This window comes from Lithobates pipiens, unplaced genomic scaffold, assembly GCF_037356315.1.
Source record: "Lithobates pipiens isolate NorthernLeopardFrog02 unplaced genomic scaffold, aLitPip1_a1.2 Scaffold_16, whole genome shotgun sequence".
In the NCBI taxonomy this organism is placed as follows: domain Eukaryota; kingdom Metazoa; phylum Chordata; class Amphibia; order Anura; family Ranidae; genus Lithobates; species Lithobates pipiens.
This window is the reverse complement of record NW_027507748.1, coordinates 309,868,277-310,012,455: the sequence shown is the minus strand read 5'-3', so window position 1 is coordinate 310,012,455 and position 144,179 is coordinate 309,868,277. Positions and strand designations below refer to the sequence as shown.

The following is a 144,179-nucleotide window of genomic DNA, read 5'->3' as shown; positions in this document are numbered from 1 at the left end:
GGTCAGTTGTCTCTATAATGGGAATTTCCCAAATTCTCATAATGTAAGCAATGGACAGCTGGCAATTATGTGACATTTGTTAGGTGCTTCTGGATAGCAAGGGCAATACCTTGCGATTGCTGTTTGTTGAAGCACAGAGATAATTACTGGCATGGGCAACAGGGCTGGTGCACCCACTAGGCGGATTAGGCAGCCGCCTAGGGCGCACTGCCGTCTAGGGGTGCAGCCGACCCTTGCCTCCCCCTTTCTTCCTCTTCTCCCACCCCCCAAGCTCCCGGCAGAGCCACTGACAGGGGACCCGGAGAGCAAGGAGTTCAGTGCGGCGGGCGGGCGGTAGCCTTCCGCTGTGGTGTGCAGCTTCTCCCCTCTCCCTCCCAGGATTTCACAATACTGGAGGGAGAGGGACGTCTGTGTAACAAGGCAGGCAGCCAATAGCGCTCCTCTTCTGAGTGGGAGGGCGTGACTGCTAAGTTGCTCCGCCTCCCACTAACTCCTTAGCCAATCATATTGTCCAGCCCGCCACATTTGACCAGAAGATGTTGGCCAGAGCAGGGCGGGATGGAGAGGACCTCACCCGACATACCTGAGCATGGTGAAGGTATGAGATAAAAGCTGTCACAATGCTGGCTGCAGACAGGTATCAGTGTTCTCCTTCTCTGGTGCTGTGTGTAGGATATGCAGAGATCACACTGATGGGGATGACTTCCCCTCCTCTTCTCACACTGCTTCTTATCTGTGTTTTTATTTACACTGAACACAGGACAGGAGAATGCTGATTAGACTTCTGCAAGACCTGCAACCACTGCTGTTTCTATAGCTATATGTGTCCATCCATGATTTGTTTGACCTTTTATTTATCTTTGAAGGAATTAGGTTGGTTAGGCTGGGAGCATCTGAGACCTGTTAACCATTTACTGTCCTCCTTTGCTTGAGAAATTACTGTTAGTTTTTTTGTTTTTTTGGCACATTGTTATATCTTGTAAACTCCTGTTTACACATAGTGCAGTGATCAATGTTTTTCCACACTGGTCACTGCTAGCCTAGGAAACGCTTGTACTATGTCCCCAGTCTCTGACCCTCTTCTGTACCCTGTCTGCAGTCTCTGACCCTCTCCTGTACCCTGTCGGCAGTCTCTGACCCTCTCCTGTAATACATTTTGCAGTCTGTGACCCTCTCCTGTAGTATTTCTGCAATAAAGGGGGGCTACAGTTATGTTGGGTGGTGAGGGAAGAGGACTGTGGGTGCAGTGGGTGGTAAAGCAAGGGAGGCTGCAGGCACAGTAGATGATGAGGAAAGGGGTCCCAGATGCAGTGGGTGGGGATGAAAAGCATGCCTAGGCACAAGTGATGGTTAAGGTGGGCCTGTAAAGAAAATTTTAATGTATAATTCAGGGCAAGGGGTTTCATAATCCAGAGCCCACCAAAATCTTCAGCACCAGGCCCATGATGCTTGTAATCCAGGCTGAACGGTCGCACTTGCAATTGGTCCTGGTGTTCAGTGATATAATTAAAACTGACAGATTGTCACACAATACACACTGGGGTCTGTGATCAAAGAGTGTGTTGTGCTATTATTTAATGACACTTCACAAAGCCATGCAATTTTTTTAAATATTTTTTTTTTTGGGGGGGGGGGGGGGGCGCGCAAGTAGCTGGTCTTGCCTAGGGTGCAAAATAGTCTAGCACCGGCCCTGATGGGCAAGTCTTGCCAGGGCTCAAAAGTCAATTGCACTGAATCATCCTCTCCATCAGTATAGTCATTGTAATTTCAGGCTGCCATAGTGCTCCAGGAGTGGACTGCTTAGCCACCAGGATTGGCAAATGACCGACTGTAAATACTTTGATATCCAATGAGGAATGGATAGTGGTATCCTCTGCTATGCTTTATATAGGCCACTTAATATAAAACAAGTGCAATAAAAAAGTAATTTTCAAAATATATATATTTTTCAGTGATTTTTCTGTGTATGACACCGCACACTGAAGCCAGCTTCCCTTTTGTGGAAGAGCATGGGTGCAAGCATGGGGGCAAGGGCATGGCCAGTTTGGCATGGTCTACACGTCAGCCACTCTGTGGGAATTTGAAGCTATGAAGAAGCATGTTTAGGTAAAAGAAATTACATAGAATGCACCAGAACACTATGCATTGACATATCAGCTTGTATTACAGCAGGAACACAATGCTATGCCTTCATAGACTAACATTAAGTCAGCATTGTTAGCATTGGACAGGAAGGTACAAGGAAGGCTAATACTGGTAGGGCTACCAGGTGCAAACAGAAGAAAAGCAAGCCTGCATCTTAATGTACAGCAGAACAGCTGTCTAGTATGTAGGCTCTATCACTTCAAATTACTTATTACAGGAATCCACCCTGCATAATACAAGCACACAATTCAATGCTCCTCTGATGCCCTTGCATTGCAGAGCAACACAAAGCATGGTAATTTGGTGAACTGCGTTGGGTTAGATAGGTGAGTTTCCTGGTCCATTACGGTGCATTGGCAAGCCATTCACAGAGCACATTACTAATTTACATGATGGTAACCCTGCATATATTAGCTTGGAAGATCACAAAATCATTTTCTCATGTAATTATTAGAACTAGTAAAGTAAGATTTTGTAAACAGTAAACCAGCTAAGCGCCACTAATGTCTTTGACAGTTGTAATAAATAATGCACTTTGACTAATAAATAATGTCTTTGGAATAGAAACAATGTTTGACTATTGGCATTCCACACTAGATATTCTGACAACATGTAATTACTAATTTATGATTTTATGGAAACACCAGTTATAGCAAGAAAGCAGAACATGGATACAAATCTAATCTATTCACATTAGTTTCTAACACAAGGTAGTATAAAAGCTTGAAAAAATACAAAAAATGACTTCAACATTTTTGCTACATAGTTTTTGGTTGTACATTGGCCTGTTATTTTTTTCTGAGCCCTGCACTCTTTGCAATATCCATGCTTAAGCCTTGCGCCCTGTGCGATATGCAGTTCTGAGCCCTGCACCCTTTGCGTTACATATTCCTGAGCCCTCAGTCTGGGCTATACACAGCTCTGAACCCTGTACTCTGTGCATTACATAATCTTGAGCCTTGAACGCTGTGCATTAAGTACTCCTGAGCCTTGAACTCTGTGCATTAGGTACTCCTGAACCTTGAACTCTGGGCATTAAGTACTGCCGAGCCCTGAACTTTGTGCATTGAGTATACCTAAACCCTAAACTCTGGGCATTGGGTAGTCCTGAGTCCTGAGCCCTGGGCATTAAGTACTCCTGAGCCCTGAACTCTGGGCATTAAGTACTCCTGAGCCCTGAACTCTGGGCATTAAGTACTCCCAAGCCCTGAACTTTGGGTATTAAGTACTTCTTAGCTCTGAACTCTGGGCATTAAGTACTCCTAAGCCTTGAACTCTAGGCATTAAGTATACCTGAACCCTAACTGCGGGCATTGAGTACTCATGAGACCTGGGCATTATGTACTACTGAGCTCAGAACTCAGGGCATTAAGTACTCCCGAGCTCTGAACTTTGGGCATTAAAGGGGTTGTAAACCTTTGTGTTTTTTCACCTTAAGGCTGGGTTCACACTGCTGCGGGTGGGAGATCCAGATGTGATTCGCACCGCACTGCAGTGCAAATCACATCCGATCTCTGTAGCGATGCGAGTTCAGCCATACAGATAGTATGGCTGAATTCGCATCGCTCCCGCCGCAAACTCGCATGGGACCCTTTTTTTGGTCCGCAGCAGAATCGGATCGCATGGGTGTTCACACCATGCGATCCGATTCCTGTGCGAGTGTGCAGATCGCACTGCGATATGCGGACGGATCTGGGGGTGTCATTAACATTTCATTGACACTCCCAGCAGTCCGCATAGGGCAGTGTGAACTGCCGGCGGGAGGCATGCGATGCGGGAAAACGCTGCGGATACGCGGCGTTCCCGCATCGCTACGGTGTGAACCTAGCCTAATGCATTAAGGTGAAAAAACACCTGGTAGAGCCCCCCCAGCCCCCCCCCCCATTTTACTTACCTGAGCCCTGGAATTTCACATGCTGGAGGCACGCTCTTCCTCTGCCCGGGGTCCTCAGCTTTTAATTGGATAGATTAATAGCAGCGCAGCCATTGGCTCCCACTGCTGTCAATCAAATTCAATGATGCGGGTGTCAGGGGGCGTGGCCCGAGACCGGCATTCGTGTCTATGGATGCAAATGCTGGACTCGGGAGCGCACCCGCAAGGTAATTACCAGGGAGAGCACTTCTCCTAGGGGGTTATCTGATGTGGGGAGGAGCAGCGAGAGCCACGAGGGACCCCAGAAGAGGATGTTCGGGGCCACTCTGTGCAAACTGAGCTGCACAGTGGAGGTATGACATGTATGTTATTTTAAAAAAAATTAAAAACGAACCTTTACAATCACTTTAAGTATTTCTTAGCCCTGAACTCTGGGCATTAGGTACTCCTAAGCCCTGGGCATTAAAGTGGATGTAAGCCATTCATGAAATTTGACCTAACATATATCTGTAGTGTTATCTCTCTCCAAAGCACTAAGGCCCCTGTCTTTCTGCTGTTTCGTTGCTCTGTTACCAGCATGATAACTTTGACAAGTTCTCTGTCAAGCAAGATAAAACCAGCCTGAAATTTTGAGGGAAATTGATAGATTAGCAGAGAGCTTGACTTGTCACAGCACAGCTCTGCAAGTCTCTGCTTATGTGGGGGGGGGGGGGTGAAATCTCTAACAGGATCTGAACTTTCTAAAGAATATATAAAGCTGAAAACAGCAAATATACTTATGTAGGAGGATTTGTTTCATCTCAGTGTATCATCTGTTCACTGGGTATGTGCGAGTATGAGGGTGAGGGTATGTGTGAGTGTTTACATCCACTTTAAAGGGGTTGTAAACCCTCATCTTTTATCACCCTAATGCATCCTATACATTAAGGTGAAAAAACTTCTCACACTGATCGGCCTCCCAGCCCCCACCCCCAATATTTTACTCACCTGAGCCCTTTGATCCCTCGGTGGAGACATGCTCTTCCTCTCTGCCTATATACTTAAAAACTCAAGAATATTCTATTGCTGTTCCCCTGAAAAAAGAGAATACAATTTTACACTTCTCAATTCAAGATATGAATAACACATAGGGTTATTAGCGTCCCCTACGTGTTATTCATTAGGTACTCCTGACCCCTAAACTCAGGACATTAAGAACTCCTGAGCCCTGCACTCTGTGCATTATATACTCCTGAAACCTGCACTATATTCACCAGGTACTGCCTCAACGTACGTTTCAACATTAACATCTTCAGGGCGCTTCCTGAAGACGTTAATGACGAAACGTACGTCAAGGCTGTACCTGGTCACGTTTTTTCCTGACGCCACATCCGGTTTCCTTGGTTGTCGGCCTGACGGCTTGGAACGCACGCCGTAGCGACGGCTCAGAGTGGAAACACTTCAGCCGGCGAAATCTAAATTGGAAGGCGAGCAGCCCCAGTGCCGAGTCGGGCACACGATAATGTAAGGAGCCATTTGGCAAGATTTTTTTACTTTTTTTTTAAATAAAAACAGTATCATGCTATGGATGTTTCTTACTCTTTCCTATATACTGCTTGAGACTGTGAAGAGGGGGAGATTTTGTCCTATGTATCCATGTCAATACTCGTGTGAACAGGCACAAACCTGTACAGGCGTTGTTTGACTTACTTTTTAATTAAAGTGGTCAAACTGATCTGGTAAGCAGATTGCATTTTCAATCACAATTGGGTGTCGTTGTGTTGAGATCTCTGGTGGAGGTGTGTTAGGTACCTGGTGGTGAGCCTGACTTGACGGAAGAAGACCTCTCTTACAGCTCTGGTTCAGGGGCCACTGGAATGGAGACAGTGGTCCCATGAGCGCAGCGGGGTAGGAGTGTCTGACTGGAAGCAGAAGCTGGGTCCTCCTGGATACCAGAACTGCAGGGCAGATGGTGGATAAGCAGGCAGCGATCAGCAGACACAGGAGCAATGGCAGCAGGAACAAGGTGCAGCACACTTGAACGACAGAAGAATAGTCAGGCAGGCCGGGTCACAACGGGTAATGCAGTCAGATATGTTCAGCAGGCAGAAGCGAGGTACAGGCAGGCAGGGGTTCGGCAACAGAGGTACACTCCAAAGCAAGGTCAGTCGAAAGCCGTATCAGAGATACAAACAACAGGCAGATTGCAGGAGTTTCAGATACAGAGCTGCAGACAAACAGCACTGAGCAAGTGCAGCTGCCTTCATTAAATAGGGCCACTGGTGCCAAACAGCGCTAACGTGCACACGTGTGCGAGCGCTGTGCACGCGCACGTGCCCGCCGCGCACGTGCGTGCGCCTGGGATGCGCGCTGGCGCACACACACGTGCAGATGCCTTGCTTGCCCAGCGGGGCGCGTGCGCACGCATGCGCATTCGCCTGTTTCGTGCGGGAAAAACCCTGACATTGCCCCCCCACAAGGGGCAACCTCCGGGTGCCCAAAAAGTGCCTTTTCTCAGGATGAGCGGAGAAAAAGGCACGGATTAGTCTGTCGACATGCAGATTGCCATCGGGTTCCCACAAGTTACTTTCTGGACCGTAACCCTTACACTTAACCAAAAATTGTCTCTGCCCTTGCCTCCTTCTACAATCGAGGATAGCCTCCACCTCGTATTCTTTGCTACCATCGATTAGAACGGGTTCAGGTGGTCTGGAACTTCTACTCGGGAAGGGGTCGGGCACAGAGGGTTTCAGCAGAGAAACATGAAAGACCTGGTGGATCTTCAATGAATCTGGTAAGACCAACTCATACGAAACCTCATTAATCCTTCTCTTTACAGGGAAGGGTCCCAAAAATTTGGGTGCGAGTTTCTTGGAAGGACAGGCTAATTTAAGATTATTCGTAGAAAGCCATACCTGATCTCCGACCTGCAGGTTCAACTCTCCTCTTCTCTTACGATCGAAGGCTTTCTTACTGTCTGCTTGGACCTTGGATACCGCCTCTTGTAAAACCCGGTTGTTATGACTGAGGAAGGTCACTGTGTCCTGGACTGCTGGAACTGGTGATTCTGGAATAAAGTCGGGAAGAAAGGTTAAGTGAAACCCATAATTGGCACTGGGACTGTCCTGTGGCTAAGTGACTGGCATTGTTGTATGCAAACTCCGCAAGGGGCAGCAGAGACACCCAATCGTCCTGGACAAAGGACGTGAAACATCTGGTGTATTGATCCAGGGTCTGATTGGTACGTTCAGTCTGTCCATTGGTCTGGGGGTGATAGGCAAATGACAGAGCCAGCTCGATCTTCAAACTCTCACACAAGGCCCTCCAGAACCAGGATGTAAATTGGATCACCCTGTCAGATACGATGTTAGCAGGTACTCATGCAACCTGACTATCTCCCTTATGAAGATACGGGCCGTCTCTGAAGCCAATGGAGTCCCCTTCAAGGGCAAGAAATGGGCCGTCTTAGACAGTCTATCTACGACTACAAAAATGGCCGTGCAACCTTCGGAACATGGGAGCTCGACAATGAAGTACATCGAGATCATTCTCCAAGGCCGATCAGGTGCAGGGAGAGGCTTCAGTAGTCCCCAGGCCTGATTCCTTGTTGACTTGCTCCGGATGCACACAGGACAGGAGTCAACATACTTTTTGCAGAATTCCTTCAGGCCGGTCCACCAGAAGGTACGCTGTACTAATTCCAAAGTCTTACGGGGCCCGAAGTGTCCTGCTAACGGGTGATCATGGAGGAGGGGTAGGACTCTGATACGAATGCTTTCGGGCACAAAAACTTGGCTCTCCTTCCATAGAATACCTCCCCGATCTGTGCTAGCAAGTCTGGTTGTAAAAGCAGAAAGTTACTCGCAGGTAAGATGGTGTCCGGAGCAGCAGAGTCTTTGGGACAATCGTACATACGCAAAAGCACGTCTGGTTTCACGTTCTTTGATCCAGGGTAGTACGTGATGTGAAAACAAAACCGTGAGAAAAACAGGGCCCAACGGGCCTGTCGGGGCTTCAAACACTTGGCAGTCCTACAGTATTCGAGGTTCTTGTGGTCGGTGTAGATCAGCACTGGATGAACTGCACCTTCCAACAAGTACCTCCATTCCTCCAATGCAGATTTGATGGCAAACAACTCACAGTCGCTGACATCGCAGTTCCTCTCGGCAGGGGAAAGTTTTCGGGAGAAGAACCCTACGGGATGCATCAGATTGTTGCTGCCTTGCCTTTGGGACACAACTGCCCCCACAGCTACTTCGGAAGCGTCAACTTCTAAAATATATGGCAGGGAAGGATCTGGGTGACTGAGGATGGGAGCAGAGGTAAAAAGTCTTTTGAACCTTTCGAAGGCCTCCTGGGCTTCCGACCCCCAGTGGAAGCGTACACTGTTTCGTCAACTGGGTGATGGGAGCGATTATAGCGGAGAATCCCTTGATAAACTTTCTGTAAAAGTTCGCAAAGCCCACAAATCGTTGTATCCCTTTTTTTCCACAGGTGCAGCCCAGTCCAGGACAGCGGAGACTTTTTGAGGATCCATCTTGATGCCAGCCGGGGAGATCTCAAGCCCGAGGAATTGGATGTTCCCTTGCTCAAAGCTACAATTCTCAGCCTTAGCATACAATTCCCGCTGACGGAGCCGGAGTAAAACCCTGCCCACGTTACCCCGATGCTGTTCGAGGAACCCCGAGAAAATCAGAATATTGTCCAAGTAGACGATTACAAAAATGTCCAGGAAGCCTCTAAACACATCATTAATGAGATGCTGAAAAGTGGCAGGGGCATTACAGAGGCCAAAGGGCATGACTAAGTACTCGTAGTGCCCAAAACGAGTCCAGAATGCTGTCTTCCACTCATCCCCAGCCCGAATGCGGACCAGGTTGTAAACCCTCCTCAAGTCCAATTTAGAGAAAATCGTGGCCAACCTTAGTTTCTGGAAGAGGGGGTAGAGGGTAGCGGTTCTTGACCGTGATCTTATTAAGCTCACGATAATACACACAGGGCTGGAGCGACTGGTCTTTTTTGGTCACAAAGAATATTCCAGCGCCTGCTGGGGAGGTAGCCCTTGTACACACGGTCGGAGATTCCGACAACCAAATCCATCGGAGTTATTCCAACAGATTAATTCCGGACGAGGTCCGGAAGTGATGTTGCATACACACTTTCGGACTAAGTTGTCGGAAAATCCGATTGTACATAACGTGATGACGTTATTTCGTTATGACGGGACTACGTTCAGGCTAGTAGCCAATAGCTTTGGCCTAGGAATTTGATCTGAGCATGCGTGGCACTTAGAGTAGACTACACATGATCGGAGTATGTCCGATAGGAGCATTTTGTCGGAAAATATTTCCGGCAAGTTGGAAAAGTTGGTCCGACGGATATTTTCCGACGGAAACAGTCCGATGCAGACCACACACAGTTGGAATATCCAACAAAACGCTCCGATAGGAAACATTCCGACGGAATCTCCGACCGTGTGTACAAGGACGTAGAATGGCGAATGAACCCTTTCTCCAAGTTCTCCGTAACATAGATCTTCAAAGCCTCCTGTTCCTTCTCAGACAAGGGGAAGATGCGCCCAAATGGAATTTCAGCTCCTGGGAGAAGTTCAATGGGGCAATCGTAGGGACGGTGAGGCGGAAGGGTGTCTGCTCCTCGTTTGCTGAAGACATCCAAAAATTCATGGTATAGTTCGGGCACCAGCTGGCATAAGTCCTGATCAGAGTCTAGACAAAGAAGGGTAGGGGTCATAACAGAGTTCTCGTGAAAACAGTGTTCTTGGCAGTAGCTGGACCGGAACTTGATCTCTCGTGACCCAGTTGATGCAGGGGTTAGGGCCTGGAGCCAGGGAATGCCCAGGATCACAGGGAACAGAGGGGAAGGGATCTCATCAAGAGTTAGGAGCTCCTTGTGCTGGGAAAGGGTACTAGCCATCAAAGGTAGCGTCTCTTGCGTTACTTGTCCCGATTTGATGCAGGACCCATCAGCCAAGAACACAGAGGGGCAAGGCTTGCAGGCTGGCAAAGGTGGCATCAACAAAACAACTGCAGGCCCCAGAATCAATGATGGTGCTGGTAGAGACCGTCTTTCCTTGGAACTGCAACGGGAGAGGGAGAGCAAGGTGGGTTGTGCTGGCTGACAGAGGTACAGGATTGGACGACACAGAAGAGAGGCACTTACATGTCTTAACAGGGCAGTTGTTAACATAATGTCCGGACCCCCCGCAGTAGAGACACAAGTTCAACTGGCGACGACGGGCACGTTCCTCTGGAGACAAGGTGGGACACATCAACCCCAGCTGCATCGGCTCAGAAGTGTCAGGAGCAGGGCTGGTAGAGTCCCCTTAAGGAGCAGGCTGAGAGCGGAAGGCAGGAATTAGAACCCTTGCAGTCATCCAATTCGGACGATGGAGCTGAGAGGAGCGTTCAGATCGACGTTCCCAAAGCCGTTGGTCTATTTGGATAGCCAAGGCAATCAGTTCTTCCAGAGAGTCTGGGATACCAACACGGGCCAGTTCGTCTTTAAGTCCCTCAGAGAGGCCCATGCGGAACTGATGTCTTAGAGCAGAGTCATTCCATTGAGTGTCTGCGCTCCAGCGTTTAAAGTCAGTAACATAGTCCTCTGCCGCACGGCGGCCTTGCTGGAGAGCAGACAGAGCAGATTTGGCTGTGGCAGTTCATGAGGATCTTCACAAAGCTGTGCCATAGCCTCAAAGAATGAAGAAATGGAATGGGTAAGAGCACTGTCACCCTCCAGGAGACGATGGGCCCACATCTGGGTTTCCCCCTGCAGCAGCGAGATCACAAACCCCACTTTGGTAGCTTCTAGTGAAAAAGTCCTGGGTTGGAGGGCAAAGTACAGCTGACAGGCGTTTGCGAAAGGCCCGGAACTTGGACCGGTCTCCCGTGAATCTTTCTGGAACAGGTACTCTTGGTTCAGGTGGGAGCATCACCACGGCAGGCTGGGAAACAGGCTGAGTAGGAAGTGGAGGTGGTGCTGAGGTAGAAGAATTGGTACCGGAAAGATGTTGAACTTAGCAGATTGCAGGAGGTTCAGATACAGAGCTGCAGACAAACAGCACTGAGCAGCTGCCGTCATTAAATAGGGCCACTGGCGCCAAACAGCGCACGCCGCGCACATCCCTGTGCTGACTTCCTGGGGTTTTAACTTTTAGGTTCATTAACTTTTCATAACAATTACGATTTTTCATTATGATGAATTTACCATTATGAGGGGTTCTCACCATCCTTGTGCTGTGCTGACTTCCTGAGTTTTTAACTTTTAGGTTCGTTAACTTTTTGTAAAAATTATGAATTTTCGTTATGAATTTGGATCCGAAATTCATAAACGAAATTTCGTATTTCGTACGGAATTCATATGCATAAAAATTCGTATTTCGGATTCGTACGAATGTACGAATTTTCGGAAATTCATACGAATTTTAATTTAATACTAAACTAATCGCACAGGAATTAAAGTATACTGTGTAGGTAGAAAGGAAGTGGCATTTGTGTATCATGTAAACAGCAAGCAAATTTAGGTTTTATTTAACCGTGCCTCTTTAGGACTCTCCCACTCTTAACGCACTTTTGCCCCATCCACCATTTGGTGCAGCACTCTATGTGCACCACTTTACTACTCTCTTCCAAGAACGGGGAATGAATACCGGAACCTATCCTCTGACATAAATTAAAAGCCCTGTATATAATCCTGGCCAAAGTATTTATTTTCACAACAGTTGCTGGTTCCTAAGTAGTTCTTATGTATTGCTAAAGGCAAAACTTTTTATAAAAATTTTGTATAGAGTGGAGAGGAGACTGAACATCTGCCAGATTTTTTTGCTGTTTGCATCTCTGTTAGAAGATTCACCCAAGTTATTTGTCCTTTTTTGCCATTATCATCAAGAGTAAAAGTGAAAGAATATCCAAAATTTTGGGTTGTCACCAGAGCAGGAACAGATGGGAAATCTTCTAATGGGGACACTCGTTCTAAGGTGACAACAAAGGACTCCCTTGCTTTGGAGGGATTTTCTCTTACTTTGTGTTTTGGCTATGGGGCAGGAAGTGAAGGCAAATCTCCCCAATGAGACACAGAAAAAATAAAAGTGGTCCAATAGTCCAATAACTATCTGGGAATATACCTCTATTTATCCCATGCATGTTTAAATTCACTTATTAAACATCATAATTCCAGTAAATGTATTAAAAGGGTGTCCAAACTGCTTTAGGGAGTCTTGAAGTCCTCCACACATACTGTGCAACTGGGGTGGTGGGATGTGTCTTATTTTTATTATTGTGTGACTGTCAAATAACCAGCACTGTGAACAGTGTGTGTATCAATTCAGAAATAAAAAAGTATCTATCAATACCACATGAATGTTATCATGCTCCTCCAACAATGTATCTTCCCCAACTACAAACACAGATATATAAGTGGGTTGAATCAACCTGAGTATACTATGTAACATGTAACTCCTATACATAAACTGTACTACTGTGCTAAATGTGTACCCATCTGCTACTGTCGTACATCAAAAAATGAAATAGTGTTTAAAAAAACAGCAATATCAAATAACAATATATTATAAAAGTGTGTCTATATATATATATATATATATATATATATCCTCTATGTGAAAGTTAAAGAGGAAGTAAACCCTGATGAGTTTACTTCCGCTTTCATTCCCTGCAAAGGTAAAGCATAATGGACTACTATGCATCGCATAGTAGTCCATTATGTGTCACTTACCTGACACAGGAGCCAGCAAAGTCACCGCTGTCCCCTGTAGTCTGGCGCATCCATCTTCTCGTGGGTCTCGCTGCTCCGCCGCTGTCATTCGGCAAAGCCGCGATGACGTCACTCCCACGCATGCGCACGGGAGCCGCCACTCGCGGCATATCGCCGTTGACTGCGGCGCGCTCCCCTTTGCAGGGAATGAAAGAGGAAGTCACGTGGTCCGTATGCGTTACGTCCCAGGGGGCAGGACTTCATCAGGACTTAGCACTGAGGGACAGTGCCTGTTTTGTAAGTGCAATTTTTTAATAAATACTTTTGTACTGTACCAAACGGAGAGCACTATTTGTACCACTATTGCCATTTCATGTACAAACGTGACGGAGTCTATGATCAGGATACCTGAGACCCTATGCTACTAGTTTGTACACCTGTTTCCAGTCATCCTGATATCCGGTGGACCAGCATATATACCATTGTGAAGGGGCTGCTTGTGTGACCTGACTGATTCACTCAGGGGTCCACACATTGAGGTGAGCGGTTAGAATTCACTATCGGTGGAGGCTGTCACTGGTTTGATTATTCAACCTGTCTGTCATCCATAGGACCACCGTTTATGGACACTTGATGGTGCTCTCTTATATTATGGACTTTTACATGTTTTTCTCCAATTGTTTTGTTTGTTTATGCGCTGCACTGTTTTTATTGTAAAAAATATATATATATAGCAAAAACATATATATTACAGTGTCAAAAAATAAAGAGAAAAAAGTTCTCTCTATGAAAGTTAATTTGTGCAGTTCAATTTGTAACCACTATATGTGTCCACAAAGGATCTCAGTATTATATCTTCAAAGTAGGCAACAATACTGAAAAAATCTTCTTGTGATGAATATTCTGTTTCAGGATCATCCACCATCACTTCTGTTTAAAAAAATCACCAGATCTTATACTGGTATCACCAGCAAGCAACGCATTTTCATATGTCTAAAATTATCCTCTATGGAGACCATACATCTACGGTCCTCCCTAGAGATCACGATCTGTAAGATCCTCAAATCTTTAGATCCTCTCATGGAATGATCAGCAAACATTCAGAAAAAATGATCCTCTCTAGAGACTAGACAAATCCGATCCTCCCCAGAAGCAGAAATCAAAGCAGATCTCCAAATTCGCAGATACTGATTAAGGTTGAAAGAGAAAATGATCTTGCATGTTATTGCACTCACAAGCTGTGGTGTCCTCCTGACTTGACCTGGGCAGTGAGCTGATGTGCTGGTTTAATGCTGGTGGCTGGGACCATGTCGGAGCACATCCAGCTCAAATTGTATGCTTAAAGTGGATATAAACCCAGTGAAGTGAACAGCCTCAGATGGTATACAGAGATCAAACCAATCTCCCTACATAAGTTTTATGCCCTGTACACACTGTTGGACTTTCTGACGGAAAATGTGTGATCGGATCTTGTTGTCGGAAAACCCGTGTGGAGGCTCCATCTGACTTTTTCCATCGGAATTTCCGACACACAAAGTTTGAGAGCAGGATCCAAAATTTTCCGACAAAAAAATCAGATCGTTTAAATTCCGATCGTGTGTAGACAATTCCGACAGACAAAGTGCCACGCATGCTCAGAATAAATTACGAGACGAAAGCTATTGGCTACTGCCCTCTTTATAGTCCCGTCGTATGTGTTCTACGTCACCGCGCTCTGAACGATCAAATTTTCCAACAACTTTGTGCGACCGTGTGTATGCAAGACAAGTTTGGGCCAAAATCCATCAGAAAAAATCCGCTGTCTTCCACTTTATATATATATATTTTAGAAAGTGCACATCATGTTAGGAGATTTTCTCTTCCTGTTTAACACTGCAGTGAAGTCTGGGCATACAGCCAAGACAGCTGATTGGAGGAAAGGCACACACCTCCTCTCCACATAAGCAAAGACTCTGTCAGGGACGCTCTGCCCGCTCCAGAAGACATGCACCTATGCACATGCGCGAATCGTGTACTTCGCACACAGATGCATGCACACACGAATTGTCAGGATCAAAGGTGATGGTGGGGGTCAAAAGTCAGCCTCAATTTACTTTTAGATAGGATTAAAGAGAAAAAGTTTAAACTAGTATCAGTGTCAGTGTGTTTTAGATTAAAAAAAAACAGCAATATTTCTGGGCCTTACTATACAAACAACAAATAACACACATACTGTCTATGTGATAGTGCTGCAGTGGTTAGGAGCAAGGGAATTGATTTTGGGGTGCTCTTTGGTGGTAGGTCATGATTATAGCAAGAAATATACAGCTACATTTTTAAAAATGTTTTCCTATTTTTGTGCTAGTTTTCCATCCATTGTGGTCCATTGAAAGAGTTTACCAGACAAAATTATTGTTTGAAAAAGGTGGTATTTACGTTATTCTGTGCATTATTCTGATGCTCTACATATATGTGCAAACCAATTTTTTCTACCTGCAGACAGTCTGCCAGGATCTGCTTTCAGACTAGCTTTTACACTGTTGCGGGTGCTGGACAGCGTGTAAATCACCCTATAACTGCACCTGCAACCACAATGCACTGCTCTTTTGCAGATGTGTGGGGCTGCTATTCACTGTTAATGACATCCAGGAGCCTATGGTACCAGTGGAGACTTCGAGAAAAGGAGAAACACAATCTTTCTGTGCAATATCATTGCACTGGGCAGGTAATTATTACCTTTTTTGTCATTGAAAAAAAAAATTCCTCTAATATCTGTATCGCTACCCCTAAAGTAGGGTGACCAGACATCCCCGGTTTCCGGGGACAGTGCCTGGATTGAGGACACTGTCCTCGGAGCCAGTCTGTCCCTGATTTGTCCCCGGATTGCAGTGGTATGGAGGGGGGGGGGCATCTGTTACACTCATCCTGGGTGAACATTTGGGTGAGGGCACACAATCATTACTGTGCCCCCCCCAAGTGTGCTGTATTGCCCCCCTGCCCAAGGACTCCTGTAGTCTATCCTGTCCCCCATAATCCATCTGGTGGGGGCGGCCCATGTGTGTGTGAGAACAGCGGAGGGGAGGGGCGGCTATTGGAGAAGCTCTTGGCAGGGGATACTGTGAAGGAGCTGGGTGTTGGGAACAGTACCTGGTGCTGGGGAGAGCCCTACTCTGATAGATTATCATGGAGGCCATGGAGAGGTGAGCAAAATTAACCAATCTATGCTGTTCATGTGTGAGTAGTGCAGGAATCAGGTAGCTCAGTGTAGTGGTCAGTATAGAACTCAGGTAGATCAGTGTAGTCAGTATAGGAATCGGGTAGGTCAGTGTAGACAACATTTATTTTCCAACTTGCATGCAGACACAGAAAACCAGTCCATGGGCTTGTTTTTGTTGTTTTATTGAGGAAAAACAACGTGGACAGGGATGAGGTGTTATGGGATGCCCAACTGACTTTGTAGAACAACTTTAGGACAAACTTCCTTCACTATATACACAAAATTTCAGATATTGGACTGTACTACCTCTGGAATAATAATGCCGTGTACACACGATCAGACTTTTCGACAGCAAAGGTCTGACGGAATGAATCCGTCGGACAATTCAATCGTGTGTGGGCTCCATCGGACCTTTGCTATCCAAAAATCTGACAGACTTTAGAAATTCCCAAAACTCCCATCAATATTCAGACCCTGCCTCTTTCCCTCCACCCACTAGCTTCCAGAAGTTTCCACGGACCTCCAGAACCAGGGGGAGGCAATAGAGGGTCTGTAGAGCCTTCCAGCCTGACCTTACAGAGGTTGCAAACCGCTGACCTTTTTTTGGGGGGGGAACTTGCAAGGTAAAGGCATATTGTGCTAGTATGCATTGCATACTAGCACATTATGTTAAACTTACCTTAAAACGAAGCCCTCCCGTGCCAAAAAGTCAGCGTTGCAGGGGCACCCATCTTCACCCATCTTGCTTCCGGGTTCGAAGACTCTGGCTCTGTGACTGTCTGGAGCCGTGAAGATGTCACTCATGCGCATATTCACGGCACAGGGCTCTGAAGGAATGGCATTGGTGGCCATTCCTTCAGAGCATGCACCAGTGATGTCACTGGCTGTGTCTAAATATATTATATATTTACACTACCTATAGGTAAGCCTTATTATAGGCTTACCTATAGGTAAATGCAAAAGATTGAAGTTTACTTCCACTCTCAAGTGGTTCTAAAGGCAGAAGTTTGTTTTTATCTAATGCATTCTATGCATTAAGATATATAATCTTCTGTGTGCAGCCGCCCCACTTAGCCCCTCTAATGCTTACCTGAGCTCCATCTTGATCCAGCGATGTTGTACAAGAGCCTCCGCAGTCCAGGGACCAATTTTTGGGGGAGGAGCAAACAAACTGAAAAATTCTGAAAAAAAAAACATAAATTGCAGCCTCACTGTGCCCATCAAATGCAGCCACTGTGCCATCAAATGCAGCCACTGTGCCTATCAAAAGCAGTCAATGTGCCCATAAAACGCTGCCACTGTGCCCCATCAAATGCTGCCACTGTGCCCATCAAATGCTGCCACTGTGCCCATCAAATGCTGCCACTGTGTCCATCAAATGCTGCCACTGTGCCCATCAAATGCTGCCACTGTGCCCATCAAATAGTGCCACTGTGCCCATCAAATAGTGCCACTGTGCCCCATAAAATGCTGTCTCTTTGCCCATCAAATGCTGCCACTGTGCCCATCAAGTAGTGCCACTGTGCCTCATCAAATGCTGCCACTGTGCCCACCAAGTAGTGCCACTGTTCCCATCAAGAGTTGCCACTGTGACCCCCCTGCCTGCTTTGCATCTGTCCACCACTTACCCTGTCTCAGTGACAGGTCAGGCATGCATTGACGGTGGCGGTGAGTGGTGGGACCTTGCAGTGGGTCAGAGAGCGGCTCCTGTGTCCTCCATGCTTCTACTCCCCTCCTCCTGATAGGCATCCAATCATATCGCCTGTCCTTTTCAGCCAATCAGGCGAAGGGTAACAGACCCACACACCTGATTGGCGGAGAGGCGGTTCAGTGTTAGGAAAGCGAATATTTAATCATTATTCTAACACACCTGGGTGGACTGCGAGCACAATGCTTTGCTCTCGCTGTTCACCTTTTTTTGAAGCCTATTAGGGCTCATGGCTCTAATTAGGTGCTTCGATACACGAAATACACCCCTCCACTGGAATTCAGGCTCCCGGCATCTGAAAACTGTCTGGATGCCTGAATAGGGGTGTCGGTGGTGGCCATGGATAGCTTCATGCAATGCATGAAGCTATCCATTATACACAATGGGGGGTAGCTGGAAAGAGGGGGCAGCGCCGTACACAGAGCAGCTGCTGGGCTTAGGTGCCCCCATAGCAGGCTGCTTGCTGTGGGGGCACTTGGCATGTAGGAGCGGCCAGAAATGCAGATGGGGACCCAAAAAAAGAAGGATCTGAGCTGCTCTGTAGAAAACGACTGCACAGAACAGGTGAGTAAAACATGTTTGTTATTTTAAACCAAAAAAAAAAAAACATGACTTTAATATCACTTAAAGCTGAACCCACAGCAAGTTCAGACTCATACAAACTACTATGATTTTGCGTAAATTTACCTCACTACACTGTACACTAGAGGGTGCTACGTATCACTTTAATTATAGGTAAGCAATGTAACTGCAGCCATAAGAGAAGAATCAATTTTTTACTTTAGTTTTAAGCCATAGGCATCTACAATCTAGATAACATTTCCTACGGATCTCTGTACAGGAAGCATTAATCTATCTTTCTTTGACAACTAGGAACACACACAAGTGTGTGCTTGTAGCTTTTTAATCATGCTGTCACTGATATGATCACATGACAGGGAATCATAGTGAGCATAGCGTGCCTGTTTGGTATGGTAATTTATTAAATAAATTAATTAATTAAAAATATTTAAAAAAAATTAAGTATCCTATTTTTGTACATTTGTCAGCCTACAATAAAAATGTAAAAAAACTCGAGCAGGGTATTTTTTTTTAAATAAATAAACAAGTTACAGTCTCGCATGTCATTTAAAAAAGTGTGAAAATTGTTTAGATTAGTTGCAGAGTTCATTGCTGCATTCTAAATTTGGTCTGGGCATCTAGGCATTAATGACCTGTGGTCATCAAAGTATTAAAGTAAATTATCCCAATAATGCTTTTAAAAAACGTTTAAAACAATGTTGCCCTGCATTCTGCCTAGCAGTCCATTAATTGTGCCTTGCTGAACTTTTTATTTCACTACACACAACCAAACAGGATATACTGAAAAAAATAGATTTTGTTTCACACAAAAAAAAACTTGTCCATACCATTGCACTGCGTTGTGCCATTAATTCTCAATTTTATGGCCCCCACATACGTGCATTTTAGCACACCTTCCAAAAAAAGTACATGCATATCGTGTTTTAGTGCCTTAGGGTGCCCAATGAAATCAGTTGGCTCCCCTAAAATTGTGTACATTATTACACAACGTAATACATAATAACACACTGCAACAAAGTGAAAGTAGCCTTAATAATGCTCCTGGTATCCAAAGACCACAAGACCTATGCCTGGCCTGTAGGTCAGATGAGGGTGCTCAAGAGCAGTATTTTTCTATTATTTGTGGCAGCAAATATGTACTCGTTTTATTTCTTTAATTATTAACATTATCACACAAATTGTAAACAGCAAAGATCTACTGTAAGACTATAAGAACTTTGCTCTAGGCAGTTATAAAAAACCAAGAAAAGGAAAGCACCCAAAATACTGCTCTTCTTAAGAGCTAACATAATGTTTACTCACAATAGCTGGAATTCTTTCCATCCCACACAATTGCTGTAATTCTTCATAAATACTTCTGACAGTAATAATGATGATTTGTTCATAGGTGTGAGGGGTTAGCTCGGCAGCGGGTGTGTGTGACCCCCTGGATGGGTTCACAACACAAAGTCAGGCACAGCAGACAGCGGTGTAGGTTAAAAAAAACAAAAGATGCGGTTTATTTATGCTACATGCAGTGATACATATATCAGCCAAACAAAATAAAACAAGAAAATAAATCCTGGTCAGCTTGACCTCTAACTACACACGTAGACTCCCTGTCTAACAACTGGGTGCAGCCTTGTGCTGTACCAGTCCCTGCCTTTGTTGTAAAGGTTTTGCCACACAGGCGTTAACTCACCGCACAGTACAGGTGACACACTCCCCAGTCTATACAACACAAAACTGGTTCCAAGATGGAGCATCTCCCTATGCATGCTGGGGTTTTTTGTAGAGGTCTTACTGAGCCCACTTACTACAGCTGGGCTTATTAACTCTTCCCCTCTAATTGTAAAAGTCTGCATAAAGCCTGAATCTAGGACACACATATTTCCCATCCTGGATACAACCAGGTGATTTTACCTGCGTGCTGCCACATACCCCCCCCTCTTGTTTCAACCTTGGGGTTGTAACACAAGCAGCCAGACACGCATGTATCCGAGACAAAGCATCCACATTCCCCATTTTAACACCAGGGCGATGCTTAACTGTAAAGTTAAATTCTTGTAGGGCCAGGAACCACCTATTTACCCTTCTATTGGTCTCCTTGTTTTGAGCCATCCACTTTAAAGGAGCGTGATCAGTCACCAGGTCAAAGTGCCTACCTAGCAGATAGTACCGAAGGGAATCTAGAGCCCACTTCACTGCTAAACATTCCTTCTCAATCGTGGCGTAATTTACCTCATGGGACTTTAACTTCCTGCTGAGGTAAATGACTGGGTGCTCTTCCCCGTTCCAGACCTGGGATAACACTGCTCCTAACCCAACGTCTGATGCATCAGTTTGTACCACGAAGTCCTTAGAGAAGTCTGGTGAGTACAACACTGGCTGGCTACATAAGGCTGTTTTTAAGGACTGAAATGCTTCTTCAGCCTCTGGGGACCATTTAACCATGACCGACTCTTTCCCTTTCGTCAGGTTGGTGAGGGGCACAGCCTGAGAAGCAAAATGGGGAATGAATCGTCGATAATAGCCAGCGATTCCCAGAAAGGCTCGTACCTGTTTCTTGCTGTTGGGACGTGGCCAACTCTGTAAGGCCTCGACTTTATTGACTTGGGGTTTTATCACCCCCCTCCCAATAGTGTACCCAAGATATTTGGCCTCCTCCTGTCCAATGGTACACTTCTTTGAATTGGCCGTAAACCCAGCTTCCCGGATAGAGTCTAGGACTGCTTGTACTTTTGGTAAATGTGAGACCCAGTCTGTGCTATGGATAATCACATCATCCAGGTAAGCTGCAGCATATTTATGATGGGGCCTCAGAATCTTATCCATTTTCCGCTGGAATGTTGCCGGTGCATTCTGTAACCCAAACGGCATTCTCTTATATTGGAATGCCCCATCTGGGGTTACAAACGCAGTTTTCTCCTTGGCCGACTCGGCCAGGGGAATTTGCCAATACCCTTTGGTGAGATCAAGAGTTGTCATATATCGGGCTGTTCCCAGCCGGTCAATCAACTCATCTATACGTGGCATGGGGTAGGTGTCAAATTTTGTAACTTTATTTAATTGTCGAAAATCGTTACAAAACCGCCAGCTCCCATCAGGTTTGGGCACTAGTACGATAGGACTGGACCAGTCACTCTGGGACTTCTCTATCACACCCAATTCCAGCATCCTTTGAACCTCCCCACGTATTGGCTCCCGTCGGGCCTCTGGTATTCTATAAGGTTTTAGTTTTACCCTTTCTCCTGGCGGGGTGATAATGTCATGCTCTACGCCAGATGTTTGTCCCGGCAGCTCAGAGAAAATCTCTTTGTTACGAAGTACAAACTCTTTAACCTCCTGTTGTTGGGCTTTCGATAAGGTGTCTGCTATTCCAACCTCAGGAACTAAGCAATCAGGTTGTACTTGTGACAAAGTCTCTGCAACTAGGGATTCCCTATCCCTCCAGGCTTTCAGCAGATTGACGTGATAGATCTGCTCCGGCTTTCGCCTTCCTGGCTGTCTAACCCTGTAGTTCACCTCACTAATTTTTTCAATTACTTCATATGGACCTTGCCATTTGGCCAGAAATTTGCTTTCAACCGTAGGGACTAGCACCAAGACCCTATCCCCCGGGAAAAAGTACGTGTCTTGGCCCCACGGTTGTACACTTTCTGCTGTGCTAACTGCGCTTGGGTTAAATGTTCCTTTACAATTGGCATTACCTGTGCAATTCTATCTTGCATCAGGGCGACATGCTCAATCACACTCCTGTGAGGAGAACTCTCATTTTCCCAAGTTTCCTTGGCGATATCCAGCAGCCCTCTTGGGTGTCTCCCATAGAGCAACTCGAAGGGTGAGAAACCCGTAGAGGATTGGGGTACCTCCCTAATGGCAAACATCAGGTAGGGTATTAGACAGTCCCAATTCTTTCCATCTCTATCCACCACCTTCTTAACATTTGTTTTAGGGTTTTGTTGAATCTTTCAACCAACCCATCTGTTTGGGGGTGATACACAGATGTACGCAATTGCTTCACTTTGTACAACTTGCATAATTCTTTCATAACCCGGGACATAAAGGGTGTACCTTGGTCCGTAAGCAGTTCCTTACAAATACCCACGCGGCTAAAAACAAGAGATAGCTCTTTGGCTATGGTTTTGGCCGAGGTATTTCGAAGAGGAATTGCTTCCGGATATCGGGTGGCATAGTCCAATATAACCAAAATGTACTGATGCCCCCTAGCGGACTTCATTATCGGACCTACCAAATCCATTGCGATCCTTTCAAAGGGGACCTCAATGATAGGAAGAGGTACCAGCGGGTTACGGAAATGTGGCATAGGTGACGACTTCTGACACACAGGGCAGGAGGAACAATAATTTTCTGTTTCCTTCATGACCCCAGGCCAATAGAATCTCTGCAATACCCTCTCTCTGTTTTTTTCGGTCCCCAGATGACCTCCCAGAATGTGCCCATGGGCCAATTCTAACACCAACTTCCTGTAAGGTTTGGGCACTACAAGTTGCTCAATGGTTTCTTCTGCCCTTTGAGCCACTCGATACAGCAGGTCCCTTTCCACAGTGAAGTACGGGTAAGTGCAAGTCTTATCTGGGTTCACTAACTCGCCATCTATTTTCACCACATTTTCCCGTGCCTTTATTAGGGTGGGGTCTTTCAACTGTTCTGTGGCAAAATTTTCCCTGTGAACCTCAAGACCTGAAAACTCCACAGACGGCATGTTTTCATCTGAGGATGTTGGCTCCTCCCCAGTTTCTCGAGTTTCCCCCGCCAATACCGACAAGGGAAATTCAGGAGAGTCCTCACCACTCCCAGAGGAATTCTGGTCATCTTCCTGGTTTATAGGGGCACCAGTGGGGGGCTCAGGACAATCCCAGAGTTCCCAGAATTTTGGAAAATCCCTTCCCACAATAGCATCATGTGGTAAGTGAGACACTAACCCCACCTGATGAGAGAGGTTACCTTTGGGGGTCTCAAAAAACACTGAAGTTACAGGATACTCTCGGGTGTCCCCATGCACACAAATAACAGCCACCCTGTTCTTCCCAGAGACCTCTGTAGTAACTAATTCAGCTTTTATCAATGTTACCAGGCTACCTGAATCTAGCAACACATCAACATGTCTACCATTAATACACATTTTACATAAATGTCTCTCAGGTCCCCGAATGGCAGTGCATGCAACTGTCGCAAACAGCGACTGACGTCTCTCCCTTATAAAGTCACATTGCATAGGCTCATCCACAACTGGGCAATTGGCTGCAATATGTCCCTCTTGCCGGCAGCGGTAGCAAATAATCTTTTTCGCTGCCTCTTGCAGCATGGGCTTCCTGGGCTGCTCCCGCCAGACCTTAGGTAGAACTCCCACCCTCTCACTCTCTCCACCCTCACCTCTTGGAGTCATCTTACCCGCCACTGGGGATGATCTGGTCTTAGGGGGGAAAGTCCGTGAGACCCTGGAAGATGTGGTCAGGTTCTCTGTAGCCAAGTACCTCTCAACCAGATCCACAAGTTTATCTGCATTTTCTGGGTCTCCATGGCTTACCCATTTTTGGATGGCAGTAGGAAGAGCTCTAAGGAAACGATCCATAACAACACGTTCCACAATGTTTGGTGCTGTCAAAGTCTCTGGCTGCAGCCACTTCCTGCTCAGGTGAATGAGATCATACATTTGAGACCTGGGAGGTTTTCCAACCTGAAAAGTCCAGTTATGCACACGCTGAGCCCGGACGGCCAGGGTGACACCCAGCCGTGCCAATATTTCTGCTTTTAGCACCACATAGTCTTTTGCTTGGTCAGGCTCTAGGTCATAATAAGCTTTCTGCGATTCCCCAGTTAACAGAGGGGCCACCAGTCCAGCCCATTGCTCCTTAGGCCACTTTTCCCTTTCAGCAGTCCTTTCAAATGTGGTCAAAAACACCTCCGGATCATCCTCTCCAGTCATTTTTGTCAGTAAACGGCTCACACCAAAGGATGCGGTATTATTGTAACCACCTGCTTCATTGGTCTGTGGACGTTGCTGTATTAATGTCTCTATTTTCTGTTGAAAATTCTGCTCTTGCTTCTGCAACAGGTCTATGAAGCGGGCTTCAGATCGCTGCTGGGCTTGTTGCTGAGCTTCCAAACTCTGCTGGTGAGCCTTCTGCTGATTTTCCAAACTCTGCTGCAAAGTTGCATTTATCTGCTGCTGGGCTGCAAGGCTCTTTTGTAAACCTGCATTTGTTTGCTGCTGATTTGCATTTGCTTGAGCCAGCTGTCTCAGTATCTCCTCCATGCTGGCCTTAACAAAAAAAAAAAGTGCCAAAATTCTCCACCAACTGTGAGGGGTTAGCTCGGCAGCGGGTGTGTGTGACCCCCTGGATGGGTTCACAACACAAAGTCAGGCACAGCAGACAGCGGTGTAGGTTAAAAAAAAACAAAAGATGCGGTTTATTGATGCTACATGCAGTGATACATATAACAGCCAAACAAAATAAAACAAGAAAATAAATCCTGGTCAGCTTGACCTCTAACTACACACGTAGACTCCCTGTCTAACAACTGGGTGCAGCCTTGTGCTGTACCAGTCCCTGCCTTTGTTGTAAAGGTTTTGCCACACAGGCGTTAACTCACCGCACAGTACAGGTGACACACTCCCCAGTCTATACAACACAAAACTGGTTCCAGGATGGAGCATCTCCCTATGCATGCTGGGTTTTTTTGTAGAGGTCTTAATGAGCCCACTTACTACAGCTGGGCTCATTAACTCTTCCCCTCTAATTGTAAAAGTCTGCATAAAGCCTGAATCTAGGACACACATATTTCCCATCCTGGATACAACCAGGTGATTTTACCTGCGTGCTGCCACATAGGGAATAGATCAAAAACTATCTTATTATTTTAGGAAATTTTTCAGGAAAATGTTGATGAATTTCTTCATAGTGGACATGGGCGGGGGGGGGGGGGGAGCCCATTTTCGGGCCTTGTGGCTTCATTTATGGCCATTTCATTTCACTTCCTTTGATCAGCCTGGTGAGCAAATGATTTATTCTTTTTATTCATAAAGTTTGTTGAATTATGTCTGCATTCTATTATCCAGTGTAATGCATTTGACTTGTGCTTTACTCAAGCATTTGTTTAAGCCCTTGTACACACAATTGGGCATTCCGACAACAAAATCCATCGGATTTTGTGCGACGGATTTTGTCCGAAACTTGTGTTGCATACACATGGTCGGACAAAGTTGTCGGAAAATCCGATCGTTCGTAACATGATGGTATTATTTCGTTACGACGGGACTACGTTCAGGCTAGTAGCCAATAGCTTTGGTCTAGGAATTTGATCTGCACATGCGTGGCACATTGTCCGATCGGAATTCTCTACAAACGATCGGACAAAGTTCGATCGGATCATGTTGTCGGAAAATTTTATAGCTCAGCTCTAAAACTTTGTTGGTCGGATATTCCAACGGAAACAGTCTGATGGAGCCCACACATGGTCGGATTATCCGACAACAAGGTCCAATCAGACATTTTCCATCGGAATGTCCAACCGTGTGTACAAGGGCTTATAGATTATTCCTCCTGAAGAAGCAGTGAATGCACCGCGAAACTAGTAGAGGCAAAACCAATCTTGAGATCTACTTCATCAACAGATACTCAGGGTTCCCCCAAGAGGTATTTGTTTTTTGAAAATCATTTCTTCAAAATTGTTGTTTTAATGTACCCTGTATGTCAATTTTTATATGTAATAAACAATTTTTATATTATCTATATTGTTAGTCATCAGTATCGAGATAGTCCATGACATTTTTGAGGTTGTGAATAGATATATGGCCAGCTTCAGCAACTGCCCTATTTCCCCATCCTTACCCCCCTTTCTCTATATATCAAATCGGATGATGGTACTTTGTTATTTGTAGCTAAATTTTATTATATGAGGCTATACTCCTAATATACATAGTGGACATAGAAAAACAGGTCTTATTATCTTAGAAAATTGTTAACAAACACAATTAGTAGATCGGTTTAGCAACATTTGACTAAAAGGGGTCTATTTTTACAAAAAAAAAAAAAAAAAAGCTGTACAAAACATTTGGGCAGCTGCAACTAAAGGTCACCATATTTTTTGCGATATGATTATTTCCTATGTAGTGGTCATAATGCTGTATTTTTCTGATTATATTTCGAGAAAAATATTGTGCTATGGCCACTAGTTGGCACATATGACAATAAGAAATTATCATATTACACAAAATGTTTTTTTTTTTGCGGTGTGTGCAAAATTATTATTACTATTATTATACAGAATTTATATAGTGCCAACAGTTTGCGCAGCGCTTTACAACATGAGGGCAGGCAGTACACTTACAATACAAAAATCAATACAGAAGGGATCAGAGGGCCCTGCTTGTTAGAGCTTACAATCTAGAAGATACAGGAGGAGATACAAAATGGGGGCACATTCGTTTGCTTGGTCTTAACAAACATAAATCCTTACTCTGCAGAAAGTGATTACAAAAACAAAGAATAGAAGTGTGGTGAAGGAAAGTGTTTTTTTTGTTGTTTCAATTTTTTGGGGAATTTCAACTAAACATAACAAGCAATGATTTGCATACGTAGGGACGACATCAAACAGGATATAAACAGCGTGTATACAACTAATAATAAGTAGAAATACAGTCTGAGCGATCCTCTGTTAGCTACTGTGCTACATGAGGGAGAACGTACTGTTAACTCCTGTGTACAGCAGAGGCAGACAGCTGTGCCCGCACCTCCCCACTGCTCTCTACTCCTCTCTGTACTCTCGCTAGCAAAGGAGAAAGCTGAGCTGGCTGACTGACGGCATCCTGCCAACTGATGACATCATCAGTTGCTACAGACTTGCTGGTGTTCTATCGAGAAATGCCTCCCTTCAAAAAAGGACCCCGATGGGTATGGGCATGCGCAGTAACAAAGGTCCCTCCAGCTCCATGTTGATTAGCTGGCGTGATGTCAACACAGCACATAAGCAGATCATCTGAGGCATTAGCCGATGCTTTGCAAACAGCAGGGGAATGTAGTTGTCAGATTGCGCCTCACTGTTGCGGGGCGGGTTTTGTGTGTGTTGCAACGCGCCCTTAGACACAGCCAAAACCTGCCATTCAACACACTAAAACCCATCCTGCAACACAGACAAAACCCGCCCTTCAGCACATGGAAAACCCGCCCGCAACAGTGAGGCACAATCTGACGAGTCCTTCCGCTGTTTACATGAATTAGAATACCGCCCTTCCTGTCAAAAAATGCCTCAGACGATCTGCCTATGCGCTGTGTTTACGTCATGCAAGCTGATCAACATATCAGCTGGAGTGACGTTTGTAAATGCCCAGACCCCTTGGGAGCATTTTTCAATGGGGGGCATTTCTCAATAGAACACTGGTAAGGGTATAGAGAGGAGCAAAAAGTGGGAGGGAGTGCGGGCATAGCTCTCTTCCTCCTCAGTACAAAGGAGTTAACCATGCGTTCTCCCTTTTGTTAACAGGGCCCCAAGAAAAGGAGAGTACCACACTACTCGGTGGCAGGGATGGGAAGGAGTAACTTATCCGCGGTTCTCAGACTTTCAAAAAATTCCCTCAATATCTGGACATCTGCTTATTCACCATCAGAGCGGTCATCCTGGTTTTGCACACAGCAGTTAAGAGATGCTAGCCTCCTGATTGGCACCATTCACATTAATTAGTACCCTGCACACTAGCACAGGTATATGTGAATAGTGTGAATAAGGCCACAGTCACTGGAATCTGTCACCATTTCACAGGTGTGCGCAATCTTAAATCTTGACGTGTTTGGAATCTTTTTACTCAGTGCAACATCATCCTTTATATTTTACCAAAAATTGGGTATTCTATTGTGTTTGTGTGCGCAATTCATTTAAGTATATTTTTTCCTGAAAATTTGTGTGCATACTTGTGATAAATGTCTGCACAAATATTGTGTGACATAAAAAATTGCAACAGCCACCATGTTATTCTCCATGGCCTTTGCTTTCAGAAAATATATAAAGTTTGGGGTTTAGAGTAATTTTCTAGCAAAAAAATGCAGATTTTAACATGTCTGCAAAAAATAAAAAAAATTGCCTGGTAAGCAAGCAGTTAAATATTGTTTAAAATAGGAGTGTGATTTTGTGGGTAAAAGTGGGTGTGGCCAGCAGGATTTTCCCAGCGTTCATTGTGAAAATCCGGTGACCTTAGTATAAAAGTCAAAGGAGGATAAAAGCTTACTCAAAGAACTGTACAATCTTTTCTACACAAGCAGAAAAAAACAGGTTGCTTGCTAGGGCATGGTTGGATGATTGATGTGAACACAACTTTTTCATATTTAAGCTCAGTGAACATTTATTCTTTTAGTAAATCAACCCCATTCAGTTTTCTTTATTTATATTCAGTTTCAATGTATTTATTGCCTTTTTTACGAGTGTAGAAGATCCAAAGCAAGCAATGTAAATCACCCATGCAGGAGATAATAAATGGTCAGGTATTACAGAAGAATCCATAAGAGTTACGAACATAGAAACCACCGATAAACAACTCAATAAACAACTCAAAGAATAATAAATGCTAAAGAAAAAAAAGGCAATTTTGCCTATTCCCAACTCCTGCACACAACCCCAGAGGACGGCATTTGTATAAACAAAAAGCAGGAGAAGCTAGTGTAGCGATGGCCCCGTGGGGGTCGCTGCATGTTCTAGCATTCACACATTTCATCCCTCTGGTAAGACATCCATTTTGGCACACTTTGCCAGACAATGAACAGTCTCTTGCTTGTTTTTGTCGTTTTTATTAGGGGATTAAACTTGGATGGGGAAAAGGGACATGGGATGCCCAGATAATGAATAATTCTCAGTCAAATAAAAGTAGAGTCTAGATCTGACACTCTTCTTCTGCACATGTCCTCCAGCACACTACTTGAGATCACTTGCTTCACTTCATTGTCCAAATCTAGATTCCTGTCACATTAGCACATGACTAGGCCTCACTCTGAAAATAATAAATGTGTTAACTGCCACTTGGTGAACTATTGATCCCAGCACGTTCAATACAAATCCTGCCAGCCCTCCTGGCTGCAGCGACTTCAACACAACCCCACAGTCTCTCCCTCTGGCTCCACATCCAACTCCTGGCATGTTTTCACCGACCCTGGCATGGATCCCTCCTGAGTGACTTGCCTGGCCGTGCCCTCCAACTGTCTTCTTCCTGCTCATGTTCCATGACACCTCTCAATGGCCGTGTGATGAGAGGCTCCCTCCCAACTCCTGGCCTGAGGTATACCCCCACAAAAAGGGGGTTCCATCAGACCACGACAATCTAACATGCTATCACCTCAGTTATTCCAACCGACATCCACAGTGTGCACCATCACCAGTCCAATGCACTCACCAGACCAGATGGCTGCACATCATGTGAACAGCAAATGGGCAGAATGACTATGACCAGATCTCTGCAGTTCACCCCTCAAGAGTGGTCCCTTTAAGGAAATTTTCTTGATGTAGCACCAACCAGAAAAGGTGTCAAATACCAGCACTCAGAGAGATGGCAAGACTGTGTAGAACAATTGCTTTCTGAAAACTGAGCCAAATTGCAGACATATAGTGTAGTATTTATTAAAAGCATTAAAAACAGGCAAGACAAACCAAAAAAAAAAAAAACAGTGTCGTGGACTTACAGCTATGGCCACCATATGCAAACCATGCGGTGGAAAACCCATCAGCACTCTTACTCCACCCACCGTGCATTTTGTACTCTTGTACTCCCTCCACAGCAGGCTGACCATGGGTATATATAGGAGGCCTGTCCCCTGCCAATCCTAGTTGGGGATTGGTCAGGGCTCCCACATGCACCCCATGCCACTCCAGCTCTCTGCCCTGCCCCTTTTTCAGAACCTTCTCCCTGGAAACAGAGGAGGCGCCCAAGAGCTGAGGCACATGTCAGTCACCCACTGCTACAATAAACCACTCCCCTGCCCTCAGATCAAAACAAACAGGCGTAGATCACAGCATAGGCCTGCCTAAATTTACCTGCGCTGGCAGTTTACACAAAAAAACCTACACTAGCACTTACCTACCTAAGGTAGAGGGTGCTGCACTAAAAAGAAAGAAAATAAATAATGTCTAGAGAAAGGGAAAGAAAAGAAAATAACTGACTTGGAAATTCCGCCAGCGGCAATCAGATAAGGCCCAAAACAAATCAGTTGGAGAGAGAGAAATTCGTAGCCGATCCATGGTTCCCAGATCTTGAGAAATTTAGAATGCGAGTCATTCACAATACTGGACATCTGCTCATGGAGCAATAAAGCTTGATTTTTATTCTAATATCATTACAGAGTATCGCCACTTTGATCACACGAGATACCTCTTCCAAGAGCTATTGTATTCGTTTGGTTCCTCTTGCCCTGCCCAGTAATGGCCAGCTCTGGATCCGAGAAACACAGGCACACCTGGAACTGTAAAATGGCCTTTTTAAAATAGGCAAACCTCCAAACAGGAAATTTGACTATAGCGATATAATAGACAGGATGGGTTGTACAGTTTTAAAACAGCAGTGTAAATACAGTATAAAACATAACACAATTACCATTATAATACTGCTTGTTCCCCATGGGTACCTGTGAAATAACTGGTCCAGAACACACTAGGATGGCATAAGAAAACATAAAAAAATCTAGAAAAAACTTTTCTTAGAGTAAAAAACAACAAATAAATCGGTAACAAATGAAATAGCTCTCATTTTTGCAAAAATATTAAAGTACAACAATGTTTACAAACAGTAACATTTCCAAAGTACTTTTCTCCTAGCACAAATAGGGCAAGTATGTAAAACAAGTCTGTTAAAGGGTAATTCCACTTTCATGAGGAAAAAATAGCAAATAAAACGAAATAAATAATATAGTGTATACAATTGTGACTCAAGTCATATTGTAATTGAATGTTATTAAAAATGACCTTTGCTTTTCAATCACATTAGATTCACTTACCACATGGACACAGACAAACAAACAGTGATTTCTTCAGAATAACAAAACATTTTGGTGGAGTTTCTCTAACCACTTCAATACAGGGCACTTATACACCTTCCTGCCCAAACCAATTTTCAGCTTTCAGCGCTGTCGCACTTTGAATGACAATTGCGCGGTCATGCTACACTGTACCCAAACTAAATTTTTATCATTTTGTTCCCACAAATAGAGCTTTCTTTTGGTGGCATTTAATCACCTCTGGGATTTTTATTTTCTGCTAAACAAATAAAAAAAGACTGAAAATTTTGAAAAAAATATGTTTTTTTGGTTTCAGTTACAAATCTTTGTAAATAATTAAGCTTTCTCCTTCACTGATGGGTACTGATGGGTGCCGATAAGGTGGCACTGATGAGGTGGCATTAATGGGCACTGATAAATGGCACTAATATGTGGCACTGATGGGCACTGATAGGTGGCACTGATATGTGTCAGGGATGGGCACTGATAGGCGGCACTGATGGGCACTGATAGGCAACATGGATGGGCACTGATAGGTGGCACGGATGGGCACTGATAGGCAGCACGGGTGGACACTGATAGGTGGCACGGATGGGTATGAATGCGCACTGATAGGGGGCACTGATGTACTGTAATGTATGTCACTGATGGATGCCAATCAGTGCCAAACAATAATGCCTGCCAATCAGTGATGCCCATTGTGGGCACTGATTGGCATCCATTGTGGGCACTGATTGGCAACCCTGATGGTCTAGGGTGGCATACATGGTGGTGACATCCCTGGTGGTCCTAGTGGCGTCCCTGGGGGTCCAGTGTGGGCATCCTAGGGGGGGCTGCGCTGATAATCGATCAGCACAGACCCCCCTGTGAGAGGAGCAGCTGATTGGCTCTCCTCTATTCGCGTCTGACAGACGCGAGTGAGGAAAAGCTGATCACCGGCTCTTCCTGTTTACACTGTGATCAGCCGTGATTGGACACACCCGGGGCCGCGCAGCGGCTCAATATCCTGAAGATATTTAAACCACTTTACCACCGTCATTTTGCTATATGGCGGGCGGCAAGTGGTTAACCTGACGTTTCAAGAGTAAACTCTTGAACCTCTGAAAACTAAATATAAGTTGAAGAGATAAGGCTGCATATATTGCTCTTTTTATCAGCTGCTTTTGTATTAGCGTAGATTGTTTTCTTTGGTAATTATTTACATACATAAAGTACAAAGAAGAGGCTGTCCAGACTCTTTGACTATGCCCTCCTCTTCCACTCACAGAATTCCATGCATTCTTTTCAAAGGATGCAACATGTTCTGTGAGTAGAGGAGGAGTAGATATGCCTGTACCCTTGGACATCCTTACTTTCCATCTTGTTTCTGGTGAACCTTGAACACACTGCTCCTCACAAGAACTTTAAGCCACGTCGTTGCACTTCCTGTTCACCAGATTATTGTCCTCTTCTCTAACCAATTTCTTGCTCCTTATACTCCTGCTGCCATCTGTATCTTTACTATAATATGTTACGGACCTTTGGCTTGTTCCTTGACTACACTTAAACTTGGTCCCAACCTACAACCACTTATTACCAAACTTTGGCTTGTTTACCAAATGCACTTCTGCTTGATCCCTACATGCTACATCTACTACCAGACCCCAGCTTGTTTACCTACCAGTGAGGTGATTCTGAGGACCATGACCTGGCGCTAGCATGCAGCAAAACCCATCTCCACCATCAGGAGCTTTGGTGAAGACAAGCTAGTGCTTAGACCCCACACCTCAGATGAGCCCATGCCCCCTGCCCCCTGCCAGGGAGACTTGCTTGTGTATTTATTTTTCTTGTTTCTGTGTGAGCATTTCCGCTCACCTATAGTAGCAGGTTTGGGTATTGTAGGGTGGTATAGTGGCAGGTTAGGATAGTATAGAGTGGTAAAGCGGCAGGTTTTGGTAGTATTGGGTTGTATAGTGGCAGGTTAGGATAGTATAGTGGTAGTTTAGTGGCAAGTTTGGGTAGTATAGCGTTGATATAGTGGCAGGTTAGGGTAGTAAAGTGTGGTATAGTGGCAGGTTAGGATAGTATAGGGTGGTTTAGTGGCAGGTTTGGGTAGTATAGGGTGGTATAGTGGCAGGTTAGGATAGTATAGGGAGGTATAGTGGTGGTATAGTGGCAGATTTGGGTAGTATAGGGCAACATAGTGGCAGGGTAGTGCTGTATGCAGTGACAATGTGCTCAGTCACTAACAGGATTGCTGGATATGAAGATTCCTGAGGCAGCTGTGTTCTCTCCTCAACCTGAATGAATGAGTCTTTGGGAGTAGTGGAGGAGGCAGCCACACCCCTGGCTCCACCCACCAACTCTGGCTGCCTCGGGAGATATTGAAGATCCCAGAGGAGCAGCCTAACCTGATTGGATGACAGGGGAGTGTTACAGGCAGCTCCCCCACCACTGAGCCTCCTGCTGACCCAATCGACTTGGCAAAGCAGTACATGTTTACAAATCTCCAAGGAGACAGGGAAAATGCAGGGGCTCCCCATGCAGCTGGGGCCCATGGGCCATGCCCAGAGGTGCCCACTCATTAGGATAGCCCTGGTGATAGGGTGGGGCTTGAACTCCAGAAAAAAGTACATCTTACTGACCTAAGGAACCTCAGCTTTCAGAAGGGTTGACCATTCCCCAGTCCATTGGAAGATGTTTGTCATAGCTTTATTGGTGGTTTTACCTTGTCAGATTATAACATTGCTTTAATAGGCTACGCCTCCAACTTAAATTTGGGTCATTTTAATGCCTGTCTGGCACTGATGTTAAAGACAGGCCTCTCAGACTATGTCAGGTTATTTAGTTCATGTGTACACACACTCTTAGTTTGACTAGCACTGGTTAAGTTGTAAGAGATGAGATTGAGATTTATATTTGTCTTAATACAAATGCTAGTGATTTAGGTGTTTAATTACCGTAGCTTTAGTACAGACTCTTATGCATATATATATATATATATATATATATATATATATATATATATATATATATATATATAAACACATACACGCATGATTCTGACACACACATTTGTCACAGCAGTAACTCGCGTGATGCTGTAAAGCAGTAAAAAGACAATTTTCAGAAAGGAAATTTTTCACAATCACCTGCTGTAGTTCCTAATGGGTGTTGCCTGGATGTTCACCAGGAGGTGTCTCCCAGTAGCCAGTAGATCCCAGCAATTAGTCCTTGCCTGAGGCTGGCTACTGGGAGGGCATTTAGCCCCTCCTCTAGCATTCCACAGTGCCTCAATGTTTTGCCTGTGTGCCCCATGTGCTCTGTTTTTTGCAAACTGTAAATTTGTTTCTGTTCCCGTTGCCTATTTGTACCTGCTCACCATTCTGGCGCACACCTTACTCCTCCGCCTGGTCCTGCTTTGCTCTGTTACACAATCTGTATAAAGCTTAGTTGGGTTGGTTTGGTTAGTTGTATTCTCTTCCACTGTTTAGGTTCACTTTTTTTAAATGTTCACTGAGTTTTTGTATATTGGTATATTTAGATGTTGGAGAAAATCCCTAGGATGGCGAGAAGATCAGAAGAAGAAGTGCTGCATGATCGATAGAACCGACCGGGCGGATGAGATGAAATAAAAAATGTACTCGGCTGTCAAGTTTATTGTGCATTGCACTGTGTACAGAGGGGGAACAGGAGTGTGTGTGTGTGGGGGGGGGGAGGGGGGCAGCTGTGCACGGGGTACAGAGAGGAACTGATGTGTGGGAGCGGAGCAGATGTGCAGGGGGGTACAGAGAGGAACAGATGTGTGTGTGTGTGGGGGGGGCAGAGGGACAGATATTCAGGAGGGGGTACAGAGAGGAACTGATGTGTGGGAGCGGAGCAGATGTGCGGGGGGATACAGAGAGGAACAGATGTGTGTGTGTGTGTGGGGGGGGGGGGCAGAGGGACAGATATTCAGGAGGGGGTACAGAGAGGAACTGATGTGTGCCTGTGTGGGGGGGACAGATGTGCATGGGGGTACAGAGAGGAACCATACCTCCCAACATTTTGAGATGGAAATGAGGGACACCTACTTGCAAAAGTATGTAGGCATAGGACACGCCCCCCTCACACCCTTAAAGGAGAATTAATTAAAAAAAAAGGTTAATTAAATCCACAAGGACTTTTTTTTACCACTACTATTCCTTTATACTGGCTTTTAAAACTTACAAATACAGCGATTTAGAAATTGGATGAAAGGTTTAGCACTTGGAAATGCTTTTTGAAAAATAAAAAGTGCATTTTATATACAACTATATAGATCAGACCAAAATTAGTAACAAATGAGGAAAAAGGGACATTGCTCCAAATCAGGGACAGTCCATCGAAATCAGGGACAGTTGGGAGCTATGAGGAACTGATGTGTGTATGTGGAGATCAATAGGCTTCTCAGAATTTTGATGCTGCCACCCTAGGCAAAATCTATTCCTAGATGATCACTCTTATGGTCAGAATGGAAGTGAATGGAAAGAAGGTCTAAGCTTCAGGGTGAAATAATGAAAAAAACATCCCACAGCTCTGGGCCTCCCTCCTGCTCACTGCATGCAGCACAACAGCCACATGGTCTCCTGCAGCTCCAAAACAGCCACACAGCACACAGCCCTGAAAATCTCAGAAATACTCCATCTGCACAGTTCACTCTCTTGTGACTTTGCTTTAACTGTACAGCTTCCTGCGCCAGTCAAATCTGGTAGAAGTGGTTAAAAGCTCTAGGCTGCTGTTGCCACCAGTCCTGATTTCTCCAGGTCTCTGCCAAGATGATTGCCACTTCTCTTATGCTGGGGGCACTTTCTGCTCTCAACTCTGTCCATCACCAAAATGAGGAGAAGGACAATCTGAAGCCAGGAGATGTTCTGTTGCAAGGCTTAAAGGGCCAACAGCTGGGCTAAACATAATACCATCCACCTCCAGCCTTTTCACTTGACTGTAAATCAGCAATATCACTCCTGTCCACTGAGCTCAAGGCACAATTTTTTTGTATAGTTTCGTGAGAACAGAGAAGAGTTATAATATCTACCAGGTTATCCTTATAAAGATTTCCCCTCTAGAGCCTGTCTCCGTGATTACACAGATCGTAATAGTATGCTCCCTATTGGAATCACAGTCAGAAAAAACTGTTAGTACTAATCCTTTTGTACAGAGCTGTTTATTGATGTATTTGCACCCTTTGAAGATATTCTGCTAATTTCTTGTATTTGTAACTGCACAGAAAATATGGACAAATGTTCCTAGTGCCCCATACACATGAGCGGATTTTCCAATCGGAAAAAACTTAGATGGGTTTTTCGACGGGATTCCGCTCAAGCTTGACTTGCATACACACAGTCACACAAAATTTCTCTGAACTTTGGACCACCAAGAACGCAGTGATGTACAACACTACGACGAGCCGAGAAAATTAAGTTCAATGCTTCTGAGCATGCACCAAATTGTTTCCCAGCACGCGTAGGAATTTTGCATTTGTACAGACGATCAGAATTTCCTATCTGAACTTTTTACGACCGAAAAATAGAGAACCTGCTCTAAATCTTTTGCTGGCTGAAATTCCGCCAGCAAAAGTCCGATGGAGCACACACACGTTCGGAATTTCTGACCAAAAGCTCACATCTGACTTTTGTTGGCAGAATTTCTGATCATATGTATGAGGCTTAAGATACATACAGACAGCTGAAAAAAAACCTGGTGAATGTTCTTACTCACTAAAACATTTGGGATGCCATTCAAATGTGCATTTCGCTATTTTCCTTGAGTTTAGTACAAAGGATAGAAAGGCATTGCACCTTTAATCTAACCATGTATCCTTCAAAGGGGACGTATACTGTATTTTCACTACATATATTAAATTATTATTGCAATGTTTGCCTTAAAGTAATTACTAATGTGTTTTTTGCATGCTTGTTCATCTAGTATTTCAGTTATGATAAATATAACAATTTGTTGATTAGCCATTAGAGGGCGCAAATACTTAATTTGCAAACACTTACCTTCCAAACAACAGCAAGTGGAAAAAATGTTCATTGGGTTAAATACCCAATCATGTGAATTGGAAATAGAAAAACATTAATATGAATACACACATGGCAAAGTAAATATGTTTTATTCGTTTAGTACATCAACCCCAATGATCAGGTGAGTACTAGACATATATTGTGAAAAGTAGCTATTACAGTGCCTTGCGAAAGTATTCGGCCCCCTTGAACTTTTCAACCTTTTGCCACATTTCAGGCTTCAAACATAAAGATATAAAATTTTTATTTTTTGTGAAGAATCACCAACAAGTGGGACACAATTGTGAAGTGGAACGAAATCTATTGGATTTTTGAAAATTTTTTAACGAATAAAAAACCAGACCCGGGTGTCCATACAGGCACTAAGGGCAGGGAGATTGGTGCGCTCAAAGAAAGATCCTACCCAAGCCGCCGAATATGCAGAGGGGAAGGGGTGGGGGGCAATAGATTAGCCAAAAAAATTAGATACGTTGAAAGCAATAAGAAATAATAAATAAATAAATATATACTAAATAATTTGTTAGATGATGGGGGGACCGAGATGCCTCAAACACCAGAGCTCCATATAACAATGAATATAGCATTGAAAAAGAAAAAAAAAAAAGATTTTTTTTTTTTACTATATTTGTATACTATACAAACAGACATACAGGCTAATATAATTACAAAGATTCTATACTCCAGAAATAAAGAAAAAAACCACAAACATAATATTGAATAGAAAATTAGAAAATAAACGAGAAGAGAGTCAATCCAATACATTAACATAATTTATCCATAAATAACAAAAAAGTAGAAAAATAAAAATACAAAAATTTGTGTATGAGAAAACTTTTACTCAGACTTCAATAAAGCATGAATTATTAAACTAATTAATACAAAAAAAAAAAAAAAAGGTACAAACAGCATTAAACAGCATATTCATTCAGGCCCGGATGCCTAGTTGCATCTAAAGTATATATCCACTTGGTTTCAAGTTGTAATAGAAGGGAATCGATTCCCCCCCCCCCCCCCCCCCCCGAACATGTAAAGGTACATGCTCGAGGGCCGAAAATCGCACCACATTGGGATCATAGTTATGATGATGACCAATGTGTCTGTTCAATGTGGTGGTGCATAAACGTTTAAAAAGTGACAACATATGATCCCTGATGCGTTTGAAAAATGGACGTTTTGTTTTGCCAATGTAGTAACAACCACAGGAGCAGTTTGCAAAATAAACCCCCCCTACCGTTTTACAAGTTACATTGTGTTTAATAGTGTGATGCGAACCATTTGGCAATAGGATGTCTGAGGAGTTGGAAATGAATCGACATACATCACAGTGACCGCAGGGGTAGGTGCCCCTGCGTTTAGACTTAGTTGGTTGCCAAGGGGCAAAATGGCTGGTAACTAGCCGATCTTTCATAGATGAAGATCTTCGGTAAGTTAATTGAGGGTATGGTTTTATATACTTTTGAATAGTTTGATCAGCCAGAAGTAATGGCCAATACTTGGAAAGAATTTCCTTCATCTGGTTGTGCTGTCGTGAGTATTGGGTGATTATTCGTATCGGTTGATCAGTGGTGGACTTTGGTTTAGGATAAATTAGATCATGTCTATCCAATTTAACCACTTTGTTAAAGGTTTGTTTTAAAAGGGATTTACTGTAGCCGCGTTGATTGAGTCTAAAATAAAGATCTCTAGCGGCTAATTGAAAGTCTTGATCCTGAGTACAATTTCGATGAAGGCGTAGGTATTGGCTATATGGGATACTATCAAGTAATGGCTGAGGGTGTGCACTGGTGGCATGCAAGATAGTGTTTCCAGATGAGGGTTTACGATGTAGTGAAGAACTGATTCTGCCCATATCGTCCACCATAATGCATAAATTAAGGAAATTGATTTTAGACTGACTGCATTCCATCGTAAATTTTAAATTGAAAGTATTAGAGGCTTGTCCCTCAAAAAACTGTTTAAGTTCATCCCTGGTGCCTGTCCAAAAAATAAGGACATCGTCAATGTAGTTAAATTCTGAGGTTGATCATTTGCAAAGGTTTCTCTTTCCCACCCCCCCAGGTACAGGTTGGCATAGGAAGGGGCACATTTAGTGCCCATAGCCACACCCTGTACCTGGAGGTAGTGGGAATTATCAAACATGAAAATGTTATGAGTAAGGATGAACTCCAATAGCTGGAGGACAAATCTACCATAAGCTTCAGAAGATGAGCCTCTTTCACTTAAATGAGACTGAATGACTTGGATCCCCTTGTCGTGTGGGATGGAATTATAGAGGCATTCAACATCTAACGCTACCAGCCAAGTGTTCAAAGGGAGCTGTTTACCATCCAGTATATGTTACAGATCAATAGTGTCTTTAACGTATGATGGAAGAGACAGTACGTGAGGAAAAAGATATTTATCAATTAATGCACTAGCATTTTCAGTTAGTCCCTGACACCCCGACATAATAGGTCGGCTAGGGGGGTTGGTAAGGGACTTATGCAGTTTAGGTAGTGAGTAAAAAGTGGGAGTCTTAGGATCTTTCACCTTAAGGTATTTCCAAGTATTCAAATCAATGATGCCCTGCTGGTAGGCCTTAAAGATAAGTTGGTAATATTTTGTGTTCAAGTTATCCACTAGTAATTTGGAAATGGGGCGGTACCAACGTCTGTTCCTTAGAATGTTGAGGCACATACTCTTGTATGCCCCGTCGTCCATGACGCAGACGTTGCCCCCCTTGTCTGCCGGCTTTATTATCAAATCCAGATTTTTTTGAAGGGTTTGAAGGGCCTGACGATGTTTGTAGGAAAGATTGTAAGACTTCTGTTCATCTAGTTCAAGGTTTTTGATTTCGGAGGTAATTTGTTGCACAAAGGCCCAAATATTGGGATTAGTTTGTAATAAAGGGAAGGATTTGGATTTGGGTTTAAATGGAGCTGGCGGGGGAAAGGAAACTCCCGGAGCAGAGACCAGGGGTGTACCAAACTCGAGTAACTGTTCATCTCCAGTGTCTCCTTCCTCCCACAGTAGCATCAGATCATCCATAGCCTGAAGTTCACTAGATGAAAATTCCATCGGTGGAAAATCCAAAATGGTATTCTTCTGTGGTTTATCATACAATATCTTAAATAGGAGTCTCCTAGCGAATAAATGTAGGTCCTTAACAAATTGAAATTTGTCGATGTTGGCTGAAGGACAAAAGGTAAGGCCTAATTTGAGTATTTCGATCTGTTCCTCAGTTAGGTAGACCGAGGACAGGTTCACCACCTCTAAATCCTGTGCGCTTGCAATTAGGGCAGTGCGGGTGGATGTGATTTGGGTTCCGGAGTTTTGACTAAAAAAATCGGTGCGATGCGAAGGTCAATGGACTGTGAGCTTAAGGGGAACATAGAGGAGAGTGTTGGTTCACTTACTCTCCGAACTAAGGACACGGGGTGAGTGCTTGAAGATTGTGAAGCAGGTGCTGGAGTATCCAGTGCAAAATGTGTAGAGGATTCTACTGATGTGCTAGGATGTGATGTGGCTAAGGATAGAGGAGTGGATACCTGTGAAGTGAGCGATTTAGGACCAACTGTAGGAATTCGTCGTGCCGTACCCGTGATCTGAGGTGATGGGGTGGTGGACATATCCGAACGGTCCCCCTTCCTCTTCTTAGGAATCCTTTCTTGAGACAAGTCTCTATATGAGGTGGAGGTGCTGGAGGAAAAAGAAACAACATTAGGAATATTGATATCCGTGTGTGGTACATTTGAGGTGGATGGCTTCCTGTTAAATGTAGTGGTGTTAGAGGTTTGCCACTTGTAAGCATAATTATTTTCATAGGCCGCCTTATCTCGGAGAAACTTACCTTCTTTGACATTGATGATGGCTCGGGTATATTGTTTGAGATATGTGCGTAAATTATTTTCTCGCTGCGTGAAACGTATTGGATCTTCCACGATGGTATTGTCCTCATACCAAGAGGTGATCTGAAGATCAAGTTGTTCCAACTCTACTTCATATTTTTTAACTATCAGCAAAATCATTTGGAAGGAGCAACATTGGAGGTTGTCCTCCCAGGACTTTTTCAGGGAATCACTGACCTTCCTCATATTGGGGAAGATCTGGATTCTTAAACCCCAAGGAACAACCTGATGTTCAGAATATTTTTCAAAATAGGTTTTATGCCAATAGGTTCTTACTTTCCGTTCTAAAAGACGTTTTAGTCTAATAAAGGAGCGATCTAGTTCAGCATCAGTGATATTGGCATCCTTTTCTGGAGGCCTGAATTTTAGTCATGAGACCATCCCACGCATCCCTGCAAAATGCTGCCATACCCAAAAGGAAAAAAGAAAGAAAAAAAAAAACAAAAACAAAAAAAAATGTTTTTGTTTTAATTTTTAATAGACACTTATATTGTATGAAAATTATATTCTCAAACTGAACCGATCAGATATTTGAAGATAAGCAAGTTTTTGTTTGTTTTCTAAAACAATGTTAATTTAAATAGGGGTTAAGACAAAAACAAAGAGAAATGCCTCGCCTGAGAAAAAGGTGTGTTTTAGACACCAATTAGTAATGGAAACAAAGAGGAAAATCAGGCGGAGAGATCAAATACTAGACAGCACCTCATCCCAATATTGGTAAATTGAAAAGAAAGGAAGGTGGAAGGAATGGGATTATTACGGTGCCTATCAATTTAGCAGACAAAAAGGGGTGAGTATTGTTGTTAATGATTAGATCAACATTAAACTGGCTTTTGGAATTTGATGGAATTTGATGGGGGGGACCTAGCTGCACCATATTATGAGCCCTGTCTTATAGTTATTCTTTTCGTTATGTCTATAGTTAACTCTGTCGAATTCTCTTGGTGTCAAGTACTGGCTCCCCTGAAGAAGCCTTTGTAAAGGCAAAACATTTCGGGAAACTTTCAAACCAGCCAACACAACTCTGACCAAGTAGAATGAATAGATATGAATTTTAATGTACAAATTTGTCAATATGGTCTGTGTATCATTCTGACTACCTTTTTATGAATTGTATAAATAAATAAAATAAAAATTTATTTTTATTATATGGCATCTTTTTCTCTTTCCCTTGGTATTCTACAATGTTGATCTAATCATTAACAACAATACTCACCCCTTTTTGTCTGCTAAATTGATAGGCACCGTAATAATCCCATTCCTTCCACCTTCCTTTCTTTTCAATATGGGGATAAGACTGACTGGGGGAGGGGACCTATCATTGTTCCTACTTAGTTTTCCTCTCCCCTGATAGCACAGGGATATGTGTGTTTACACCCACAAATCCCCATGCCTGGCTTTCATACACGCGATTGCATGCCCTCTGGTGGCTCTTAAAGGGAACCCTGTATATGTACAGAATATCCCACAGCGGTGCCATTGTGCTACAGTAAATGTGAGTGAGATGGTCGGGAACCAGATAAAGTGATAATTATATATAATCATAATATTACAGCTGTGTGCCTGGCCACCGCAGCGGCTTGACACTTGCAATCCTTTTTTCTTTACTCCAGGATTGAGTGTACTACATACTCTAAGTCTGGAAAGGAGTACTGGGGTTTTACGCATGGCCTGGCCACCGCAGCGGCTTGACACTTGTCATCCCTTTTTTTTTTTTGGTCCAGGATTGAGTGTGCTACATACAGTAAGTCTGGAAAGGGGTACTGGGGTTGTACGCACAGCTTGGCCACTGCAGGAGCTTGACGCTTGGGATCCTTTTTTTTGCTCCAGGATTGAGTCTGCTACATGCCCTAAGTCCCCGTACACATGGTCAGATTTTTTCCAAAACTGGTGTTGCATACACGCGGTCGGACAAAGTTGACGGAAAATCCGATCATTCAGAATGTGTTGACGTTCGTTCGTTATGACGGGACTACGTTGCGGCTAGTAGCCAATAGCTCTGGTCTCATAATTTGATCTGAGCATGCGTGGCAGGTTGTCCGATCGGAATTCTCTACAAACGATCGGAAAAAGTCCGATCGGATTTTGTTGTCGGTTGCATGCATGGTCTGGCCACCGCAGCAGCTTGACACTTGTCACCCCCTTTTTTTGGTCCAGGATTTAGTATCTGCAAAGGAGTACTGGGGTTGTATGCAAGGCCTGGCCCCTGCAGCGGCTTGACACTTGTCACCCATTTTTTTTTTGGTCCAGGATTTAGTGTCTGGAAAGGAGTACTGGGGTTGTATGCACGGCCTGGCCCCTGCAGCGGCTTGACACTTGCCACCCTTTTTTTTTTACCGGGATTGAGTATACTACATACCCTAAGTCTGGAAAGGAGTACTGGGTTGTACACATGGCCTGGTCACCTCAGGGGCTTGAAACTTGTAACTAGGGGTGCAACGGATCAAAAAACTCACGGATCGGATCGTTCCTCGGATCAGAGTCACGGATCGGATCATTTTTCGGATCAGCAAATAATAAATTAATTTGCAAAAACCTGTTAAAATTCCACCACCATATAGTCCCCACTGTAATATCCACAATCTCCCACACTGTAATATTGGCTGAGTATGGCTGGGTACGGCTGAGCATGGCTGAGTATGGCTGGGTACGGCTGGGTATGGCTGAGCATGGCTGGGTATAGCAGAGTATGGCTGGGTATCGCAGAGTATGGCTGGGTATCGCAGAGTATGGCTGGGCATCGCAGAGTATGGCTGGGTATTGCAGAGTATTGGCAGGCAGGGTATCGCTGAGTATTGGCAGGCAGGGTATTGCTGAGTATTGCTAGAGTATTGGCAGGGTATTGCATAGTATTGGCAGGCAGGGTATTGCAGAGTATTGGCAGGCAGGGTATTGCTGAGTATTGGCAGGCAGGGTAATGCTAAGTATTGCTGAGTATTGGCAGGGTATTGCAGAGTATTGGCAGGGTATTGCTGAGTATTGGCAGGGTATCGCAGAGTATTGGCAGGCAGGGTATTGCAGAGTATTGTCAGAGTATTGCAGAGTATTGGCAGGCAGGGTATTGCAGAGTATTGGCAGGGTATTGCTGAGTATTGGCAGGGTATCGCAGAGTATTGGCAGGCAGGGTATTGCAGAGTATTGGCAGGGTATTGCAGAGTATTGGCAGGGTATTGCAGAGTATTGGCAGGCAGGGTATTGCAGAGTATTGGCAGGGTATTGCAGAGTATTGCTAGAGTATTGCTAGAGTATTGCTAGAGTAATGGCAGGGTATTGCAGAGTATTGCTAGAGTATTTCTGGGTACTGCAGGGTATGGAGGCATGGCTGCTTCCATCTCTGGATCTCTCCCCTCCACTGTACAGATTAATACAGAGAGGGGAGAGAGGAATGAGCGGAGCGATCACAGTGTAAACAGCCTGGGTGTAGAAAGATGGCTGCCGCTTCGGAGCTAGGCTGAAGCCACGGCCTTTCCTAAGGCCGAGACCGTGGAGCGCTCCGCGGATCATGGCATGTGCTGATCCGAGCGGGGTGACCCGTTCGGATCACGGATCGGTGGCGATCTGTTGCACCGCTACTTGTAACCATTTTTTTTTGGTCCAGGATTGTGTGTGCTACATACCCTAATGCCTTGTACACACGGTCGGACATTCCGACCACAAAATCCGTCGGATTTTGTCCTAAACTGGTGTTGCATACACACCACGGTCGGACAAAGTTGTCGGAAAATCTGATCGTTCGGAACATGTTGACCTTCGTTACGATGGGACTACGTTGCGGCTAGTAGCCAATAGCTTTGGTCTCGTAATTTGATCTGAGCATGTGTGGCACTTTTTCCAATCGGAATTCTCTACAAACGATTGGAAAAAGTCCGATCTGATTTTTTTTGGCGGAAAATCTGAGATCCTGCTCCGATAGAGCCCACACACGATCGGATTTTCCGATAATAAAATCCGATTAGACCTTTTCCATCGGAATTTCCAACTGTGTGTACAAGGCATAAGTCTGGAAAGAAGTACTGGGGCTGTGCGCATGGCCTGGTCACTGCAGCGGCTTGACACCTGTCATCCTTTTTTTTTGTTGGTCCAGGATTGAATGTGCTACATACCCTAGCTTTGGTCTCGTAATTTGATCTGAGCATGCGTGGCACTTTGTCCGATCAGAATTCTCTACAAACGATCGGAAAAAGTCAGATCAGATTTTGTTGTCGGAAAATTTGACGTCCTGCTCTCAAATTTTTTCCATTGGAAATTCTGTCGGAAAAAGTCCGATAGAGCCCACACACGATCGGATTTTCTGACACTATAATGCGATCGGACCTTTTCCTTCGGAATTTGCGACCGTGTGTACAGGACATAAGTGTAGGTGAGCCCAGAGGGAATGTATAATGTTTTTTGAATGGGTTGTTTTACAATGACTTCATTCTACAGGAGCCACAGTTGCAGCTTACTTCTCCTCCTCTGAAGCCATGGATGGAAAGGAGGGGGAAATCCATGGCCACATGGAGTTTCAGCCTTGCTTTCTGGACACACAGGCTTCATGATGAGGGGAACTGGAGAAAAAAGAGAAAGCTGCAGCTGGACTAATGAAAGTATGGGGTGAAGAGAAAGAGAAGAAATTACTTACCCCATCTGGGTTGCAAGCAGCACTTCCTCCAAGCAGCGGCTTCACCCTGTGTCCCCTCCTCCTGGCCTTCATGGCAACTTCCCTTGCATCTTATTCTTCCTTGGCAGCCAATAGGATCACTTCTCCTCTCGACCAATCAGGGGACAGGCCTCAGGACCCGCTTCCTGATTGACCAGGAGGAGAATCAGGAAGACAATAGCGAATTTTAATTTGCTATTGCCACACAACTGGATGGGCTTGGGGCACAGGACTTTCTGAAGCCAATTAGAGCCTCAGGCTCTAATCATATGCTTCCAAAAAAAACAAAAACAAATCCCCATTGGAATCCATGTGTCCAGCACCCTGCATGTAGGTTAGAGGATGGCTGCATGGATTAGGGGGTGCCCCTCATGGATGGGCCACCACTGGCCACAAGGCAAGCTGTGCTGTAAGGAGTGATCCCCTGCATGGTGGGCTGCATGTGGCAGTGCTCCTAACAACTGCAGTCTGTACCCTGGGGTGTGTATGGCACACTACTAATTACTGCGCTCTTTACTCTGGGCTGTGTGTGACATGTCCCTGACAACTGCACTCTGTACCTTGAACTGTGTATGACATGCTCCTGACCACTGCACTCTTTATTCTGGGCTATGTGTAGAGATGTAAAAGTTCCGGAAATTTTAGAACCATTGGAAAAGCTGTTTTTTTTTCAAGTTTTAACCAAAAAAAATTGAAAATGTTTAAAAAAATTTTTTTTTTAATTAACCATAAATTTGATTTACAAATTTAAAGTCATTTTGTTACACTGAAAAGGTGAAATGCAGTGTATATAAAAGTATTATGACCTAGTATTGACCTAGAAAAACCCAACCCAATTATACACACAACTACCATTAGTCACAAAAACGAAGGGCTCCTTCACACCAACATGTCTGTGTACAGGGCCCGCTCTTCTCAGCGAGGGATCGCACTGTCGATCCCCACTGAGCAGGAAGATGACAGGTCTGTCTCTGCACACTGTGCAGGGATGGACCGGTCTCAGCGCCGCTCTCCCCTATGGGGTATCGGATGATGACGGACCGTAGAGTCCGTCATCACCCGACCCAATCCGCAGATGGATGGAAAAATAGGTTTTTCCTTTGTCACATTTTTTCGGATCAGATCGGCTCGGATGTCAGCAGACATGTCACCGCTGACATCCGTCCCTCCATAGAGGTCTATGGAGTGTCCGTTCAGGTCCGCCTAAAAAACTGAAGGGCGAATCATCTATGTGAAAGAGGCCTAATTCATCTAGTCTATCACTAGAGAGTGCTAGATATAATATAAATTAAAGTATTGTGTATTTTTGGGAGGCAGTACTTTGTAACACTTCCTCACTTGAAGATGCTGCTGGTGAAGAAATACTTTAGGGGTTGATTTATTAAAAGTGGAGAGTATAAAATCTGGTGCAGCCGTGCATAGAAAGAAATCAGCTTCCACTTTTTTGTCAAAGCTTAACCTCCCTATCGGTAATCCCGAGTGTGGCTCGGGTTGAATTCTCCTTACCAAAAGCGGTAACCCCGAGCCACACTCTGGATGGCATCTCAGGATCCATGTACAGCTTACTTACCTTGTCCCCAGGATCCTACGATGTTACCCCGCTGTGTGAACGAGCTGTGTCCTCTGCTCGATCTATCACAGTGCCGGTCTCCGTTCCCTGCGAGCGCCACGACGCACAGGGACGGAGCGCAGTGCCAAATTCAAAAAAGTAAAAAGCACATTACACATCCAGTACACTGCAATCTTACAGATTATATTACTGTATAAAATTATTTCACATCCCTTTTGTCCCTAATGCTTTGTCCAGTGCCCTGCATGCAGTGTTATATTATATATTGTTTTTTCTGCCTGGAAACTGGAGATTCTCCATAGCAAACAAAAAGTGTCCCTTTACATCAAAAGTGGTTTTAGACCAGCTAGAAAACAGTGATAATAAATTAGAATCACTCGCAGAATTGAGCGATAGCGATTTGTGGGGAAATTGGTCATAAAACACTGGAAGTAATGACAGCTACAATTCTGCAACTGAGCAAATTTCAGTGTTTTTGAATTGATTACATTATTGAATAAATGTTATTATATTATTATTTGTAATAATTATTTATAGTTATTTATTATATTATAATTTATAATTTATGATTTTATGTTTCAAACTTTATCATACCCGGGACTACTAGACTCTTGTTTTGACAGATTTAAGTGAGTTATTCCTAATATTACAGGCCTACAATATAAAACACCAAATTTCCATGCAAAACAATGTACTGCTTTCAGCATGAAAAATCTGATATTATCATCCGTACTTCAATATGTCTACTTTTTATTTCTGGTATCACATAATTTGTCTTATATTCTGTACATGTAATTTATTTTAACATAAAATAAAAAATTTTGAACGTGAAAAATCTGATATTATCATACCGCCAGGGAGGTTAATTGAACAAACTGAAGTTAGAAGCTGATTGGCTACCATGCACAGCTGCACCAGATTTTGCACTCTCCAGTTTTAATAAATCAACCCCTTTGTGATGATCCAGAAGCAGCAGAACAAGTGTTTCTGGAATGAGAACTGTGGAGGGAACAGCGAATCGCACTTTCATTATGATCCTCACCATTTGATTCAGCAAAGTATTTTTTAATGTCTCTAGGGCACCTCTGGCATGCCAGGATGTGTCATTGTTGCAGCATTTGGAAAATAATATTTTTTCTCACAATATTTGAAGATTGCAGATTTGCTCTCAACAGAAATGGCACTGTGGAAATTTTTCCAAACTCTAGATGTTGGTCTCACCAATTTACTGAGAAAATAGGTAAACATTATGCTTTGATGGGGGAGAACATTAAAATAAATAATTTTAATAATAAATAAATAATGTACATAGACTGGTCTGGAGTGGTGTGCCCCGGGGTTCTGTCTTGGGAACGATTCTATTAAATTTATTCATAAAGACCGGGATAAATAGCTCAATCTCAGTTTTTGTGGATGACACAAAACCGCATGGCAAATGAGGTTTGGTGTGGAGAAATGTAATGTAATGCACTTGGGGGCAAAAAACGCAAATGCAAACTATTTACTAGGGGGAGAAGAACTGATGGGGAAATCAAGGATGGAGAAAGGTCTGGAGGTCCTAGTAGATGACAGATTGAGCAATAACATGCAATGTCAAGCTGCAGCTACCAAAGCAGGCAGAATATTAGCATGCATAAAAAAAGGGATATACTCCAGAGATAAAACAATAATCTTACCACTGTATAAAACATTAGTTAGACCACAACTGGAGTATTCTGTCCAGTTCTGGTCACCAGTCCTCAGAAGGGATGTGCTGGAACTGGAGAGAGCCAAAAGAAGGGCAATAGAACTTAAAAGGAGACTGGAGGACCTCAATTACGAGGAAAGACTGCAAACACTAGATTTATTCTCGCTGAAGAAAAGACGCTTGCAAAAGGACATGATAGAGATGTACAAATACCTCCATGGCGAACCCAGCACACATTGAAATTGGAAGAGAAGCTGTTTAACTTTAAACTGCGAAGGGGGGTTTTCACTGACAGGGCAATAGGGATGCAGAACTCTCTTCCACAATTGGTGGTGGCTGTGGGGAGTATTGATAGTTTTAGGAGACTCTTATGCCGCGTACACACGATTGGAATTTCGGCCAGCAAAAGACAGATGAGAGCTTTTCGTCGGAAAATGCAACCGTGTGTATGCTCCATTGGAATTTAGCTGGCCGAATTCCCAGCAAAAAAATAAAATTTGAGAGCATGTTCTCAATTTTCCAGATGGAAAACTTTCTATCGGAAATAAAGAGGACCTGTCACCACCTATTACTGTCACAAGGGATGTTTACATTCCTTGTGACAGCAATAAAAGTGATCATTTTTTTTTTTTTTTTTTTAAACAATTTAGTCATTTTAAAATAAATAAAAAAAAAAAAAAAAAAAAAAAAAAAAATTTTAAAGCGCCCGCCGTCCCCGCGAGCTCGCAAAGCAAAGAAAACGCATACGGAAGTCGCGCCCACGTATGTAAACGGTGTTCAAATCACACATGTGAGGTATCACCGCGATCGTCAGAGCGAGAGCAATAATTCTAGCACTAGACCTCCTCTGTAACGCTAACCTGGTAACCGTAAAAAAAATTTTAAAGCGTCGCCTATCGAGATTTTTAGGTACCGTACTTTGTCGTCAATCTACAAGTGCGCGCAATTATAAAGTGTGACATGTTTGGTATCTATTTACTCGGCGTAACATTATCTTTCACATTACGCAAAAAAATTGGGCTAATTTTACTGTTTTTTTTTTTTTATCATGAAAGTGTCCCTTTTCCCAAAAAGTTGCGTTTAAAACACCACTGCGCAAATATCGTGTGACATAAAATATTGCAACAATCGCCGTTTTATTCTCTAGAGTCTCTGCTAAAAAAATATATATAATGTTTGGGGGTTCCAAGTAATTTTCTAGCAAAAAATATGGATTTTAACTTGTAAACACCAAATTCCAAAAATAGGCTTAGTCATGAAAGGGATAATATACTCCTGATTTTTGGACTCTGAACCCTGGCCTGTAAATGATATACTCCTGATCACTGTACTATGTACACCAGGCTGTATGACATACCCCTGACCACTGAATTCTGTGTACAGTGCTATACCTGATATTCACCTGACCACTCCACTCTGTAGATGAGCTGCTAATGACATGTTCCTGACCACAGCATTCTGTTTTCTGGGCTGTATATGGCACATTGCTGACCACTCTCTATGTAAGCAGGTAGTGGTTAATGCTGCTCAAACCGGGAAGGTGGGAGTTAATTGTATTTTCTGGGTCTTTCGTGGCGGATTTTCTTGGGTCTGACCCCCCCTGTAGTGGGTTTCTATAAAAAGGACGGAGGCTCAGACCCTAGGGCTGGAGTTCGGTTCAGTTCTGGTCTGCTCTGTTCTGTTCTGTCAGACCTGCTGAATGATGCCATTGCCAGAGCCTGGATTTTCAGTGCCCTGCCAAGGTTGGAGCTCAATACCATCTATGGACTCAACCAGTTTGGATTTTTTCCTATTCAGGTATGCTGGGGCAGCCACAAGCCTGATGAAAGGGACTAGGGATGTTAGGGAAATTATTGCACTTTGTTGTCTGTGAATGTCATCATGTTAATTTATTCAAGTAAAGCATTTCAAACTTTGTCTTTGCCTGGTCTGAAATTACTCAAGGGGTGTAATGCAAGTAACTGGCACATATAGTTACAGTTTGGGTCACTAAACACATTGGGGAATGATGGTACAGGAATTCATATAGTGTGAAGATACAGTGGTTACCAAGGGTAAAGATGGGCTCTCTAGCAGCCTGTCGTAAGCATGTACATATGACCGGTGAGCTAGCGGAAGATGTTGTCGTCACTCCTTCAGCAGCAATCTGTTACCCATAGCAAAAGGAGCAGATCTGCATCACCCGGGCCCCCATTCTGTACACAGGTATGGGGGAGAAAGAGTTTAGTGAAGTGCATGCATAGAGTCCACGCTAGGTGCACAGTGGAGCTCATATGACATATTCCTGACAACTGAATTTTGTAGCAAAAATGACAAATTGGGTCTAATGTGCAGCGCTTATGTGATCATATAAACCATAACAAATGATATAAGTACAAAAAAAACGTGAATAATAAATGATGTGCTCAAAAATACTCCAAGCTGTCCTCTATTATGACATGTGATGTCAATAAATAGAGGAACTTGGACGTGTGATGTTCAAAAAAAAACTCAGTGACAAACTTCAATCATGTGTGATGATAATCATAGTGACAGTCTTTAACTTCAAACATGTATTTTTTTTTTAAAACAAGAAGAAACTTCAAACATGTATGATGTAATAACAGTTGATAGTAGATCCACCACTAAAAACACCGGAAGATGCTTACCAGAGGGATTGAATTGAAATAGGTGTACACCTAGTGAGTCAATCAAGCTTTGTGGTATAATATACCAAGGGGATCAGATGCTCTATCCAGATATGACCTCCAGATGGACCTCCGAACAGGTGTAAGGTATGGATGGACTCAGTAGATATAGGCAGTCAGCCCCACCATTAAAAGAAAGAGGAAGGCATATAGCGTAACTCCGTATGGAAATTTTAATACATGAAAAGCAAAAAAAATACATTCACGTGTTTAGCAGTATAAAAGAAGACAGTGGTCTCGGCATATCCTTCTGACGCGTTTTGACTTAGAAGTCATTTCTTTTATAGACAGCGCGGTATATATGTGTTTATAATTTACAGAACTGCACTCTTTACCCTGGTGCATATATGATATTCTTCTGACCACTGAAGGTAGGCTGTTCACAAAAAAGAATATGTAATGAAAGAGTTGAAATTATAAAAAAAAATTGTGTTGAGGTATAAGTCTGTTATGCCCCGTACACACGAGCGGACTTTTCAACATCCAAAGTCCGAAGGACCGAGTCCGTCAGACTATCCGATCGTGTGTGGGCTGCAACGGACTTTTGATTCGCCAAAGTCTGACGGACTTTAGAAATGAAGCATGCTTCAAATTTTCCCGACGGAACTCCGCCGGACCCGGTCCCCTTCGAAAACTCCGCTCGTGTGTATGCTACTCCGACGGACTAAAACCGACGCTAGGGCAGCTATTGGCTACTGGCTATGAACTTCCTTATTCGAGTCCAGTCGTACGTCATCACGTTCGAATCCGTCGGAGTTTAGTGTGATTGTGTGTGGCCAAGTCCGTTCGGCCGAAAAGTCTGTCAGAACTCCGTCGGAATTCCAGCAGAACTCCGGCGGAACTCCTTTGGAGGTCTGTCAGACTTAATCCCTCTCGTGTGTACGGGGCATTAGACTTTTACTTGTGGCACAGAAGTTAAAGCATATTTTGTAGACATAGGTGTGTGCACAGGGTGTGCCATATGTGCCTGGGCACACCCTAATCACCCAGTGCAGTGCTGATTCCACCTGCTTCCTGGCGCTCCCTGTCTCCTCTGTGCTGTCCTGCCTGCTTCAGTCTGCCCCTCTCCCATCAGCTGCTGTGGGGGGGATGTTTCAGGATGGGGAGCAGGAGTAAGGGCCAATAAATATTTAATTTACCCCTTCCTTTTTCTGAATGAACACAGTGAGTGATCTGTACCGATCACTCCTGTGTTCAGTCCTAACTGAAGCATAGTAAACTATGTTTGTTTGTGAGACATCAGGGGTCTGTTTAGACCCTTGAAATTTCACCAAAGCCCCCCAACGGGCTCCTACAAAATTGTAAAAAAATAAAAAATTGTAAAAATAATTACAAACAAAAAAATTGGAAAAAATAATTACTTCTTACACTGTCCACTGCCCTACTGGCACCAATATCTGCTCTACTCACACCTTCCACTGCCCTGCTGATATACACGCATGTGCATTTGTGCTCTGGGGTGCACACCCTAAGCCCTTGTACACACGGAAAATGTCCGATCGGACCGTGTTGTCGGATAATCCGACCATGTGTGGGCTCCATCGGACTGTTTCTGTTGGAATATCCGACCGACAAAGTTTTAGAGCAAGGCTATAAAATTTTCCCACAACATGATCCGATTGGACTTTGTCCGATCGTTTGTAGAGAATTCCGATCGGACAAAGTGCCACGCATGCTCAGATCAAATTCCTAGACCAAAGCTATTGGCTACTAGCCTGAAAGTAGTCCCATCGTAACGAAATAACGTCATCACGTTCTGAACGACTGGATTTTCCGACAACTTTGTATGCAACAGTTTTGGACAAAATCCGTCGGACAAAATCCAATGGATTTGGTTGTGAGAATGTCCGACCGTGTTTACAAGGGCTAATACTATAGGCTGTGCACACCAATGTTTGCTGGTACAAGAACTGTGTCATATGTCACCATGTACTCAGTCTGTAGGCTCAGGTTTTAAGCCCCATCCATAATGTGAGCCTAGTTCTCCTCTGGATCAGTGTTGCAGCTCTGCCCCAGACCTTTGTACTAAAAAGATTTGTGATGTCACTCCTGACGTAAACGCAACATACAGCAGTCAATGGGTTTTGTACAATTTTTGGGACTATAGTGAGCAATTGATGGAGACTTGTACTTTGACTGAGGAATACACTAAGGAATGTACTTTTAATGATCACAGGATGAAGTAGAAAAGAAAAGCAATGGATTCACATGGGAATGTATTTTTGAATTTGTATATGTTCTTGCACAAATGTGGCGCAACATTAGTATGCGGTTTGAATATTTTATTTATTTACATATACATTAGTAGTGAGTGATATGTTCTATGAATAAAAAATAAAATTAGTGAAACATGGAATTCAACCTTGAGTTTGTAAACAATGTAATTGGGTTTCTAAAAAATGTAATTACAATACCATATACTGTACATGAAATATAAATAACTTTATTGTACTGAAAAGCCCAAAAACCACAAAACAGCCAAAGGGTAAACACTTTTCAAAGACTGTCTAAAATAACAAAATGTAACCGCTCCTTTCTGATGCTATTATTTAGCCAATAAATAGAAAATGACACGACAATAGTTTGTGTAAGGCGCCATGACACGCCAACTAATATGATGGTGAAATATTTAGCAGTTAAATGTCACATAGCATATTTTAACACCCAGGAGTTTTATATACTGCCAATTTTCCAGTTTTTCATGATTTATGTGTCTCTACTAACTTGTTATCCTTTGTCACTTAAACCACTTAAAGCAGAGGTTCACCCATTTAAAAGTCAGCAGCTACAAAATTGTATTTGCTGACTTTTAATAATTACCTGTCCCACGGAGCCCCGCTTCTCTCCCCCTCCTCTCCGTGGCGCCGACATTCTAACTGTGGGTGCCCGGCTGTGGCTTCACAGCCGGGCACGCACTGCACATGTGCGAGCCTCGCACTGTGAATGGCCAGGCAATCTTTTAGGACCTGTGACCTGTCCCAGAAGATTACAGGGAGGGAGGGGCGGCGCCAGGGGAGGAAGTGGGAGCCAGGTGCTTCTAAAAACAAGGTACCCCCCCCCCCCCCCCCAAAAACAATTACATGCCAAATGTGGCATGTCAGGGAGTCACCAACATTTAAAGCGAAAGTTCAATTTTTGAGTGGAACTCCGCTTTAAGGACCTATTTATTCAGTGTTTACAAGTTACAATTATTATTTTTTTCTTTTACAAATTTAAATTCTTTTAATAATTTAAAAATGTCTACAGCTTACCAGTTTTGAGTTACAGAGGAGGTCTTGGGCTATAATTAATGCTCTCGCTCTAACAATCATGGCCATACCTCACATGTGTGGTTTGAACACTGTTTTTATATGCGGGCACGACTTTTTTTTAACTTTTTTATTTTACTTTATTTATTTATTTTACATTGTCTTTAAAAAAAAAAAAAAATTTGGTTCACTTTAATTCCTATTCCAAGGAATGTAAACATCCCTTATAATAGAAAAAAAGCATAAACAAACAGGAGCTCTTTAATGTGATATCTGGGGTCAAAAAGACCTCAGATCTCATATTTACATTAAAATCCAATAAAAAGAATCAATGAATGGCTTTTTTTTCCTTTTTTTTTACAAAAAATAAATAAATTCTCCTTTAAGAGCATTGGGCAGAAGAGACTTTTGACGTCGCTTCCCCCATCCAATGTTATGGAGTGGAGTGGGGACCATCTTTCCCTCACCCGGCATCTAGCCTCACAGGGGAGCGGACGCAATCGTCTCCGCCCTCTCCCGCCACCAATAAATGATCTTGCGATGAATCTGCCGCTGAGACCACATTTATCTGAAAGCCAGACGCTCGCTGTTTAAAAAAATACCATGGTTATGTCAGCTAGCTGCTGCCATAACAACGGTATTTAGTGTAAAATTACTGACGTAAAATGATGGCGGCTGGCCTTTAAGTTAAGCTCCTGCCCTGGAAGCTAAGTCCCACCTCCTGTCATTCAACTGCTGAATCCAGAACCCCAGTAAGCAATAGTGAATCTTGCATTTGACAAGTGAAGAATGGAGTGGGGGGGACTAAGCAAAAGAAGGGGCAGTGTTTGCTCTCAACTTTTATAGAAGCTGAGACCTTGTGTACTGCATGTGTCCATGATCAGAGTAGGACACAGAAACTGAATTGAAGACCAAAGCTGATAATTGCAGACAAAATAAAGTAGTGCAGTTCAGCAGTATTGTTATTTAGGGTACTTATGAAAGGTTAAGTTCACTTAGCTGCATTTACACCTGAGCGTTTTGTTTCCAGGCAGAAAGTCTGGTGTTTTTACCACGATTTTGCCGCGTTTTTGCAGAGGTCAAAAGGTTACCAATGTAAAAAGCAGAAAAACGCCTGTAATCTGCCCAAAAAGAAGCTCATGTACTTTTTTGAGCTTCAGGCATTTTGCTTCAGGCTACAAAACGCTCAGATGTGAACAGGGGACATTTAAATGAATGGGATTTTGGGCGTTGGGCGTTTTTCTCTGGCGTTTTACAAGCTGAAAACGCTCGGGTGAGAATGCAGTCTTAAGCATGCACTTCAATTATTCATTGATGAAACAAAGAGGGCAGACCTTTAAAGGAAACCCACATAGAGGGCAGGCTGGCATTGCTGACCTCTTTGTCTGAAAAAGTTTTCTGGCTATCATGCAACCCTAGATCAGTGTTTCTCAACTCCAGTCCTCAAGGCGCACCAACAGGTCATGTTTTCAGGTTTTCCATTATTTTGCACAGGGGATTTGATCCGTTTCACTGCCTTAGCCATTACCACAGCCGTTTCAGGGAAGTCCTGAAAACATGACCTGTTGGGGCGCCTTGAGGACTGGAGTTGAGAAACACTGCCCTAGATCATGGCTCAGTGACCCGTGACCAGTACAGTATTTGGGTTGCTTGTTCCAGGTCTGGGACCAAGAATGTATTGAAACCAGAGACAGTCAGACAACTATTCATTTTTAGAAGGTCAGCACTGGCAGTCCCCATATTCCTTTCAGTACAGGTTCCCTATAACGCAACGCGTTCAATCCTTGCGTACTAATAAACACAAAGATTTTAATTTTGTGCCACCCACCTGCTATCTTCTAATAATCAATGTATGACTATAACATATAAGAGCACTAGAGTTAAAGCTGGCCACACGTTATAAAATGTTCTTGTACAATTTCCGTACAATCTCCTTTCTTTTTACCTTCAACTATGTAGTGCAAGGGCCTTCCCACGATTGGATACAAATTGAACGTTTTGTTTAGGTTTGACCTCATATTTTACAATTTTTGCCAAATCTAAATGAAAATTGCATAATGCATGGCCAGCTTTATTGAGTGTGTATGTTACAGCAGATAACTTCATGGGCAAGGAGCTTATCTTTCATGTTAATTGGTTTGTCAGTACTTATATTTACACAGTTACGGTAGCTAAATAATTCTTGTATCGGCAATTAAAGGTATAAGCTTGCATACTAGCTGTGCTATTATATAGGTATTAGAAAGAATGCAATATTATTTCCACAGTTCAGCTAGGCTTTGTATACATATAGATAAGAAATATATCATTCAGTTCAGCTTTGTTGTTGATTTTAGTATTTGAGAACTAATATATTATCTTGCAGTAGACTTTTTTTTTTTATTTGTATATTAGGGTCAGAGAAAATTGAGTACTGTCCGTGATACTTTTTTTATTTTCACTAACATACAATTTTTCAGGACAAGCTTTTCGGGGGAAGGTCCCCTTCTTCAAGGTCCAAGCAGTACTGATTCATACATTTTTAAGCAAATAAATTAAAAATGTGTGAATCCATACTGCTTGGACCTTGAAGAAGGGGACATACCCCGGAAGTTTGTCCTGAAAAATGATATGTTAGTGCAAATAAAAAAAGTATCACGGACAGTACTCAATTTTCTCTGTCACAATTGCACTAATACAATACAATACAATCACATCAATCAATTTTATATCAATGAACGCTACACTAAGCGCATGCAAACAGTTTAAGCAAACTCTTTCTGCCCTGCTGGTGATGTTTTCTTTCAGTATACTGTTTGCTCTGGATAAGGGGATAAGCATATCAGTCTGACAGCTCAGAGGCAACTTGGATTTTGATTGGCCAGGTCACTCCTGATATGTACATCTGGTGTCAGAGGCACAGGTTATTTAAAAGTGGACTTTTCCTTTAAGGCATCCCATTATGTTTGGTTGCCTTAGACCGCAGTGTTTTTCTCACGTCATATTAAATGTCATCCACTTCGATTAGTAAATTAACGTAGTGTTATGGTTGTGTACCCACAAAAGTTCATATTAAGTGTTTAGCATGCATATCGACAGAATAGTAACTACAGAAAACACTGTGAATTATTCATAAGCAATAGATCAGTAACCACAATAAATTACATATCACATCCCCTAACCAACACACATCCAATAGGCGTATTTTCACTTAATTAAAGAATATGCAAACCCAAAATCTTTTTTTCTGTAAGTCTGATATCATGCCTCACTGTATACAATTTTCTTAGGCCTCATGCACACTGAGCATATTAGCTCTGGTTCATGAGATGCCAGCAGGGGCGGACTGACCATTGGGCCACTCGGGCACTGCCCGAGAGCCCCAAGCCACTAGGGGGCCCCATCAAGTTTGCCAACCTCAGTAAAACCAGGGACAGTATGTAAAAATCTGCGTTTTTTTTTTTTACATCTGTCTCTGAAATGTCCCTTGGCGACATCCTTTTGGTCTAAAAATCCCAATATTATAGCTGCCCCACCTCTCCAGTACCTTCTCAGCCAATAGAAACATGTCTGTGTATACTGTGTGTATATGTATGTGTATACTGTGTGATTGTATATTGTGTGTGTGTATACTGTTTGGCCCCATAATCTCAGATTGCCTGGGGGCCCCATAATCTCCTATTGCCTGGGGGCCCCATGAGTTGTCAGTCCACCCCTGGATGCCAGTGTTTTGGTGCAGGTGGAGGGCACAGACGCAACCATCTAGCCCCAATGCTAGCAGCATATAAAAGTCTAGAAGATGCTGATAGCTGCTGCAGTTAGAGTGAGTGGTACTAATACTTAAAGTAGTATGTGCATACCCCCCAACATTTTCAGATTGGAATGAGGGACACTTACTAGCAAATGTTTGTAGGCATAGGACACGCCTCCTGCCACACCCCCTTAAAGGAGAATTAACCAAAAAAATAAAGTTAATTAAATCTGCAAGGGGCTTTTTTTTACCACTACTAATCCTTTATATTGGCTTATACAAATGCAGCAATTTATAATTTGGATAAAAGGTTTAGCACTGGGAAACTAAGCTAAAAAGTGCATTTTAATTACAACTATATGGATCAGACCAAAATGAGGGACAAATGAGGGGGAAAGAGGGACTTTGTTCCAAATCTGGGACAGTCCCTCGAAATCAGGGACAGTTGGGAGCTATGGTATGTGCCCAGGGACAAATGCCTGGAACCCAAGAAGTCTGTCTAACAGGTCTGCTTTTGCCTCCTGTAGAACAGATTTTTGTAGGCAGCTCAAAGACCCACAACATGCTGATGATGCACACAGGATAAATCACAAGAGCTCATATTTATTGTAAAAACTATCCACAAACATGACAGCAATGACAGTCCCCACCTTAGTTCCCCCCTCTCAAATGCTTTTCATCCAATCAGTGCTTACTCATAGAACTGGGGGAGTATTCCCCTGGGAGATGTCAGGCTATGCATCAGAATTACAATAAAAATGACAAAGTAAATAAAAAATACAATGTGAAATTAACAAGTTATAAAACGTTCAATACAAATATATATCTATATAAATATATGTATAATAGAACCCTATTTTTTTACACTATCTATAAAACCTTATATTTATTACATCATAAATTAAAAACATAATCAATATTAATAAAGCAATTACTTAAATAATACATTTTCAATATTAAACTTTGTATGTAGGTAAAGACGATGATCATGTAGTGAGACATAAATTTGTATGGAAAAATTTCTATTGGCAAATATGAATAAAGTATGGAAAAGTAAATCGGGGGGTGGTTATGCATACCTCCCAACTTTTTGAGATGGGAATGAAGGACACCTATCAGAAAAAGTAGGCAGGTATAGGGCACACCCCTTGCCACGCCCCCTTAAAGGAGAATTCTACAAAAAAAAACAAGATTGGTTAGACCCACAAGTGCTTTCTATTGGCTTTTGGAATTTACAAATGCAGCAATTTAGAAATCAGATGAAAGGTTTAGCGCTGGAAAACACTTTTTTATAGATAAAAAGTACATTTTATATACATCTATATAGATAAGACCAAAATGAGGGACAAATGAGGAGGAATGAGGGGCACAGGGACATTGTTCCAAATCAGGGACAGTTGGGAGCTGTGGGTTATGGGTTGAAAGGGAAGGATGGAGAAGGAGGAAGGGGGTGGGAAGAAAATAGGGGAAAGGAAGAAAATGGGGAAATTGGAAGGAGGGAGGAGAAAAGGGGTCAAAGATAGTCATAGGGAATGGACTGTGATAGCCATGTTTGTGGACAGTTTCTGCAATAAATGTGGACACTTATGACGTGGAAAGGAAAAAAATGGGGAAATGGGAAGGAGGGGGGAGAAAAAGTGTCAAAGATAGTCATAGGGCATGGACTGTGATAGCCATGTTTGTGGACAGTTTCTACAATAAATGTGGACACTTATGACGTATTCAGTGTGCAGCAGCTCTCTCTTCTACTCTTGCTGACAGTGCTGCTGCTAATTGAGAGGAAGCAGCTTAGCTTTGCCAACCTTCAACAGGACATGCCAGGATCTATATGTCAATTTGCAATAGAATGCCCCCAAAAAAAAACAATTTGCTCGAGACAATTGTAAACAGTGAGGAGTAATGGCAACAATACTGAATAATAGATTTTGTGTTTACATACATTTGAAAGTTTTGTAAGAGTTTGACAAGCATTACAATATAATATAAAATAATTATCTGACATACTAACTCCCACTGTCTTCAGTCTCTCACCTTAGAACAGAGTTGTTTTATACAACTGGATATGTCTAAAAGCCCAGAAAACTATAGGTCTCTGAGGAGTGAATAGCCTTGCCCATTTGTATAAAGCCTATACAGTCACGTTACATAGTAAACATAATAGTCAACATAAATTACAAAATTACAACCACACCCATGTAATGCAAAATCTCATGGTGAAACTGCAAACCCATCTTCAATTGAATCGAATACTTCACTAGAATCCAATACATCATTCGCTTCCAACTGCTGTAGCTTCTCCGATGGTAATTTCTCCTTAGGTGACCTGAGAAACCTGCAAGTATACAGTTCCAAAAACAGATTTGATGAGTAGGGTTGAATACAATTGTATTGCTCAACCATTCCTAAATTAAGTTCACCAGCAAAGTTGATAGATACATTTAACTGTTGCTGCATTTCTTTACTACCCTGTTTCCCCGAAAATAAGACCTAGCGTGATTGTTGGTGATGGCTGCAATATAAGTCCTACCCCCCCAAATAAGCCCTACCCTGTTTCCCCGAAAATAAGCCCTATCCCGAAAATAAGACCCTTTAGCTAGGGCTTATTTGGGGGGTAGGGCTTATATTGCAGCCATCACCGACAATCACGCTAGGTCTTATTTTCGGGGAAACAGGGTATGTTGAATTGAAACCTCAAGATTTGTGTGGGTAGCATTTACTGGTTTCTACAGACAACTTCAAAACTTTTGTTTAACAGTCACAGAGTAGGAAAGTAGGAAAAAAAAATCTTATTCCATTTACTTAGTAATGACTACAACTTTGCATGTATTAGCGGCTTTGGTGTTTTTATATACAGATAGGTAGTGAAGCAGTCTTATTGGACATTATAGTGGCAGTTAGCAAGGCTTAACCATGAGATCAGAAAGCATCTGGCAACAAAGGCAAAGCAAGACCGAAATACCAAGGGACACAGAAGAGCCTTTTAAAATGAAAAATACAGATTTGGAGTTTTTTTGTGTATATATTTTACACTTGTTTTTACTATTTATATAAAATATTTTTTTTAGAAAGCAGTATTTGATACATGGCACATCCTAACACAACACACTAAGCATTAGGACTTGTTCCTACTGATGTGCTGAAAAAATATTGTATGTGTTCATTTTCTAAGGTGCATTCTATTTTATTGGATACCTATTAAACACCTGGACCAAAAAAGTATTAAAGTGGTTGTTAAGCCACTTGTATGAAAAAGCTCCCATCCCCTCTGTATTAGAACTATAATTTCCCCTGTGCCTGGGTTATATAATAAATATGCTTATCTGTACTGATAACACAGCGTCTTCCTGCGCTCAGGTGCCTCCTCTCTCCTCTCCTTTGCTGACAGTTCCAGTGGGGAGGGCTGAACACTACCACTGACGTCAGCCGGGGAGGAGAGGAGAGGCAGAGCCGAGGAGTAACATGATTGCAGGAAGACACTGTGTTATCAATACAGATAAGCATATTTATTATATAACACAGACAAAATTATTTTTTCTAATACAGAGGGCGGGCGATGACAAGAGCAGACAGTCAAAGAGGGGCGGAGGAAGAGGATGGAGGAGAGGACACAGGTAACAGAGAGCAGGGCTGTGGCTGACAGAGGTACGTACGCTGGCAACGGTGTCAGGGCTCAGCAGCCCTGATATATCAGAGTTTGGAGTCAGTGTGCAGGGGGAGGCATAGCCAGGCAGGATCAGCCAGGTATTGCAGGTGATACAGGGTGCCAAATGACACAGCACAAGCACCGTACTGTATAACATGCTTTAAGGGAACAGGATCTTTTTTTTTCTGTTTTTTTGGGGTTAACAAACACTTTAAAGTGATGGTAAACCCTGTATAACCACTTTTACCTTGTTATAGGCTTAGCTGTAGGTAAAAGTGGTTATACAGGGTTTACAACCACTTTAAAGTGTTTGTTAACCCCAAAAAAACAGGAAAAAAAACAGATACCCTGCATTTCTCCTAAACTTGCACAGTTTAGGAGATATTCACTGCATCTGCATAAGCTGACGTCATCGGCACATGGGCACTGAAGGAACGGCTCACTTGTGCCATTTCTTGAGCTGCTGTGCCATTACCGTTGGCTCCCGGTGGCTCCCGCACGCATACATGGGGGTGACGTGCCAGTCATAGTGCCGGAGCCCGCAAACACGGAAATAATTCTGGGGCGACATGTCGCCAGTCACATCGGTGTGCCAGGACTGCTGCAACAGCATCGTTCTAAGGTAAGTATTTCATATTGAGCTAGTATGCGATTATGCCTTTGTCTTGCAGGTTTTTTTTTTTTTCATCAGGGTTTTCAACCACTTTAACTCAACGACCAAGTCTATCAGCCGTTGTGTGTAACACCTAATGTGTTTGCATAAAATGTAGTTCTTAATTACATTACTTAAACCATCAACCACAAATTATACCAAATACAAAATTACTATATTATAAAATGATAATGTCCCATATAGTGCGTAATCCATATAGTGCAGCTTTAAAGTGATTGTAAGGGTTGTTTTTTTGTTTTGTTTCTTTTTAACCACTTCCCACCCGGCCAATGCATATATACGGCCGGGTGGGAGCCGTCCACTTCTGATAGGACGTTCAGGAACGTCCTTCAGAAGTAGCGGGATCGCGCGCACGCGTGCCCGCGCAGCAGCGCGATCCCGATGTGCTCGTGTCACCCGGACATGGCACATCTCAGATCGGCAGGAGGGCTCTGTGATTGGCCCTCCTGATCACATGACGGCCGTGTCCAATCACGGCCGTCATGTGATGTAAACAAACAGCCGGTTGCTAGGCAATCGGCTCTCCTCTCCTCACACGGAAGTCATCGCTGAGGAGAGGAGAGCAGAGCGCTGCAGCCGGCTGATGATCAGTGAGTATGAGCTGTTTTTTACAGCTTTTTACTCACTGATCATCAGTCTAGTGTCAACACGCAACACACAACACAGTGTAAACACAGTGCCCACATATGTCCCCAAAACACACATGTCCCCAAAACATACATGTCCCCAAATAATAAAAACACATGTCCCTAATAATAAAAACATGTCCCCCACATATGTCCCACTAAAATCACATGTCCCAATGATTATCTGCACACATATGTACGTGATCACCTGCACACATATGTACATGATCATTTGCATACATACTGTATTTTCCGGCGTATAAGACGACCTTTTACACGTAAAAAAATTGGCCAAAAAGCAGGGCTCGTCTTATACGCCGGGTCAGCTCCTCGGATGCCGGCTGGGTGTTCGGTAATACTGTATGTAGCTTCGGCTACATACAGTATATACCGCTGAGCCAATCCTGGTGAGCGATGTATTCAAATGAATACAAAGCCTGCTCGGATTGGAGTAACGACCTCTGCCAATCCGAGCAGGCTACTCTGTAGCCTGCTCTGATTGGCTTGGAGAGTCAGAGCGGTGCGGGCTGATGATGTTACAGCCTCTGCCAATCCAAGCAGGCTTTGTATTCATTAATAGAATACATCGCTCGCCGTGATTGGCTCCAGCAAATGCAGGAAGAAGGAAGAAATATGAAGCCTCGGAAGCCTCGAAAGCCGGTGTCTTGTCAAATAGGGTCCTCCATCAGATACTGTCCCCTGCGTACTGCGCATGCGCAGTACACAGGAACACAGATTCCGAAAATTGCCGAGGATGAACGGCGCCTGTGCCGTGAGTCCAGGTTCTATCCCCACCATCCAAGTGGACATAGAGTTAGAATAAAAAAGAGCCGAGCGCAGCGAGGCCGAGCCCGAAGCGTGGCGAGCGAAGCTCGCCCGCGAGGGGCCCTCTAAAATTCCCAGCCCTATGTCCGCTTGGATGGTGGGGCTACCACCTCCACTCACGGCGCAGGCGCCGTTCAGCTTCGGAGATTTTCCGAAGCTTCGTCTGCTCCGTACTGCGCATGCGCAGTACGGAGCGGACACATATTGATGGCCGGACTCTATTAGGCAGAACACCGGGTCGTCTTATACGGTAAGTACAGATTTAAAAGCATTTTTGTCCTGTAAGATTAGGGGGTCGTCTTATATGCCGGGTCGCCTTATACACCGGCAAATACGGTATGTCCGTGATCACACAAACCAATTATTATACACTTAACGGAATTTTTTTTACCAAAAACATGTAGCAGAATACATTTTGGCTTAAATTTATGACAAAATTAGATTTTATTGGATTTCTTTTAAAATAGAAAAAAGAAAATATTGCTTTTTTTCCAAATTTCCGCTTTTTTTGCGCTTATATCGCAAAAAATAAAAAACGGAGTCGTGAATAAATAACACCAAAATAAAGCTCTATTTGTGCGAACAAAATGATAACAATTTCATTTGGGTACAGTGCAGCATGACCGCGCAATTGTCACTGAAAGCGCCAGAGCGATGAAAGCTGAAAATTGGGCTGGGAAGGAAGGGGGCGAAAGTGCCCTGTATTGTAGTGGTTAAATAATAAAATAACAAACATATCATACTTACCTCCACTGTGCAAGCTGCACAGAGTGGCCCTCTACCCACTCTTCTGAGGTCCCTCAGCAGCTCTCGCGGCTCCTCCCCACATCAGATAACCCCCTGGAAGAAGTGCTCTTCAGGGGGGTTACCTTGTGGGCGTGCTCGTGAGTCCAGCATTTGGTGTCCTCGGCCCCGCCCCCCAGAACCAATGGCAGCGCTGTTATCAATCTATCCAATCAAGAGCCGAGAACTCCGGGCAGAGAGACCGTTCCAGGGCTCAGGTAAGTAAAACGGGGGGGGGGGGGGAGCTGGTCACTGCCAAGTGTTTTTTCACCTCAATGCATTGAGGTGAAAAAACACGTAGGTTTACAACCCCTTTAAGGAGAAAGTCCATTAATGAAAACATCCTACAAGTGCTGTTTGCAGCTATTATTTATCTTGTGCAATACTTTCCACAAAAAGTGTTCTGTGCAAATTGTGTGAACCAAATTCTATTGATCATGAAATGCTCTTCAAAAAGTCAGTAGATCAGTCAGTGCTTTCCTCCAAGGGGTTTACTTATCCAAAGTAACAACGCTCTTTTCTCTCACCAAGGTAAGGGATTTAATCAAATCAGAGGAGATAAAGGGCTCCAATAGTGTAAAAACCTTTTTTATTTAGGCGACTGGCATATACAACTTTAAAAATACATAAGCTATCGTGCTCACTGTGCATTCTGCTCTGTATCTTGGTTATGTAGCATTTTTATCATACAACACTGACTTTACTATAGGAAGCCCCCTTTGTAGCTCAGATCGTTCAGGCCTCTCACCGCTTCCAGCTGTCTCCAGTGGACCAGCTTTCTTTCCTGTAACATTCCTGTACATTTGGCCCTGCATCCGCTACATAACCCGGGTACAGGGTGGAGTGCACAGTTAACTGTGAGCATGATGACTTATGGATTTTTAGAGTTGGGATGGGCTGGGGGCCCGGGGAAGACTGCTAAAAAAGTATTCACTGGGTGCACTGTTCTGAAGTCCTGGGTCTTTCTCACTGAGGATCTACCTGTGGAGGCTGGGTGGCAGACAGCTCCAAGGACATTGAGAGTAGAAAGTAGAGACCAGCCTGTGGACTTTGGGTTTGCTTGTGCTAGACAGAAGCTAAGTGCCAAAGGTTGCTACATGAACTGGGGATGCTCTGAGTCCTAGATATACTAGCCATTCCCTGTTACCGCTAGGAAAGGTTGCTGTAATGCAGCATACACACAACCATTTTTTCCATAAGAATAAACTCTGACAGTCTTTCCGACGGAGTTCCGCTGAAACGGACTTGCCTACACACAATCACCCCAAAGTCCGTTCGTTTAGAATACAATGACGTAAAACGGGACTTAAAAAAGGAAGTTCAATAGCCAGTAGCCAATAGCTGCCCTTGCCTCATTTTTGGTCTGTCGGAATAGCATACAGATGAACGGTTTTCCCGATAGGAATTGATTCAGTCGGAAAGATTTAAAACATGTTCTATTTCTAGGTCCGTCAAAACTGTTTTTCTGCCGGAAAGTCAGACCGTGTGTACACGGCATAAGAAGTTTATTGAAAAGTTTGTCTTCCCATCATTACTATTGATTGTTTTTGGGTATCCTATGATCTTAAACCCCTGTCTTGTTAAAGTTAATACATGCAATTAATACTAAAAATACATCCCATGTACTGTGTTATTGGAGTCAGTGTGAATAGACTGGTGCTTGCGGTATTGGGCAGCCTCTGTGGAAGCCTCTAGGGAAGAACCAGTAAATGCCAGCAGCCCTTATGGAGTAGCACTAAGCTAAAAATGTTCTTTTAATGCTGTGTAATATATTTGCAATGTGATAAAGCAACATCTGACTAGAACATGAACAACAAGTTTATTATTACCTAAAAGTTAGTTTCTGTCCAAATTCTTTTTTTAAAAGATTGATTTTGTAATACTGTCTCATAGCTCTTGACATCTTCTCATAGGTCATGTTTGGACGATTCTGCATGAAAACAGATTGAGAAGTTATATTACTGAACAACCACGATAACTATAGTCCCTAAGATACAGCTATTTACTTACAACACTATTAGCTAGCTATATGTCTATCTTTGCATGCATGTAGTCTAAGGACTTTTAGCACTATACTGCTGCCCCTACATATAACTATGGGGGTTATTTATGAAAGGCAAATACACTTTGCACTGCAAGTGCACTTAGAAGTGCAGTCGCTCTAAATCTAAGGTAGATCTGAAATGAGTGGAAGCTCTGCTGATTTTATCATCCAATCAAGTGCAAGCTAAAATGCAGTTTTTTCTTTTCCTTGCATGTCCCCCTCGGATCTACAGCGACTTTAATTCCAAATGCACTTTCAGTGCAAAGTGGATTTGCCTTTAGTAAATAACCCCCAATATGTTGTTCAAAGGCCAATATGTTAGAATTAACAGAACAATGTGCATTTGCTACCAAAGAGAATGATGCTACCAGAATTCTGCCGCTGCCCTTGTTTCTTGAGATCTACACAGATGCTCCTTTATGCCCTGCGTTGTGGCTTCGTTAAATGACTGCTAGTACTGTATATACATGTGGTTGAGCTCAAAAGAGACATAAGGAAACATAGAAATAATAGAGAAAACATTTTTTTTCAAAGGCAGAGACAGAAAAAGGAGGAAAAATAGAAAAGGCACTGAAAAATATGCGTAGTGGCGTGGGATTTTAAATTGAAAAATGGAAGGCAGCAGCAACCAAAGCATATTGTTTTCCTTAATGCATAGCTAAACTCCAAAACAAAAACACAATATGTTGCCTGATTAGCAATGTTTAGATGTGGTGGCTGCATTTGTGTTCTATTTTAAAGATTGTTTTCCTTTCTTATCACCTGCAGCCCCTGTCCACAGCACTGCTCTGTAGCATGAGCCAAGCTATCACTATCACTGTACCCTTGCACTGTATCCTTGCACCTTCTCCTTTTTTCTCAACGTGTTGAGAGAGCCAGAGCGGCTACATGAGGAGAGAGGGCAGAGAGGACACAGATGCTACAGGGTTGTGTACTGCCAGAGGAAAGGCCCACCCATGACCCAGGAAAACAAAGCAGTAATGCTGTTGCTGTCCAACCCGGGAAAGGACAGAGCCTGTTGGGAGGAGCAAGGACTTGTAGGAGATGTAGTTCACCTGGTGCCGCAGAGTGTTTTGGAACTACAAGTCCCATTAAGACAAGGGATCTACAGAAAAGGAAATGGCAAAGAGTTCCTGGGCTGGGTGCAGTCTTTAGAGAAGATGGTGGGTGTCCTGTCTACTAGACAATTGCCATGGCGTGCTGCAGTCACACAGAGGTTCAACTAGTGAGATCACCAGGTCTGTGGGAACACAATCATCGAGTCCAGCATCGCCATGTCCAGTGTAAGCATGGACAGAGAGCGAGAGGAGGAGAGTCATTAACTTTTGTGATAGTGAGATGCCACTGGCCACAACCCTCTGCCCCACTATTTAAGAGAAGAGTATCACCTATTTGGGACAACATTTTGGCACCATGTCAGGTTTTGGGGCTCACGTTTTAGTGCTTCAATGCAGGATTTAGGCCCCAACATACACCAACACACTGGTCAGTAGGGGTTGGACAGAGACTATGAGCCTCTGTTTTTTACATTGCATTTAATTAGGATCCCCCTTAGTATAGGGCAGTGGTGCCCAACCTTTTGAAGAGCAAGGGCCTCTTAAGTGACTTGGTAACCAGTCGCGGGCCGCAATGAGTGGAGTGGGCGGACAACAGGTCCGTGTACACTCCGCATATGCAGAGCGGACATGGACACAGCCCACTCTACTCTATGGGCTCTCCGATCCACCCAGATGGAAGGGGCAGATCCCCTTCTGTTTTTTCCCTTGCCACAGAATTCTATTATATCCTGCAGGTAGCACTTTCTGAAAGCGCACCAAACCCTTAGGTAATAACCGAGGTCTATGGCTCAGTGCAGTTTGAAAGCAGCCTGGTAACCACTGCAGAACAGATATGCCCATGTATACACTGTGATTTATAGTATTAAAACATACCTTTAAAAACATTAAAGCATTTGGTATTACTCCGCCTGTGACAGGAGGTGGCGCTATACAGGAAGCATCGTCTTATGTGGCTCTGCTATGCAACCGCTTGCTTCCCCTACTGCCAGCCTCATTCACAACACTGATGCTCTGAGATGCCGGGTCGGAAACCCATTATCTGGGCTTGCCAACCAGCCATCCCAGAGCAGGAGGTCGTGGGCCACATCAGAGGGCTTCGTGGGCCACGTGTGGCCCCCGGGCCACTGGTGGGGCACCCCTGGTATAGGGCTTAAGGACAAGGATATTGGTCCGCTTGTTATTTTTAGAGTTACGTATTATTTTGCATGTGTACTGGTATACCTGTTATAGTGTTTACTGTCACATTTATATATTTTGGGTAATGATTTCTCATGTGCTACATGAGAAATGTCCTATCCAGCCTTGGTGTGTTAGGGGGTGTAGCATTGCCAGGAAGGTCATTGATGTTCAGACTCAGAATTCAAACATCAACGGCTCCTTCACCCATTATTACACCCAGTAAGTAAGGCTTCATGTACACTGCTGCTGATAAACGGACGTTTAGGAGCAGTTGGGCGTTTTTTTTTCAGCCCTAGTTTATAGGCGTTTCCAGGCAGTTGAATTAGAAGCTTTTTTGGAAAGCAAAAAACTGCATTCAGGATGGATGTTCAGAGGCATTTGAAATGCCTGTAAGAGCTTGTAAACGTGTGTAAATGCCGTAACTCGCATTTAGCTGCATTTCCGATCATTTTTAATGGCAATACAGTTTTGACTATTTTCAAAAAATAAAAAATAAAGCTTCTAAATGCGGCTAAATGCGACATGAAAAATGTGGCAAAACTGAAGTTTTTAAACATTGGTTACTATCTGTCAAGTTAAATAATTCAGGAGAGGTTTTATAACATCCCGTGTACAATAAGTCCAACAGATCAAGTTGTCCAGCAATAGTGGCAGTTACAGAGTTAAGACAAATCATTTTACACTCACAGAAGTGCTTAAAATTGTCAGCTTTTGTTAATTTACCTAAAAACTTTATCCCAAAAGAAAAAAAAAGTTAGCTTTAGTTAAGCTTTAATTTATTTGTCACTTATCTAAATCTAGTAGTCCATCTAATACTACTCTCTTGAAAATGTTGCCATCCAAAGGTGGCTACATTGCTCCTCCAGAGATCAGTAGGAGTAGTGAGTGTAGCCACCCTAGGATAGGAAGTGTGTTCCTGGGCAGAACATTATGTTCAGGAAACAAAGCCTAAAAAAAGAAAGCTAATGCAGCCACCACATATAAGAACTCGTAAGTTGTAATATATTACATTTTTGTTTTTGTTATGTATTGCTAAGCTCAAGCTACAAAGATATCTTTACAAGCAAACACTGATCATATTTTGACCCTCCAACAACCTGAGAGTACATTATTTGTCACAAGGTGACAATGGTGTCAGTATGATGGTCACTACGGGCACAATCAATTATAACTTCAGTGATATTCTCAGTGAGCCAAAACAAGAAAGAATACTGTCTTTTGTGCAAAAGCTTGATGACAAGTTGTTTACCACTCTGTTATAAATTATATACTGTATAGTATAAATGACTTTAAACTGTGGTGCAGAGAAAACTTTTAAAGCTTCTATGTACTTAAAAAAAATAAAATAAATCAGCGAAGCTCAAGAAAAGGTTTCCAGTCTGCTAACTAGAGAGACTGGGTGGAAGCAGGGCCATCTTTACTGCAGGGAAAACGGGGCATCTGCCCAGGGTCCCGCTATTTTTGAGGGGCCCAAAGCAGCTGCCGCTGGAGCCTGCCCTGCCCGCTGGCTTTTTTTCAGCCGGAGTTCCTCCACCTCCAGGTTCCGCCACTGGTTGCTGAGCTGCCCGCTATTGTCACTTGTAAATACAGGAGCGCTGCTTCTGTATTTACAAGTGACAGCGCTCTCCTCCCAGTGGCCGTTCACATCCCTCCCTGCTCTGCAAAACATATCCTCGATCACTATGAGAGAACAGAGAGAAGAGAGGAGGGAGGGGGCGGGGGATGTACACAGGCAGAAGCTTGTCCAAGCCACGGACATTCAGTAAGTTACAGCTGCTCTTCTGCAGCCACACTCTGACTTTATTTGGCTGGCAAGGACTCGGGATGTGCTTGGTACTGAAGGGGGGGGGAAATTGATGCAAGAGGAATGCTGTGTATTGAAGGGGGTAAGCACCAAACTGGAATCTGGGTAGAGGAGAGCCCTGTACTTGCTGGGGGGGGGGGCGAGGCGTGGGACTTGGATGTACACAACACAACCCTAAATCCTGCACTCTATACACAGATCCCCCCTAAATCCTGCACTCCATACACAGATCCCCCCTAAATCCTGCACTCTGTACACAGATCCCCCCTAAATCCTGCACTCAACACACAGCTCACCCCTCAATCCTGCACTCTGTACACAGCTCACCCCTAGATCGTGCACTCTGTCCATAGCGCACCCCTTAACCCTGCACTCTGTACGTAGCTCACCCCTCAGCACTGCTCTACTGCAGGTGGCATAACTAGTCATTTACTGTATTTCTGTTAGACTGTCCTCAGGGATACTGCTCCTATTGGGCTCTGTTCCTAGCTGCACTCAGTTAGCCTTCATAGCTGTGTGTGCTCGGCTCTACTCATTGCTAATAGCAAGTTCTAGGAATTTTCTGTCTATTGGTGGGTCCCCTCACCTCTCCAGTCCATGATGTGCAGGCAGTGAGGAGATGATGTGCTGTAACCTTCAGCAACCAATCAGTGAGCTGTATTGATGTACTTTGACCTCTAGCAACCAATAAGTAAGTGGTAATGATGCACAGTAACCTCTAGCAACCAGTGAGTGAGAGGTAAACATGTAACCTCTAGCAACCAATCAGTGAGCAGTAAACATGTAACCTCTAGCAACCAATCAGTGAAGGGTAAGCATGTAACCTCTAGCAACCAATCAGTGAGTGGTGAGGAGGTGCAGTAGCCTCTAGCGACCAATCAGTTAGCAGAAATGATGTGCTGTAACCTCTAACAACTAATTGATGAGTCGTAATGTTTGCTGTAACCTCTAGCATCCAGTCAATGAGCAGTATTGATATGCTGTAACATCTGGCAACCAATCTCAATTGCTGCCTGACTTGATTTTAAGTCATGGGGGGGGGGATGTTTGCCCAGGGTCCAATTAATATTAAAGACGGCCCTGGGTGGAAGCTCAAATATTTTATTTGATGAATGACGAAAGTCAGAGCTAGATATACAGCATACCATTTTAATGAGTATACAAAACAGAAAGCACCTTGTGGTTTCCCCACAGCGCAGCAAGTTTGTTTGGATCCACCACTCGAAACACTTTTGATTCTCTGTCTTGCCATTTAATGTAGGGTTCATAGCGATTGTCATCGAGGAGCTGGTACAAATAATCCCACAGTAGTCTGCAATCTAAATTCAAAATGTAAATTAATATATTTAATTAAATGTACATTTACCTTTACGGGTAAAAAGCATAAACAATTCAATGAAAATGGTTTCACCTGTATTAACAGACTTACTTGACGAGAACACCTGGTACTAGTAAAATGAGGGTGTAAATTTATCTGTATGCCCAGCAAGCAAAAAATTATTTTAATATATATTTTCTTAAAGGGGAATACATGTATAACAAAAACATGATAGATGCAAATTTTTATGTTATGTAATATTTGCGCAACTGTTTTTACAATTTATAATTTTTGTAAAAATGAGTGCAAACAAACACAATATAATTCTCTTTTTTGGTTAAAAAAAAAAAAGATGAGACTGCGTTGAGTAACTAAATACCATATATGTCAGGCATTGAAGTTGCATGTAAATATTCATAGTCACATAGGTACATAGTTGGTAAAGTTGAACACAGACACCGGTCCATCCAGTTCAACCTGACTGTGTGTGTTTTGTGTGTGTGTGTGTTTACGTCATTATAATTTTCAATAACCATTTAAATTGTGTTTGCTATGAAACACATACATTGAATTTATCTACACTCCCTGCTGACACCACCAACTGTGGAAGGGAGGTCTGCATCCTTACTGCTCCAACAGTAAGGAACCCTTGTGACCCATCTGAACAAAAAAGCGTTGCTGCAAGTGTACATCTATAAAAACCGGTGGCTCTGAAAGACCGTCACGTGCTAGCCTCCAGAGACCCCATCTTGGACTCTTCAACTTTGAATCTAACAAACACAGAGTGTGCCTGGTCAATGGAGTAACAGTTCAGCTTCAGCTTGTCTCCTCCCCAGCCATGCCCCTCTAACGTGTTTCACCCAATCACAGGCTTATTTGTAGAGTAAGCCTGCGATTGGGTGAAATGCATTGGGAGGCTAGAGAGGGGACCAGATGAAGCCAATGTGTTACTCTATAGAGCGGGCGATCTCCTGGTGTGCTCCTTCATATTTGTTAGACTCATAGTATAGAACTCCATGCACAGTTTAACCACTTGCCTACTGGACACTTTTTCCCCCTTCCTACCCAGGCCAATTTTCAGCTTTCAGCGCTGTCAAACTTTGAATGACAATTGCGTGGTCATGCAACACTGTACTCATAAGACATTTTTATCATTTTTTTCACACAAATAGAGCTTTTTTTGGTGGTATTTAATCACTCCTGGGTTTTTTACTTTTTCCTAAAAATACAGAAAATTAAAAAAAATCAACTTTTTTTTTGTTTCTGTCAGTAAATTTTGTAAATAGGTTTTCTCCTTCACTAATGTGCGCTGATGAGGTGGCACTGATGGGCACTGATGAGGCGACACTTAGGTTGCATTCACACTAAAGCGTATTGTGTTCAGGCGGAAAGGCGCGTGTTTTTGCCGCGATTTTGTACTGGTCAAGAGGTCAGAAACATAAAAAGCAGAAAAACTCCTGTAAGCTGCCCAAAAAGAAGCTCATGTACTTTTTTGAGCTTCAAGCATTTTGCTTCAAGCGGCAGAACGCTCAGATGTGAACAGGGGCCATTTAAATGAATGGGATTTTGCTTGTTTGGAGCGTTTTTGAACTTTTGAGATGAACGTTTTATGAGCTAAAACCGCTCAGGTGTGAATGCAGCCTTATGTGCACTGATGGGTACTGATTAGGTGGCACTGATAAGGAGGCACTAATATGCTGCACTGATGGGCACAGATAAGTGGCACTAATATGTGGCACTGATGGGCACTGATAGGCAGCAATGGTGTGCAATGATAGGCAGCATGGATAGGCGGCACTGATGAGTGGCACTGATGGGCACTGGGAGGCAGCACTGACTGGCATCACTAACAGGCACTGATTGGTGTCACTGATGGGCACCGATTAGTGTCATTTATGGGCACTGCTGGGGCTGTACTGTAATCAGGGCACTGATAATCAGTTCCCTGATTACCTGTACAGCTCCCCCCTGTGAGGAGATGCCGCTGACCTGCTCTCTTCACCTCACACTCTGTGAGTGTGAGCCCAGGAGAGCCGATAAATGGCACTTCCTTGTTTACATGTGACCGGCTATGATTGGTCACAACTGATCACATGGGTAAAGAGTCGTGTCATAGGAACACTGCACCAATCGCCACAATGCACGCCCCCGCATGTACGTGAGAGCAGCAGTTTTGGGGTACCGTCATATGACATCGGCCCACAACAAGAGAGCATCCTGCCCACCGTCATTTTACTATAAGGTGGGTGGGAAGTGGTTAAGACTGAGCTGTTTCTCATTCAGCTTCATTGTTTGTCTGTGTTTCTTCTTTGGAGAACATAGGCTAAATAGTTTCCTCCCAATGCTAGAGTCACCATTTAAAGATCTGTGTATTGCGATCATTTCCCTTCTTAAGCTTCAACCCCTATATTGTTTATGAACAAGTTAAACAGAATTTGTCCTAGGACAAAGCCCTGGGGTATCCCACTTCCCACGCTAGACCATTCAGAAAATAAGTAATTGTTCATCACCCTCTAGGCACACTACTGCAAGTTTTTTTTTTCCATACAATATTGTCCATGCCAAAAGACCTTCATTTTGTAAATTAAAGTGGTTTTAAACCTCTGACAAAAATGAATAAGAGATATCCTTCTATAAAGGTGTACTTATATACCATACTGTCTTGTTTATTATACCCCTCCTTTCCATTCATATAAACTGAGGAGAAAAATGTATTTCATATAGTTGCCCCTGATACTTGTGCCCAGCTACCCCTGATCATCTTTTATAGGGCCAATAATTTGTTCTAACCTCAAATTTTTACCATTAATATATTTTTACAACTTTGTGGGATTTTGTTACTCTCCTCTGCAATGCATCTCTCGTAATCAATTTTAGCTGTCCTGATTGTGCTCTTGTATTTCTTCCTGTTTTCTTTGTAGTTTTGAAATGCCGATAGTGAACCTTCAACCCCATATTTTTTAAAGATCATTTTTTTTCTCATTTATACTGTTTGCTTTTTTACATTAGAATTTCAGCTTTATTTTGGCTTCAATATGTATTGCCCATTGCAATGCACTGGCGAATGCCATTGTTTAATGTGTAGTTAAAGCACTTTTCTTCAGTATTCTTTGTTGCCAGAATCCCATTCAGTGTCACTATAATTTCCATTTATATTGTTGTAGTGTATATTGTAGGTTGGTGTGTTATATATTGTAGACTTGGATAATATATATTATTTATTTTAGGCTAGTGACATTTATAATATATATATATATATATTCTAATCTGGCAGAGGTATGCACTCAAAACAATTGATATGCTCACCTCTACTCCCAGCGCTCAAAGGGTGCAGTCAACTTACTCCCACCTGGGGATGGTTCTTAATACTTAGCTGCCATTATAAAATAAAACTTATCATGCATAAAAAACAAAAGAATTGGTTAACCTGAGGATTCAAATATAACCACTAACAGCGCTGATACCACATCTCCATATACAACAAACAATTTGTCTATGTTAAGCATGTAGTACTTTTTAAAAAAACCAGCAAGTCTTTTATCAAAATTGGTGTCCAAACACCAAGTATTAAAGAACCAGCAAGACTTTTGTCAGGAATTAATGTCCATACACCAAGAGATCACACTCTATTCCTCATCAATGAGTGCAGCGACAGAAGACCGGGCCACCGCCTGTAAAAGAGCTACAAGAAGGCGCGGTGGCCCGGCAGAAGAACCGAAGAGGGGGACAAGACCCCCGAAGTCGGGAGAAGAGGCCGGCGGCGGGGAGGAAGAAAGCCGGACTCCTCCGCTAGTAAAAGAGCTACACACAGATAGCGGAGGAGTCCGGCGAGAAGACCCCCGAAGACGGAAGACCCCCCGGAGCTGTGCAATAAAATATTTTTTCCCTGTGTTGTTTTTTTTTGTACTTTATTTCACAGGTGAATGGGTAGGGGTACATTGTACCCCATACTCATTCACATAGGGTGGGGGGCCGGTATCCGGGGGCCCCCTTCTTAAAGGGGGCTCCCGGATTCCGATAAGCCCCCCGCCCGCAGACACCGACAACCAACGGCCAGGGTTGTCGGGAAGAGGCCCTTGTCCTCATCAACATGGGGACAAGGTGCTTTGGGGTGGGGGGGCCGCGCGGCCCCCCCTTCCCCAAGGCACCCCCCCATGTTGAGGGCACGCGGCCTGGTACGGCTCAGGAGGGGGGGCGCGCTCGCTCGCCCCCCTTTCCTGGCCGGCCGGGTAGCGTGCTCGGACAAGGGTCTGGTGTGGACTTTGGGGGAACCCCCACGCCGATTTTTTTCGGCGTTGGGGTTCCCCTTTAAGCCCATTCCAGGCGGCGGAGCCCGCGATGTATCCTTCGCGGGCCCCGCCTACCTGTACACGCGCTCGAAATGGGCGGACTTTCCGAGCGGGAACAGTCCGCTCATTTCGAAAGTACAGCGGACAGGCCCACACACGGGCGGACTGTTCGCTCAAACACAGTTTCAGCGGACAGTTTTTCGGAATTTCCGAAAGACTTTGTCCGTCCAACTGTCCGCTGAAACTGTCCGCTGAAAGCCCACACACGAGCGGACTGTCCGCCCAAACACTGTTCAGCGGACAAGGTTGGGCGAACAGTCCGCCCGTGTGTACGCGGCCTGATTGTTGTCCTATGGACAGACTCTCCCACCTCAGCTATAGTTCTCTGCAGTTCATCCAGAGTGATCATGGGCCTCTTGGCTTCATCTCTGATCAGTCTTCTCCTTGTCTGTACTGAAAGTTTAGAGGAACGGCCAGGTCTTGGTAGATTTGCAGTGGTCTGATACTCCTTCCATTTCAAAATGATCGCTTGCACAGTGCTCCTTGGGATGTTTAAAGCTTGGGAAATCTTTTTGTATCCAAATCCGGCTTTAAACTTCTCCACAACAGTATTACGGACCTGCCTGGTGTGTTCCTTGGTCTTCATGATGCTCTCTGCGCTTTCAACAGAACCCTGAGACTATCACAGAGCAGGTGCATTTATACAGAGACTTGATTACACACAGGTGGATTCTATTTATCACCATCAGTCATTTAGGACAACATTGGATCATTCAGAGATCCTCGCTGAACTTCTGGAGTTTGCTGCACTGAAAGTAAAGGGGCCGAATAATTTTGCACGCACCACTTTTCAGTTTTTTATTTGCTAAAAAAGTTTAAATTATCCAATAGATTTCATTCCACTTCACAATTGTGTCCCACTTGTTGGTGTATTTTCACAAAAAATTTAAATTTTATATCTTTATGTTTGAAGCCTGAAATGTGGCAAAAGGTTGAAAAGTTCAAGGGGGCCGAATACTTTCGCAAGGCACTGTATATATATATATATTATAGTACATACATATTGTAGGTTGGTGTGGTACATATTTTAGATGAATAGATATATTGGAGATTGGTGTAATATACAGTATATATTAGGATTGTTGTAGTATATATTATATATTATAGCTCAGTCTCTGTTGATCTGTCTGATCTCTCCTAGTATTGTAGAATTATATATTAGTCTCTGTATTCCCTCTCCAGGAATTGTAGACGATGTGGTATACAGTACAGTATATATTAGTCTCTGTATTCTCTCTCCAGGTATTGCGGTATGTGGGTCTCAGAGCAGTGCCTGCAGTTCTCTCTGTGTACAGGAGGTGGCGGTGTGGTAGCTGTGAGATCTCCACTCTCCTTCTTTTCCTGCCCAAGGCCAGTAGGCGGCAGTGGCGGCTGGTGAAGTTTTAGGATGGGGGGGAAGACTCCGCCCTTCCTTTTTGACCCCTCCCACTTGGTGAAAATAGGCGTGGTTTCAGTGAAATAGTGGGCGTGGCTCTAAGGTGGTGTGGTTAGTGTCTGAGATGAACGAGGGAGAGGGAGAGAGGGATGGAGGGACAGCAGGCCCAGATCCTACACAACAATAGAAATATGTGCATTCTAGAAAGTTTAACAATCAGCAGATAAAGATATTCCAGACACCTGGTGTTAGCACTTCAATCATCCCGGCACCATGGTTGTTATGGTGTCAGGATGATTGAAGCGCATTATTTTTTATTAGAAGCATTGTAATATAAAATTAAATCATTCAACGCACCATAATGCAGAATCAGTGGAAGCCCTGAGCGTGTCACTAGCCACGTCGCCTGCCACCAGATGCCATCAGGTGTCCCCAGTGGAGTCCGTCCTTACATGCAGTCTGTGTCCCACCAAATGGAGCCTGTGTCACCACCAAATTGCAGTAGCATGTGTCACCATCAATTGCAGCAGCATGTGTCACCACCAAATTGCAGCAGCATATGTCATCACCAAATTGCAGCAGTGTGTGTCATCACCAAATTGCAGCAGAAGGTGTCACCAGCAATTGCAGCAGCATGTGTCACCATCAATTGCAGCAGCATGTGTCACCATCAATTGCAGCAGCATGTGTCACCACCAAATTGCAGCAGCATGTGTCATCACCAAATTGCAGCAGTGTGTGTCATCACCAAATTGCAGCAGCATGTGTCACCATCAATTGCAGCAGCATGTGTCCCACCAAGTTGCAGCAGCATGTGTCACCACCAATGGCAGCAGCATGTGTCACCATCAATTGCAGCAGCATGTGTCCCACCAGGTTGCAGCAGCATGTGTCTCACCATCAATTGCAGCAGAATGTGTCACCATCAATTGCAGCAGCATGTGTCCCACCAAATTGCAGCAGCGTGTGTCCCACCAAATTGCAGCAGCATGTGTCACCACCAATTTCAGCAGCAATCGTCCCACCAAATTGCAGCAGCATGTGTCACCGCCAAATTGCAGCAGCATGCATCCCACCAAGTTGCAGCAGCATGTGTTACCACCAATTGCAGCAGTATGCACCACCACCAAATTGCAGCAGCATGTGTCCCACCAAGTTGCAGCAGCATGTGTTACCACCAATTGCAGCAGTATGCACCACCACCAAATTGCAGCAGCATGTGTCCCACCAAGTTGCAGCAGCATGTGTTCCACCAAGTTGCTGCTACATGTGTCACCACCAAGTTGCAGCAGCATGTGTCCCACCAAATTGCAGCAGCATGTGTCCCACCAATTTGCAGCAGCATGTGTCCCACCAAATTGCAGTAGCATGTGTCCCAACAAGTTTCAGCAGCATGTGTCCCACCAAGTTGCAGCAGCATGTGTCCCACCAAGTTACAGCATTATGTCTCCCACCAAATTGCAGCATCATGTGTCCCACCAAGTTGCAGCAGCCTCACATCAACCCCCCCTCCCCCCTTACTTACCTTGCAGTGTGTTGTCCTCTCCAGCGGTGTCTCCTGTGGAGAGGTCCGTCCTCTCATACTTCCTGTTTCCCCTCTCCTGGGTGCAATTGGAGAGAGAAAACAGGAAGTGACATCAACTGAGATGTCAATCAAACCGCCCGGCCATTGTAATATATACTACGAACCAGCGGAAGCTACTCTGCACTTCAGAAAGCACCGTAGGGCAGGCTAAATGCCCGCAAATGAAGCGCTATTGTTTGCAATCTCATGGTTGTATAGACATGGCACTTCCTATAGGTGCACTGTGTCCGGCGTCGGACTGTGTCCGGTGTCCGAACACAGTGCACCAGTGCACTTAAGGACCTTTAAAAACAAAACCAGCTTTTAAAACAAATTTTTTTGGAGGACTGCCTGGAGGGGGGGGGGGGCGCAGCATCCAGGTGACCCCTATGGACAGGCCGTCCCTGGTAGGCGGTCTGCACCATGTGTGTACGTTTGGTGTCTGGGGATCGAGATTGGGATGAGCTTCCTGAACGATGAGTTGGAGGACGGCCGGAACAGTCCAGTGGAGAGTTATATGTTCAGTGAGCTATCCGAGGGTGACAGTTGACTGTTTGCATGAGCTTGGGTTCACACAGGAGCAGTGTGGAAAACCGCATGTGATTCGCACAGGAGTCACACTGCATTCCTGTTTAAATCACATATGATTCTTCGCAGTGCAATTTGAGCCCATTCATTTAGTATCTCAAATGGCACCACACGGTATCAGTAATTGGTATCAGCGAGTACTTGGGCAAAAGTATTCGTATTCATACTCAGTCTTAAAAAACAGGTATCAGTGCATCCCTAGTTAGAACTTGTGGTTAGAATCTGGTTTGTATTAATGTCTGTATTTTTCCATCATCTCTTGTCTTGGTGCCACAGAGGTATCGGAGCAGCAAAGGCAGAAAAGGAAAATATCCCTAATGCAGCCAAACACAATAAGCCTAAAGCAGCTGTAGAATCATGACAGAGGTTCTAACCCTTTTCTATGCTTTTCAAAACTAAAAAAGAATACATCTCTCTAGGATTGGGATTTAAGCAACAAAGAAGACCAAACAAGTCCCAAGTTATAGTAGCTATATGTTATGTTTTATCGCACCTACAAGTGTATACAGTGTATATTTACCTTTTATTTTTCCATCTACGCAGCCCCCCTTTTTTGGAGATTCTTGCTCCCCTGGAGTTCTGGGCATGCGATGGGAAAGATTGAGAGGAGCATCTTGGAGGATAATGCCTGCAGCACCTGTTTCTTTTGTCTTTGTAGGGCATTTTGGTGTTTCTGCTGTTGAAAAAGCATATTATATTAAATATTATATATTTTATAATAATGTGCCTAAAAAGACAGTAAATTCTTTCTGAAGTACAGAAGAATAATCTAAATCAAATCAATATTTGGTGTGACTACCCTTTGGATTTCAAACCAGCATCAATTTTTACACTTGAATAAAGTCAGGGATTTTGTAGGATTACAGTCAGGTGTATGATTAACCAATTATACCAAGCAGGAGCTAACGATCATCAATTTCATATTTAGGTTAAAATACAGTTATTAATTAAAAAAGAAACAGCTGTGTAAGAGGCTTAAAAATTGGTGAGGAACAGCCAAACCCTGCTAGGTGATGTTGTAGAAGACAATGTCATGTCACAGGTCATACACCATGGGGATGACTGAGCACAGCCACAAGACATAAGGTAGTTATAATGCATTAGCAAGGTTTCTTCCAGGCAAAGATTTCAAAGCAGACTGGGGTTTCAAGATGTGCTGTTCAAGTTCTTTGAAGAAGCACAAAGAAAAGGGGCAACGTTGAGGACCGTAGACGCAATGGTCAGCCAAGAAAACTTAATGCAGCAGGTGAAAGAAATGCCATGCTTAATTCCCTTTGGCATCTGAATATGTCAAGCAGGATTGGATAAAACAGTGGGACTCAGGTATACCCATCTACTGTCTGGAGAAGTCTGGCCAGAAGTGGCCTTCATAGAAGACTTGTGGTCAAAAAGCCATACACCTAACGTGGAAACAAGGCTAAAATGACTCAGCTATCCACAAAAATATAGGAATTGTTTTGGAGATGTTTTGGAACTACATTTCCCATGATACTCCACTACACTGCAGAGTGCCAGGGCATCATGGGAAAAGTAGTTCCAAAACATCTGGGGTGCCAAGGTTCGCCATCACTGGTCTAGACTGTTAAGTGAAAATTTGACAAATATGGATGTAACAGGAGGCAGTTTGTTTGCTGAAAAGCTGGAGAAAGGTACAATATTGAGTGTCTCCATGGAACCCTGATCTCAACATCATCAAGTCTTTATGGGATTACATGAAGAGACAAAAGGATTTGAGGCAGCCTACATCCACAGAAGATCTGTGCTTAGTTCTTCAAGATGTTTTGAACAACTTACCTGCCAAGTTCCTTCAAAAACTGTGCAAGTGCACCTAGAGGAATTGAAGCTATCTTAGCCCTTGTACACATGGTCAGACATTCCAACGGAAAATGTCCGATCGGACCGTGTTGTCGCATAATCCGACTGTGTGTGGGCTCCATCGGACTGTTTCCGTTGGAATATCCGACCAACAAAGTTTTAGAGCAGGGCTATAAAATTTTTCAACAACATGATCCGATCTGACTTTTTCCAATCGTTTGTAGAGAATTCCGATTGGACAAAGTGCCATGCATGCTCAGATCAAATTCCTAAACCAAAGCTATTGGCTACTAGCCTGAACGTAGCCCCGTCGTAGCGAAATAACGTCACCACGTTCTGAACGATCAAATTTTCCGACAATTTTGTCCGACCGTGTGTATGCAACAGTTTCGGACAAAATCTGTCGGAAAAAAATCAGTCGGACAAAATCCAATGGATTTGGTTGTCAGAATGTCCGACCGTGTGTACAAGGGCTTAAATGCAAAGCGTGGTCACTCCAACCATTGATTTGATTTGGATTTCTCCTTTCTTCATATACTTTCCATTTTGTAAAAATAAACGCTTCTAAACACTTCACTTAACACTTCTATTTCTGAAAGCATTCTTAATTTACAGCATTTGTTCACACCTGCCTAAAGCTAGGTTCACATATATGCAAATTGGATGCGGTTTCTCCGCATCCAATTCGTATGACAGACAAGTGTGACCAACTCTCAATGGAGCGGGTTCACACAGGTTCGGGGCAGCCACAGAGCAGATTGCAAAAGGGTCCATGTTTGGGTCTGGTTCAGTTGCGAATTCAGGCAAAAATTTGGACTTGAATCGCACTGGAACTGGTGAACAGACAAGCACCGGACCCCCAGGCTTGAACCCGCAGCCTGGGGTCCAGGGCGTGTTTGTTCCCCAGTTCCAGTGCGATTCAGGTCTGAATTTTTGCCTGAATTCGCACCTGAACCAGACCCAAACATGTACAGGACCCTTTTGAAAGCCACCCTGGACCTGTGTGAACTGGCTATGTTAACATGCTCTTTCCAAAGTGAACAGTCTAGACTTTAGACTTTAGTAAGCCCCACTATGTTGCTATTGAACTGGTCCTACATAGTACGGGAGCCTACAATTTAACCAAACAAAACTGACAACTATTATTGGTTTAACAGTCACACGCTAAAAATACATACTACTTTTGCACAATCGTATATATTTTTAGCATGTGACTGTTAAACCAATAATAGTTGTCAGTTTTGTTTGGTTAAATTGTAGGCTCCCATACTATGTAGAACCAGTTCAATAGCAACATAGTGGGGTTCGTTTACTAAAGAAGTCTAGACTGTTCACTTTGGAAAGAGCATGTTAACATAGCTGAGTAAATAAAGATGTGTTCACTTTGATCATCTGCAAAGGAAATAAAAAAAAAAACTTTACACGCAATTGAACAATCTAAGTAAAATGCAGCTTCACCTTATCTACTAAGCTAAATGAACATTTCTATTGTTAAGGAAAGAGTATGGTAGTTTAAAAAATGAACCCACAGTATCCATGCCTCATTGACTATTTAGTCTGCACTGTAGGTGCCAAATGAAAGCCCTGCGTATGAATTCATTGTACCACCAGTTAACATTTTGCTTTTTTCCTCCCTGAGTCTTATTATTTTCCTTCATTGAATAGCATGCTTCAGGTCAGGTAAATTCTGGTCAGTGGATGTGGAATGAAGTACAGTTCAAATTATACGTATTGTGAAATGTACACTTTACTATAGAACACATCTTGCACCTAACCAGAAAAAAATAAAAATACCATTGCAAATGATCTAACTCACCTATAGTCTGAGTATAGAGATGGTTATATTTTCTTATTGTCTGGCTGAAGTCAGGATAACTTGTGAGCCCTTGTCTGTGAGTCTTAATGCATCGTAGCAGTTCATATAAAACATCACCTAAAATGTAAAAAAAAAAAATCATAATCATTTATATATACATACATACATATAATAGACACTCTTCACTATTTAGGCCCTAATAATAGTTGTCCTCTGAAACTTTTCATATAGCTGAGCCTTGGGTTTCTTCTATATGGTTGTGGAGTACTACGTACATGTGTGTGTATTTTCAGTGTTTTTGACCTGTGTAGGGTAATATTCATACTCTAATGCCGCGTACACACAAACCAACTTTCCAGCGGACCAGAGTCCATCGGACAATTAGATTGTGTGTGGACTCCAGCGGACTTTTTCTTCTCCAAAGTCTGGCGGACCTAGACATAAAACATGTTTTAAATCTTCCTGCCGAAAATCTGCCGGACCCAGTTCTTGCCGGGAAGTCGTCTGTATGCTGGTCCGATGGACCAACTACGATGCAACGGCAACTACAGCACCTGCCTGCAAGAATGTTTCCAGCGTGATCCTATCGCGCTGGTTCTCGGCTACAGGGCACTGTACACCAGGCCCTTAGGTCTGGTATGGATTTTAAGGGTAACCCCCTAAGCCGAAAAAACAGTGTGGGGTCCCCCAAAATCCATGCCAGACCCTTATCCAAGCACGCAGCCCAGGTGGACAGGAAAAGGGGTTGGGGACAAGCGAGCGGCCCCCCCTCCTGAACCATACCAGGCCGCATGCCCTCAACATGGGGGGGTGGGTGCTTTGGGGAAGGGGGGCGCACTGCGGCCTCCCACCCCAAAGCACCTTGTCCCCATGTTGATGAGGACAAGGGCCTCTTCCCGACAACCCTGGCCTATGTGAATGAGTATGGGGTACATCGTACCCCTACCCATTCACCTGGGGGAAAAAGTGTCAATAAAAAAAACACACTACACAGGTTTCTAAAGTAGTTTATTAGACAGCTCCGGGAGGGGGTCTTCTTCCAACTTCGGGGGTCTCCTTCTGACTTCTCCGAGCTTTGCGTTTCTTCTCGCCAGGCTTCTCCACTATCTTCTGCTCTTTTGCCACTCTTTTGCTAGCGGAGGAGCCCGGCTTTCTCCTTTGTCGTTGCCGTCTTCTTTTTCTTCTTCCTTCTTCTGTTCCTCTGATTTTGACACAATGCTTTCTCCCGCTGTAATTCCGTGAACATGGTGTGCGCCGACTTATATGGGCATAAGGGGAGGGGTCACCGGGTGATGTCACAATGGCCACCTGACATCAAGAAGGCATAATTGCTAAACGGACTACCTGTGGAAGGAAAAGTGTAAAGCATCTCCCCAGCATAGCAGAAGCAGAGCCCAAAGAAAGCTGCACAGTGGCTCATACTGTGGCTGCTCGATTAACCCATTGAGGGTTTTTTGTCTGGTGAGCACATATATATACCTTTTTCCTAACACAGAGTGGCGCACCGGAGAGGAATGCATTTAACCCTTCTGCACTAGTCACTTTACTCTACCTTCCTCATTTGATGAAAGTTCCATGCGTTTTTCCAGCAACCAGTTGATGCGACTTTGAAAATTTCTGTTGGACATTATAAGATTTTTTGTCACTATTATTATTATTTTTTCTGGGTACTTTCACAAAACGCTTTTTGATTATCACTTTGAACATATTGCATATGATTTTTCAGATATTGGTTTATGTATGTTTTTTTTTTTTATCGAGCACAGTAGTATTCTTAATTGTGTTTATGTGACTAATTCACCACTTTTCCAATACACATGTGCATTTTTGAGGTGTAAATCAACAGACATACATCCTCTTTTCTTTTTTCACGCATTTTAACATCACGTATATAGTGGTTTTAAGAGGTTTCCACCGCAATTTGTTTTAAATTCTCCAGAGCACCAGCAGAGATAATAGATCATCTCACACTCATATATGATTTTAGTATTCACAGTGCACAAAAAGGTTTTAGCGCCAAAGCTTAATTTATATTTTAGATGTCACCCGGTGACCCTGGCCCTTATGACGTCACAGGGGTAGTACCGCCCCTTATGCCTATATAAGTTGCCGTACACCGTGTCCACGGCATTACAGTGGGAGAGAGCGTTGTGTCAACATCAGAAGAACAGAAGAAGGAAGAATAATAAGAAGAAGATGGCGACTGCAACGACGAAGGAGAAAGCCGGGTTCCTCCACTAGCAAAAGAGCGCCAAAAGAGCAGAAGAGAGCGGAGGAGCCCAGCAAGAAGAGGCGGAAAGCATTGAGAAGTCGGAAGACCCCCAAAGTTAAAAGAAACCCCCTGGAGCTGTCTAATAAACTACTTTGAAAACCTGTGTAGTGTGTTTTTTTATTGACACTTTTTCCCCCAGGTGAATGGGTAGGGGTACGATGTACCCCATATTCATTCACATAGGATGGGGAGCCAGGATCTGGGGCCCCCTTATTAAAGGGGCTCCCGGATTCCGATAAGCCCCCCACCCGCAGACCCAGACAACCAACGGCCAGGGTTGTCGGGAAGAGGCCCTTGTCCTCATCAACATGGGGACAAGGTGCTTTGGGGTGGGAGGGCAGCAGGGCGCCCCCCTTCCCCAAAGCACCCACCCCCCCATGTTGAGGGCATGCGGCCTGGTACGGTTCAGGAGGGGGAAGCGCTCTCTCGTCCCCACCCCCTTTCCTGACCGGCTGGGCTGCGTGCTCAGATAAAGGTCTAGTATGGATTTTGGGGGGACCCCAAAGCCGTTTTTCAGCGTAGGGGGTTACCCTTAAAATCCTTACCAGGTGACGGGGCTCACAAGGTGTCAATCTCGCTGATGAAAGCGGCGAGATTGACTTCCTTCTCTAGTCCCATCGTACCTGGAGTCATGTTCAAAATGAACAGACTTTAGTCCATGTGTGGGTAACTCCGTTCATTTTGAAAGTCCGTTGGACCTCCAACAAAAGTCAGACGGGAAGTCCGTCGGACCTAGTCCTCCGGAAAGTCTGTTCATGTGTGTGCAAGTCCGCTCGTTCGGAAAGTCCGATCGTGTGTACGTGGCATTACACTTGTTTACTTTTGGAACATGTGGGGTATTTGGTCTAGACCGAGAACTGAGAGATCAAACACCACTGATCGCTCAGCTCTCAATCTTCAGGTTGCAGAGATTTGGTGACTGTCTGTCACTGCTCTCTGCTCTGCCCCTCCATCACTCATTGGAGAGCTGAGCTCTGGATGGGGTGGGAACAGCTGGCCCAGAAGCTCGCTGAGAGGCTGAGCCAGCTGCCAGTCCAGGCATCTTGGTCGATTCTGACCATATGGTTGGGATCTTGGATGGATGCCTGGACCAGCTCTGTGATGTCAGCCAACAGTGGGCTTTAGCCCGCTGTTGGCTGAAAACGGGTAGCAGGAATGAAGAATGAACTACACTCCTGTGATCCATAGGGGAAGTACAACCAAAAAAGCTTTGGCTATATTTCTCCTTTAATACACAGAAAATTAGAAACTCTTCACTAATTTGGCCCTGATAACTACTGTCACATATTGCACCAGTGATTCCATAAGAGTATACCATACTATACAATCTGATTATACAATCTTCTTTAGGTCTACCAACAATTATGCAATACAAGGCCCTGTCTAATTTGATACAGACTGAATGGATTATATAGTTTTGGCCTCATATTACACTGAATTGGTAAATTTCAGGGTGATTGTACAATCATATTTTAGTGTGTACACTACAGTATCTTCATGGTGAGTTGGTGGGTGGATGCTTTCCTCTACAGATTCATTTTCTAAGTTAATGCCAAAGTCTAGTGCCTGGTACACACAGGCAGTTCTTTTTTGTTTATTCGACCAAGAGGGCTGAACAAAAAAAAGATGAGGAGCTCACTGTACTAATTATGAGATGTTAGTACAGTGATCTCCCCACTGAGCTACTGTGTTCTGACAGGGGGAACTGCCCTTCGCCAAAATTACCGATCAGCGCTGATTGGATGTTGATCGACTTGGATTTTAAGTGTGCCTGTTCGACAAAAGCTGAACATTATACCAGACTGCTGTACCCACTGGCCAAATGTCGGATGGTTTCTGTTGAACGGGTCGATATTTGGCTAGTGTATACAAGCCTTTACTGCACACCCTGTGTATAGTGCAGTTGGAAGCCCCCAAAAGCATAACTTTATACTTATCAACATTAAATCTCATTTGCTACATAATTGTCCAATTACTGAATTGAGGTCAGCTTGTAAATTGGGAGACATCAAGTAAGGACGTTATTCCACCGCATAGCTTGGTGTCATCTGCAAACACTGAGATTATACTAATAATCCCAGACGCAATATAATTTATAAATATGTTAACAAGTAAGAGTCCTAACACTGAACCGTGGAGTACACCAGTAATAACCTTAGACCATTTAGAGTAAGTATCATTAACCACTACTCTCTGAATTCTGTCTTTTAGCCAATGGGGGTTATTTATGAAAGGCAAATCCACTTTGCACTACAAGTGCACTTGGAAATGCAGTAGCTGTAAAAGAGGGGAAGATCTGAAATGAGGGGAAGCTCTGCTGATTTTATCATCCAATTATGTGCAAGCTAAAATGCTGTTTTTTATTTTCCTTGCATGTCCCCCTCGGATCTACAGCGACTTTACTTCCAAGTGCACTTGTAGTGCAAAGTGGATCTGCCTTTCGTAAATAACCCCCAATGCTCTATCCATCTACAAACTGGATTTTGTACACAGACTTTAACTTACACATTAGTTGTGTGTGGGAAACTTGTCAAATGCTTTTGCAAAATACAAGTTTACTATATCCACAGCCACTCCTTTGTTCACATTTTTGCTTGCTTCCTCATAAAAAGAAAGCAGAGTTGTTTGGCAACTTTGGGCTTTCACAAATTCATGCTGACTATTGCATATAATAATTTTTTCTAGCAAAAACAATATTTTAGTGATATATTCTGCATACTTGAATTTTGAGGCTAATAGGAAAAAGCATTCCTTTGAGCCCCTCTCCTAGGTATCCTTGTAGCTAGACAGATATGAAAGACAACTCAGCTTTTCTTGAGCTCTTCCCTCTCTTTTGTTCCTCGCTACTATGTCCTGAGTTCAAGGCATATTACTCACTGAAGAGTTTAATTTGTTTTGGCCCAAGTGATTGTGCTACATCTGGACATGAAGATGACCATGTCTGCCTGGAATGGCAGTGGCCTGTCATGGGTACCCTGACTCTGTTCCTCAGGGCTAAACACTTGTGTTAATTTACCTTCAAATATTACACATGATTACACATTGCAGTACATTGTGCAGCTCACTTATTTTTGAATGGGAAACTGAAAATGTTTAGTCAGAATGATCTGAGGCTGTAAGAATGGCACAGTTAAACAGTGGCGTCGCTATGGGGGTGTGCGGACCGCATCCAGGTAACACCTGCCAGAGGGGTGACACCATCAAGTAGGAAATTATATCTAAACACAACAGTGTCACCCCCATCGGAAACAGAGCATGGATCGGCATGCTGGCTCCAATCTTCTCATTTACAGGGACCAATTTGGGGTGCGAAAACACAAAGCGAGGTCCATAAAGACATGGATGAGTGAGTTTGGGGTAGAGGAACTTGACTGGCCTGACCTCAAGCCGATAGAACACCTTTGTGATGAATTATAGCAGAGACTGCGAGCCAGGCCTTCTTATCCACATCAGTGCCTGACCTCACAAATGTGCTTCTAGAAGAATGGTCAAATATTCCTATAGACACACTCCTAAACCTTGTGTACAGCCTTCCCAGAAGAGATGAAGCTGTTATAGCTGCAACGGGTGAGCCAACTCAATATTGAACCCTACAGACTAAAGCCCCATACACACTATCAAATTTTCTGCTGATTTTTGTCTTCAGATTTACCAAAGCCATGTAGTGCAAGGGGCTGCCTGATTGCATACACATTGAAATTCCAAAGGTTTGACCTCATATTATATGGTTTTGGTAAATCTGAAGGAAAAAATCAGCATAAAATCTGATAGTGTGTATGGGGCTTAATACTGGGATCCCATTGAAGTTCAAGGGCATGTAAAGGCAGGCGTCACAATACTTTTCACAATATAGTGTATGTCATCTGGGACCTTACCTGAACTTGGTGAGCGGGATTTGAAATCTTCTTTAGTAAGAATGCACAGGGCTCTTCCATTCAGTATAAACTTGGCGTCATCTGTTTTATCGAGAGAGTATTCTTCTTCTGCCCATCTTAGCCAGTGGATGATATCCTCTTTACTCCACAGGGATGGATGAATTCCTGAAAACCAAAGTATGACTTAGTAAACTGTTTGGGCGTGATTGGCTATGCTTTTAAATATTAATAGGCTTTCAAAAAGCTGCCTGATTATATAATGTCACATCAAAGGAAGCAATGAGTATATTATGAGCATTGGAATTTCCATTTCAAGTGATTGGGAATTTTGGGTAGTTGTTTGCAAAGTTAAAGTTCTCCACATTCACAAAGATTTGGGGTAAATTCCCTTGGAAAGTGAACAGAATATTTGTCTTTATTAATGTAACTCCCTTAAGACTTTATGTAATAAAATTCAGAATTATGTGTAGGGCTGAAACAACTATTTGACATAATCAATTATAATCGATTATAAAAATAGTCAACTATTTTCATTATTGATTTTCACTGCCAATTTCATTGCGGTTTGTGACTTTATACAGAAGTCTATGCAAGTCACAATGAAAAAAAGTAGTGCAGGGCCCTTTTTCAAAGTCGCTGCGGCAATTTGAACAGTTCCGGTGTAAACGGGGGCTTATAGTATCTGCTTATCTGCTGTACTTTAAAGGGCTCATTTTTATTTTTTAACCACATCATTACAAGTGATACAAAAAGCAATGGACAAGAGAGTCTGTCATGATAAATTTTATATTACAAGCCTTTCTAAAAATCTGCAAAACAGTTATTCGGGTGTTTTTTTCTTTTAAAATTTTATTTTTCTGTAAATTAAAATTTTGATCTCAGAGTCTGATGATATGGTATGTATATGATGTGTGTGTATATATATATATATATATATATATATACACACACACACACACATATACATACACATATACACACAGTATCTCTTGCTACAATGTAAAGTAGAGAATGTACAGCTTGTATTACAGTGTAAATGTACTGTCCTGTTTTCCAGCACTGCCTTAACCCTCTTAGGCATGGAGTTCACCAGAGCTTCAGAGGTTGCCACTGGAGTCCTCTTCCACTCCTCCATAATGACATCACAGAGCCGGTGGGTTTTAGAGACCTTGCGCTCCTCCACCTTCCATTTGAGGATGCCCCACAGATGCTCAATAGGGTTTAGGTCTGGAGACATGCTTGGCCAGTTCATCACCTTTATGCTCAACTTCTTTAGCAAGGCAGTGGTCATCTTGGAGGTGTGTTTGGGATTGTTATCATGTTGGAATACTGCCCTGTGGCCCAGTCTCCGGAGGGAGGGGATTATGTTCTGTTTAAGTATGTCACAGTACATGTTCGCATTCATGGTTCCTTCAATGAAATGTAGTCCCCCAGTGCCAGCAGCACTTATGCAGCACCAAACCATGACACTCCCACCAACATGCTTGACTGTAGACAATACACACTTGTCTTTGTACTCGTCACCTGGTTGCCGCCACACACACTTGACACCATCTGAACAAAATACTTTTACCTTGGTCTCATCAGACCACAGGACATGGTTCCAGTAATCCATGTCCTTAGTCTTCTTGTCTACTGTTTGTGGGCTTTCTTGTGCATCATCTTTAGAAGAGGTTTCCTACTGGGATGACAGCCATGCAGACCAATTTGATGCAGCGTGCGGCATATGGTCTAAACACTGACAGGCTGACGCCAACACCCCTTCAACATCTGCAGAAATGAAGGCAGCACTCATACGTCTATTTCCTAAAGACAACCTCTGGATATGATGCTGAGCACGTGCACTCAACTTCTTTGGTCGACCAATAACGAGGCCTGTTCTGAGTTGAACCTGTCCTATTAAACTGCTGTATGGTCTTGGCCACCTTGCTGCACCTCAGTTTCAGGGTCTTGGCAATCTTCTTATAGCCTAGGCCAGTGATGGCAAACCTTGGTACCCCAGATGTTTTGGAACTAATTTCCCATGATGCTCCACTACACTGCAGAGTGCCAGAGCATCATGGGAAATGTAGTTCCAAAACATCTGGGGTGCCAAGGTTCGCCATCACTGGCCTAGGCCATCTTTATGTAGAGCAACAATTTTCTTTTTTCAGATCATCAGAGAGTTTTTTGCCATGAGGTTCCATGTTGAACTACCAGTGACCAGTATGAGAGAGTGAGAGCAATAACACCAAATTTAACACACCTGCTTCCCATGCACACCTGAGACAAGTCATATGACACTGGGAGGGAAAATGGCTAATTGGGTCCAATTTTTTGTTTACAAACGTTTTATAGAGGTATATCAGGTAAATACGTGTTGTACAGGCACCGAGAGGTAACCATTACTTTCAAGGAACAAGATAAAATGGTACACAAATACATCTCTCCTGTTACCTTTTAACAGATTGAACCGTAAATAATGTAATAAGAAAACAAAGAAAAACAGAAAAGAAAATATATGTAACGAGAAATGCAAGAGTAATAATGTGCATAGACCAGATTGCATCTGTGAGGTGTGGTAAGAAAATAATAGATGATTATGTATAGGCCAAGAAGTTAACAAGTAGAATCCTCCTCAGTACTGGATATGTTAACAAGGGAGGCCTCAACCCATCTGGTCATTGGTATTAGGGACTAGGAGGTCTCCAAGCCCGGTACATATTTGGTGAGTTGACCAACTTCCCCATTTACGGTCGATGATGTGCATAGTGTCTCTCCATCAATCTGATGGATTCCATACGCCGGAGCACCTGTGACCATGTTACAGAAGGGCGTCACAGTTTAGGGTGATGGCTCATTGGATAGCACGGAAGAGCACATGCGCTAGCTTCTGTTGAGAGGGAGAGACCCCTGGGAGCGCAGCAAAAAGAGTGCACATTTGAAACGTCAGGGTCACTGGTACTCCAGTTAACTGGAGTATCAGGGAGGAGGTTTTTTGCCATTAGGGTTTCAAAACAGTGCAGCTCCAGAATATGTGCAGGGGAGTATGTCCTGACATTCTCTAAAGCATGTGGCAGGGACCAGTGGGTAAATTCTGTGTAACCTGTCAGGGGTATAGTACCAACGGGTATGTAATTTAACTACCATCTCCTTGATGGAGACTGAGCTTGTGCATTTATGCATGTTAGAGACCATATCCTGCCAGTCCTCCGCTGGAAACTCCTGGGCTGTCTCTGTCTCCCAGCCTAACATAGCTGTAGATTTGGTTTAGTATTGTGGTCATTAATGTACTGGTATAAGGTTGAGATAGTCCCCTTCTGCAATTGTAGCCATGGTATTTATATTTATGCATGGGAGGTGTGCCATTGGGCCATTTGGATGAGGCCGGATGCCAGGAAGTATTTCCATGGATCCAGGCATCCCAAACCACCTCCAGATTGGGCTCTATACATCAGCAAACGCCTCATTCAAGGTTTTTTTTTTGCCATATAAATTTGAGCACCTCTGTCTGAATAGTCATTATCATGGAATGGGGGACATAAAGAGGTAATGTTCTAAAGAAGAATAATAGTTTGGGGAGGATTGACATCTTTACTGCTTGGATTCAGCCTAAAAAAAAAGAAATTCGGAAATTGGAAAACGCTTGAGGGTAATTATAAGGGTAATTATGAGTGCACATCAATTTAAGTGAGGGGGCAAGTCTGCTCCCTAAGTATTGTAGCATACCAGAGCTCCAGGAGAATTTAAATTTATCTTTAAGGGTATATAGTAAAGGTTGAGGAAGGTTGATGGGTAGGGCTGTACATTTTGATGTGTTTACTCCTAGGCCAGTGAGGTGGTAAAAGTAGTCTAGGGAAGTTAGAAGGTTGGGAAGGGAGATTAGGGGTCAGATAAGAATAGGAAGATGTTATCTGCATTTAAGCTTATTTTATATTCTTGGTTGTTTTTTATATAACCTTTAATATTAGGGTGAGTGGAGTTCAGTGGGCTAGTGGTTCTATTGCCAGGGCAAACAAAAGGGGGGAAAGGGGGCCCTGTCTGGTTCTGCGACCTAATGCAAACTACTCAGAGTTGTACCCTGGGAGTTTAATGTGGGTTTGGGGATGATGGTAAAGGACTTTAAATCCATTGATAAATTTGCAGATGAACCCAAACTTAGACAGAATGATGTCCAGGTAGGGCCAGAGGATGCTGTTGAAGGCCTTATTAATGTCTAGGCTCAAGAGTAATACCTTATTGGAGTGAATGTCAGTGTCTTGAATAATATTAGCTGCTAAGCGTATATTGTCGGAGAACTGTCTAGACCAGTGGTCATCAACCCCATCCTCAGGGCCCACTAACAGGCCAGGTTTTATGTATTACCTTGGGGAGATGCAGACTAGAATACTGCAATCACTGAGAAGCAAATTATATCACCTGTGATATACTTCAGTTATCTTGCAAACCTAGCCCGTTAGTGGACCCTGAGGACAGGGTTGATAACCACTGGTCTAGACGGTATGAAACCTGTTTGATCAGGGGAGATAATTGTTGCAATAACCAAAGCCAAGCGGTCTGCTAACGGGTGTCCAAAAATCTTTAGGTCATTTTTAATGATTGAGATGGGGCGGAAGATTTGGTGGAGGGTGTGGTCCTTTTCTGGTTTTGGGATTAGGGAGATATTTGCCAGTAGCATTTCCTCAGGGAAGTGTTTGCCTTTCAAAATGTGGTTGTAAAGTTTAGTCATTTTGTTGATCAGGGTTCCGGCAATTTTTTTGTAATATGAGTCAAAGAACTTGTCAGGGCCTGGGGTTTTGGAGGGCGTCAAAAAGGAGAAGATGGAGGTAATTTCCTTCTCCATACAGGGGGTGTTAGGGGTCTGTAGTTTTAACTATGTGAGCTGGGGGAGTGAAAGGGCATCCAGTCAGGTGTGGGATAAGGGGCAGGGTGGGAGCTTGGGGTCTGACAGTAGTTTTTGGTAGTAAGAGGAGAAAATGTTAAGGACATCGTTAGGGTGGGTTGAGAGGTTACCGTCCCTATTGTCAAGTTTATAGGAGTGTGTTGGCTGGGTTTGTTTCAATTTCCTTGCAAACATGGTTGAGGCTGAATTGCTATGGAGGAGGAGGTGAGCTTTAGCCCAACAAAGGGATTTTTCAGTGTGTTCTGAGAGTAGGGTGTCTATGGCGCTCCTCTTTTCATTAATTTGAAGTAGAAAATCTTGAGATGGGGTTTGACCATGTCTGTGGTATAGTCTTTCAAGGTCTAAGATGAGCGTGCGAATTTCATTGAGTTTTTGGCGTTTTCTAATGGTTACGATTTCTATAAAATGGCCCCTCATCACAGCTTTATGGGCTGTAAATGGGCCCAATGTTAACATTCTCACTTAGGGGTGTACTCACTTTTGTTGCTAGCGGTTTAGACATTATCGGCTATGTGTTGAGTTATTTGAGGGGACAGCAAATTTACACAAGCTGTACACTCACTACTTTACATGAAAAGATATAAGATATTTACAAAAATGTAAGGGGTGTACTTTTGTGAGAATATATATATATATATATATCTTCTGTCTGTTATTCTCAGAGTGGATTCGATATTTTGTTTCCTAACCGTTATTATTTCTTATTATTATACGGGATTTATATGGGACCAACAGTTTGCGCAGTACTTTAGTACATTTGGTGGTTATTTATATTAATCACTGCATATATAAACTCAAGAATATATATTTTTTAAACATATTAACTAAATTAGACACCACACTTTTTTTTACGTTTTTATCCGATTCATTGAAATAATAATCGGCCAACTAATTTATTATGAAAATAATTGTTAGTTCCAGCCCCAATCTTGTGCATCATGACATCAACCAATCAGAAATAATTTTTGTCAGTTTAACTAAAATAAACTATAAAGCATTTTATGTAATAAAATAAAATTGATAATAAAATGTAATTTAGTTTTATACTCACTGAGACTTCCAGGCACTTTACATATTACTTCTTCAATGAATGAGCAATGTGACCGGCGATGATCAAGTAGTCGTTGTGGAAACTGTGGCATTACTGTTAACTTTGTAGAAAGCTTTTTCATTGGTCTGACCTGTTGAAATTAGCCATGATTAAATAAATTTGATGAAACGGTACACATAAGATATTTTTAAAGATGAACTTTACCATCCTTGAAACTGTGTTTTAGAAATCTAGAATTTGATCTATATATTTTTCATATGAATGTAATTTGCATTTTCTTTCCATTCCTTTTTAGAGCTTGTGTACATGGATATTCGTTTGCATCTGAACTTCTGTTCTTCCCCAAACAAGTCAAAGTGAATGTGAAAGCAGCTTAAAGCAACAATTAAGCAACTCAAGAACAGCTCAAAGCACCTAAAATCACTTAGGGTAACTAAAAACTAACTTCAATGTATAACCAAAGGCAATTTTTTTATACATACAGCGGCGACAGAAGACCGGGCCACTGCCTGTAAAAGAGCTAGAAGAAGGTGCGGTGGCCCGGCAGAAGAACCGAAGAGGGGGACAAGACCCCCGAAGTTGGAAGAGGCCCGGCGGCGAGGAAGAAAGCCGGGCTCCTCCGCTAGTAAAAGAGCTAGCAGAAGATAGCGGAGGAGTCCGGCGAGAAGACCCCCGAAGACGGAAGTCCCCCGGAGCTGTGCAATAAACTATTTTAACCCTGTGTTGTTTGTTTTTTTGTACTTTTTTTCACAGGTGAATGGGTAGGGGTACATTGTACCCCATACTCATTCACATAGGGTGGGGGGGCGGTTATTAATTTTTATTAAAGGGGGCTCCCGGATACCGATAAGCCCCCCGCCCGCAGACCCCGACAACCAACGGCCAGGGTTGTCGGGAAGAAGCCCTTGTCCTCATCAACATGGGGACAAGGTGCTTTGGGGTGGGGGGGCCGCGCGGCCCCCCTTCCCCAAGGCACCCCCCCCATGTTGAGGGCACATGGCCTGGTACGGCTCAGGAGGGGGGCGCTCGCTCGTCCCCCCCTTTCCTGGCGGGCCGGGTAGCGTGCTCGGACAAGGGTCTGATGTGGACCTGGGGGCACCCCCACGCCGATTTTTTTGGCTTTGGGGTTCCCCTTTAAGTCCATACTAGGTGCATTACAGAGAAGATGTACATTGTCACAGGGAACCGAGAGTTATCTGGAGAACAATTACAGTGTCAGTGTGCATAGTGTACATTAATCTCTAAGAGTAGAGGGCCTCTTTAAGGTTGAGTATTCCCCCCAGGAAACCTCAGACTTGTCTCAGGGCAATGGTGAATAAGGCACAAAGTAAAGGTACCCCATGTGTGTGTGTAAAATGACCCTATAACGAGGTGCCTAGGTAGCCCGGAACCCACACAGGGTAGGCCTCACATGTGACCCAGTATGCCCAACAAGTTAATGAGAAAACACAGAGGACATGACAAACAACCACTGCACCTGCCCCCCTCCTACAAGTTAATGCATGCTGACTAAGAATAGTGTTGGAATGAATCAATGGAAACAGTGTAATGTTTGTTTGTTTTATCTTTTATCTGTTTTTCTTTATAAGAAGCTTTCTTCTGGGACGTCAGCCATGCAGACCAGTTTGATGCGGTGTGCGGCGTATGGTATGAGCACTGACAGGCTGACCCCCCACCCCTTCAACCTCTGCAACAATGCTGACAGCACTTACATCTATTTCCCAAAAACAACCTCTAAATATGAGGCTGAGCACGTGCACGTAACTTCTTTGGTCGACCATGGCAAGGCCTGTTCTGAGTGAAACTTGTCCTGTTAAACTGCTGTATGGTCTTGGCCACAATGCTGCAGCTCAGTTTCAGGGTCTTGCCAATCTTCTTATAGCCTAGGCCATCTTTATGTAGAGCAAAAAAAAATGTCTTTGCCATGAGGTGCCATGTTAAACTTCCAGTGGCCAGTATAAGAGAGTGAGAGTGATCACACCAAATTTAACACACCTGCTCCCCATTCACACCTGAGACCTTGTAACACTAACGAGTCACATGACACCAGGGAGGAAAAATTGCTAATTCGTCCCAATTTGAAAATTTTCACTTAGGGGTGTACTCACTTTCATTGCCAGCGGTTTGGACACTTATGGCTGTGTGTTGAGTTATTTTGAGGGGACAACAAATTTGCACTGTTATACAAACTGTACACTCCCTACTTTACATTGTAGCAAAGTGTCATTTCTTCAGCATTGTCAAATGAAAAGATAGAATAAAATATTTACAAAAATGTGAGGGGTGTACTCACTTTTGTGAGATACCGTATGTGTTTTTCTCAGACCTATACAGGTTGTTTAATTTCATTTTATTTGTCTTCCTTATAAATAGTGTTATGTTGATCTGCCGTCCGTTCTGATGGACCCGTGTCTGCCCATTGCCTGTGGGAGTAGAAGCCCTTCATGTGTATTCCCACACGCAGGTTTTTTGGCACCTTTTTACCAGCTTGGAATCCCACAGAGGCAATACTTGGGCGAATGTTTACATTCCTCCTTGATCCCATTCTGAAGCGACTTCCGGGTCGTGTCACTTCCGGTTTTGCACTTCTTCCCGCACTTCTAGTTTGCATCATTTCCGGTGCTCGGCCAGCTCTGATCCTCCCCTCGTTCACTGGCGCGGCCTTGGCTCCCTTCTGCTGATAGCTATCAGCTGGGAGCAGTCCTGCCACCACCCACACTCCATCTGGGATACACAGAAACCTGGAAGATGGATTTGGAGGAGGTACACGCCACGACTGTGAAGTGAACCTCATCTGGCATGTCAGTGGTCAGATGAGCCCTCTCCTGTCCCTCTGAATCCTACAGAATCCACTTGGATCTGTGATCCGGGCGACGTGGGCAGCCTCAAGGATTCCTCCTCCCTCCTCCCCTGGTAATTACAGCAGACTCCCTTACATATATATACACCACAACACATGAAGGTCTTCATTCAGTGGTCCAATTACATGTGGAAACCCTGGAAGGAGACATACACACATAGAGAACCAGGTGAGAATCCCCATGCTGGGACAAACTTTACAATGACATCACTTGTTTGCTTCTTTGGTCTGACAGACCTCTTTTTTTCATTATTGTTTGGTAGGTCCTTCTATGGTACTTATAATACCATCTATTGGGATTGAAACCAAAGGGTGGTTTGGCTTATACCCACAGTCATTCAACCTATCGTCTTAAAAAAAAAAAATATATATATATATATATATATATATATATATATATATATATATATATATATAGATAGATAGATATAGATAGATATATATAGATATATATAATACACAGGGCTCAAAATTTCAAGTCCTGAGCTACTAGCCAGGCCTCAGGGGTTACTTGCCGCCAGTTGCCCCCCACCAAAACCCCTACCCTGCCCCGCCCCTAAACCCGTCTTCATAAATTATCTCATGAAATGACACATTCATGTTTTATGCAATTAAGTTCTAAAAATATTAACATGTGTGCCATGTGCAGCCTGTGTGCCGTGTGCGGCCTGTGTGCCGTGTGAAGCCTGTGTGCCGTGTGAAGGCTGTGTGCCATGTGAAGCCTGTGTGCCATGTGCAGCCTGTGTCCCATGTGCAGCCTGTGTCCCATGTGCAGCCTGTGTGCCATGTGCAGCCTGTGTCCCATGTGCCATGTCCAACCTGTGTCCCTTGTGCAGCCTGTGTGCCATATGTAGCCCGTGTCCCATGTGCAGCCTGTGTGCCGTAAAAAGAGGAGGGGCTTATGTGATGGCTCACAGCGGGGGGAACGCACGGCTATTGAAACGAAGGCTGTGATGTTCTCTGCTCTGATCATCCAGCCGGCAGGTCTCCTCTCTTCTCCTCTGTAATCGGTGGTGCTTACCCCCCTCTCCGGCTCCCAGGCAGCCCTTCTTACCAGCCCTCAAAATTCACTTGCAAAATGCGAGTGTGCAAGTGTCGTTTTTGAGGGCTGTATATATAATATATATATATATATATATATATATATATATATATATATATTTTTTTTTTAACTCCTCAGACCATATACTGGCTTCCCTGTTAGTGTAAGGTAAGATCCTATAATATTCACAAGTTCCTTTTCTGCTTTCACCTCCTGTATCATTCTCATATATGTATACCCTTTCATTCATCCACTTGTATATACACACACACCCTTTTCCCCCCCATTACTATCCATCTCCCCTTTTTTTTCCCTACTCCCCCCCTCTTCTTTTTTTCCTTTTTTTCCCCTAATTTTCCTCCTCTTCCTCTCCCTCTTTTCCCTTTCTTTTTCCCTTTTCTCCACCTCTTTTTATGGGGGCTACATTGCTATTACAACATTAATATCAATATCACCATTACATAGGAGTCTGCTCTTCTTCCCCCGATGAGGACACGGAGGTTATCCCCACAGGCCCATTAGGCTCCCTCCCCATTGGACTGACTGCATTATCAGCATTATACAGGTGAAATAACAATATACTAATATAACCTTGCACTACAGGCATTAATTGATCTATTTGTCCCTCTGCTCCTTTCTTGATTTCGACACATTGTTGGACATCAAATAAACAAATGGAATTCAACTTTAATTTGTTAGTTCTATATTGTACTGTAATGTCATCTATGTAACTATGAATGCATTGTAAAATGATTTTTTTTTAAAACCTTCTGCTCATATAGTGATTAAACCATTTATAAATATTTATTTATAACATTATTAATATTTTATTCATAGGCTATTACAATATTTTTACAATATATTTGTACAAAATTCGTGCTACCTTAAGGCTCCGACGAAGCGGGGTTTCCCGCAAAACGCGTAGGCCATCTGTCTTGATCCTTTCAGTCAGAATCAGCACGTCCTGGACCAAATAACAGTAACTGTGATTTTAACATGCTATAATTGTAATATATCTCTCAGAAGGTGAAAAAAAGAAAACTAACAATCACAATACAAAAAACACCTTGTGGCGCTACAAAGAAAAAACACTGCTGAATAACAGTGTACTACAATATCCAAAACTGAGCTGCGTGAAAATTATAAACGCATGTGTATAAATACAGTACAATAAACAATCAACAATGTTGATGACCACTGGTTTAAGGTAACTCTGAGATATTAATTGATTACCCTCTGCTGCGAAGTCTTTCACAAGAGTTGGCTGGAGAAACAGTTATCATCTGTATACACTATAAGCGATTTTTGCCCGACACGAGAGTGCTGGGCAATACTGCGGGTGAGTGTTCTAAACAAGGGGGGCACGAACACCAAGGGTGCGGTGGAGGCTTTGCGTTTTATGGACACTTTGGTATAGAACTTTCACTGGAAAAGGAGTTTTTGAACTAATGCTACCATCACAGTTATTGTTCTCTTTTAGACAATGATTGTGTCTGATTGAATATCGAACTTTTAAGAACAAATATTTTTTGGAACTGCACATTGCTATTAGAGCACTATTTGTAGCAGAAAATATTTTGTTTATTTGTTTTATTTATGTTTTGTCACATATTCACTTTATCACTGTTATGCGATTTTTTGATTGCTATTTAATCACAATTTACTTTAATGTTTATTGTACTGTATTTATACACATGCGTTTATAATTTTCACGCAGCTCAGTTTTGGATATTGTAGTACACTGTTATTCAGCAGTGTTTTTTCTTTGTAGCGCCACAAGGTGTTTTTTGTATTGTGATTGTTAGTTTTCTTTTTTTCACCTTCTGAGAGATATATCCAATTATTTAAGTGGCAGCTGGGGAGAGGGGGGTGTTTGAGCGCTGTGATGATATACTAGACGGGAGGCCATTAATAGTGTATCTTGAGTTTTTTATAATTGTAATGTTCTTGTTTGACCGTTGGTATATGGAAGATAAAGATTAATTATATTTTTATTTTGTGGTATATACGTTTATTAAACCCTACAAGGTACATACAATGTCCCACTCCACCTTACCTTTGTTACTGACTTTCACATTTTTTGAGATGGTACCTATGTAGGGTTATAATTGTTCCACATCCACCCTTGTGCAATTCTGTTCCCAGTGAACGGGAACAGTGATCTCTGTCATATCCAAGTGAGCCCAACCCCCCTACAGTTAGAACACACCTAGGAAACACACTTAACCCCTTGATCACCCCTAGTGTTAACCCCTTCCCTGCCAGTGTCATTTTTACATTGATCAGTGCGTTTTCATAGCACTGATCAATGTGATGTAGCACCCTGATATTTAGGCAGGGTTGTTCTTAAATTTATTTGCCAAGTGAGTCACATTGGCCAGCTGTTAGGAGGTATTTGATTTCACCCTAATTCTGGAATTGCTGCACTTCTCTCTTCTTTCGCTAGGTGGCCAGGTATGTGGTGACATTAGATAAGACAAGGGCATTGCAAGGACAGATTAGGAATGAATGGGGTGTCTCAGCCAATGAGCAGAAATGTTGATGGGTCCCTTGGCCTGCTGGGAGAACCTATTTATATGGATGGAGTCAGGTGATCGGAGTTCTCTGCCACCTAGATGGCTGTCTGGGTTGCCCTGGGCTGCTAGGCCAGAGACTTGAGGTCTATCCCAGGAGCACCTGGCTTCCAAGGTATCTGAGGGCCTATCCAGAGGCAAGAGAGCAGCAAAGGATTGGGACTAGGGCCGAAACAACAAACTGATTAATACACAACTACTTGATTATGAAAATAGTTGTCAACTATTTTCATAATCGATTAATCGGCCAGCCAATTAGTTTGCCTGCATAAAGAATGCATTGTTTGTTTACATATCAGGAAATACAGTGCAGCACACATAAAGCTCAGTACACCATCCATACATGTCAGTAAGTGCCTGAGAACTTGTGAATATGTGAGGAGCAATGCCTTATGGAACATGTAGTCCTGGGCAGGAAGTGAGTAATTCTAAAGGCAGAAATTTTTTTTACCGTGCTATAGGGCCACTCTAAACTATAATTTGCAGCTTGCTATTGGGGCACTCTGAAGGCAGGAGGAGGACCCCAGAAAAGGAGAATTAGGGCTGCTCTGTGAAAACATTCTTAAAATTATTTTTTTTGTTTTTGAAGGAATGGCCAGCATTGTATGGCCAGCATAAGTGACAGCAGGCGCAAGTAGCATTTATAACTAATTGATTATGAAAATAATCGTTAGTTGCAGCCCTAATTGGGACTGTAGCGTGCAGTCCAAGCAGAAGTGACGGTTCTGCCAGCCAGAGAAACTGTTGTGGTCGGAGGTAGAGGGGAAGCTGTTGCCACTAAGGGACCATCCACCTTGTTACCAGGGACCACAGTGAGTAGCTGAAGCAAGTACCTGAGCAGTATTATCACCAACTGGGGATGGTGAAGAATTGGGAAACTTCAGCAGATGTCAAGCCAGGTACCCAGCCAGTGGGGGTGACGCTTGCAGACCATTATTGTGTGCCAAGCCAGGGACCAAGCAGGCTGGTGGGATGAAGCTTGAAGAGTGTCTGTGAGTGCCAAGCTAGGGACCCAGCAGGGACGTGAGGTGACGCTTGAGGAAGATACTAAGTGTGAAGATTGGAAGAGCTCAAGAGATCCAGTGGCAGTGAATAAGCGGGTCTAAGTGATAGACTGGGAGCTCAGTTGAGTACAGATCTAAAAAGGAGATTGTGGAGGAAGTGAAAGAGTTCATTACAACTTTTGTTAGAAACTGTTCAAGATTGTTGCCATAGGAGAAAGCGTTTCTACTCATGCAGGCATTGTGTCCGGCTGGGTGCCTTTCCCTGCATGGCTGTCTACCTATAGAAGTCTCTGAGTCTGCTAATTTACATTGCAACTACTAAAGGTTGCCCTGGCCCCAACCCTCTTTCCCTCAGTTCTGTTTAAGAGAAAATAAATCTCTTTGCATTCAAGAAGTGTCTGGCGCCCATTAATCTACCTTACATTACACGCACCATGCCTTGTAACCCACTCTAGACAAAAGGATGTCAGCTGTCCCTAACTCTGGAGGTCACCATTAGGCCTGGGGAGGCCAGGGACTCGACTACAGTAATAATGTCACTGTTCCCCAAAAATTTTCATTTGGGGTCAGATTTGTCCACCGCAATGTCGCAGTCCCGCTAAAAATCACAGATCGCCACCATTACTAGTAAAAACAATAAAAATAAATAAAAGTCTGTAAATCTATCCCATAGTTTGGTTTTCACAAAAGTTATAGCATCTACAATCAGTTTAGCCATATATCTATAGAGTGACAGCTGACTGCCCCATGCTTCCTGATGAAGTTCTGCCCCCTGAAATGAAACATGTAGACACAAACGCAGGGATTTCCTTCCCCTCCCTTTATGATCTGGCCCAACCACCCCATCTTTACAGAGAACTCAAGTTTTTCATCATGGCTCATACAGTTGACTGTGTATGAGTTCGTTGAAGAATCCAGCCACCTATGATTGGATCAGCTGAACAGCACATGGTACACAGCAGTGGGGCATTTGAAACTCAGCCGGACTCAATCATACACAGGAGATTGGAGAGACCAGGTACACACGACTGGAACAGCTGATCAGCGCACAGCATGTGAATCTTGGCTGGATTTCATCCTAATGAAGGAGTGCTGTACTTGCTGGGAATAGTAGAGTGGACATTATTTCCATTCATTCACTTGGAGTGGAGTATGAACAGAGAGCTGTGAATACTTCTGACACCCACATTGAGAGTCAGTGTCCCCTGGTGGCATTACTGACAGGTTGAGGTTACCTGTTTTTTGTTGGGAATCTCCCTGACCCATCTCACTGGCTTACCACTCATCTCTGCCAGCCCTCCCAGCCATTGTTATCAGTACACTCCCACCAGGAAGTCAGCACTGCGCTGCGCTAATCACAGGCAGTGAGACATTTCTCGATCTCTGCAGCCACGCATTGGGACAATGTCTCACTGCCTGTGATTAGCGCAGTGCCGTGCCGACTTCCTGGCGGGCTCTGCACATGGGCTGTGCAAACACGCCGGAGCCCATCCCTACTAGTCAATTGACTGTCATGTGTAAGGCTCTTTCATACATCTCTTGTTACCAGCACGGCAGCTGGACACTGATTCTTTGATATTTGAGCTCCCAATGCAGCCGTTTGGTTTTCCTTTCTGCCATTGACTGACTGATTTTGTGGGTTGTAGCTCCATTTGGGCAGGTATGCATCTCTGTCCCACTTAGTGCTAGTGCCTCATTTGCCCACCGTGGCTTTAAAGTGGAGCACCGCACTCTGTGCAACAAGTGTTACCGCTGTATTTTGGTAGGGTGGTTCGGGATCCCTTGGTGTGGGGGAGGTTTTTGTTTAGGGGGGGGGTGGGCTCAGCTCCACTTTGGGACTGCATCCTTCCCTTTTTCAAGGGTGGTCCATGGTTGCTAGGCCCCAATTAGACCAGGGGCTTCAGCCCGAATTCCAAGGCCGGCATGGGGGGTGGTAGTGGCGAAGGGTTTTTTGGCTGGGCGGTGGGGTTGTGTGGAGGGAGGTAAGCTGGTTGCTGCCTGGCTTACCAGTGCCCATCAATGCTGACCAATAAATTCACCTACCTGACATACACACACTCACCTACCTGACACACACTGACATACACTGACCAACCTACCTGACATACATACACTGACCTACCTACCTGACACATACACTGACCTACCTAGCTGGCACACACTGACCTACCTACTTGACACATACACTGACCTACCTAACATACACACAATGACTTGCCTGACCAGGTGACAGAGTCCATGTGTCCTGCAGCAGCAGCTCAGCTCAGCCGTGGTGTGCGAGGCAGCCAGAGGAGAGCCGCCCACCCAAGCGCGGAGCAGGGGTCGATGTGGCACAGCGGCTGCATTGTAATTACCACCTTCTGGAGCCTGCAGAGCTTATGATGGACATCACACACCCCACGGTCCAGCCATTGGACCAGGTGGACATCCATCATAGGCGCTGCAGGCTCCAGAAGATCTGTTATGTGACTCAGTCACACTCGGAAGCAGATTGGTGCCTGCTCAGCGGCGCTTGGGGCTAATAATAGAACAGTGCCCACCCGAGACCCGGGGCTTTTTGTAGACCCACTCTGGGTTTCAGCCACTGTCAGCCCGCCGACGCCACTGTGAGGAATGTTGGGGTATTTAAACTGTTGATCTTGAGTCAATTGCTCAATAAATTTGTAGTTTACTAATTTTCGTGTGTAGTGCCATTTTTTTTGTTTTTTATCTTTCATATTCCTTACCAATCAATATACGTCTATTGTGATATTAGTATTATTATTAGTATTATTTTTTATTTTATTTTTTTTACCAAAAATATGTTGAAGAATATATATCGGCCTAAACTGATGAATAAATGTTTTTTGTTTTTTTTTGTTTTGTTTTTTAAATGTGTTAACAACCAGTACAAACAGCACCAAAATTGGACACTGCTGCAAATTTAGTAAGAAGCATGCAGAGTTTTTTTTTAAGTAAATACAATTTTAATTTTCTCACCTCGTCTTTCAGGACAGAACCTGGAAAGAGCGCAGCTTCACCCACTTCCCAGGAAACACTGCAGTCATTACTTTAAAGTCTGGACACTTCCACCATGGCCTCAGTTGCAGTGTTTCCTCCAGCCATGGTGGAAGTGCTGCAGGGGACCAGGGGTGTGCCGCAAAAAATAAAAAAATGCAGAGGTGATCAAATACAACCCAAAAAAAAGCTCTATTTGTGGGAAAAAAAGGACGTTAATTCTGTTTGGGTACAGCGTCACACGGCCGCGCAATTGTCAGTTAAACTACGCAGTGCCGTATTGCAAAAAATTGCCTGGTCATTAAGGGGGAAAATCCTTCCAGTCCTTCAGTGGTTAATACCCCTTTATGGACTGATGAAAAGGAACTGAACTCTGACATCTGTGCACAAAAAAAGCAGGCAGAGGGCAAAGTATCAGTCACCAGAAGTACCTGCGGTCTCCCTGAAGCTGATATTTCCTATTACTGACTAACCATGCCTTGTCTTTCAATGTGTTTCTGTTTGGAGGTGTTTTTGGTAGAGGCAGAGCTTTACTTCCTCATGTCAACACTCACATACCAGGAAATAAATTGCAATATTTCAGAAGTAAACAAAGACAAAAGGTTCCTTTTTTAAAGCAATTATAGATGTTTCCTATAACATAGAAAATCTTCACTTTTGAGTTCAGATCCGCTTTATAGGCCTAAGTTCCTAATGAATAGCAATGATCGGTGGAAGGATTTTGGGATCACTTTGAGGGCTGACACCTAAAGGCTATACCTCCAGCAACCTAAAAAATGTATATTTCCTAGATGGCATGGCTAATCTATTATGAGCTGATACAAGAATAAGGAAACAAAATAACTAATATTCACACAGCTGAAGATATCCCTTCTTTGCATGGTAAATGCTAAAATATTATTTTCAAGGGTGTGTTAAAGCAGAGCTCCACCCAAGAGGGGAAGCTCAACATGTTTGCCCCCCCCCCCCCCCCCCACACCTGGTGCCACATTTGGCACCTTTTGCAAAATGTGTAATCTTTGTTACGTAACCCACTGTCTCTGTGAGCACAAACTCCACGGGTATAACACTTACAATGTCCTCTTATGTTTACTATGTTGTAATCGGTTTTAATGGAAATTCTTTAAACGAGGAAGTGTGGTAAAATATAAATTTTCTGTCTGTTTTGATATTCAAAACCAAAAGGTGGGGACAAAAGTATTTCAATAGGGTATTGCTGAATATATTCAAGGTCTAAGACCCCATACACACTGCTGGATTTTCTTCAGATTTTTGTCTTCAGATTTACCAAAACCATATAGTGCAAGGGCCTGCCTGATTGCATACAAATCAAAACTCTTAAGGTTTGACTGCATATTATATGGTTTTGGTAAATCTGAAGACAAACATCTGCAGAAAATCTAATAGTGTGTATGGGGTCTAAATGGTCTAATATTTTGGGTGTATCCAGGAAGGAATAATTACTGTTCTTCTTTTCTTTCTTTTTTTTATTTTTTTTGTTCCATAAATTTTATTGTAAGATGGTTTCTGTCCATTTAAAGCGGAGCTCCAGTCTGAGCAAAAAAAAATTGAAAATTAAACATCAGCAGCTACAAATACTGTAGCTGCTGACTTCTAATAAAAGCACACTTACCTTTCCAGGGATCCAGGGATGTTGGGACCTCAAGTCGATTCTTTAATAGGCTTTGGGTGCAGGCACCGGCATCTTCACTAAGGGAAACTGGCAGTAAAGCCTTTAGGCTTCACAGCCGGTTTCCTACTGTGCATGTGTGAGTCTTTCTGAATGGTCCCGCCGTCTTCTGGGACCTGTGTGTGTCCCCGAAGGCAGCGGATTAAGGGGGGGGAGGTCAGACATACTCGAAGATTGCTGCTGTCAAACCAGGTACCCCCCTCCCCCCAAAAGTGGAAAATGTGGCAGTGAAGAGGAGGAGGGTGTGAAAAAATAAAGTTATATGATTTAGTCTATGTAGAATAATCTCTATAAACTGGTATATTTGGAATGTGTTAACAACCAGTACAAACAGCACCAAAATTAGACACTCCTAGCAATTTAGTAAGAAGCATGGTGAGTTTTATGAAAGTAAATAAAATTTTAATTTTCTTACTTTCAGGACAGCACCTGGAGAGAGATCAGCTCCACCCACTTCCCAGGAAACACTGCAGTCATTTCTTTGGACACTTCCACCATGGCCTCAGTTGTAGTGTTTCCTCCAGCCATGGTGGAAGTGCTGCAGGGGACCAGGGGTGTGCTGCACTTTCTCCAGGTGGAGAAGGATGGGAGGTATACCTGGTGTTTTTTTTGTTTGTTTTTTGTTTTGTGTCTTCTTGGCCAGCCCAACACCCCCCCCCCCCCCCCCCCCGAAAGGTGAGGGGTGTTCAGGTGCCTTCCCCTTTATCATGTTTGGTGAGGGCAAAGGTGGTGAAGGGTCCCGTGCTGATAGACCGGGGGGGGGGGGGCGTGGGTAGAGTGTGGGGCTGCAATGTATCAGGGTATGGATGAGGTCAAGCATTGGGCGTTCCCACTGCAAAGGTGTTAACAGAGGCTGTAAAGAGGGTGTGGAAGGACCCAGAGAGGGCCCCATTTTTCTCCAGGTCTCTTAAAAGGAGATTTCCTTTTGATGAAGATAGCACACAAGTTTGGAATAGGAGACCTAAACTTGATGCAGCAAATATTGCATAACACCGACTTAGCTTTTGAGGACATGGGTGTCTTGAAGGACACTATGGACAAGGGGGCTGATTCTTTGTTAAAGAAGGCTTGGGATTCTATGCTAACCAATCTCAAACCAGCAAATGGCATCAACAGTGATAGCCAGGAATTTAGAATACTGGTGGGAACAACTAAAAGGCCATATTGAAGCTGGGACCTCTCACAAAGATTTGCTGGATACTCTGCCAGTCCTACAAAAGGCAGTAGGTTATATGGCAGATATCTCGGCTGAGTCAGTGAGGATGTCCACAAGATCTTCAGCTTTGATTAATTCAGCTAGAAGAGCTTCATTGGTAAAAAAAACTTGGTCGGGCGATTCAGCATCCAAATCAAAGCTGTGTGGCGTACTCTTTGAAGGGGATCTGGTATTTGGCCTTGACGTTGACGCTGTCCTGGACAGAACAGTGGATAAGAAAAAAGCCTTTCCAGCCAAAAAGAAGGTCACACCGCAAACTAAATTTTTTTTTGTCCTTTTCACCAGACCCAAGACGCAAAGGAAACAGGACAGAAGAAACTATGGCGGTCCCAAAGGGTTTGGGGAGGACTGGGGTGTTGTTTTGTCCCCCCCAGTCAACCTGCAAAAACCCAGTGGATGTCTCCCGACTGTGGGAGGAAGGCTGCAGTACTTTTTTCCCACAGTGGGAGGGGGCAACATCCAGCCCCGTTTGTCGCCAAAATTGTCTCAGAAGGCTACGCGCTGGAGCTCTCAGAGAACCCACCATCTCGGTTCTATGTGACGCAGGCCCCCAAAGATCAAGAAAAATCTGTGGTGATGACAGCACTCTTGGAGGAGTTCCTCCAATAGAAGGTAATCCACCCCAGTGCCCAGGGAAGAGGAAGGACTAGGGTGCTATTCACATGTTTGTCTAGTAAACAAGACATCTGGAATGTTCAGGTTGATACTGAATTGAAAGATCTTGAATAAGTCCATCCGATACAAAAAATTCCGGTGTGTTTCTAGCCTCGATAGATTACAGAGACATGTATTATACACGTACCCATAGCTCCAGCATCGCAGAGGTATCTGTATTTGGTGATCAGAGCAGGGGGGATAGTGTCTCGCTTTCAGTTCAGGGCCGTTTGGTCTCTCCTCTTCCCCAAGAATCTTCACAAAGATTATGGCAGAAGCTTTGGCACCGCTCAGGCTGGAAGGGGTCTGGTGGTACCTTATCTGGACGACCTCCTTTTATTTGCCAGCTCATGGGACTTACTGAACAGGGATTTGAGGAGGGCGCAGAGCCATTTAGAAAATTTGGGCTGGAGTCTGAGCAAGGAAAAATCAAACCTAATTCCCTCTCAGAGCATCATTTTCCTGGGGTATACCATTGACTCAGTACAGGAAAGAATTTTCCTTCCCAGAGGATAAAGGTGCATCCTGCAGTAAGGAAAGTACAAATACATTTATCTGTGACAGTTTGTGTAGCCATGTCCACGCTGGGGCTTCTCACAGCCTCAATCTCAGCTGTTCAGTGGGCCCGTCACCATTTGAGAGACCTCCAGCAGGTGATTCTACAGAACTGAGCATACGGAGAGTCTCTGGAGAAACAAATCAGGATTCCCTCTCCAGTCAAGAGGAAATTATGGTGGTGGAGGAGGCAAGCGAATTTTGAACAAGGGTCTGTTCTGGACCTTTCCCGAAGCAAAAGCTTTAACAAAAGATGCAAGCTCCTGGGGGTGGGGGGCACATCTGGAGAACAGGATGGCCCAAGGGTCCTGGACAGTGGAGGAATCCAGAAGGTCCTCCAACTGGAAGGAACTAAGGGCCATTACTCTGGGACGGTGGGCCTTTAAAGAGATTATCAGGGACCAACACATCCAGGTGTTGTGAGCCAACGCCATGGTGGTGGCATACATCTCAAGGCAAGGGGGCACAAGAAGCAAGTGTCTTCTAACCTTGACCTTACATATTCTGACATGGGTGGAAGACAACTTGGCATTCCTAACAGTAATATGCCTCAAGGGCACCATTTGAACTGTCTGTAACACTTGGGATGGGTATTAGACTTAAGGAAAAGAGTTTTCATCTCCAAATACGGAAAAATATTTCTTCACAGTAAGAGCTGTGAAAATGTGGAATAGACTCCCTCCAGAGGTGGTTCTGGCCAGCTCAGTAGATTGCTTTAAGAAAGGCCTGGATTCTTTCCAAATGTACATAATATAACTGGATACTGACATTTATAGGTAAAGTTGATCCAAGGAAAATCCAATTGCCTCTCTGAGATCAGGAAGGAATTTTTTCCCTTGCTGTAGCAAATTGGATCCTGCTTTTCTGGAGGTTTTTTTTCGCCTTCCTCTGGATCAACTGTGGGTATAGGATTAGGTGTATGGGATTGTATGATATTTTTTATTCTATTTATTTTTTATGGTTGAACTGGATAGACTTGTGCCTTTTTTTCAACCTATAACTATAGCTACTTTTTTACTATAATTACTTTTTTTCAACCTGTAACTATATGTAACTTTGTTACTGCCTAGAGGCGTAGAGGGGCCCAAAATTCAAAGAGCACCTTAAGGCTTTCAAGGGACATAAATAATGCATCTGATTTCCTGGCTATCTATCACATTCCTTGGAGTTCCAGGACAGGAGAAACACTCATAAAATGACCATGTTTTGCAAAGTAGACCCTCCAACATATTTCATTTGTGAATTAAAAAGGTGCAGTGATCATATATCAAACTTATATAATAAACCGTACTGAATAATACAGTTGCATGAACAGTCTGTTAAAAGTCTAAATGGTGTAAACGCAGTAAGCAGAATAAAGGCAATCCACTGTGTGTAAGATAAAACTAGTCCTTACCTCCAAAGCACAGCCTGACCAGACCAATCTATCAGCTTTCCTATCCCACTAAAAGTATACCAAGTAACTATACCCAATATATCATTGACCAAATGGCATAGAACTTTTTGGCCATCAAAGATAACGATATGTCTGGCGCAAACCCAACACATCACAACACCCAAAGAACACCATCCTCACAGTGAAACATGGTGGGGGCAATATCATGCTGTGGGGATGTTTTTCAGCAGTCGGGACTGGGAAACTGGTTGGAGTTGAGGGAAAGATGGATGGTGATAAATACAGGGATATTCATGAGCAAAACCTGTACCACTCTGTGTGTGATTTGAGGCTAGATCGCTGGTTCACCTATCAGCAGGATAATGACCCAAAACACACTGCTAAAGCAACACTTGAGTGGTTTAATGGGAAACATGTAAATGTGTTGGAATGGCCTAGTCAAAGCCCAGACCTCAATACAATAGAAAACTTGTGGTCAGACTTAAGATTGCTGTTCACAAGTGCAAGCCATCGAACTTGAAGGAGCTGGAGCAGTTTTTCAGGGAGGAATAGGCAAAAATCCCAGTGGTAAGATGTGGCAAGCTCATAGAGACTTATCCAAAGCGACTTGGAGCTGTGATAGCGCAAAAGGTGGCTCTACAATGTATTGACTTAAGGGGGGTGAATAGTTATGCAGATTGACGTTTTCTGTTATTTTGTCCTATTTGTTGTTTGCTTCACAATAAAAAAAAAACATCTTCAAAGCTGTGTGCATGTTCTGTAAATTAAAAGATGCAAATCCTCAAACAATCCATGTTAATTCCAGGTTGTGAGGCAACAAAACATGAAAAATGACAATTACTTCAGGTAGAGAGGAAAGTATTTGTGATTTCTAGTGTCTCATTAATACTAGTCTAGCGGCCAGGGAGATATTAATTACCACTACTCCGATATGATGGGGAAAAACATCTATGTCTAAGTTCAATAGCGCTAGACTAGAAGATAATTGTACAGGGATAGCAATAATTTCTGAGATGGTTCTGAAAATGGAGAGCCAAAATGTAGATAATTTTCTGACATACCCATAGAGTATGGTAAAGCATACCAACTTGTCCACACTACCTCCAACAAAGATTAGATGAATGTGGATGGAATCTAGATAATTTATATGGGGTCAAATACCAGCGCAAGGTAAGCTCATGCATTAGTTCCCAAAAGTTAGCACTTTTGGTGGACTTGTAAATAGAGGAAATGGGTTGTTCACATTCATAAGGGCTAAAGTCTTGCCCCAAGTCTTTTTCCCAAGCAAGGAATGGCTCAGACTTAAGGAAGCTATTTTTATCTTATATACTGGTCACGATACTGGCACTGGTGTAGTGCTGATCACTGCTGCTGACTTACACTGGTCTGGTGACACTGCGACTGGTGTGACTAGTGATCAGCCACACCAGTCGCAGCTAGAGACTGTTGCTGGCTTACACTGGTCTGGTGACACTGAGACTGATGTGGCAGCAATCAGGAACACTGTTGCTGGCTGCACTAGTCTGGTGACATTTTAACTGGTGTGGCAGCAATTGGTAACACTATTGCTGGCCTGACTACACTAGTCTGGGTTACTGGCACTGGTATGGTGGCAAGCAGGAATACTGTGGCTGGCTGCACTTGCCTGGTGACACAGAGATTAGTGTGGTGGTGATCAGGAACACTGTTGCTGGCTTTCACTAGTCTGGTGACACTTGGGACTGGTGTGGCAGCAGTGTTTCTTGTTTACACTAGCACAGTGCAACTGAAAGTATTCACAGCACTTCACTTTTTCCACATTTTGTTATGTTATAGCCTTATTCCAAAATGTATTAAATTCATTATTTTCCTCAAAATTCTACAAACAACGTTAAATTAAGTTTGTTTGAAATCTTTGCAAATGTATTAAAAATAAAAAACGTAATAAGTATTCACAGTCTTTGCTCAATGCTTTGTTGAAGCACCTTTGGCACCAATAACAGCCTCAAGTATTTTTGAGCATGATGCTACAAGCTTGGCACACCTATTTTTTCGCAGTTTCTCTCATTTTTCTTTGCAGGAACTCTCAAGCTCCATCAGGTTGGATGGGGAGCGTCATGAACAGCCATTTTCAGATTTCTCCAGAGATGTTCAATTGGGTCCAAGTCTGGGCTCTGGCTGGGCCACCCAAGGGCATTCACAGGGTTGTCCCGTAGCCACTCCTTTGTTATCTTGGCTGTGTGCTTAGAGTCCTTGTCCTGTTGAAAGATGAACCTTTGCCCCAGTCTGAGGTCCATAGCACTCTGGAGTAAGTTTTCATCAAAGATGTCTCTGTACATTGCTGCATTCATCTTTCCCTCGATCCTGACTAGTCTCCCAGTTCCTGACACCAAAAAACATCCCTACAGCATGATGCTGCCCCCACCATGCTTTACTTTAGGGATGGTATTGGCCAGGTAATGAGCAGTGCCTGGTTTCCTCCAGACATGACGCTTGCCATTCAGACCAAGGAGTTCAGTCTTTGTTTAATCAGACCAGAGAATTTTGTTTCTCATGGTCTGAGAGTCCTTCAGGTGCCTTTGGCAAACCCCAGGTGGACTGTCATGTGCCTTTTACAGAGGGGTGGCTTCTGTCTGGCCACTCTACCATACAGGCCTGATTGGTGGAATGCTGCAGGGATGGTTGTTCTTCTAGAAGGTTCTCCTCTCTCCGCAGAGAAACACTGGAGCTCTGTCAGAGTGACTGTAGGGTTCTTGGCCTGCTCCCTGACCAAGGCCCTTCTCCCCCAATCGCTCAGTTTGGCCAGGCGTACCGCTCTAAGAAGAATCCTGGTGGTTCCAAACTTCTTCTATTTCTGTTTAAATATGTTTATTAGATTTTGGGTAAACAAGAAAATATATCCTTCACAAATAACACATAACATAGTGAAAGCAGGGGATGGTATCAAAAACTGACTACTGCATAAAGTGTCCTATGCCCAATTTCGTCCCAGGAGGGGAAGCCCTTCTCCAGCAACCCCCCTCCATGGGAGGCAGCCCAAACATCTTCTATTTATGGATGATGGAGGCCACTGTGCTCATTCGGACCTTTAATGCTGCAAAACATTTTCTGTACCCTTCTCCAGATTTGTGCCTCGATACAATCCTGTCTCGGAGGTGTACAGTCAATTCCTTGGACTTCATGGCTTGGTTTGCACTCTGACATGCACTGTTAACTGTGGCACCTTATATAGACAGGTGTGTGCCTTTCCAAATCATGTCCAATCAACTGAATTTACCACAGGTGGACTCCAATCAAGTTGTAGAAAAATCTCAAGGCTGATCAGTGGAATCAAGATGCACCAGATCTCTATTTTTATGTAATGCCTAAGGCTGTGAATACTTATGTATGTGTGATTTTTTTTTTTTTTCGTTTTTATTTTTAATACATTTGCAAAGATTTTAACCAAACTTCTTTTATGTTGCCATTATGGGGTAGAATTTTGAGGAAAATAATCAATTTAATCCATTTTGGAATAAGGCTGTAACATAACAAAATGTGGAAAAAGTGAAGCAATGTTAATACTTTCCAGATGCACTGTATGTAAGACCACTGGGACTGGTGTGGTGGCAATCAGGAAAACTGTTCCTGGTTGCACTGATCTAGTGACAATGGGACTAATGTGAGAGTGACCAAGAACACTGTTTCTGGCTTACACCGGTCTGGTGACACTGTACTGATGTACTGGTAATTAGGAACACTATTGCTCGCTTACACTAGTCTGGTGGTGATCAGGAATACTATTGTCACCAGACAAGTGTAGTCAGCAATTGTTGCCGGTGTTCTGCCAAAAACTGTCCCCCCGTCGGATAGTGTCCGCCCCATACTGCACAGGCGCAGCGCTTGTGCAGTACAGAGGAGACACGGAGACTCCGATGAACGGTGCCTGCGCACTTGCTAGTACCTTCTGCCCTGAGTCCAGGTTCAAGCCCCACCATGCAAGTGGACATATGGTAGCACTTAGTAACAGGGCCACGCTTCGGGCACAGACTCGCTTCGCTTGCCAATTTTGTATTCTAACTCTATGTCCACTTGGATGGTGGGGCTTGAACCTGGACTCAGTGTGCAGGCGCCGTTCATCTTCGGAGATCTTCGGCATATCCTTGTCCTCTGTACTGTGCTAGCACAGTACAGGGTGGACACTATCTGACAGGGGACAGTATTCGACACAGAGCCGGCAGTACTGATCTTGTAACACAGGAACTGGTGTAGCAGTAAACAGGAATGTGAAGGTTGCTGGCTTACACTGGTCTGGTGACAATGGGATTGGTGTGGCAGTGATCAGGAACACTGTGGTTGGCTGCACTGGTCTGGTGGCACTGGGACTGGTGTGTGGGCGATCTGGAACAATGTTGGTGGCTTATGCTAGTCTGGTGATACTTGGGACTGGTGTGGCAATAATCAGAGACACTGTTTCTGGCTCACACTGGTATGTTGACACTGGGATTTATGTGGCAGCAATCTGGAACACTCTTACTGTTTACACTGATCTGGTGACACTGAGACTTATGTGGCAGAGACCAAGAACACTGTTTGCTTATTGCACTGATCTGGAGACACCAGGAATGGTGTAATGGTGATCAGGAACACTGTTTCTGGTGTGGACTGGTCTGGTAACACTGTATTGGTGTGGCAGTGATTAGGAACACTGTTTCTGGATTACACTGCTTTGGTGACACTGTGTTGGTGTGGCAGTGATTAGGAACACTGTTTCTGGATTACACTGCTCTGGTGACACTGTGTTGGTGTGGCAGTGATTAGGAACACTGTTTCTGGATTACACTGCTTTGGTGACACTGTGATGGTGTGGCAGTGATTAGGAACACTGTTTCTGGATTACACTGCGCTGGTGACACTGTGTTGGTGTGGCAGTGATTAGGAACACTGTTTCTGGATTACACTGCTCTGGTGACACTGTGTTGGTGTGGCAGTGATTAGGAACACTGTTTCTGGATTACACTGCTTTGGTGACACTGTGATGGTGTGGCAGTGATTAGGAACACTGTTTCTGGATTACACTGCGCTGGTGACACTGTGTTGGTGTGGCAGTGATTAGGAACACTGTTTCTGGATTACACTGCTCTGGTGACACTGTGTTGGTGTGGCAGTGATTAGGAACACTGTTTCTGGATTACACTGCTTTGGTGACACTGTGATGGTGTGGCAGTGATTAGGAACACTGTTTCTGGATTACACTGCTCTGGTGACACTGTGATGGTGTGGCAGTGATTAGGAACACTGTTTCTGGATTACACTGCTTTGGTGACACTGTGTTGGTGTGGCAGTGATTAGGAACACTGTTTCTGGATTACACTGCTCTGGTGACACTGTGTTGGTGTGGCAGTGATTAGGAACACTGTTTCTGGATTACACTGCTCTGGTGACACTGTGATGGTGTGGCAGTGATTAGGAACACTGTTTCTGGATTACACTGCTTTGGTGACACTGTGTTGGTGTGGCAGTGATTAGGAACACTGTTTCTGGATTACACTGCTCTGGTGACACTGTGTTGGTGTGGCAGTGATTAGGAACACTGTTTCTGGATTACACTGCTTTGGTGACACTGTGATGGTGTGGCAGTGATTAGGAACACTGTTTCTGGATTACACTGCTCTGGTGACACTGTGATGGTGTGGCAGTGATTAGGAACACTGTTTCTGGATTACACTGCTTTGGTGACACTGTGATGGTGTGGCAGTGATTAGGAACACTGTTTCTGGATTACACTGCTTTGGTGACACTGTGATGGTGTGGCAGTGATTAGGAACACTGTTTCTGGATTACACTGCTCTGGTGACACTATGTTGGTGTGGCAGTGATTAGGAACACTGTTGCTGGCTTACACTGGTCTGGTGGCAATCAGGAACATTGTCACCAGTTGCTGGCAACTGTTGCTGGCTGCACTGGTCTTGTGATACAGGGACTGGTGTAGCGGTAATCAGGAATGCTGTTGTTGGCTTACACTGGGGTGGCTAGCGATCAGGGACAGTGTGGCAGACTTCAATGATATCATATCAAGACACTGCCTAGAGACGATTCAGTTCGCATTGTGCGCTATACAAGTATTTCATTCATTCATTCATTCACTGTACTGGAGTGACTAGTGATCAGGGACATTGGCAGGCTGCACTGGCGTACAACACACATGACACTGCAACACACATTGATGTCAAAATGTATGCACTACACATGCATCACATAGATGGCCAGGACAAGAAGAAAACACACCAAATTAAGAATTCACACAAAAGCCACCTATGTCCCTATCAGGGCACAGTCATTTTAATTCAAAGCAATATCACAGCATTGCATTAATAGAGAAAACAAAAACAAAAAAAAACTTACTGAAATTGAATTTCTTCCAACAACTTAAAGACATACAATAAACTCCCCCTCTGCTCATTCCAAAAGTCCCTAGGAATCCAGAAAAGAGGTGAAATAATTTAGGCTGGGGGGTGAGTATGGACCCTTAATGTATGAATCCACCTACTCTGCGATCTGAATAGGTCTTTATCAAATTATTCTCCTCTTTCACGCCTATAGATCTGATTCAGAATCCTGGAAAGGGAGGATTCCATATCATCATTATATTTGTATAAAGCATGGCAAGCTATAGGTGAGCAGAGATTTTGTGAGGAAAAGTTCATGACGTGCTCTGAAATTCGCATTTTAAATGAACGTGTAAGGAAGTCAAAGTTATCCCATGCAGTAAATCAATCTATTTCCCAATATGTACATATTTACAAGTTGAACAGACCCGCACGTATTTGGTACACTTAGTTTGAGAGAATAATGACAGAATAATTGTCAATTATTACAAAAATGACTCCGGAAAAATTGATGTCCTATTGAAAAGTGTGATATTTGTTGCTATTCGTGATAGAGCATGAAGGTGTCACAAGTTTAGACATAAACATAACTCTCTTCATGTTTAAGAGCTTTTGCTCTGTGACACGCATTCCTAAGATATTTGTCTATATACCCTCAAGCCATAAAACTTGATCGGAACTTGTTGGGCTTTTAAGTCATTACCATAACCCCAATAGAGTGAAAATCTTTTAATAGGGACAATTGTTTCCTGTGATAACCGTCCCAGGCCGGCCATATATGGTTCAAATCTTTGCCGGTTCAGCAGGAAACCAATGGTTGCAGGAAATACATTTTTTCCATGCACGGCTGGCATAAGAATAGAATTTGGATAGGCATCCTCTACTTCTTGGAAAGACTTCCTCTCACTTTTTGTCTACAGGACAGGAAGTGAAGGAAAATCTCTTGAATGGGACACATATGACATGACATGACAGCGTTTTGTAACCATTCCTTATTCTATTCAAAATGAAAAAAACTTACTTTAGGGGCTGTCTATATTTTTAGGAATGAAAAATTGCTTCATAAAGAGACACTGTCATCTTGCCAATTCAGGACAGAGGGAACTTCCTCACAGTTCCATGCTCCTCCACATCCAGCTGCTAAAATTGGCTGTATCTGCAATCTTGATTGGGCCGTTATGTCCAGGCACTATCACAGGGGGGCAGGTTACTGTATATGCTCTCTCATTACCATTCTGGGAATTATTGATGGCTGCAGAGGAGCAACAAGCTTTGAAGGTGCACAACTAGGGTGTATATGTGGGGTTGGGGGATGCCCTTTGCAGTTGTATATTAAATAGACATTGTCACATTGCTCATGCAATGCAAAATGGCAGTAACTCTGTAAAGTACCTGAATCTGTCTTGATATTAGCCTCTATCATGCCTTGCATAGCAGCGTTTATCCCGGGAATGGAAGGGGCAACACTAGGAACCAAATCAGACTCTTCAATGGCATAGATGCTTAATGAACATGTTAAAAACATGAGAGCAGAGTGCCCTGAGCTGAAAAACTCTGATAAATATGTTTCTGCTAAATTATTGGCCAGTCAGAAGACTGGTGGCAAAAAGGTGACACCTGTGACGATAATGAATCACAAACTAGGTGAGAAGAATGGAGATTCATATAGTGCCTTCCTCATTTCTCAAAAATGTACAAGTCTGCCACAAAACATTCAGATACAAACCTGATATTTGTGTGGCAAAAGGGCCAGCAAAATTTAGAAAGCCAATGACAAGATTGAACCTCCCCACCCTAGAAAATAACCAACTCAAGCAGATCAGGTTGGGGTTCATAAACACTACTTAGGTACTGCAAATACTTTAAATAATTCCAGGTAAGCTCATTTTAAACAGCACTAGTCTGACAAGCCAGAGTGTTAATAGGTTTCGTAAAGTGCCATTAAACCAGAGATTCATCATTGGCTGTCATAAAATCATTTTGAAGCAATACACTTTTGGAACCTGGCTCTACATCACGGGCCCTCGCTTAAACTTCCAGGCCTCAAACGCTGCACGAATCCTGGTTACTATTAAATTACATTCAAGACAAGCATCTAGCTGATTGTATAGGAAAATAATAATCAGTTAGATACCAAACATCACAATATTACAAGGTGCAGAAAGATGCTGGGAAACATTACATTTCCCAAGGAGAATAGTCACGAGATCAATACCATGGCTAATATCTAAATTGTAATTGTATTCTATTCAATAATAATATGTTGGTTATCAGACTATAAGATGTGGTCATGGGGAAATATTGATGCAGTTAGCAAAACTGGCACTAAGGGAGTGACTGCTAAAATATCATAAACACTTCAGCACTCCTACATCAAACCCTTCCACTCACTCACTCAAACCTTTTGAGTGAGGTTTGGCCAGTGACACCCACTAAAGCAATTGGCAGCAAACAGCTCTCAATTTTCCTATGAAACTATACACAATTGCTGAGGGTCATTAATGAGGGCCAGTGACTCTGATACACCAGACTGGACTACTCCTGAAGCCAACTGGACACTGCACAGGAACCAAAAATCCAAGAAAACCAAAAATCCAAGAAAACAATGTACTTTTTACCTTTTGAACTCGCTTTTTCTGTTGCTTTTGCTTTTTCAGTTGCTTATTGTCTATATTCTTTTTCATCTTTTTTTTCTGTAAATGTTTTATTGCACTGTTTCTTCTCTAAACAAGAAATTCAAGAATCCTTGGCTCCTTGAAGTCAGATACCATTTTTACCAACTCCTTTATATTCCTGTCTGGCATGACAGTGAGTTTCACAGATATTTCTTAGACCCCTTTCACACTGGAGGCATTTTTCAGGCAATTTAGCTCTAAAAATAGCGCCTGAAAAATGCATCATCTGCAATCCCAGTGTGAAAAGCCCGAGTGCTTTCACACTGGGGCGCTGCGCTGGCAGGACGTCAAAAAAAGTCCAGCAAGCAGCTTCTTTGAGGTGCTTTAGGACTGGTGTATACACTGCTCCTAAAGCTCCCCTGCCCATTTAAATCAAATTGCAGGGCCACCGAAGCGCCTGCAGAGCACCGGCCATAACAACGATATTCCTCTTCAAACTTAGGACGTATATCAGCGTGCGGCAGTCCGTAAATGGTTAAAGGAATTGTAAAGGCAGAAGGTTTTTTTATCTTAATGCATTCTATGCATTAAGATAAAAAACCTTCTGTGTGTAGCAGTTACCCCAGCACCCCCTAATTACTTACCTGAGCCCCATCTCTTTCCAGCGATGTCCACGAGTGTCTTAGCCATCCGGGACTCTCCTCCTGATTGCCATTGAGACACAGCAGTGGTGCCATTGGCTCCCGCGGCTGTCAATCAAAATCAGTTAGCCAATCAGAAGAGAGAGGGGGCTGGAGGGCAGGGCTCCATGTCTGAATGGACACAGGGAGCTGTGACTCAGCTCGGGTGCCTCCATAGCAAGCTGCTTGCTGTGGGGGCACTCGACAGGAGGGAGGAGCCATGCAAAGGGACCCGAGAAGGGGAGGATCCAGGCCACTCTACGCAAAACCAACTGCATGCAAAGAGGAGGTAAGTATAACATGTTTGTTATTATTATTGTTTTCTTTTTTTTTTAAACAAGAGTTTACAATCACTTTAAGCCCCCCAAAAAATACAAAAAATAAGAAAACACCTCACCTTACTCCTTAGCTTCTAGTGTGCTTGACTAGGCAAGGTTGATTCCCAAATCCTATGAAAATATGCTCCTGTACAGTGTAGGAATGTATTCTTGCAGGATTTTAGGTCCTTCGCTTTCCCAGAATGTGATATCACCATCATCTAAGCAAGCACTGGAAACCATGATTTCAGGTTGGATTTTCTTCCACCCAATGCTTTATTGGTATTTTTGGTTTAAATTTATATTTTTTATTCGGGGGGGGGGGGGGGGGGGGGGATAAGCAACGTCTGTGTTAGTGTTCTAAGAACACTTGCAGTATTGATTTTCTTTGGTAATAGGCATAGCAAATACCAGGTCCCAGTAAGGCTAGTTTTATTTAAAATGTGTAGTATGTTTTCATTTTTTTCAGGAACCTTAAGTCAGAAGGGGATCTTCCTTGTTTCCTTGTTTCAGTTTCCTAATGACAAACCAGATATTCTGATTTCCTTTAAAGTTAAAAATAACTAACTGCTTCTTATTCAAAATGAAGGACCTTATTCATATACTGTATATATAGGAGATTCCAGCTTATGCTGCATTTGCATTGATTTCCCAGGTGATGGAACTATCCTCTATTTGGCTTTAACGTATTCCATGTAATATTGGCACGCGCCCAATTTTTATTTTGCCACCAGGAGGCACCATTTTCTCTTATTGCAAGATTACTGCGTAGGTCAGTCTTCAGAGTCAATTTATAATTTAGCTAGTCTGAAGTACGGACATAAAAAAAATATGAGTGTTCAGGCTTAGCTAGATCACATGCTAGAGGCTGATAAGGTCTTCTTATTAATTCAGTTTTTACTTTACACTAGTTGCCATACATTGTACACTATGAGTGCCACACACAATGAACATGTACAATAAATTCATGAATGATGATGGAGTAGCTCTCAGGTTTAATGGGAATTGTTCTCCAGCTAGAAAGTGTTCATTACTAAGCATTTAGACTAGAGAAAAGGAAACTAATAATTTTAGCGCTCCATTAAAAATTGCAATGAAAAGACCAGGCATCTTCGTTATGTAGTAATTGGAACAAGCAGGGGCAGATCATCAGAATTTACAGAGATCTTCTGATTAACCACAACTTGTATTTCCTCTTTTTTCTATCATCTAAGGCAGTGGTCCCCAACCTTTTTGGCACCCGGGGACCAGCTGTGTGGAAGAAAATTGTGCCAAGGTCCGGCGAGGGGGGGGGGGGGGTACGCACAGGGGGGGGGGGGGGTGTAAGCGAATTTTGCGGCAATAGCTGGTGTTCTGCTGCTGGTACTTCAATCATCACAGCACCATGGCTGGTATGGTGTCAGAATGATTGAAGCGCATTATTTCTTATATTACATTGTAATATAAATGAAATAGTTCAACTCACCATAAAGCAGAATCAGTGGGAGCCCTGAGTGTGTCAATTTCCATATCGCCTGCCAACAGATGAGGAATGACACTTGCCTGCCACCAGATGAGGAATGCCACTTGCCATGCTGCCTGCCACAAAATGAGGAATGCCACTTGCCACATCACCTGCCTGTGCCACCAGATGATGAATGTCACTTGCCATGTCACCTGCCTGTGCCACCAGATGAGGAATGCCACTTGTCCCGTCACCTGCCTGTGCCACCAGATGAGGAATGCCACTTTCCATGCTTGCCTGCCACCAGATGAGAAATACCACTTGCCCTGCGGCCTGCCACCAGATGAGGAATGCCACTTGTCACGCTGCCTGCCACCAGATGAGGAATGCCACTTGCCAGGCTTGCCTGCCACCAGATGAGGAATGCCACTTGTCAGACTTACCTGCCACCAGATGAGGAATGCCACTTGCCACGCTGCCTGCCACCAGTTGAGGAATGCCACTTTCCATGCTGCCTGCCACCAGATGAGGAATGCCATTTGCCATGTCCCCTGCCTGTGCCACCAGATGAGGAATGCCACTTTCCACGTCACCTGCCTGTGTCACCAGATGAGGAATGCCACTTACCACGCTTGCCTGCCACCAGATGAGGAATGCCACTTGCCACATCACCTGCCTGTGCCACCAGATGAGGAATGCCACTTTCCATGCTTGCCTGCCACCAGACGAGGAATGCCACTTGCCACGCTGCCTGTCACCAGTTGAGGAATGCCACTTGCCACGCTGGCTGCCACCAGTTGAGGAATGCCACTTGCCACATCACCTGCCAGTGCCATCAGATGAGGATTGTCACTGCATTGGTGACACTGGTTCAGTGGTCTTTCTTGAGTGCAGACAAGAGAGCAGAGATGCGGGGTGGGTGGTGAAAGATGATGTCATCGCTCTGCTCCCCGCCGTGCTTGCGACATTCTGTATGTTGTGAGGGCGGAAGAGCGGTGATGCTAAGCGGATGGAGAGAGATGTCATCTCTGCTCGCCAGCCCGCTTCTCTTATTTGCCCACCCCCTTTCCTCTCTGATCCACCGGTGCCTTACAGCCCACCATGGCCCGGCTGCAAAGATGTTACGGCCCGCTAGTGGGCCGCGGCCCGGGGGTTGACGACCACTGATCTAAGGAGATCCTGCTGCTAGAGCAAACAAATATCGTACTGTGTAAAAAATAACGTACTTTGTAAAAAGAACACGTAAGGTTTACCTTTCCAAACTTTGTGCTTAGAAAGCTATGGGAAACACTGGAATCCGACCCTCCAGGGTGTGTCGGATAACTAATCTCCCGCTGTAAGCGAATTTTGCGGGCAATAGCTGGTGTTCTGCTGCTGGCACTTCAATCATCACAGCACCATGGCTGGTATGGTGTCAGAATGATTGAAGCACATTATTTCTTATATTACATTGTAATATAAATGAAATAGTTCAACTCACCATAAAGCAGAATCAGTGGGAGCCCTGAGTGTGTCAATTTCCATATCGCCTGCCACCAGATGAGGAATGGCACTTGCCACGCTTGCCTGCCACCAGATGAGGAATGCCACTTGCCATGCTGACTGCCACCAAATGAGGAATGCCACTTGCCACATCACCTGCTTGTGCCACCAGATGAGGAATGTCACTTGCCATGTCACCTGCCTGTGCCACCAGATGAGGAATGCCACTTGTCCCGTCACCTGCCTGTGCCACCAGATGAGGAATGCCACTTTCCATGCTTGCCTGCCACCAGATGAGGAATGCCACTTGCCACGCTGCCTGCTACCAGTTGAGGAATGCCACTTGCCATGCTGCCTGCCACCAGTTGAGGAATGCCACTTGCCACATCACCTGCCAGTGCCATCAGATGAGGATTGTCACTGCATTGGTGACACTGGTTCAGTGGTCTTTCTTGAGTGCAGGCAGGAGAGCAGAGATGCGGGGTGGGCGGTGAAAGATTATGTCATCTCTCTGCTCCCCGCCGCACTTCCGACATTCTGTATGTTGTGAGGGTGGAAGAGCGGTGATTCTAAGCGGATGGAGAGAGATGTCATCTCTGCTCGCCAGCCCGCTTCTCTTATTTGCCCACCCCCTTTCCTCTCTGATCCACCGGTGCCTTACAGCCCACCATGGCCCGGCTGCAAAGACGTTACGGCCCGCTAGTGGGCCGTGGCCCGGGGGTTGACGACCACTGATCTAAGGAGATCCTGCTGCTAGAGCAAACAAATATCGTACTGTGTAAAAAATAACGTACCGTATATACTCGAGTATAAGCCGAGATTTTCAGCCTCTTTTTTGAGGCTGAAAGTGCCCCCCTCGGCTTATACTCGAGTCATCGCTGTCTGCCCGCTCGATCAGCGTGTCGAGCAGACAGACAGCGGCCATTCTATCATTCAAAAGCCGCGCCTCCGGCTCCGCCTTCGCCTGTGATAGGCGGAACACTGAATTTCCCAGCAGCCTGTGTTCCGCCTATCACGGACATCGTATCATCCTCGTACTACGGACGAGGATGATACGATGTCCGTGATAGGCGGAACACAGGCTGCTGGGAAATTCAGTGTTCCGCCTATCACAGGCGAAGGCGGAGGCTTTTGAATTTTACAATGGCCGCCGAGGCGCCGACGAAGAGGGCACGGGACGGAGGCAAGGCAAGGCACGGCACGGGACGGGACGGAGGCAAGGCAAGGCACGACACGGGACGGAGGCAAGGCACGGCGGCAAGGCACGGCACGGGACGGAGGCAAGGAGGCAAGGCACGGGACGGAGGCTCGGGACAAAGGCTCGGGACACAGGTAGGCTGGACACACACACACACACACACACACACACACACACACACACACGGATGGATGGATGGATGGATGGATGGATGGAGACACACACACACAGGGATGGATGGATGGAGACACACACACACAGGGATGGATGGATGGATGGATGGAGACACACACACACAGGGATGGATGGATGGATGGACACACACACACACAGGGATGGATGGACGGACACACAGGGATGGACGGACACACAGGGATGGACGGACACACAGGGATGGACGGACACACACACAGGGATGGACAGGCATGTCTCACCCTCGGCTTATACACGAGTCAATAAGTTTGCCAGTTTTTTTGGGGGTAAATTGGGGGCCTCGGCTTATATTCGGGTCGGCCTATACTCGAGTATATACGGTACTCTGTAAAAAGAACACGTAAGGTTTACCTTTCCAATCTTTGTGCTTAGAAAGTCTATTACATCACTACTGTGTTGTATTGATGTAGCTGCCACAGGGAGGACCCACTCTAACAATGAGGCTGCATTAAAGGAGATTGTTACTTAGGAAACGTGACAGTGGCCATTTTTCAGAAAATGCAGTTTCCCTGGTTGTCATAACAATCTAGTTCAGGAGTCTTCAAATTATGGTCCACGGCTACACCCTGTCCGCTACAAGAATCCTGAGCGCAGCAACTTTCTGTGCAAATCCTTATGTTAGTTGGCAGTGGAGGCACTGGTCTGTGTATGGAGACTGGCGCATTCAATACCAGCCAGATGTGGACCCCCACTATTTGGTTGCTAGAACCACTGGTGCCCAATGATTGCCCCACTGCCAGCATTTACAGGAAGGCCAGACTGCCTTCATCCAGACCTGGTTTGCCTCCCAGCTTCTGTTCTTCTTTTCTGCTGTTTGAAATGTAAAGGGGGACTCTTCTTTGGTACACATGGATGTAAAGGGGGGACTCTGGTGGGCACCCCTGGCAAGAAATAGGAACTCTTCTGGGCACTTCTTGATGTAAGGAGAAACTTTGCTGGGCACTGTTGGGTAACCCTGGATGTAAGGGGGGATCTGATGGGCAGTCCTGGTTATAAGGGGGGACTCTGGTGAGCAGTCCTGGATGGAAGGGGGGGGCTCTGATGGGCAACCCTGGATGTAAGGGGGGAATCTGATGGGCAGTCCTGGTTATAAGAGGGGAATCTGATGGGCAGACCTGGATGGAAGGGGGGGCTCTGATGGGGAATCTGATGGGCAGTCCTGGTTATAAGAGGGGAATCTGATGGGCAGACCTGGATGGAAGGGGGGACTCTGATGAGTAGTCCTTGATGGAAGGGGGGACTCTGATGGGCAACCCAGGATGTAAGAGGGGAATCTGATGGGCAGTCCTAGATTTAAGGGGGGGCTCTGATGAGCAGTGCTGGATGGAAGGGGGGTCTCTGATGAACAGTCCTGGATGTAAGGGGGAACCAAGATTGGTACCTCTTGATATAAGGAGGAACGCTCCTGGGCAGTCCTTGATGTAAGGGGGAACCCAGATGGGCAACTCTTGATATAAGGAGGGATGCTCCTGGGCACTCCTGAATGTAAATAGGGACTCTGCTGGGCATTCTTGGAACATAAGGGGGACTCTGATGGGTAGTTGTGGATGTAAGAGGGGGCCCTGATAATCACTCCTTGATATAAGAAGGGATTCTCCTAAGCATTCCTGGCTGTAAGAAGGACTTTGCTGGGCATTCCTGAACGTAAGGAGGGATTCTGCTTTGTACTCTTGGATGTAAGGGGGGTTTTGACACTCTTGAAAGAGGAAGTAAACCCTGATGGGTTTACTTCCTCTTTTTTTCCCTGCAAAGGTAAAGCATAATGGACTACTATGCATCGCATAGTAGCTCATTATGTGTCACTTACCTGACACAGGAGCCAGCGAAGTCGCCGCTGATCCCTGTAGTCCGCCGCGTCCATCTTGCTGGTGGCGTCTCGCAGCTCCGACCAATGACAGCGGCGCAACCGCGATGACGTCACTCCCGCGCATGCGCACGGGAGTCGCGCCTCGCAGCTCCGTTGCTGTCATACGGCGAAGCCGCGATGACGTCACTCCCGCGCATGCGCACGGGAGTCGACAAATTTGGCAAATCCATTCTTGGATTTGCCGCATTTAGTGCGCCTGCGCGCCGCTGTCTACGGCGCATGCGCCGTAGACAGCGGTGCCCATTTTCGGGCAAATATCTCCTAAACCATATAGGTTTAGGAGATATTGCTTGGACCTACAGGTAAGCCTTAATCTAGGCTTACCTATAGGTCCAAGTTGTTTGGAAGGGTTTACTTCCTCTTTAATGTCAGAAGAACTCTGCTGGGCACTCCTGAATGTAAAGGGGAGCTCTAATGAAAACTCTAAGGTGGACGCTGCTGGGCTCTCTTTATAAAGCTGATATTTTTTTTTTTTGGCTCATGAATATTTGTAAAACATACAATGTGGCCTCTGTATGTAAAAGTTTAGAGACCCCTAATTGAGTGGCTTCAGTAGGAAGTCACTGACCTAGAACACGCAAACAGATTTGGAGTTCTTACGTCACTCTAATCTTCCTGATTTGTGTACATGTTACAATAGAATTACATTCAGAAAAAGCCAGAAAACAAGCTTTTTGGAAGCCTCTCAGTACAGCATTCCTTTAATGACAAACATATTTACTATTCAGTAAACATCATGGCGGAAAATTCTAAATTCTATTCCTTCCTGAAATCAGATACGTCTTTATATCTGCCTAGTCATTTCTTTGGTCGCATAATAACTTATTGTTTTTGCCAACCTCTAAAATCATCCAAAAAAAAAAACCTTCCGCAAGCCATATTAAAGTTAAAGTATCTAGCCCAAAGGAGGAAAGAACTTGCACATTAACTGAAGAGCTGCCTGCTGACAATGCAGTTTGCTAGACATAAATATAATTAAATCCATATTATAGAACCATCGAACCCAAGTACTTTATGGTATATCGGGCATTATAAAGTCCATGGCATTTCTTACCTTATAGCCGACAGAAATGGGATAGTTGCTTGTTTTTGACAGGTCCATAGCCGATCACAGGCGACAGAGGAAATGAAAGCAAAGACTTTCAGTGTCACTTTGCTCCCTGGTCTTTAAGTAAAGTTGGATAAGCCACTGAAATTTGAGAATTAACCTTATAAAATAAGGAACGCTTAGTAAGTTCCTGTACGGTCTATTATTTTAGGATATCCGATGGCAGGAACAGATCTGAACCCCCGTCTATAGAGAAAGCTGTACGGTTTGCTGTCTCTGTAAACTGAAAGTAAATGTTTCCTTGTGCTGCAGGATTGCTAGAAGTGAAAGTGACTCTGTGACCAAGCTAAAACTGCAAGAGACGGAAATAAGGGATATGTGGCCTAGAATAAATCAGTAATAAAAGAGACTGCTACGACCCTATTTCAGGTACTTACATAGCGCTGTCAATTTTACGCAGAGCTTTTACATAGAGACTGAAAAGAGACATAACTACAGGGGCACTTTAACGTACATTATATTACCAAAAGTATTGGAACATCTGCCTTTACACGTACATGAACTTTAATGGCATCCCAGTCTAATGCCGCGTACACACGATCGGAATTCTCATCGGAAAAAGCTCTGATGGTTTTCCCGACGGAATTGCGATGGAATTCGGCTCAAGCTGTCTTGCCTACACACGGTCACACCAAATTCCGATCGTTTAGAACGCGGTGACGTACAACACGTACGACGCGACTAGAATAAGGAAGTTCAATAGTCAGTAGCCAATAGCTCCTGTCTCGTAGCTGAATCTGAACATGCGTGATTTTTGGCGTGTCGGAATTGCATACACACGATCGGAATTTCTGATAGAAAGCTTTTCCGTCAGGAAAATTGAGAACTTGCTATCAATTTTTGGCTGGCGGAAATTCGGACAGCTAAATTTCGATGGAGCATACACACGGTCGCATTTTCTGATGAAAAGCTCTCATCTGTCTTTTTCTGGCCGGAATTCCGACTGTGTACGTGCCATTACTCCATAGGGTTGAGTTGGCCCACCCTTTGCAGCTATAACAGCTTCAACTCTTCTGGGAAACCTGTCCACAAAGTTTAGGAGTGTGTCTATGGGAATGTTTGACCATTCTTCTAGAAGAGCATTTGTGAGGTCAGGCGCTGATGTTGGACGAGAAGGCCTGGCTTGCAGTCTCCACTCTGATTTAACCCAAAGGTGTTCTATCGGGTCGAGGTCAGGACTCAAGTTCCTGCAGCCCAAACTCGCTCATCCATGTCTTTGTGAACCCTGCTTTGTGCACCAGTCCAAATAATTTGGTGGAGGGGGGATTACGGCGTGGGGTTGTTTTTCAGGGGTTGGGCTTGGCCCCTTATTTCCAGTAAATGGAACTCTTAAAGGGGTTGTAAAGGTTCATGTTTTTTCACCTTAATGCATTCTATGCATTAAGGTGAAAAAACTCCTGGCAATGACGGCCCCCCCGAGCCCCCCCATTTACTTACCTGAGCCCATTCACCTGCTGTGTGCGTCCCCCGGCATCCTCTTCTCCACAGAGTCTGCCCGTTGATTGAATAGATAGGAGAGATTGATAGCCGCACAGCCATTGGCTCGTGCTGCTGTCAATCACATCCAATGACGCAGCCTGCCAGGGGGCGGGACCAAGTCATACACGCTGTGTCTATGGATGAAGCGCGTATGACAGGGAGCGCGCCCACAAGCTAACCCCCTTGGGATAGAGCTTCCCAGAGGGAGGGTTAGCTATTGCGGGGAGGAGCCGAGAGAGCCAGAGGACCCCAGAACAGGAGGATCGGGGCCACTCTGTGCAAAACGAACTGCACAGAGGTAACTATAACATGTTTGTTATTAAAAAAAACAAAAAAAAACCCATACGACCTCTGTATGTAAACAACACAAAGCCCTCTTAAAGGGGGGAGTAAAAACTGGCACATTGCTAAGTGAAATCAGCACACATTACATATAGTAAACATTGTTAGGCACACATTTAACCCATTGATTGCCCCAGATGTTAACCCTTTCCCAGCCAGTGTAATTCGTACACTGTATTAGTGTCACTAGAGATGTCAGTGGCAGGTAGCCAGTTCCCACAGAACAGGAATCTTGCCACGAATAACAGGGCCATTATTACAGGGGTGGTAGGTTGCCTGTTTCCTGCTAGAGTATTGTCGGATTACCCTGATCACCACCATTACTAGTATTAAAGAAACAAAAATAATAATAATAATGCCAGTACATATCTCATAGTTTGTAGATGCTCTAACTTTCACACAAACCCATCAATATACACTTATTGGGAAGTTGTTTTACCAAAATCATATAGGAAAATACACTTTGACCTAAATGTATGAAGAAATTAAATCTTAAAGATTTTTTTTTTTTATTGGATATGTTTTATAACAGAAAGTAGAAAATATTGGGAGTTTTTTTCAAAACTTATGCTCATTTCTCATTTATTAGCGCCAAAAAATGAAAAGCCCAGTGGTGATCAAATAACACCAAAAGATGCTCTATTTGTGGAACAAAAATGATATAAATTTTGTTTGCGTAGAGGATTTAATGAATTAATTATTTAATGAATTAACTACGCAATCATCAATTAAAGTAGCGCAGTGGCAAATAGCAAAAATGTCCTTGTCGTGAAGGGGGTAAAATCTTCCGGAGCTGAAGTGGTTAACAAAGCTTTTTCAAAGAATTTTCACGAGAATGAGAAATTGAGATAACAAACCTGGAAAGGGCAGAAAAATGAATGGTCAGATTCATTTCTGGATATTTATTCCAAGCTTATTTAAACCAATATTTACCATACCCTTTTTGAAAATATTATCTAGGGATCGAGGCTGGTAGCGGTCTGTAGTTAGAATATTCTTTAATAGTGGCCTTGGAGCAGAAAAGATCACTCTGTAGTTATACATAACCTCGTACAATACAGACACCTCCAAATCTTCAACATCTCCCCATGACAAAGCACAAGGTCTAATGATGGTGCACAATCCAAAGTGTATGCTATATTGATCTGTCACTTTAAAGTGGTATTAAAACCAAAACAAAATGTCATATATTGTAGCTTACCAATCCTTAAATGTAGTGACTGTATTCATTTTTCTTTCTTTTTGTTCAGCTAGTGATCCAGTCATTAAAGGGGTTGTAAAGGTAAATGTTTTTTCACCTTAATGCATTCTATGCATTAAGGTGAAAAAACATCTGACAGTGCCTGCGCCCCCAGCCCCCCCGTTTTACTTACCTGACCCCTCGAAAGTCCCGCGCTCGTCCCCCGACGTCCTTTCCACCGTTCAGCCTGGCCGCTGATTGGCTGGAGTGGATGGATGGAAAGCAGTGCAGCCATTGGCTCGCGCTGCTGTCAATCACATCCACTGATGCGGAGCGCTGGGGGGCGGGGCCGTGTGATACAGCGAGCGGCTATAGCCACCAGCTCTATCACGGGAGCGCACCCGCAGATGCTTCTCACCATGCGAGGGAGCTCGCATGAACGTGAGAAGCATCTGCGGGAGGAAGCAGAGACAGCTGCCGAGGGACCCCAGAAGAGCAGGTTCGGGGCCACTCTGTGCAAAACGAGCTGCACAGTGGAGGTAAGTATAACATGTTTGTTATTTTAAATAAATAAAAAAATTCCCTTTACAATCCCTTTAACACCCTTCCTGTTTTATGGTGTCTCCTATCTGGAGGGAGGAGCGCTGGAGACACCTTTTGAACAACAGCATTGTCAATCTGGGTAGAGGGTAGCGTTAGATGCAATAAAAGAGTCCACTTACAAAGATTTTCCTTTTTTGCATACAAAACCTTTTTAGATACAAAACCAAAAACTTAGTATGGTGATATGTCTGTGCATCGTCATGAATGCCCAGCAATGCCAACACAGAAAACATAGGAAGGGCCATATGCAGACGGACATTGATGAGGTCAAATATCTCTGTCCAAAATTGTGTCAACCTGGGACAGTCCCAAAACATGTGAAGATATGTGCCAGGGTCCCTCAAACAGCATGGGCAGGTCAGCAACAGTTGGTGAAATATTCTATGCAATCATTGTGGGTTGAAATATACCCTACATAGATATTTGGTCTGAATCAGTTTATCTCTAGATGAAATAAGTTTAGGACAATCTTCAAGACAGTCCTCCCCATCCAATGTTGAAAAATCCTTTCTCCCTTGTCCCCACTTGCTGTCAATTTTGGTATAATCCACGTAGAGGAGAGCCAGATATAGGAACAAGAGTGGCTTCAGAAGAGAGTCCTGGGCACGGAGACTCTCATTCGGGTCTGTTTCAAGAATAGGAGGTTGTTGGAACTGAAACCGAGCAGTATGTGACAACTGGAGGTAGTGGAAGTGCATCCTTCATCTAGACACATAAGATGGGTCCTGAAAAGACAAGAGGGTCAGGCAAAGATCTGAAATGAGGTAGAGCGATTACCCCACAGAGGTTGGTAGGACAACCAATAATTAGGCTTAATAAATGTCTTCCGCCTCACCTTTTTATTGTGCATCTCTGCTACCTGTGCACCTACTTCCAAACCACCATTTTGAAAATGTATTTCTGAGATCAGCTCGCAATGTAGCCATGCTGCATGGGATTGAGTGAATGATATCATGCTACTCATCTTGTACATGCGCCTCAGGATATTACTTTGTCTGTTTACGTGTACAACAATACTGCAAGATTTTGCAAGATCTCCCATAGGGCACTGATGACTGTGCCTTTCCAGGGGGCATCAGTGAGGCTAGGGCTACACCATTAGTGCCTCTTGGGAGATCTTATACCCTTTGGGGAACCAGAAAGTGGACACAAGTTAATTAAATAAATAAAAAAACTTTAAAAAAAAAGATGTTAAATGTCTTTGCATCACCATACAGCTGCATACTGATGAAAATTTAAGTAACTGGGGGGAGGGGGGCGTGTCCAAGATGGCGCTGGGAGCAGACGTTTGTTAACTGAGCTCCCGTCTCCGGCTGCTTATCCTGCCATTATCCTGGTGTACGAGACTCCCTATCGTGTGATCCATCAGCGGAGTGCCTGAAGGGGATTTGGGCGATGCCCGGTGGCCGAAGGAATAGCCAGAAAAAGCCCGCTACGACTCCTGCCTCTGCTCGCTCGGCCCTGCGGCCTCTCGCACACGCGGTTAACCACATGGAGGCACAGACGGACCCCCCCTCGAACGGCGCTATCCATGCCGGCTCGGAGGCTTTTGATGCTCTGATGCTGGCTATCTCCACCTGTCAGGCTGACCTCACTACGAAGATTGACCATGTACAGACCGAGACGGCCCTGATTAGGCGAGACATGGACAAGTTTCGTGACCGGGTGTCGGAGGTTGAACGCCGAGTATCCAGAGCGGAGGACGTCCAAAGGACCCATGATGCCGACATCCAAGCCCTGAAGATCAAGGTCAGACATCTGGAAGCGAGAGCCGAGGACGGCGAGAACCGAAACCGGCGCAACAACTTGCGGGTTATTGGTCTCCGCGAGGGAGCGGAGGGACAGGACCCTGTTGCGTTTATGGAGGGGCTCCTTCCATCCTTGCTTCCCCGGGCTAAATTCTCCCCGCACTTTTCCATCGAACGGGCCCATAGGATGCCGGCGGCCAGGGGCCCCCAGGGCTCCCCCCCCCCGCACTTTCATCTTTAAGTTGCTCCATTATCGCGACCGGGACACTGTGTTGCAGGCGGCGCGGCTGCAAGGGGAGCTCAAATTTGAGAATGCGAGGATCCTCATATTCCCGGATTATTCGGTCGAAACTCAACGACAGCGGAAATCCTTCGACCATGTCAGAAGCCTGCTGCGACAGCGGGGGGTGAAGTATAGTATGCTTTTCCCGGCCAGATTGCGGGTTCAGGATGGTGAGAAGACGATCTTTTTTACTTCGCCCCGGGAGGCCGCGGACTGGGCCGAGACTCTCCCACGCTGAGCCTACCATGGTATGTGATCCTAATTCCCCTCCTTTGTGACTTTGCCTAGCTGACTATGTCCTCCCCCCCTGCGAGATCACCCCCTGTACCTCGCTCCTCACCGGTCTGGTAGTGAAAACCTCCATGTAGCCCTAGGGTCTGTTGCGGTTACACGATACACTCTGTGGATCTTGGCGGCCCTACCGAGCATGTTCTCCCTTTACCTGGGGTGGGACAGGAAATATACGACTGGCGGAGGTTTGGACACATTGAAACATTTGGACTGCTTGCAACCGGTGCTGGGGTATGAGGGGGTGATTGGGAGACGAGTAAGATGCAGTGATGCCCTGTTGATGGGAGGCTCTACCTAGATCTGGGGTTTTTTTTTTTTGTTCCTCCTTGCATCCCCTCATGCCGGGTGGGATTCTGTCCCCACGGCGCACTGACTGTACCCACATGCTTTTTACCTAATCCCGTGTACTGGGCTCCGAGGACCATGGACGCTGTCTCCTATCACTCCTTGAAACTGGAGACCTGTGCTATCGAGGGGTTTGGGACACGGATCCTAATGTATGATTCGTTCTTCTTTTTGTTTGGACTTTAAGTATGCACCCCCGGGGACCCTGGAGATCTACACTTACTATCCATGCCGGACTGCAGTTTAACTGTTTTTCCACAGCACCTGTAGTGGGAGGCATAGCTCCTCTTGCACACAGCCCTCATGGGTGGCTATCTAACCACCATAGTTTTGGGAAGGGAAGCCCTCCTACCGAGTTGGGGGATGGGCGGGGTGAGGGGGATGGTTGGGTTATGTTGGTCTGCCGTTGCAGGCCCCCAGTTATTATTTTTATGTTTGGTGATTTGGTTATGCTTGACAGTACTGCTGCTGGTTTTCCTTAAATTGGTAACGTGTATAGTTCAGCCTTTTGCATACCCCTCCGGGTCTGGGTGTCTGGATGGGGGGGTGGGTGTCCCACCTTCCCACCTCACATTATTTCTTGCCCCCACTGATGTCTTCTCTTAGGGTCATCTCCTGGAACATAAGGGGTTTAAATTCTCCTGTCAAACGCTCCCTGGTTTTTCAGTTTGTTAAATCTTACCATCCGCACATCTGCGTGTTCCAGGAGACCCACCTAGTGGGAAAGAAAACCTTTAGCCTCAAAAAACCTTGGGTGGGCTACCACTATCACGCGACCCACTCTACGTTTTCGAGAGGGGTTAGTATTTTGGTTGTAAAGTCACTCCCATTCAGGCTCCTTGATCTGGCCCTTGACCCGGGGGGTAGGTATGTAGTGTTGCATGCAGACAGGTAAAACGCCGGGACCGGATGGTCTCCCGGTAGAATTTTATAAATTGTATGCGGAACAACTAGCTCCACGATTTCAGACCTTACTAACTAGAGCCATGCTCGACGGTAATCTCCCTGACTCCATGCATGAGGCGGTGATTGTAGTTATCCACAAACCTGGGAAGGACCCCACCCTTTGCTCCTCCTACCGTCCCATTTCCCTCCTAAATGTGGACACGAAGATCCTTTCTAAAGTGTTGGCCCTGAGAATCAACTCTGTCATCACGGCCTTAGTGCACCCGGACCAAACGGGGTTCATGCCGGGAAGGGGAATGGACATAAACATCCGGCGGCTGCACACGCATATTGCGATTGCGTCGTCTGGGGAGTCAGGAGTGGTTGCCTTACTCGACGCCGAGAAGGCCTTTGACTCGGTCGAGTGGGGCTTCCTTTGGGAGGTCCTGGCCAGGTTCGGATTTGGGCCTGGGATCCGTGCCTGGCTTCGGATGCTCTATGAGCGGCCCAGGGCTCGTGTCCGAACCAATGGAGTCCTGTCGGAGGCATTCCGGCTGGGGAGGGGCACGCAACAGGGTTGCCCACTCTCCCCGGCTCTGTTCGCCCTGGCTCTGGAGCCTCTCGCCATCCTTCTTAGAGTGGATAGGTCGGTTAGGGGTATACAGGTGGGAGTGGTAGAAGAAAAGATTTCCATGTACGCCGACGACTCCCTACTGTATCTGGCAGATGCCGGGGACTCCCTGCGAGCAGCTCTGGATGTCTTTGACAGGTTTGGCGGATACTCGGGCATCCGCATAAACTGGAATAAATCAGTTCTGCTTCCACTAGGCCGACCTCTCCCCCGGGAAGACACGGGCACTCCACTGGAGTGGGTAAGCGAGTTCACCTATCTGGGAGTGCGGGTGGGGGCAGACTTGTCAGGATATCTAGCTAAAAATGTTTACCCGCTGCTCACTCAGCTCCAGCAGAAATGCGCCACCTGGAAAGATCTCCCCCTGTCGCCAGTGGGTAGGGGTAACCTTTTGAAAATTATCTACTTACCTAAGTTCTTGTATTACTTTAGGCAGACCCCGACTCCCATTTTTAGATCCTTTTTTCGTAAACTCGATAGCGTGGTGGTATCCTTTATCTGGGCGGGGAAGCTCCCTCGGGTGGCGAAGACTGTACTTTATCTCCTGTTGTCGAGGGGTGGTCTGGCTCTCCCCAATTTTTTGGTATACTACTGGGCGGCGGTCTTAGTCACGGTGAGATGGTGGTTCTCGCAGCCTCGTCAAAACCCAGCGGTTACACTGGAGGCCGCTCTTCTTGGATCCTATGTGGCGCTGTCCAATCTCCCTTATAGGGGGGAAAGGGCCAGCCCTAAGGTGACTGGGCCTATGGCAACTGTGCTCCGGGTGTGGAGAGCCTCCAGGGCGGCTGTCCTGAAACGGGGGTGTATTTCGCCCCATACTCCTCTCTGGGCTAACCCCTCGCTATCCCATCTGCTCACGGTCCCTGATCCGGCGGCTTGGGCCAGGAGGGGAGTCATAAAGCTGCGACAGGTAATGCCAGGAGGGAAGATAGCTACGTTTCGGGAGCTGCGACAGGCCCACCATCTACCGGGGAAATTCTTATTTAGATACTGGCAGCTTCAGCATGCCCTCAGAGCCCAATTCCCTTCCCGACCCATGCTAGAATCTGACCCAATTGAAAGCCTGCTAATCTCGGCGGGTCTGGAGAAGCCTGTCACGTACCTGGTTGGAGAGCCCAAGCGTGCAGGGAGCGGCGCCTCGTAAGCCCCGGCTCGAGAGCCCCTGGAGATGGGAACAGGGATTCAGGAGTCCGGAGGACACAAGTGCCAGACTGGTCAGCTGGTAGAGAAGACCGGAGCAGATGGTGGACCGGAGCAGAGGGTGTAACCAGCGCAGGATGCTGGACAGGAACCGCTGGACGGCTGGCACAGGTGAGTAGGCAGGAGCTGCGGAAGTAGTAGTCAGAGCAGGTCCGTAGGCAGGCTGGCAGAAGTAGTCAGGGACGAGCTGGGTCGGCAACAATCGGGCAGCAGAGGTACAAGGCAGAAGGCAGGAGCGTGGTCAATCAGGCAAAGGGTCGGAGGCAGGCGGCAAACGGGCAAAGTCCAGGAACAGGCCGGGTACAGAATCAGGAACACACACACAGGAACAGATAGCAGGAGTCACGGGAAAGCTGCAGACGGGACAGCACAGAGGAGCAGGAGCAGGTCCCTTAAGTAGGCAACTGGGCGCCAAGAACGGTCGCACGGTACGTCTACGTATCCCCGCGGGTGACCGTGCTCCCGGTCGTGACCCCGCGTACCCGCGTACGCCCGTTCGGCTCGTCGCGCACCCGCGTGCGCCCGCTCGTGTCAACGCGCACCCGCGTGCGCCTGTTGGCGACTACGTGCGTTCGTTAGCGCCAACCCGCGTCCGAAGGCACCGACGATCCCCTCGTACCGGGAACCTGCGGGTAAGTCTTACTTGGGTGACCGGGGTGGTGGAACGACCGTGACATTGCCCCCCCCCCAAGGGGCAACCTCCGGATTGCCCAACTGTGCCATCTTATCCGGGTGAGTTCTTTTGAAGGCCTGGATTAGTCTTTCGGCATGCAGGTTGGACTCCGGTTCCCATGAATTCTCCTCAGGGCCATATCCCCTCCATTTAACCAGAAACTGGGTCTGGTTACGTCTCCTCCTGCAATCCAAGATAGCTTCAACCTCGAATTCCAATTCCCCATCAATCATCACGGGTTCTGGGGGGTTGGTACTCCGGTCGGCAAAGGGGTCCGGAACCGCGGGCTTGAGTAATGAAACGTGAAAAACCGGGTGGATCCGGAATGACCCCGGGAGTTTCAGCTCAAAGGCTACTTCGTTTAGTTTCCTCAGAATGGGGAATGGACCCACAAACTTCGGGCCCAGCTTCCTGGAAGGACAGGCCAACTTCAAGTTTAACGTAGACAGCCAGACCTGGTCCCCGACCTGGAGGTTAAGCTCGCCCCTTCTCTTCCTATCGAAGACTTCCTTATAATGTTCCTGGGTTTTAGCCAGCGTTTCTTGAAGAATCCTGTTATTATTCCTGAAGAAGTTAAGGTCCTCCTGGACCGCCGGTACCGAACACTCAAACAGAAGATTACTGGGCAGAAAAAGTGGGTGGAAACCGAAGTTTGCAAAGAAGGGGGACTGTTTGGTGGCCGAATGGACGGAATTATTATATGCGAATTCCGCTAAAGGTAGAAGCGATACCCAATCGTCCTGGGAGAAGGAGGAGAAGCAACGCAGATACTGCTCCAGCGTTTGGTTGGTTCTCTCGGTCTGGCCGTTAGTTTGAGGGTGGTAGGCCGAAGATAGGCGAAGCTCGATTTTCAGGGCCCCACAGAGAGCCTTCCAAAACCTGGACGTGAATTGAACACCCCTGTCAGAGGTGATGTCAGCAGGAATGCCGTGGAGCCTTACTACTTCTTTAATAAAAGTCTTGGCCATCTCTGTGGCCGATGGAGTCCCCTTCATGGGTAAGAAGTGAGCCATTTTAGTAAATCTGTCCACTACCACCAGGATCGAGGAAAAGTCTTCAGAGGGGGGCAGTTCCACGATAAAATCCATGGATATCATTTTCCACGGCCTATCCGGGATGGGTAATGGTCTCAGCAAGCCCCAAACCTTCGACTTACTCCCCTTATTCCTAATGCAGGTGGTACACGCTTCCACATATTCCCTGCAGTGTTTCTTCATCTGGGGCCACCAAAACGTACGTTGAAGTAAGTCTAAGGTTTTGAATGCTCCAAAGTGACCGGCCAATGGGTGGTCATGGCAGGAGCTGAGGACCGCAGTACGTAACTCCTGGGGGACAAAGATTCTATCCTGGTGCCAGAGAAGACCATCCTTGGGGGTTAAAGAGGTGTCAGAGGATAGAGCCGGATCACTGGAGGCCTGTTTAATTCGGGACAAGAGATCTTCATGTAGCAGGAGAAAGTTTCCTGGGGGAAGAATGGTGTCTGGCGTAGGAGATAACACTGGCTCATTGTACATCCGGGAAAGGGCATCAGGCTTCACGTTCTTCGACCCGGGCCTGTACGTGATATGGAACACGAACCTGGAAAAGAAAAGTGCCCACCGGGCCTGTCTTGGCTTCAGTCGTTTGGCAGATTTAAGATACTCCAGGTTCTTGTGGTCCGTATAAACCAGGATCGGGTGGGAAGCACCTTCAAGGAGGTAGCGCCATTCCTCCAACGCCGCCTTGATTGCCAGTAATTCCCGGTCTCCGACGTCATAGTTCCGCTCAGCTTCTGAGAGTTTGCGGGAGAAAAAGGCCACTGGGTACAGAAGTGACTTAGGCCCCTGTCTCTGGGATAATACCGCCCCCACGGCTACTTCTGAGGCATCCACCTCCAGGATATAGGGCAGCGTAGCGTCAGGGTGTCTCAGGATCGAAGCTGAAACAAATAGTTTCTTCAGGGTTTCAAAGGCTTCTTGTGCCTTGGGAGTCCATAGAAATTTTTGACCCTGTTTGGTCAGCTCCGTGATGGGGGAGATAATAGATGAAAATCCTCTGATAAACTTTCTATAAAAATTGGCAAATCCCACGAACCGTTGGACCCCTTTCCGGTCCGAGGGAGCGGGCCAGTCAAGGATGGCTGAGACTTTCTGGGGATCCATTTCTATTCCATCTACGGAGATGATCAAGCCCAAGAATTGAATGCTCTGTTGCTCGAAGACGCACTTCTCCGGTTTGGCGTACAGGCCATGGAGACGGAGACGAGCCAGGACAATCTTCACATGCTCCCGGTGTTCGGCTAAGGAGGAAGAAAAGATTAGTATATCGTCAAGGTATATAACAACAAACAGGTCTAAGTACTCTCTGAAGACATCATTGACGAAATGCTGGAATGTAGCAGGGGCATTACAGAGTCCAAAGGGCATGACGAGATACTCATAATGCCCGAAGCGGGTACGAAAGGCGGTCTTCCACTCATCGCCTTTGCGGATACGGACCAGGTTGTAGGCGCCCCGCAGATCCAGTTTGGAGAACACCTTAGCCGACCCCAGTCTCTGGAACAATTCAGGCACCAACGGTAGAGGGTAGCGGTTTTTCACTGTAACCTTATTGAGTGCCCGGTAGTCTACGCATGGTCGTAGGGAATGATCCTTCTTCTGGACGAAGAAAATCCCTGCACCTGCCGGGGAAGTGGAAGGTTGGATAAAGCCCTTCTTTAAATTATCGTCCAGGTAGGTCTTTAGAGCTCCCAGCTCGGCCTCAGATAGGGGAAAGATTCTCCCGAAGGGAATCTCCGCTCCCGGAAGCAAGTCTATCGGGCAATCATATAGTCTGTGGGGAGGTAGAGTCTCTGCGCCCTTTTTACTAAAAACATCCAAAAATTGGTGATAGACTTCGGGCACTGCCAGTCGGGTTTCGGTGTCTGTCTCCAAACAGAGCAGGGAAGGAGGGTCCGTCTTGATGGCTGGAAGGCAATTCTGATGACAGTAGGCAGATGGAAACTCGATTTTTCCCGTGAACCAGTTTATCAGGGGATTGTGGGCCTTCAACCAGGGTATGCCAAGGATTATGGGAAAGAGGGGAGACTCGATAATGTCCAGACACAGGTGCTCCTGGTGGTCCCCCGTGATGGTGGCAAGAAGGGGAGATGTTTCCTGGGTTACAGGTCCGGATCTCAGAGAGGAACCGTCGGCCAAATAGATAGGAAGTTCCTTGGCCCTGGGCCGAAGGGGAATGTTGTTCTTCAGGGCGAAGGATAGGTCCATAAAACCGCTACAGGCCCCAGAGTCAATGATCGCGTTGACGCGGATAGTCTTGCCGGAGAACTGTAAAAGAAGAGGCACAGCCAGGTGAGAGATGGTACTGGTACTAGGCGTAGTAGGAGGAGAGGCGGGAGGTATAAGCAGGCACTTACGCGACTTGGCGAGGCAAGTGCGAACATAATGTCCAGATCCTCCGCAGTAGAGGCACAGGTTACCAGATCTTCGGCGTTGGCGCTCTTCGGGGGTCAGAGGTGAACGTAGTAATCCCAGCTGCATGGGTTCCGGTAAATCCGGAGAAGAAGGATCAGGAAGAACCGGTGGATTGGCACTTGGAACCCGTGGCATCATCCAGACTGGGCGCGAGGTGGAAGAAGAGCGCTCCAGACGACGCTCTCTTAACCGCCTATCGATCTGGACAGAGAGGTCGATGAGTGCTTCCAGGGTCTCAGGAGTTCCTACACGGGCCAGTTCGTCTTTCAAAGCCTCCGAGAGTCCCATGCGGAACTGGTAACGGAGAGCTGAGCTGTTCCACTCTGTGTCGGCGCTCCAGCGCCTGAACTCAGACACATAGTCCTCTACTGGCCTGCGGCCTTGTTGGAGTGCATGCAAAGCTGCCTCTGCGGTGGCTGCGAGCTGGGGGTCCTCATAAAGATGAGACATGGCTTGAAAGAAGACATCTAAGGAGTCCAGACAGGGGTCTTTTCGTTCAAGGAGGCGATGTGCCCAGGCCTGGGGTTCGTCGGTAAGTAAGGAGATAACGAACCCTACTTTCGTAGCCTCAAGAGAAAAGGTCCGGGGCTGAAGAGCGAAGAAGAGCTCGCAGGAATTCCGGAAGGCCCTAAATTTATTCCGGTTACCGGAAAAACGGTCTGGTGTAGGGACCTATGGCTCTGGCGGCAACATGACCACTGAAGGGGGACCTGGAGATCCCGAGGCAACTGGAGCTGCAGCAGATAGGGCTTGAACCCGTTCCTCCAAACGACCATAACCCTCTTGCAGGTTCTTCACGGCCTGGGTGAGGCCGGCTAGATGGTGGCACAGTTCATCCATCGGAGACGCTCCCTGCGAGGGCTCGAACATGGCTGTCCCGTACTGTCACGTACCTGGTTGGAGAGCCCAAGCGTGCAGGGAGCGGCGCCTCGTAAGCCCCGGCTCGAGAGCCCCTGGAGATGGGAACAGGGATTCAGGAGTCCGGAGGACACAAGTGCCAGACTGGTCAGCTGGTAGAGAAGACCGGAGCAGATGGTGGACCGGAGCAGAGGGTGTAACCAGCGCAGGATGCTGGACAGGAACCGCTGGACGGCTGGCACAGGTGAGTAGGCAGGAGCTGCGGAAGTAGTAGTCAGAGCAGGTCCGTAGGCAGGCTGGCAGAAGTAGTCAGGGACGAGCTGGGTCGGCAACAATCGGGCAGCAGAGGTACAAGGCAGAAGGCAGGAGCGTGGTCAATCAGGCAAAGGGTCGGAGGCAGGCGGCAAACGGGCAAAGTCCAGGAACAGGCCGGGTACAGAATCAGGAACACACACACAGGAACAGATAGCAGGAGTCACGGGAAAGCTGCAGACGGGACAGCACAGAGGAGCAGGAGCAGGTCCCTTAAGTAGGCAACTGGGCGCCAAGAACGGTCGCACGGTACGTCTACGTATCCCCGCGGGTGACCGTGCTCCTGGTCGTGACCCCGCGTACCCGCGTACGCCCGTTCGGCTCGTCGCGCACCCGCGTGCGCCCGCTCGTGTCAACGCGCACCCGCGTGCGCCTGTTGGGGACTACGTGCGTTCGTTAGCGCCAACCCGCGTCCGAAGGCACCGACGATCCCCTCGTACC

At 44.6% G+C, this 144,179-nt stretch overlaps 1 protein-coding gene across 4 annotated transcripts; it reads right to left on the bottom strand.

Annotated features, from left to right (window-relative positions):
• Positions 1-54,103: 54,103 nt before the first annotated feature.
• Positions 54,104-129,722, bottom strand: LOC143982690 (transcription factor ETV7-like). Of its 4 annotated transcripts, none has more exons than XM_077481617.1 (9): positions 129,403-129,722; positions 100,984-101,064; positions 96,199-96,328; positions 90,266-90,430; positions 84,119-84,235; positions 81,008-81,160; positions 72,470-72,612; positions 67,038-67,138; positions 54,104-60,990 (listed from the first exon to the last, which is right to left on the bottom strand). In XM_077481617.1, the coding sequence occupies exons 1-9, from the start codon at positions 129,448-129,450 to the stop codon at positions 60,867-60,869; spliced, it is 1,062 nt and encodes a 353-aa protein (XP_077337743.1). In that variant the 5' UTR covers positions 129,451-129,722; the 3' UTR covers positions 54,104-60,866. The 4 variants fall into 4 exon arrangements, with proteins under 4 accessions (XP_077337743.1, XP_077337742.1, XP_077337745.1 ...); XM_077481616.1 differs by having other exon boundaries at positions 81,008-81,163; positions 129,403-129,721; XM_077481619.1 differs by lacking the exon at positions 67,038-67,138 and having other exon boundaries at positions 81,008-81,163.
• Between the last annotated feature and the right edge of the window lie 14,457 nt (positions 129,723-144,179).

Excerpts from the sequence above, each read along its gene's own strand:
- LOC143982690 (XM_077481616.1), bottom strand. The coding sequence starts at position 129,450 with ATGGACCTGTCAAAAACAAGCAACTATCCCATTTCTGTCGGCTATAAG. Across the intron at positions 101,065-129,402 it reads CCATTTCTGTCGGCTATAAG|GACGTGCTGATTCTGACTGA; the intron begins GTAAGAAATGCC and ends TATTTGGTCCAG. Across the intron at positions 84,236-90,265 it reads ATCCCGCTCACCAAGTTCAG|GTGATGTTTTATATGAACTG; the intron begins GTAAGGTCCCAG and ends TTTACATTTTAG.